The sequence below is a fragment of the Melanostigma gelatinosum genome (assembly GCF_949748355.1).
Source record: "Melanostigma gelatinosum genome assembly, chromosome: 14".
In the NCBI taxonomy this organism is placed as follows: domain Eukaryota; kingdom Metazoa; phylum Chordata; class Actinopteri; order Perciformes; family Zoarcidae; genus Melanostigma; species Melanostigma gelatinosum.
In genome coordinates this window covers 6,990,072-7,134,250 of record NC_136647.1, presented here as the reverse complement: position 1 = coordinate 7,134,250, position 144,179 = coordinate 6,990,072, and the positions used below count along the sequence as shown (strand labels likewise).

General features: G+C 42.1%; 4 protein-coding genes across 6 annotated transcripts in view; 2 read left to right on the top strand and 2 right to left on the bottom strand.

Annotated features, from left to right (window-relative positions):
• The window catches only part of sh3pxd2b (SH3 and PX domains 2B), a 33,138-nt gene extending 12,582 nt beyond the window's left edge, over positions 1-20,556 (top strand). The window contains exons 4-15 of one of the 3 annotated variants that reach the window (XM_079284184.1): positions 3,096-3,172; positions 7,411-7,502; positions 11,735-11,760; positions 12,209-12,244; positions 13,382-13,513; positions 14,002-14,103; positions 15,319-15,402; positions 16,277-16,394; positions 16,616-16,824; positions 16,927-16,973; positions 17,104-17,229; positions 17,387-20,556. In XM_079284184.1, coding sequence (XP_079140310.1) covers positions 3,096-3,172; positions 7,411-7,502; positions 11,735-11,760; positions 12,209-12,244; positions 13,382-13,513; positions 14,002-14,103; positions 15,319-15,402; positions 16,277-16,394; positions 16,616-16,824; positions 16,927-16,973; positions 17,104-17,229; positions 17,387-18,922 — 2,585 coding nt within the window. In that variant the 3' untranslated portion in view covers positions 18,923-20,556. The remainder of the gene's footprint in view (positions 1-3,095; positions 3,173-7,410; positions 7,503-11,734; positions 11,761-12,208; positions 12,245-13,381; positions 13,514-14,001; positions 14,104-15,318; positions 15,403-16,276; positions 16,395-16,615; positions 16,825-16,926; positions 16,974-17,103; positions 17,230-17,386) is intronic. The other 2 variants (XM_079284185.1, XM_079284186.1) reach the window with 2 other exon arrangements.
• A 486-nt stretch (positions 20,557-21,042) lies between these two features.
• Positions 21,043-56,223, bottom strand: stk10 (serine/threonine kinase 10). The gene is made up of 20 exons (XM_079284051.1): positions 55,870-56,223; positions 46,449-46,613; positions 41,188-41,236; positions 40,626-40,775; positions 38,375-38,447; positions 36,599-36,793; positions 35,924-36,005; positions 32,448-32,582; positions 30,128-30,451; positions 29,643-30,044; positions 27,554-27,678; positions 26,636-26,759; positions 25,955-26,134; positions 25,686-25,778; positions 25,336-25,465; positions 24,830-24,954; positions 24,368-24,556; positions 24,166-24,291; positions 23,913-24,026; positions 21,043-22,828 (listed from the first exon to the last, which is right to left on the bottom strand). The coding sequence occupies exons 1-20, from the start codon at positions 56,026-56,028 to the stop codon at positions 22,688-22,690; spliced, it is 3,081 nt and encodes a 1,026-aa protein (XP_079140177.1). The 5' UTR covers positions 56,029-56,223; the 3' UTR covers positions 21,043-22,687.
• Positions 56,224-66,755: 10,532 nt separating this feature from the next.
• stk32a (serine/threonine kinase 32A) lies at positions 66,756-109,247 on the top strand. Its single transcript, XM_079283516.1, has 11 exons — positions 66,756-66,811; positions 67,562-67,713; positions 78,181-78,354; positions 89,422-89,459; positions 94,035-94,124; positions 98,511-98,614; positions 100,391-100,507; positions 101,304-101,429; positions 103,602-103,730; positions 108,667-108,731; positions 109,112-109,247. Exons 2-11 carry the CDS (start codon positions 67,595-67,597, stop codon positions 109,227-109,229), a joined length of 1,080 nt encoding a protein of 359 aa, XP_079139642.1. The 5' UTR covers positions 66,756-66,811; positions 67,562-67,594; the 3' UTR covers positions 109,230-109,247.
• Positions 109,248-114,363: 5,116 nt separating this feature from the next.
• On the bottom strand, positions 114,364-139,499 carry dpysl3 (dihydropyrimidinase like 3). The gene is made up of 14 exons (XM_079283452.1): positions 139,352-139,499; positions 132,300-132,388; positions 130,945-131,129; positions 129,151-129,315; positions 128,965-129,026; positions 127,689-127,769; positions 126,560-126,628; positions 125,408-125,528; positions 124,189-124,345; positions 123,730-123,871; positions 122,490-122,660; positions 119,535-119,714; positions 118,397-118,550; positions 114,364-116,017 (listed from the first exon to the last, which is right to left on the bottom strand). Exons 1-14 carry the CDS (start codon positions 139,388-139,390, stop codon positions 115,923-115,925), a joined length of 1,710 nt encoding a protein of 569 aa, XP_079139578.1. The 5' UTR covers positions 139,391-139,499; the 3' UTR covers positions 114,364-115,922.
• Between the last annotated feature and the right edge of the window lie 4,680 nt (positions 139,500-144,179).

The window sequence follows — 144,179 nt, the reverse complement described above, 5'->3', positions numbered from 1 at the left end:
CTACAGCCCTGAGCGATGCTCTTTAAAGCAGTGCCAGCAGGTCAGCCTTTGAAAAAGAGCCAATACCAATTTTCTGAAGTTGTGGTTGTTAAACTATGAGTCAAAACCCAAGATGGAATGTGGGGTTTTTTTTGGGGGGGGGCCCCTGGATCATAAAAGAGGTGATATGCTTTCAAGACCACTGATCATACAAGTAGACTTTGAATTTGTCTTTGGTTTTGACGTTTTCCCTTTTCCTCCTAATGATAGATCTACAGTACATACTTTGTCAGCTACTCTGTTTGGCTGGGGCTCTCTCTGCCTGCCACAGTAGGAGGCACAGTATAGTGGGCAGGTCAACTATGTTTCTGTGGGTCTGAATAACACATTATGGAGTCGGTCCTCTATGAAAAACAGAAAATAACCAAACAGTTACATTGACCTTGTTGCTTATGCCTCATTCATGTCACGTTCATATCTTGTCTGGAGGCAAAAGAGATCATTGCTCTTGCCTACTTGAATGTGGTGTACCAGTAGCAGGCTTGTGGAGTTGTGTCTGCCCTTAGACAGCAACTTGCCTACGAACACAGTAATTAAAACACACAGACGGCTCATTCTTTAAAGTTCCACACATGCCTTGCTGCAGTGATATCTAGAGCCTTTTGGGGCATTTCTCTTGAGACGAGCTCAAGTGAAGTCTTATAACGAGTGTTACGTCAAGTTCCAGCTCTTGTAGGAGCACGTCTTAAGTGATTTAAGACAATTGCAAGTCAGTTTAGTAAGACAGCAAGTCTCGCGTCTTGTCTTGCATTGACTAGAGCCTTCCTCGTACAAAACGTGGCAATTGACTCCAAGTCAAGTCGTTCAAAAGCAAGTTTCAAGTCATCTCAACTTATTCAAGAAATGTTCTGGTCAAGTCTCATGTTTGTAATAAAAAAGTATTTCCATTCACAGGTTTTGTCAAAGGCAAAGTCCTTTCAATGCATAGACCTAATAATTAGATATCAAATAAGTTTTAAATGTAACTTTTTCATTTTTCATGGATTTTTACAAGGTCAAACCTATTTTTTTCTTCCTTAAATCTCAACCCAAGGAGTCAAGTATCACTGTAGTCAAGTCCAATATAAGTCCTCACTTTTGTGACCGAGTCTACTTCTTGGTGTTAAGGTGTTATATAATGGTTTTAGCTACTCAAAAATCCTTCCAAATAGCCAAAATAGGGTGAATATACCGGAGGAATTCATGTGTGGTGAGTCCAGGGATTAAGAGGTGAGCGCCGAGAAGAGCTTTCTGTATGCAAAGTGTGCAACAAAGACCCTCTCTGTGTTCCCATGTCTATCTGTCTCTTCTCTCCATCTAACTCCCTCACTCTCCTCAAGAAATAAAAGTTGTTTGATACCCTTGGTTACTGCTGGCTATAAGATTTGCCATAAAGTCTACCCTGCCTCAGCCATGGCTCCAAGACGGCACTTATCCTCCCCTCCCTCCTTCCTCCCCAAACGAACCCTTTTTTTTCCGGCTGCACCCATGCTGCCCTGCATACAGAGTGGGCAGTGTTGAGTCAGTGCTTCTCTCCTGACCCCTGAGAGCTTTGGAAAACCGTCAAGAAAGCTTTCTGTTTGAGGAGTGACGAGGAGAGGAAAGGAAGAAAAAGACAGAGAGGAGGAGGGGAATTACTGTAGGCGACTTTCAAAACTCTTTAGCTGTTGTGAGCTGTCCAGACAGTGTGTCCTTTCGGCTGCTAACACCTAACACTTGCCAAATACCTTAGATATTTGGAATGTCATCTCTCATTCTTAATAAAGTAAATCTCCTTTTTAATAGTCTCCCTTGCATAGTGCTATACTGTTCTCTTGAAATTAGGCTGGTCAGGCCATGTTGTCAATGAACACTGTCCTGAGGTCACTTCTGTTGTGATTTGGCACTAAATAGAATAAAGAAGAAGAACAAAATAATCTCCAGCCATGCTAGTGGCTCTGTGGAGGCTGTAATGCTCATGTTAGAAATTTTAATGATCATTTCATGCCATATTATAGCAGCATATAGTTTTAGCTGGAGGTTAAAGTAATCCCCAAACCAATCAGGTTTCTTTACTCCCACTGACAACATTTACAGGCTGGCTGTTTTGATATTGTAGCAAGCTGCACTAAACACAATATTAGGAAGTGTCTGAGGCACAGAGCGTACAGAGTTGGGGACTTGATTGTGGTTATTTTATAAAGTGTGTAAGATCTGAGGTCTTTTGAGAAAGTCACCACAAATCCAACCACTCAGCAGTCTATACCTCTGATTCTCTCTTATTTATTTATTTTCTCTTCATGTATCTTTTTTTTTCTTGCATGATCTTAAATCTTGATTCACAAGACGAGCAGCCTGGGCACATGGCCATACATAGTATTTATAAGACTGTAGGGGCATTGACTGCTCAGCAGAGATAGATTTATGTTTTAAATATTCTCTAAACAAATCCCATAACCTTTTGATGGAGGTGATACAGTAACTTCTCAAAACGCGTCCCTTTTTGTGTTGGGGATCTTGTTACAGCCTTGACTTCCTGCCTCGTATATATATGTTTGCATTAGAGCTGTCTCAGTGAAGTGAAGTGAGGAGTGTTTTAAGAGGCCTATTTCTAGCCATTTCTTGTTGTTGTTATGGCGACCCAGCTTGTCTGTGCCTGTGATTATTTGGGCCTGGAGATAAGAGCAGGGGAATAGCATTTAAACTGTCATGCACACATAATTTGCTTTTCCTAAATCATTTATTCATGACTTGGAAAGGCCAGCCATTCACCTAGCTTTACCCACCTCATTGTGCTGTCAGGGTTATTGATTACACGACTGTATTGTGTCTGCATGCTAATTCACTCACGATGTTTTGTGTCCTTAATGTCTCTCAGTGGATTCTGAACATTTCAATGTAGCTCTCGACAAGAGCATCATTCAAAATCGAACATTTTATTTGGCAAATATTGTTTGTATGTGTATCACAGACAGCTGCATGCTAATTATCAAGAATAGTAATTACAACATATTGTATTATTTTGCTGTGGAGAACTGCTAACAACACTGATATCAGATGTTCTGAATTCTAAGTCTGTTTGTCCTACTTTGTTACAGGGAAGATCCTTTTTAGGAGGAGCCATATCAGAGATGTGGCCATGAAAAGGCTAAGGCCCATCAACGAATACTGCAGGGTGAGTAGATTGACCTTTTAACCTGGACATCTCTTATGGTCATATATGTAGTAGTTTCATGAAAGCTACACTGACCACTGAGCATTCACATCTTCAGCACAAAGTACTAAAATTAAGTTTGAGAGCACAGCGGTAGAAAAACAAGTAACCCACCCACGCTGTGTCCACTTAGTCATATACAGGAAAATGGAAAATACTCTTTTCATCCCCTCAGTGTATATATGAGCGCAGCAGCAACAGTTTCTTTCAGAACATTCAAGAGTACACTCAGCGACCCAGCTGATTTCAGTAGAGTTTATTCATAGTTGAATACATGTCTTGGATTACAAATTGTGGACATAGAAGTCACAAACCCATAGCTTCATCCCTCAGATATTCCAATTCAAATATGTGTCTATATATTTATTAAAGTTCAGCTCATAGCCACACCACAGGATCACAATGTATGGAATTCCATTGTTACAAGAACAGCTGGATGAATAATGCCATTGCCCTTGCGTTGAAAACTGGCACTGTGTGGTGCGCGCAATGCTAAACTCCCTGGAGCGAGCCTTTGTGACAGCAGGCATCCACCCTGGTGAGGTGTCCTAAAAGCTCCCCAGATGTTCTGTAGCTGATTCTGACCTCCCTGCTAAAGAGACAAACTATAAAGGCGAGATTCTCCCACGGGATCGATGCTGTGTGAAAATCAAAAAATCTGTTTCTGTGTAACGAAATGCAAATAAAATGTCTTTGTACCTCTCGAATGTACAGTCAACCAACATGGATCACTCTGGCTGGTATTTATACATGTACTTTTATGCAGTTAAGTTGTAGAAAGACATGATAAAATACTGCAGCTCTTTCCACCATCGGAGATAATGTAAAACCTGCATTATCCAGCCCATTACATGGCTTTTTACCAAAGAGATTAATCACTTAGCCTCAAGAGGAAAAAAATGCAACTGTATATACTCAGTCGCCACTGTAGCAGAACTGCAACCATACAACTGCCAATAGCAAACTACTAATTGCTACAATTTGACAAAAACGTAACCACAGCAACCTAATTGAATACACTATGATTGATGTTCAGCTTCGAAGCAACAAGACAAGACACATTTTTGTGCCCTTGAAATGAATTCAAAGCAGTGCTTTAAACATGTAATTATTTTCTTAATTAGGTCGCCAACTGTTTATCTGAGGAGTGAGTCTGTTTGCAATCAGGGATAATTACTTTTTGTTGTCTTGAAACGGATATCTTGACCACAAAGCCACATGATTTTGATGTAAAACCGTGACTCTGGTATTCAGAAATACCTGGGAGAATGATCTGCTGTTGTATCTCATGTTGTGGTGGTGGTAACTATCTTCAGAGAGTTGGGCCAAAGGCAAAAAGCTTGCTGGTGCTGAGCTTGCACCAGTAAGCACATCCCCAGTCTAAAACTTTTTGTTTCTTTAACAAGCTTGCCTTAGGGCCTCTAACGATACACACACATCCTTCTGTCTCTCTGAGAGACCACGTTTGAAGATGTTTTCACAAGTTAGTTCGGACTTACTCATGCCGTCTTATATTTTCAACTGTATTGTTCTACCACAGGACACCTTCTCCATAAAGAGCCTTGTGTAACCATCACTGTACAAATTAGTTTCTGATATGGTGCCGAGAGGTCTTTTGTCACTTCTGAATAAAAACAGTTCACAAGGCTTCAGAGTGAAGAGAAAAGTTGTATGTATTATAAACAATTTGAGGACTAAAGGGGCTCTACAGCTCTACTCCACCAAGTGTCGTCTGGGGTTAGAGGAATGTACAGCTGGTGTAGGCAACATCTTTAAACAGTTATGTGAAGAATAAGAGTTTGGGGGAGGAATGGGACTTGTTGCTTTGTTTCTATGGGTGTGGATGTTAATGGAAATAGCTAAGTAACCTTTAAACCAGTGGTGTTGCTGTAGTCAGAGTTGTTTTTGTGGCAATGTCTGAAAAGTTCTAAAGATTGCATTGACCTGTTGGGGGAGTTGAACGGTCTTTGATTGACATCCAACTTTTGTCAAAATGATTAAGGGTTTAGGGCTGACTGTTTTTGATCCAAATGCAAATTGCTGAAACAAATCTGGACTTTATTATACGCACAGAAATTGCATTTGCATCCACCCCCACATGCACCAAGGTTGATAAGCTGAAAAAAATTTTTTCTTGGGGAAGAGCTGAGTCAGCCCTTTTGTTGTACAGCTGAGGCTTTAACCTGAGTCTTATGGAATTTCCCTGGTTGTAAAGTGTTGTGTTTGTATTCAAGTCAGGAAACGTAGTCAAAGAGAAGAAAGAAGGAAATAAAAAAAACCCTGGAGTCAGGGATTGTGTGCATGAACGTAAGACTGCTGAGCTAGGATGACTAGAAAGGTCACAAAGTGTGATGGACTGCATCAACAAGTATTTAAGTCATAAAGCAATTTCCTTCATTTGCCTTTCTTATGCAAAGAAACTGCTCCAAACTTTACATTTTTCACAAACAGCCCTTTTCATTTTACATTTATATATACGCCTCCTTTGTTGGTGATGTTTGCCAAGACTGAGGATTCCCATTAGCTTTACGTCTCTACATGTCAAAAAGTGAATGTGCACACATACAATCACAACGTACTGTACCTTATCGGAATGCAGAAGTAGATCTCTCATTTCCATTACCTATTTTTCCTTGGAGGAAAAACACGCACACACACAATTACCTTAATGCTGCCTGCTGTAAAGAACACCCATAAAGTCCATTTGCTGTAATGTACCCCGTGCCTCCCTCCCGTCTCCTCCCTGGGGAGAATTGTAATGAGCCGCCGGGCCACAGGCTAACACATGGAGAGGAATAAATCCAAGGAGAGGATTGCCGGTTCAGAATGCACTTTCACCTCAGGCACAGTGCAGCGTTGTGGGCTGCACGACTCTTAAATCAGCTACTTTGCTTCAGAGTCTCAAGATGCACGATATGAATGAAGCTACTGTACGGGAGATTTTGTGGTCATGTTGTTGCATAATATTGTAGCAATATTGTATGTACCATTAATCAACAAACATGTGAGCACACTCCGTATGACTTTGGGGCTAATGGAAAACATTCGTTATACTTGGTCCATGGCTGTAGTCCCACTCCTTTCCTTCAACACAAGCTGCTGGCTTGGATGTGTGGTCGTAGGTATGACGAGGCAAATGTGGCACGTGGGACAAGGGCACCTTGGTTGGTTCTTTGGCTTCCATTCCATATCTGTCAGCCCTGACGTTATATCAGCGTGTGTCAGAGAGAACGAGAGGTACACAAAGACTGTGCTCCCTTAAAGGACAGAACTGAAACACTTAGTAGTATTAAAATCAGAGGTACAGGCCAGAAGAGGAAGCTTGATGGATAGCATTGAGCTTTGCCTGCCAGCAAGAAGAGAAGGAGTGGCTTAGCTTCCTCCTGGAAGAGAGAGAGAGTCACCATGGGGTTGTTGGCGGCGGTTATTCTGTCTGCTGGTTTGGGGCATCAAGCTGTTGAGGTGATTATCTGTTTCACTGCTGCCCTTTAGCGGTTTGGTTGAAAGAGTAGGAGAAGCAGATAAAACACAGACTCAGGAGGGAACAAAGGAAGAAAGGGCCGGAAACAGAGACGCTGTGATACCATGACCAGGCATGCGAGAGAGAGAGATCTCACCAATAAAGAGAAAACCGAATGTGGCTGTTTGTCTTTCATTTCCAGCCTTGTTGTCGGGGCTTATCTGTCTTGTGCTTGTGATCCTCCACAGAGGCATGCATGTAAGATGAGGGAGGAAGGTAGTTGAGACTGATAAATGACCTGAGAACCAGACAAAAACCAGCTGGTGTGATCGGAAAAACACTGTTTAACTTAACTTTTAAGTTAAACAGTTCAACTATAACTAAAATTAAAAACTAGAGGGCACATATGTCTGCCCAAGCTGCACAATCCAATATGTGTTATTCAAATGAGAGCAAATGTTTTAATCTTAATTTTAATTAACATATTCTAAAATTCTAAATTCGAAGGGAGTCATAGTCATATTGCCAAATCATTATCTCCCTGCGAACTTAAGGAAAGACAATTGTTCACTATAACTTCCATTTCTGTAAAGGAAGATTCGTTAAAAAATAACTTTTGACAAATGAACCCAATGGACGCTATACGTATATAACCTCCGGTCAACTTTTGTGTGTACCGAAGTGATTTTACACAGTTTATGTGATCACCTACGTTTCCCGCTGTCCTTTGTGCCTGCAGGCCCTCATTCAGCTGCCAGTCTACATCTCCCAGTGCGAGGAAGTCCGAGTGTTTTTTGAGACCAGACCTGAGGACCTCAACCCACCCAAGGAGTAAGTACCGCACGGGGGCAAACACAGGCTCACATACAATGGAAAACACCCATCATTGTTCCACTGACTGATGTCATGTCACGTCCTGCCAACATTTACCCGCAGCCTGCCGGTAATGGGCATTCATTACACCCTCTAATGGATATGATGTCATCCTGTTGCACAACTTCCTGAAGGGTTATTCAAGCAGAAACACACTTAACGGGTCCCTTTTTAAACGCTGAGTTAGCATTTAAGCATTGTCCCTGCAGCTCAGTTCAGCCACGAGGCTCCAGACAGCTGAGGCTGCACAGTTGCTCTGAAGACTTGTCGACCTGCTCTGTTGACTCTTTTAAATCTCACTCAACACATTAGCGTCATCTGCAGCGCTGACGGTTACCGTGTGCCAAAAGTAAGACATCACTGAGCAATGAATGCCAGGCTCCAACACACACACACACAAGTGTGTGTCGACAAGCACATAACTTCACACGGGAGCCACAGTTACAAATGCGTTGTTAGTGAGGTCACCAGCACCTTCAGGGCAGTGGCGGTTACGGGTGGCTGGTTTAATAGAGACCATAATGCAGGGCTCGCATTTTGACCCAGCAGATGGTTTTTACACCGACATGTGTCAGCTGAGTTATTAGTTTTAACCGGTCTGTCGTCACGTTCTGAGGTGTGGCACCGGGGCGTTGAGTTGAGGCGAAGTCGCCTCAGTCGGCAGGAAATTGAGTTGATACGTCCTGTGATATATGGCGGGAGTGCACGTACGGCCAGCAGTAAGCATGTAGCATGTAAAGAGAACGGGGTTTTCAATTTGTAAGACTTGGTTGCAAAATCTGGGTCATTGAAGTGAGAGACGATCACTGTGTCCCAAACTTTACACCATAATACTATACTACACTGATAATTAACATTGAACATAACATCAGTGTGCACCAATACCCTGTTACTATAGGAGAATAGAAAGTACTTCAGCCTGTTGTTGTAGTACTACAACAAGCAAATTGTTTTAAAGTTTTACTTAATTGAAGGTTTTTTTTAGGTGTTGTGTCAAGTATCCACTTATTGTTACATTGTGGAACAACAGTGAACAACACCACATTCAACAGTCTAGCGACTTCAGTATGCACGCCGCCATTTTCAAATCTACATAATTTATTCGTTTGGCAGCATGGATGCACTCCATAACCAAAAACACATACTCTTCAGTTTTTGTAATGGCTTTAAGCAACCACAGTTGTGCACCTGTCAAGTGCAGGTGTGAGTGTATCTCTTTCATATACCAAGGGTCCCCCACAGTCACCTTGACATTTAGTTAAATTGCAAAATGTAAATTTATAGGTTCATTATTTATGCTGCAGCTCCTGGTGCATTTGACAGAAACACCACTGTGTGTAGATGTTTTATGATACGCAGCAACTTTCAAAATGTATCGTTTTTTTGTTGTCTGGGGTTTTTTTGTTTTGTACATAAGGGAGACACTCCCTGTGACAGTTGATGAAGTGTGTGTTCAGTTCAGCTCTTCATTCACTGTGCACCGAGATGTGCTTCTTATTCGTCTGCCAAAGTGTTTTAATAATACAGCAAGCATCTTTAAATTCTACACATTGTGGCTTTACATGTTATTTTCAATCTTTTAATCTTGTAAAGCAAATAACATTATGAAATGTAATAGTCAACACATCTTGTGGAAAGCAGCATTAGTATTCTTGGTGATTAGGGAATGTCTATCAGGGGTGTACTTGCACTGAGTGAGCAGCTGGGGGTTCTTGCTCTAGGAGAGTTAACGGGACACGTTGCCGTTATGGGGATTGAATAGGAGACGGGTGCTTGCACCAGCCTGCCGTATTCTCATCTGTAATGTGGATGGATTTAATGCACGTTTGAAGTGTGTGGTCTATTGCAGTCAGGTGGTTTCCTGTATTGCTCAGGCGTGTGACGATAACGTCGTAATTGTGTGGACGTGTCACTCAGAGATGTTTCTTTAATCCCAACATTTTTACTCGTGTGAAAACTATAACCATATGTAACTCTTCTTTCTTTCTTTCTTGCTACTAATACTCCAGTAAAGTATCTGACTTCTTCTTCCACCACTTACGATAAAACAGTGCAATGAGAGTGTTATTTGCACATCCAGTCAGTATGCGCAGCCAAGAAGAACTCTGGAGCTGTCTACTTGTATGATTAAAATCAGAGGAGGTTGCAAAGGACACCTACCTCCTTACTCCAATAAAACCCCAAGCATGTGTTGGGAGAGGTAGGAAAGAGGGGGAGCATTTGCTTGAGGCGTATGAATATAGGAAAGACCTTGGTTTGTCTTTATTGAAATTGGATTACTGCTTTCTGCTAGTGCAGCCTGTTGTTTGGCTGACTGACAACAGGGCTGGTGTACAGACACAGCAGCCAATGTGGGAGAAGAGTTATCATGGCCTGTAAATCTACTGCAGTGAGAGGAGCATCTTAGACTTTGTCCTTAAGAGCAGCTAATTAAGAGGAGAGGAGAAGGGAGGAGAAGCTGATGAGGACTGGAAGAGGAGTGCTTCAATGTGAAGAGGACATAGAGGGTCAGAGAACCAGATTAGATGGGGGAGAAGGGGAAGAAGTCTGTCGAAGAGGACGCATTGTAACAAGGATGGTGCAAGGAAAGGGAAAGTAGAGGAGATCATAGGGGAAGAAAAAATGAAGAGGAGAGCATACAGTAATATACAACAAGGACAAAAGGAGATGAAGGGACCAGGTTGAGGTGAAGCAAGGAGGAGTGGGAGAAAAGGGAAAGGCATTATGAGAGGAGGGGTGTCATTTACCATTCAAATCGATATTGTATGTGTGTCATTGTGGTAAACACATGTTTGCTGCAAGGTTTGGCTCCAGGTGCAGAATCAGAACCCAGAGTGAATATGTCCACGTGATCTCCTGTAGTAGGAGGTTGGAAATATGTCGCATCCCCCTCTTTTCCGTAACAGAAAACCTGTGACGCGTGTTCTCCCGACTCTTCTGTGGTTCTTATTTGTTCTCCCATTCATCACGTTGCCGCCATATGACTCAACTATGCTGTTTATCTTCATAACCTCAGAGTAACATGAACATCTATGACTGTGAGATTTGATTTGATACTCTAAACGAGTTACAGTAAAATAATCATATTAGGCCATGGATCCAGGTCAGTGGCTTCGTCTGGTGCGTACCATGACCCTGGTTTCACCTCTGTTCAGAACCAGATCATTGGTACTGCTTTTGCTGGTCCGACCAGGGATTTATTTTTCGAGTACATTAATGGGCACGCTTATAGATTCATTGAGACTTAAGCCTCTGCAATTAACGGGTCTGCCGATCGAACGATGCTTTTTGTGGCTGAAAGCATTCCTGTTGATGCAGGGAGAAGGAACAGGCTGTAGTTGCCAAGTAGACATGGAAGATGTGAGATGGAAAAAGGAAGGCGATGGAAGGCCATTAAGCAGGAGAGTAATATTTAGACAACACAGAGTATGAGAGGGTGAAATGCTAGCATTGGCCACCATTGACTTTTCGGGGCATCTGGACATTGAATCAGCTCCTGGCTGATGCTGTGGAGTGATGGCTTATTTATCTGGCTAATGTCTAAACCAGACAAACCAGATTATTGAATTTAACATCAGATTTAATTTCAGATATCAGCTTTTAGAGGCGTGTTATTCACATGGGCCTGCATGGGAGAAAGAGGCAGAGAGGCGGATCCTTTTTGCATGTGTCTGTCGTATATTTATAGCTCTAACTGGTAACAATAATGCCAGAAATTATAGTGAAATCTTTGCTGGAGTAATCGGTGTAGGTGTTGTTCTGTGGAACCAAAAAACGAATCAAACAATTCAACAATCTGTTGAAATTGAATAAATTCAAAGTTGATTTGAAAAGTACGAGTCGTGCCAGTTTGCCACACAACGTTGATAACTGAAAACATTAGCAACAGAGATGCTACTGGTGACAATAACAGCAGTATAATGAAGTAAATGCATCAATACCTTTCTTTATTAACGGTCATGGACGGTATGGATTAAAGGATAACGAATCACTGTGAAAGTAACATGAGAGATTCTATAATTCAGGCCGCTGTCTTATCTTATTTCAAGTTGTAAGATGTTTCGTGACATCCATGAGGTGAAGTGAATTAGTATGCATGATGATCATATGAATTGTATGTCAGGATTATCTCCTTAGCTCTGCAATCTGCTATTTCCTAGTATAACGTGATGATGTCCTCTCTTTAACAGGGAACCCATTGGAAAGAAGAAATCAGGTAAGACGCTGCTTTATTTGTGTATTTGAAATTAAACAGGGTTAGGTGGCGTTGGGCTATGGTGTGTTATTTTGTCTTTGAACACAAAAGTGTCGAGGAGACATAGAATCAGGTACTTTGTAGCTTTACTGCTCTTATGAGACACCAATGTGTATGACTTCCTTTCATGACAAACACAAGCGTCCTACAATTCATCTGTAGCAAATAATATGACATTGCCTCCATCTAGTGGGCACAGATTTGTGCACAGGTAAAACAATCGATTGATGCCACCAGCCCAAATGCTCTTGTTTCACAACAAAGACACACATTCTGTCTATCCTCAAATGACTTGAATGTTTTCCTGGAAGTTGACGATTATAGAAACTGTATTTGCCATCGTTTCACTGTTTCTCTCTCTACTCTCTCCATTCATCTGATATTCTTTAGTTGTTTTCCTTTCCATTAGGGGTTGTGGAGAGAGCGACTACTTTCCTAAAGCGAGGTAGTGAACCCTTGGTCGTGCTGTGTGTGTTAACCAGCGGGTTGCTAGTGGCCTGATCCCCCCCCCCCCCCCCCCCCCCCCGACCACCCTCTCCTCCCCTGGCCTGGGCAGGTGGGATGTGGCTCTGTTGAGGGCTTGGGGCTTGCATTGTGGAACTACATTGGTGATCTTCTTCATCATCTTCCTATTTGGCTCATTTCTTGGTGGTATTTAAGTATGTTGAGTTGGAACGCAGAAGAAAACTCTGACGATAAGTTTAGGTGTGCGCCTACGTTGACGTAACGCGTTGCAATTCAGCATCAGAAAAAGCCATGGAGATCGAGGTTATGCAAATACTTCTTCAGTGCAGAGCACGATAGAAGCATTGTCACTGGTTGAGTTAGATGTAACCAAAGAGCCTTTTGTGTTTCAGGAAAGCCCGATTATTAATTAGCCCTCAAGTGTTCACATCGATGTTTCTCAGGATTCCTCAGTGCTAACATTGGTGGCGGGTCTTAGTGGTGCTGGTGTGCTGGTTTGTTTCTGTGTGGAAGTCACGGCCATGTTGACGATTGACGTAACCCTCTACACTAAATCCCTACCCTTTGCTCCCATTCTCCAAATCTCCTGTTGTTCCTCTCTCACTCTCACTCACACCAACTCTCCAATCACATCTGCTCCCTCCTCTGCTCCATGTCTGGGTGAATCTCCATACTTTAGATACGCCTCTCAGCGAAAACATTTTATTTTTGATCACATTTTGACCTGGGAATGTATTCTTGGCAAAAATGACTTGTTCGGTTATTAAATGCATTTTGGCTTTTTTGTAAAGCCCGTGATTAAATTGGCTTTTCAGTAAAATTCCTTTCAGTGAGTATAAAATCTGACATTTTAAAAGGTCATATTTGCCTCAGTCAGTGAGATCCAAGCCATTTTAAAAGCCACACAGATGCAATCTTATGCCTCCATGTTCATGGACATTCATATAATAATAATAATCCCATTAACAAATGTTACCAAAGATCCTCACTGAAAAGCAGCCGGTGATGAGTAGAGGCTTTTTCAATTATTGAGATTTTATCCTCAGCCTGCCTAACAAAGGAGCAGATCGGACAAAAGAGCTAAATGAGCTTGTGTCTGATTCGTTCCCCTTAATAGGAGATTCCACCTCAGCAGACCCTCTCTTCCTCGACCAGTATGTGGCAGTAACAGACTATGAGAAGCAGGAGAGCTCCGAGGTCAGCCTGCATGTGGGTCAGGTGGTGGAGGTCATTGAGAAAAATGAATCTGGTAAGTTCTATACGGCATCCGGTGCGCTCTTTCATTTTCTCACTGTATGTTTTGCATCGTGGGAACATTGGTTGCTTCAGTTGACAGCTGTGCTGCCTTTAACCAAGATGCTAAAGTCAATGGTGTGGACTGATGAGGAAATTGTAACTTACTTATATCTGGAATTTATGTTAATTTCATGTATTGATTCAGAATGTAGGGACGTTACAATCCCCTCATCTGTGAAATACTATTCTTCCATCATGTTTTCCCTCATACTTCTCCATTGTTTGAGGTTTGACTGGTGTTTAAATAATTACCTCGTCTAGTTGCGCCTCTTCTTCTGGAATGGTTTAATGGCACCAGACTGGAGAATCAGAGCCACCACGTGTTTATCGCAATGCACCCAACTCCTAATATTAGCACAAAAGTAGTGGATGGAATTGTGCATTCATTTACATTTAATTTTCTGGAAAGTGGATTTTAATGGAAACATTCTTCTCATTTAGGGTGGTGGTTTGTTAGCTCAGACGATGCCCAGGGCTGGGTCCCTGCCACCTGCCTTGAGGCTCAGGATGACCCTGATGACTTCTCTCTTCCAGGGGAAGAAGGTACAAAAAAAATGTTCAACCTGTATGTGCACGTTATGTCTTACCATTTGAATCATGAGAGTTAAACTCTACTTTTGTGCAATGTTGACAGAAAGGCAATAGCACAAAGCATTTTTAAGTGCTACACGCATAGTGTCATGTGATTTGGCATGCACCATTTGACCCCTGTAGCCAGACATTCAACATAAATAGAAGAAGTAGTCAAATTTGTATGATTTGCAGATCGAGGGATCAAATGTGACAAAATTGCTTCTTTTCTGGTGAGTTGCTCTTTGACGATGGAGAGACGCTGCCAGTGTGTGGACAACAGGTGCGGGTGTTTCAGTGTGCGTTATATTCATAGACTGACATAGACCATTAATACTATAGACTGTAGATTAATGCACATAATATACAGTATGTAAGAAATACAATATCAAGTAAAACAAATGGCTATCACTGGCATAAATACTCGTGAGATTTTGTAAAATGTAGATGTTAAAAGAACGATACTGTAATGACACAGTACAGCACATGGTAGGAGCCCTACTAAGCAAAGACAGGTAGCCAGCCAATATGCAAATTACAGACCATATCTCAAGTCTTGGCAAGCCTAAGAACGGTTTATAAGTGGACATTGAGCTGGCTTCCCTGTCTTCGTTGGGCAGGTCGGTCCGCAGAGCCCTGGAATTAGAGAGTCACTCATATTCAGCATCCAATTCCACTGACGTGAAGCAAATAAGTTAGCAATTGTGCAAGTAGATCCTAAAATATGGTCAAGTTGTCCCTATACTAGGCAGCAAGTCTTCCAGTAATGACAGAGATTTAATTACATAGTCCCCAGACAATGAAGACGGCCAACATCATCCCACAGATCCTAATTAACGGTGAACTATATGGTCCTACTATTTTAAAGAGTAACTTATAAATAAAGCTATGTTATGTGGCAGTAGTATCACAAGCAGAGGGTTTGAAGCTGGGATGGAGATCCAAAGGAAAATAAATCGTCAATCTAGCATGGGTGGAACCTGTAACACTATTAAAAATAACAATAATAATAAAACAGAAAATGTGCACGAATTTAGAGGAGTTTTTTTTGTCAAAACAGCATCAAGTAGAGCTCTGATTTCTGATAAGCCCACCAACTCTGCCTTTCATTTACGATGAAAACATCCTCCAGATGGAATATGTAACGTTCACTTCCTATTTTCCCCACTTACTGTGCTGGGATGTCAGTGCCTCGGAGATTCTGGTCACTGCCAAGGCACTTCGGTCGTCGAAGAACTTTAGGGGATCTATTCAGCACAGGCTTTGGGCAAGGTGGAGCGCATGCCTTTCTTCTCTTTCTTTTCTGTGTGTGTGTGTGTGTGTGTGTGTGTGTGTGTGTGTGTGTGTGTGTGTGTGTGTGTGTGTGTGTGTGCGTGTGTGTGTGTGTGTGTGTGTGTGTGTGTGTGTGTGTGTGTGTGTGTGTGTGTGTGCGCGTGTGCGCGTGTGCGCATACACAACTGTATGCATGTTTGTTTGACTATGTTTGCATGAAATGATTGTTGCATGACATATCCAAGCATCCTTGCATGCAACGTGGATGGTGGATTAATGTCTAATACAAATGAATAAAATTAAAACATTAGGAATTATGTAGCATTTTAATTAACCAGCATTAAACACTTGATAGATCCACATCATTATATAGAATATCTATAATATGTAATAATAGTACACATATTGAGAACAGTAGAAATGACTGTATGTAACAAATGTGTTCTGTTTGTGGTCAACATGTTTGTTTGTGTGTTGCACACTTCTGTGACTTACACCTTCTCAGTCCACACGATGCTGCTCAAGCCTTGCCTCATATCAATCAGTTAGCTAATGTGAAGCCGATGCACTTCTCTACCGATTTAGTATGTCATCCTAAATTACATAGAGTGTTATGATGGAGAAAGGAATTTTAGCCTTTTCCTTAAAAGTTTACAGACATTTTCACTGCATAACATAACAAGTTTAAATGATTTCATAAAAGCAACACCACACTTTACAAAGTTACAGCTTGAAACGCTTCAAGCTCTTGTAATCCGAGTGTGCCACCGTGTTTTTGTCTCCAATGCCATTACTCTACATTCACATTCATTTGTAGCACAATGTTTTTCATGATGTTCTTTTCTCCAACAATATTTTCTTGATATGACTCCAGAAGAGAAGTATTCAGTGATTTACCAATACTCGGCCAGGGACGAGGATGAGATCGACCTTGAGAGGGACATGATTGTAGAGGTGATTCAGAAGAACCTGGAGGGCTGGTGGAAGATCAGGTAATACAATCAATGACATTCTCTCTGGGAAAGTAAATATCGGAAAGAAGAAAAAATCCGTATTCACGAACGACACGTAACTGTGCTTAAAAACATCATATCTTAGTTACTAATGAGGAAAATAAATACTTAACTGACGGATTTCATGGTACAGACTGAGTAGACTTTACAGGTGGTGTTCTCGTATGAAGCCAGTGATTGTACATCTCTCCTCCACTCAGGTACCAGGGCCGTGAGGGCTGGGCCCCGGCCTCCTACCTGAAGAAGACTGATATCCAAGGCCAGAAGCAGTCAGCAGGTGCTGCTGCTCATGCCAGCACCAATGATCTAGATGGGCTCTCGAAACAGAACCAGCAAAACAATGCAGCCAAAGAGAACCGAGACAACAGCCAAAAAGAAAACAGACTCTCGTTTTTTTCTGACAACAAAAGTAGGAAGTGAATTTCAAATACAATAAGCTGCCTTTTGCTTTTCACATATTTTGTTGAGTTGCACAAGAAAATTGATGAATTAATGTCTTATCCCTCCACAGAAGCGGGATTGAGACACAGACCTCCACCACGCAGAGATCTTACCATTGTAAGAGATGCACTTCAAATCTCGAAATGACACAGTGTGCATTTCTGTTGCATTGGAGAATTGCTCAGTTTGTCTCATAAAAACGTTTGTCATCGAGTTAACCGTTATGTGCCCCTCTCACATTCCACAGCCACGTGGTACAAACCTACCCAAGCCGCCGGTTGCTCCTCAAGTTGAGGAGGAGTTCTACACCATAGCAGACTTCCAGACCACCATCCCCGATGGTATTAGCTTCCAAGCCGGAGTCAAAGTTGAGGTGGGTCAAGCAGTTTCTAAAGTTGTATTAAAATAGAGATTCTATTGAAACATTTTGGTTTGAATAACGACTTTGTACATTTTGTCTTTTAATTTATTGTTGTCATGCATTTTATAGTGTTGAAGTTTGATTAAATGACTCCTTTTTTACCTACCAGGTGATTGAGAAGAATAACGGTGGTTGGTGGTACATCCAAATGGATGACAAAGAGGGATGGGCCCCCGCCACTTTTATTGACAAGTACAAGAAGACCAGTAATGCCCTGCGACCTAATTTCCTTGCCCCTCTGCCCAATGAAATGGAGAAGATGAGACTGGAAGATGGTGGACCTTCAAATGTTTCAGGGACAGATGACAGCTGGTCCAAACCTTTACCAGATGAGCCAAACCCAGCCCTCGACTCCTGTGCCCGGCCTAAACTGAGAGATTGGAAGTCCAGTGCCAACAAGGTGCCCCCTACTATCACTGGACCTCTACCTCCGGCTCCAGCAGCTCCTCCAGTCGAGGAGAAACCAGCTCTTCCACCTCGAAGGGAGTCCATTAATAAGAGCTTTGAATTGGAGGTATCTGAGAAACCAAGGGCTGATCATTCCAAACCTTTGCCTCCAAAACCCCCAATTCCTGGCGTCATCATGCCGCTGGTTACACCCAAAGCAGCCCCCTTCAAACAGGACAAACCACCAGAGACCAAGAAAGAAGATAAGAGCAAAGCTCTTCACCTTCGGAATGAGATGGGTCTTGAATGTGGCCACAAGATCTCTGCCAAAGAGGTGAAGAAGTTTAATCTGAAACCCGTACCTAAACAGCCACCAAAACCCAAATCAGAAGCGCAGGAGGAGAAACCAGAAGCAGCTGGCCCAGCAGTGTTTATGAAGCCAAAGCCAGTGATCCGTCCTAAACCTGTTCCAGCTGCCAAGCCAGATCCTCCAGCAGAGAAGAAACTAGACATCACCAACCTGAGAAGCAAGCTGAGGCCCCCAAAACCTGCAGATCCAAGCTCTGTGTCAGCTGAGGTGAACCATCAGAATGACACCTCAGCAGCAGTAAATAGTTCCCACCCCAGTGCACCCCCTAGCTCTCCCCCCATCCATATCCCTACTCTCAACAATGGTAAGCACTGCAACGAGCCAAAACTCCCCCCAAAACCTATTAATGGTCATAGCAAGGAGAGCTCATCACCTCCTGCAAAACCAGCAGTGCCTCCCCACAAAGAACCTCCACAGAGACCCCCCACCATGGCTCCAAGGAGACCTCCTCCTCCAAAGAAGACCGTTCCATCCAGCCCGACAGAGCTCAAACCTCCACCTGCTCTAAAAGATATCCTGGACATTTCCAAGGGCCCACCAACCCAACTCAGCAGACCCCCTCCCCCAAAACCCAAAGGGTTTGTTCAGGCACCTGCAAACAAAGAGAAAGAAGAGACCAAAATGAATAAAGTCCCAGTTCCTCCCAAGCCCCAGTTGAAGCCCTGCCCGCCAAAGGACAAGCTTCCACCTCTACTCATGGAGCACAGTAAGGATGATCTGTATTTAGCTGTGGCGGACTTTGAAGGGGAGGACCAAACATCCAGCTTCAAAGTGGGCACGGTGTTTGAGGTGATGGAAAAAAACAGCAGCGGCTGGTGGTTCTGTAAGAATGTAGGACAAGAAGCTGAGAGCTGGATCCCCTCAAATTACCTGAGCAAGAAACCTTAGAGTGAATGTTTCACCATATGAAAAAATAAACAAACTAAATATCACTACTTCGTAGCTAATTAGCATTTTTTTTATATTAAGGTACCTTTTTTTTTTTTATAGTGACACATTTGTTATGTTGCATTTTGATAAGAATATTCTACCTAAACCGAACCAGCAATAACACGAGACCTTGTTGGGTATTGTGATGTTTACGTTTCTTCGTTTTGTTTTTATCTCAATTTAACATTAAGTGCTTTCGTTTCGTTGCCATATGCTAGTCGCAGCTTGTGTCAGTCATTCCATAACTTAAAGCTGGTCGTTAAAACAACCATAACTGTATCTCCACCCATGCCTTCTTTGATACGGCGCCTCTATATTATATGCAAAGTGCTAATGTGCTTATTATACTGTATGCAACTGTAGATATAGTCCTTGTTGGAATCATCTTCACATCTCAGGAGACAACACGAGATGTTCAAATCCAGCAGTAGACAAAGACTGCACATGAACTCACCGGGGGAGTTCAATGACTACATCTGGGCGTCAAAGTGCTTTTAGCAATTACTAGAGATGTCTGTGCCAAGTAAAAGTGTTGTTTGTTATACGAGAGACATCCATATTAGTTTTTGTGCTATTGTAATGGTTTTCTTCGTCGACTGCACAATTAATGTTGTGCACGTTTTCCGTCTTTTCATTTGAGATCGTTTTAAGGTTTGCACATGCTGAAGAATGCCACAGTGCATTTGATTTCTTTGTTTTACACTAATTATCCACCTGTGTTAAGATGAGCCTGGAACATCCAAACTGACAAGTTGAAAAGAAATATTTTAACGTTATGATGTTACACCCAAAAATAATAAGTGTGAAATGTGACTTGCAGAGCACTTCTGCATATCGGTACCAGATGTCTGACCTAAGAAATAAGAAACTGATGATCGACAGTGATTTGTGCAATGACGTACAGTATTGTATATGTACAGTCTGTTCTAAACCGAAGTTTGGTGCTTAAATAACTGCAAAGTATGACCATCGTAAAAGATATGTTTTACATTAGTGCTTGACTGGTCTCAAGCATGGTCAGTATAGCAAATCATTTTTTTATTGTACAGAAATGAGAGGCATATCTTTGCTGTTGTCACTTTTTCTTTGATGGTCCATTTGTCAGGTATGTTACGCTGTACTGATGAGGGTATTAGAGGAACAAAGAGCCAAGAATTACTTTGGTTTGTTGGTGAATTGGATTTGCTCGTTGGAGGTAATACAGAGGGTTGTGTTTCTTTTTCTGTCAAGAGATGGGAAAAAAAAAATGCTAAGTCACTTGTGTTGGCTTTACTGAATGAAAAAACGCACATCCATGCTCTCTAAACAATCAGACAAGGCTACAAGCTGTAACACTGCTTCTAGTTGCTATAATGTTATTCCACCTTCCACCCATGTTTCATACAAAAGAGATGGTATGCTACCAACTAGGAAGAAGAAGAAATTGTATTGAGGATTATTTTACAAGGACAAAAGGCAGGAAGGTTCAGTACAGTGTAAGGCAAATGTATGGGTTGATGGTGTCATTTCAATATTGTAGTTTTATTTACTTTTTTACTCTATTTTTCATTACATTGAATCCTTAAGTCAATAAAAGTTTCTGATTTTAATGTGTCAAATGATTCACTGCTGGAATTCATTTTTATCCCTTACTGTTTTACTTTTCGTCATCATACTACACTGACCTTTTTTCAACATATACTTGGTCTTTTTATGACTTAGAGGAAATACAATGAATTGTTTTGGACACTTTAAGATTACTTTTTAGACATATTACACTTGGTCTTTTAAACGTCAGAAAGATTAATGATTAATTTATCGTGCTCATAATCAAACATTTATCAACAGACATAATGGCTCAGTCAGTAAAGAGGAAAGGTCTGACGTATGCATTCTTCCTTTATGAAAAACAGTGTGGGAAATAAGCATGTTTTTTGACGATCTTCAGGTTTCCTGCATATATCCAGACAGGTGCTCTTCTCGCCTTCTATCCAATGACCCGTCCTTGACTTTCAAAATGGCCGTGCTGATTGTGTTACTGCCGATACCTTTAGAAAGAGCCTGCACCACAATGCACTCATTAGAAAATCTGCCTTTATTGAGTAATTTACAACAGCGGTTCCTTCTGTTACAGTTTCATTCACACTCACAACCCCTCCATACAAACAATATCATGTAAACTGAGGCAGAGAGGAAGGCATACATGGAGCCATTAAACATGGCAAAAAAGATCATTTTTACAACTAACTTAAATATGTTTGAGATAGCGTATGAGAGAAAGATAAAGCTGTACCCGATTACTGACCTGGTTCAATGTAAATCTGCAGGCCAAACTGTTAAAAAAGAAAAACACTTTCTCTCACCTGACAAGACAACAAGCTCCTCAGCTGCAAAGTTTAGGTTTCAGTTTAAGATTTAACATCTAGAGCCACCTTACAGCAGGCTGAATTATTGTACTCCCATAAAATGATATGAAGAGTTAAGTTATAAAATCAGAAATCATTGCTTTCAAAATATTGAGTATGATTCAATGCCGGTTCTTTCAAAAAGTTGTTGAATCTATTTTTGGAGTTAAACTCTTCATATTATCATATTATTGCCCCTCTCAGTGCAAAGGAAGACTAAGTTTAAGAAAAATAAACCTCAGTTTAGCAAAGACATACATGTAATATTGCACTTTGGTTAGCAGGCAGTGCATTTACTGCACACGGTATAACAATTATACACTTAGTACATTTCTTTGAATTTAAATCCCCGATCAAACATCCCTCAAACAACAGTATTTTGCTTTGGCTTCATCGGTTCCCATCCAGTGTGACTGAATTTACAGTAAAAATACAACAGAAAACGTCATAATAGTAACGCGGTGTGAATAACAATGAGTCTATCCTCATCTGTTAAAAAACAAATACCTAAGAAATCATTAAAAACACAAATTCTGATCTGGATTAAGCCCCATCCCCCATTTCAAACAATACAAAATAATAAGAGCATTCTTCATAACAGGGGTGTTAAAAAATATACATCAAAAGGAACATTTACAGTGATAAATCTGGATATGGTCGTCTTTGTCAGTGAAAATAAATAAAAGCAGACATTAGCCGATATACAACTTATGGACAAACGGGTCAATGAGCCAAGGCACACAGAAATGGGGTAAAATAAGAAAACGGTCAGTGACTATCAAATTTTGGGTGCGGCACTGATCATTAAACAAAAAGTGCTTATGTTCTGGCTCACCAGTTCTCACACGAACAAACGTTCTTCCTCTGTGCGCAAAAAGAAATTATTCCCAACCAAATAATATTATTTCTTGAATACATACTCATTAGGACAGATAATTATTTTTGGTATCTTCAGCTCTATGCCACAGCATCATATTACCTTCATGTTGGACTGGTGGGCAATAAGAAGCCAACATGAACAGAAAAAGGAAATCAAAACACTGTATGGGAGCAGATGTCATGTAATCGAGCCATGTGAAGCACATGAGGAGTTTTAAATCCATCAAATACTAAAACAATTTAAAAAAAGGAAAAAAAAAAAGAAAAGAAAAACCGTAGAACATTAGTAAAAACATAAATATTCACTAAAACATTAAAGGAACCCAATGGAGGGATAGGTATGCTGCCATTACAGGCGAAGCAAATTAAAACTGAGGCAGCAGGCTATTGTAACGCCTGTGGGTGTACAAGTGAGGGTGTGGTGGGAGGAACTGTTGTGCAAAGTCACAGAGGATGTTTTTTATGTTGTGGAAGAGTCTTGGTAGGGCACAAACTTGGAGAGTTTGTTGGGAGAACTTGGGTTTGGGCAAGACGACTTGTCACTAATCCTAAAGAAAGCCTCCTGCTCCCTTTTCTTCAGGTTTAGCTCCTCTTCAAGGGCCTAAGGGGGGTTAGAGGAGAAGGGTGGAAATCAGAATATGTACGAGATTATCAGACCAAGCTTGCATGTGAACTTTTTTAAAAATGTGTCTGTTATGTCTGCTCTGCTTTAATGTCGTACACTTTTCTTTTGCCGTGTATTGGTTTTGTCTGTACGTTGCTGTCCGTTTGTCTATGAATTTTAATTCCGTTTCAATTTGAGATTTTGTTATTTGAGGCTGCCGCGACACATCTGGCCGGGGACAGCAGATGGAAATTAGCCTCTCTGGCTAACTGTTGATTGGTGTGCATTGTCCCTGAAAAATAAATAAATAATGCTGTACAGGTGGAATATTCCTATTCTAACACAGGATGAACTATTAAAGTGTGTTCCTTAGTGTTCTGCAGTCTGTATTGAAGTTGGTTGACTATGTAGACCATAGATAATCCGGTAATGAGTTGTTTTTTTGTAAAACAGATATATAATACAAAAGATGGACAGTAAGAGACAAGTTGTAATTTGTGAAAAAGAGCTCTTTTGTGCTCAAGCGTCTGTTAAATTAAAAGGAATAGATTTGATAGCTTGGGGAAATATGCTCATTCACTTTCTTGCCAAGAGGATGAGGCGACACCACTCTCACATCTGTTCTTGAAGTACTGTACAAGTCTGGAGCCAGAGAAGATCCTCTTACACCAGCATAGGGACAAGACTCCATGAAGTCACTGCCCAATGAGACGCACAACGCATGTTCGTTAACGTTTAAAAAGAGTCCGGCTGGATATTTCTCCCCACAACCACTCTTCATGCTAAGCTAAGCTAATCGCCTGCTGGCTCTAGTTCTTTACTTAATGTGTAGGTACGAGTGGTATTGTTCTTCTCATCCAAGTTTCAGCAAGACAACAAGTGAGCATGTTTCTCAAAATGTTGAACTATTTGCGTCACTAGGTCTAGTTTTATGATCCGCTTTGTATAAATGTATACAAAGTAATTCAAGGCTATCTGGTCCATCATAAGAACTTAAATCAGTTCATTACATGTAGCATGTACATTTATACTCACATAATGAGTGTAATTCTGTGTGTTAGAGTCGTGCATAAACTAGTACCTTCTTTCTGGGTTTCAGCTGATCCCGCCAGTCCTTCAGCAGCTGGTTGTGTTCTTCATCCAGATGCTTGAGTCTCTGAGTCTCATTCTCAATCAACAGGTGACATTTTTCATTCTGAAGCACAAAACAAGCTCTTGTTAACAATTGCATTCTAGAGACTGGAGACGTTTAGCCTTGGAACTTTGATGGCGCTGTGAAACAAACCAAAAGATCTAAAAGTGTAAAAGAAGAGGCCGTGCTGCCCCTCAGTCACCTGTAGCTGCTGCAGCTCTCTGATGTTGCCCTCACACTCGCCAATCATCTCTCTCATCTGGTTCTCGTGCTTCTGCTGCTGATGAAGCCTCTCTGCCTTCTGTCGTTTCTCCTCCTGCAGAGAAAACTAAAGAGAGACAACGGGAGTGAATATATGAACTGATTTCTTAAACATGGAGTGAGAAAACCCTTGCAAGCCCTACCTGTTTGATCTTCTCTCTGTCCTCCGAGGAGCTGCCCGTTGAGTTGATGCGGAGGCTTTTCTTGAACATGGCCATGCGGGTCTTCGCCTCGCCCCGCTGGATCTTAGGCAGCCGGTTCTTCTCCTGCTGCTGCCGAGCTTTCAGAATCTCAATCATTCGCTGATTGTAGCACTGCATCTGTTCTTGTTCCTGTTGTGACATAGAACAAAGACACATTGTCACATTCATTTCATTTGTTTGCAGGGCAGATGGAATAATATACTTTGACACTGCTAAGACCATGTAAAAACCACAATTTAAACAGATGGAAGCTCTGAATAACGTACGTTAAAAGCTGAATAGCTAAATATAAAATGAATTCCTGATTCAAGAATTTATTTTGCTTTAACATGCTGTCCAAAGTTAGATGGACGTAGAATGGTGGGTGTGAACATATTGTGGCAAGAAGAGTTGTAAATGTACCTTCTCGTGTTTTTTGACAAGCTGATGCCTCTGGAGGAAGTACTGGTCTTTCAACTGCTGCTTCAATAACTGGTGTCGCTCGTAAAAGTTCTTCTCCTCCATTTCCCACATGGTACTTTCACGCTCTGATCAAAGTGAAGAGGGGACAGAAGAAAAGTCAATTCTGACGTTCATTAAATGGATTGTATTTTTGTCTTCATCACATAAAAATTATTTATCGATCAAAGTCAGATCAGGAGAAAATTAAACGATAATTTACAAGGAGATGACAGCTCAAAAAAAATAAGAAATACAATCAAATAATGTAATTTCAAATAATTAATATATTATTTTGAAATTATTTTTATAAATGCGCATTTGATTGATATTATACAAAAAAATAACAAAAATCTGCGAAATTGGCAAACTTCACAGAAAGCCAAGATCAATAAGCCAATAAATAAGGGGTCATTTGATGGGATGGTGCATTTGATTTGAAGGAACCCAATGCCTAACATATACTGTACCTCTGATTAGCTCCTGTTTCTTGTTAAGGCATCCCCTCTCCATTTCTGCAATCTCTGTCTTGTTGCTGGAGATGATTCTCTTCAACGTTGTGTCCAGGTGGTTCTTCTGAGTTGCCGCGAATTCATCCTCCTACAGAGTAGAGAAAGACATGGACGGAGAAAATGAATGAAGGAACGGCGGGAAAAAGCGCTACAGGACGAAATGTTTGATTGGACTTTATTTTGTAGGCGATATGTTCCGTTTTCAGCAACATTTTATGAATTTCTCAGTACTTAGTTTTCAAAACCAGTCCAGTGAAGTATGCATAAAACTACAGTTGACTCAAATAACTGTTGACCAGACAACTTACTTGTCTTATCTTAATTTCCTGGAAGGAATTCATCCTCTGCTTCAAGGATTCTTTACGCTGATTCCTGGGCAGCTTATCAACCGATTTTTTTACCTAAATATATCAAAAGAAGACATGATTTAAACACAGGTACACAAAGGAGCAAGCAAAGCAATGTGAAAATTAACAAAACATTATTTATGTCACATTCATGTCTTTTCAGGCTGAAGCTTGTCAGCTTTATTTGACCCGTTTTCATTCTCTTCCCCACAAACTTGTCTTCAATGTACCTCCTTTTTCTTTAGTTTTTTCTGATCCTGAAACTTCTGGTGGTCGCGCTCCTGTTCTGATTTGATGCGTTTGGTCTCTTCCTTGAGTTTAACACAGTGGTCACTCTCCATCTTCTCAATGGTCTGCTTCTGGTGCTTCTCCAGGTTCTCCAGCTCCACATCATAGTGCTTCTTCTTGGCCTGGGCCGCACCAAGAACAAACAAGCGCAATGTTAGCATTGGCGAAAAAAAAACCCAGTATTACCACGTTTTGTATTACACCACCAAAAGCGATCACATTAAATATAACTGAGACATAAGAGAATGCAGTGTGTATGCAGTGTCTTAAAAAGTATAGAAGTTGATAAATCAATTTAGCACCAATTAATTAAGGCCCTTAAAAAGTATTAAAACGTAATTTTCCGAGGTATTACATGTTGTAGCTTGTTTTCTGTATGTACTGTATATTTGTACAAATAGGTTCTATGCTCAAGTTTGCATTTGAATCATTGTGTAGGCACATAGCGGGATTTTCTTTAGCTAGCTTTGACATTGTTGTAAAAAGGAAAATCGTTAACTGACTGTTGCTTGATGACGTTACGCGCAGGTCACCCTGTGCCTGGGGGCTTAAACTACCAAGCTAATGGAAGTTTTCGGACATGTAGTGAGAACACTAGTAGCAATGTGAAAACTGTGACTCACATTCGTCTCCTGGTCAAAGCGTCTCTGCATTTGTTCTCTCTGTATCTCCAGTTTGGCATTTAGCCCAGCCTGAGCACGTTGCTCTTCCTTCTGCAGAAAACGGAGCTCACGCAGTTCTTGACGTCTAAAACCAAACAAAAACACACAGACTCTTACTTTAACATATTTACAACTTGAATTTATTAAGTTTATTTTAAGTTTAACAACTTCTCAGACAAGCAAATGTGGTAAACAATAATATTTACGTTAATACCGTTAGTCTAATACAGTTTTTTGGAGGACAAATATCAGAAAAGTTATTTTTTCTCTCAGCCCCTGGAGGGCCGTGTCGGTCTCCTTGTAAAAATGTGACCATAGTCTGTTGGAGGTCCTGTGGTCATACATGCAATGTCATATTCCTACCACTAGATGGCACGAGCAATGCACCTTATGACTTCAAAAGGCAGTGCAAGTTGTTCCAGACTTAACTTTACAAATTGTTCATTAAAAAACACAAAAAAAATCCAGTAATAGTTGGCAACAATTATAAATCTGTATTGATCGTTCTATTTGAACATCTAGACTCACAGTACAGTTAAGCTCATCTTCCCCCGGATCTAAAAGTAACTTCAGAGACATTTTATTGTTCTTTCCATCCATAGACTGTATATAAAGAGACCAGTACTTAAATGAGTATTTTTCCACAACACTTTGGGTATTTGTAAACTCAAATCTTAAGGGGCTAAAGCCCGAGAGTTCAGGATTCCTAAAATAGTATGTGTAGTACAAAGCAACATCCAACAGGGAACACATCACTGCACAGACTTCGCTGTGAGCGGAGGAATAAACAGACCACTGAGTTTCACGGACGTCATTCGCAGAGGATGAAAACAGAAAGTGAATATTTGCTGCATAGAGGGATCGGGGTGATTGACATACCTCAGGAATCTCATCTCCTCATCTTTCTTCTCATCATCCTTGATGATCGTGGAGGTGGTCACGCTCACCTCCACGCCGTCGATGACGTACCTCCTGGTTCGCTTCAGAGTCTTACTTGAGAAGTTCTGCGAGGCAGACAGATGGGATCACAAAGGGTCAAACTAAAAGGATGACATCTGATTAAATCAGACCTTGAGTACAAGACAAATATTTGCTTGCACTGAGTAACATGCATCACTACGTATGTGCTTGAGGGTGCACTGAAACTCTGCCGGGTGGGTATTGTAGTAGTTTGGTTGTCAGTTGGGTAGTTTTGAGACATGCTGGTGGTCAAACCCCCTTTGATGTTTAAAAGTACACCTTTAAATATGCGTGCCTTTGTGACTTCCAATGCAGCCTTTTGACCTCGCGGAAGGAGGGGCAGCTGTGTGCGTTAGTGTGCTGACAAAAGCATTGATGTTCTTGTTGATCTGGTTCTACAAGTTGCTGTCTGCATGTCACGGTCATGGGGAGTGCCATTACCGTGTATAGACTCAAGTATGAGTCAGCGCGTGAACCCGCCTTAGAGTTGAAGAGAAGATAATTGTTATGTCTCACAAAGTACATGTGTCCCTTATCTGAACCAGCCTCTACGGACAATATTTACGAGACCGATATGGCCGGGTTTACTCTGCAAACATTGGGGAGCTCAAAACCTGGTTGTCGTCATTTCCTGGTTTATAAATACTTTTTACAAGCAGAGAGGAGGAAACTGAACCAAAACGCAGTAATTAAGTGCGTTTGTGCACACTGTTGCTTCCGATAATGAACCATCTACAGCTGAGCAAATAGACACCATATGAGGCTGTTGCCATGAATGGCAGCTACTGGATGCTGCTTTTGCACTGTTGATTCCCTTTCTACATAACTGACACTTTTACGACATCAATGAATCGATGCGATGTTTGCCTGTTTGAGTGTGTTATTAAGTACACACTGGCACTACAATCAGAGGACATACGGCTCATTCTGGAGCTCAGCTTTGTGTTTAAGGCCGTCATTTCCCATCACTTGTCATTCACAAAAACACACGCAGCTCTCCTGTAAACACACGGATGAATTCATGAGCACACAGACACTGCTCTCAAATCATACACACTCACACACAAATGCGTGTGACCTCCTGCCCATTCACTCTGCACTGCAGGCTGCTGCTGAATAATCTGTTCTGGGAAAACGTTACACGCCACAAACAAGACACGACTCCACGCGCAGTCAGTCGGATTTCAGTCGCGGTCGGTCCATAAGCCTCCAGAAGCAGCAGAGTGACAATGAGCTGCATAGAAACTGCCATTCACGCTGCTGAATACTGGACTGTGCCCACACAAAGGGCATCTCATGGTCCCGATGAATGGAAAATGTTGCATATTTTGCTTCAGACATAAAGACACCGAGATAAATGATTAAACAGTGTCTCTCTTCCTAACTTCCCTATCTCACTGGGTCTGTCGGGCGAAGCACAAATTTTGTGATTACGGAAATTCTCCTTTTTTATTGGTGGCATTATCATGAGGTGTAAAAGAAAAATGTTTTTGTTGACAATGACATTTGACTTGTAGTTTTCACCCTTCAAAGAGTTATTTTAATATACTAAAAATGTTATCAATAGTTCAGCCCAGACTCACCAAATAAATCAATATTCAGCATGAAGCGCAACCAATAAAAAAAAAACGAATTAACTGGTATCTCTCTCCACAGCCTCCCTAAATGCAATGAGTAGGCCAAGCCTGATGGAAGACAGGCTATCCTCTGTTTCAGATGGTTAACACCCACACACCCCTAAACACAACACAATGCAGTTTCAGTTCCTCTGTGGGTGCCGAGAAATAGTTTTTCCAAGGAGGGGTTTACGGAGGCAGGGAGCTGGCTCCTTTACTCGCCTACGTCACCTCAAAGACATGTTTTCTGCTGACACACTTGAATTAATAAATAAAGGATATGCCTAAATCCCAGGTTCATTCAGCTTGACATTTAAATAAGACCAAAGGAATACTAATACAGGACAGATCAGGCTGCTTCAAGCGGAGACTTTTGCTTCACGTTGACTCACCCTTGCTGACATTGAGATGCTCTCCTTGTGGATCGACATGTCCATGCTCTCAGACGCCATGCTGCCTGAATAGGAGGACTGTTTATTTATAATCCCTCCAGCGATATAAGGCGAGCGCGCCTCTGCGTTTCCTCGCGTCGATGTCCCCTTGATTAGGCCACCATTTGGCTCGGGACGATGTGTAGGCACTGGGGTAGGAGCAGAGGAGGGCGCAGGAGTGACGGTGGGACTTGGGCCCGGAGTTGGTAAGCCTCCGTTAGCCACAGCTTTGCGCTCGTCCTCGGTCACCTGGACCTGGGGCAGCCCCGTGTCTGTTGAGTCTACGATGATGTCGACATGTTTTTCAGATGCCTCCAGCTGGAGAGATGGTGGCTGTTCCGTCTCTGGGGTCTCCACAGCAACCTTCAAATTCATTTTAACATTATTATTGAATACACCACAGTCAATAGAACTTCATTTTCTAAATCTAAAACTTCAAAGAGCACCTTTTCCTCCGATGTGGGGGTACTCTTCCCATCCTCGATACCCGAATCTGAGCTGGAGGTCTTGGTTGAGGCCTCGCTCTCAGATTTCTCAGACTCAAGAATGACATCATCGGCCAGTTTGTCATCCAACTCTTCTGGAGCCTTTAGAGGGAGATTCTGCCGTGGTTGGGGAACAGGGCCCACCATGATGGGGCCCGGCTGCTCCTGTGTTGGTGTGTTGGCCTCGGACCGCTTCCTAGGTCGAGGTGTTTGAGTGGTTTGGGAGGTTGCGGTGGGGTTTGGGGTGTCCACAGCCTGGTCTCCTTCCAAACTGGTCTGACTGGTCTGGCGAGGAGAAAAGTATTGTTGTTATGCGCTCATGTGACAAAACATTTGATGTTCCAAGTCGTTGGTGGTCTACCAAATGTTTAGCTCCAACTGAAATCACACTTTTTGTAGTCAAAAATAATGTCAACATATTGTAAATTAAAAGAATAAAAGAGGTATTTGGGTAAATGTCAGAAATGCATATTTCCTGAGCAGGAAAGTTAATGTGTTGTGTTAACTTGATGCGTTGTGTAGCAAGCTGCTGGCTCAGTGTGACCGACTACTCTGCCTGTGACAGAATGCGAATGTTACTGTCCTATACAAGGTTTAAAATGAGGTCTCCATCTACTTAGACAGGTACTGGAACGATATTTAGCCAAATAAATGTAAAGATACGGTACGCCAATAATAAAACCAAAACATTTAAAATACAAATTTCCTCCTTTTGGTTTCTGTTTTATTTTTCTCAAAAGGGAACAAATGGCAGCTGATTTACAGAGCAGCTGTGTGTGCTGTAGCAGACAAAGCAGATAAAGTCTTTTCGGCGTCCCACATTTAGTGAAGTAACCTTTGCTTTTGTAGGAATGTCATCATTCCTGTTTGGACTGCTTCTTCTCACACTACGGCTAAGATGGCTATCTGGTCTGTAACAAGTACACAGATAATTAGAGGGGTGAGAAGCCGGTGTAAATCATGGCTGAAAACCAGGGACGAGTGTTTTTAAATGGCATTGCTAACAAGAATTATGTGTGGAAAAATGAAGCAGTGGATAATCAAATTGGAAATCCAATCCCGAATAAAACTGCAAATAAGAATCAAATAAAAAGATCAAAATCTAGAAGCAGCATTCAGACAAGTGAAACACAGTCTATAAGACAAAGATAAATAAGAACAATCTTACACGATCAAAGAATACATTAACAACACTCACTAAAGGATCGACTAATATACCATGTAACATCAGCAACCAGAAGGGAAAGTATGCCGTCTCTGCAGTAATTATAGAAATTCTCAGAAAGAGGCCATCTTCACAATTTCCAATCAAATTACAGAAGGTTCCAGATGTGCGTTAGAAATGGAAATATGGGACTTTTATGGTCTGTAATTGTGAACACCACTGAAGACAAGTTATTTCAGAATTATGTGCACAGCCATCAAACAGAGCAATTCCACTTCTCGAAATACCTCTCCGCTGCCTTCCACTCAGAGGTAAACTATACCATCAGACATCTTCATGGTCTGGAAAGAGGAGTCATTTTCTAGCTTCAAACTGCACGATTACCATGGTGCCAAGTTACTCACCTAAATGAATGTAGATGTCATCACACTAACTGGTGACATTAGGGAGGGAGAAATAAGTGGGCAAACTACTTTTGTGAAGAGAAAAACATCCGCGTTTAACACATTTGTCTCCTAACAGCTTCCTGTTAGAAAGAGTATTTTTAGGGTCTTCTATCACTCTGCGTCTTTTTCTTTTTCTACACAGAATAGAAACAGAACAATGTGAAACCTAAAATAATGTACTCCAGCGGGGGTCGTTGGGTGACAACGTTTCTATACAGGAGCGAGGACGAAGGCAGCACCTATTTTTAAACGTGCGTGGGTGTGTGTGAATGCCAGTATTCCGGTTTCTGTTCCGTTGTTTGTGCCGAGGGCAAGAGGTAAACTGTACTCTCGTACTACTGTCTGTCACTTTCTAATCTTATGCCCTCTTTGGAGTTATGGATGGCCCTCAGTCGTTTGGCAGGAAGGCCAGGTTTACCACAAAATACTGTTCAAAGTGGTCAACAAGCAAATACTTCAAAAGCAGGGGAAGTGTGGTTCAGGCAGAACATGTGTGCCGTTTGTATGGTTGCATGTGCACGTAAATGCATAACTTTGTGTAATTATTTGCAAAGACTTTTTTTTTAAATTCCAACTCGTCTGATTTCTTTTGGAAACAAACAATGATGGAGAAGAAAATGAATAGACAGAAAAGAGGGAGAAAAAAAAAAAAAAGGTTGCGGTTTGGTACCACTGTGAGCTCCATGGCGTCGTCCTCCTCTCCTTCCTCCCTATTGTCCTCTATTTCCTCCATGACTTCAGCCTTGGCCTCGGCCACCAGCTCCCGCAGCGGACGGTTAGACGTCACCGATCTCACGAAAGGGTGCTGTGGATACGGGACAGAGGTGAGATGGTTAATTAATTAACAGTTAAAATGCACAGTGACTGGTGCTTAAATAGCTTAAACCAGTGTCTTACAACATGCTGTTCCCCCTTTCATTTCATGCATCAAATTCGGAGCATAAATCAGCTTGTAAACACGACAACGAGGGAAGAAAAGTAAAAGACCAGATGTGACGAAAAGATAAACACTAACAACCATCAAACAATTTTAGCTGGGGGCCAACTAAACACATTTTCCATGGATCAGAATACCATTGGACCATTGCTTGAGGGATGCTGCCAGTAGTTAACTGTCAATGACGAAGCAGGAATAAGATAAGGAACAGATGAAGGTAGGCTATGGAAACAAACAGTAATTACAGTCAGATACATAAAGTTGTCCATGGGGCTGCGAGCGGCTCCAGGAGACTTTCACTGCAGGGGAAACTCTATCTGCCACCTGCCTGTTCCTGCACAGCGCTCCCTTTTAATGGCACACTGATGTAGCACTGCTCCATCCAACATCATGCTCCTTAAAAGCAGGCCAGCTTTACTTTTACAGCTGCTAAAGAGAAAATGTGTGCGTTTGCCAGAGTGCAAACGCGGCACTAATAAGCTGAGTGCAAGGACAATAAAAAGCTAAATTAAGAGTTGAGTGCAGCTGATCATCAATTATTCAGATGCTTTGCAGCTGGCAAAAGGGAAAAGGCTACAAGTGGTGCTGGACCATGAAGTGTGCATAAGTCAGGGTGTGTTTGCACATTTATTGAGCAGTTGTTTGTGTGCAGGTGCTTGTCCTCGAAGACTGCATTATGCTTCAGCTTTTAACTTCTCTAATGACTAACAACAGGTCAGGTCAAACCAATTATTACACCCCAGTGGAAATATGAATATGTGTATAAATAATTCCCACTTGGCCTTCCTTATTTATTAAGAGAAGAGTAATGTTATGCTTGATTATCATGAACAAGCTCAGCAACTGTTTCAGAGGAGAGCGACACTGGTTCATTCAAGACAGTTCACCTGAATCAGACTCCAACAACCGCTTCCTGAGTATACACTCCAACGTGCTGAGAGATCAGCCATCACACGGTTAAAGCCAAACCAACCTGTGGTGTGTGGGTGTGTGTGTGTGTGTGTGTGTGTGTACATGCATTTAAGGGCATAAATAAATAACCCAGTACCTGTGCAGGGACCATCTACTGTAGGACTATCTCAAAGATCTCAACAGTAAAATGTCTTTAAGGACTTTCTTAAGGCTGGAGTTTTAGACGGAGATTCTTCAAAGCCGAGAAGAGTAAATTATTCCCCAGATTATGAAAGATTTTTTTGTCCAGTATCCACTCCTGATCTAAGCCTACACTGTTTAATAAAAACCCCTCAGGCACCATTAGAAAACCAACACCAGTCTGAGATTTCAGCCTCAACTGTTTATTGTAACAAGTGATTTCAGACCTCCCATGCTTAAGCTAAACACAGCTTCCTTGAGGCATATCAAAGAGGAAAGAAATGGCAAACAGTGCGATATTTCTGCCCTGTTAAATCTAGCTATGTTTTTTTTGACTGCCATTGCGGCTTAAGATGTGGATCAGTGGAGCCTATGTCCTCTCTTTTAGGTTTCACGTTGCTTTTGGACCCAAAGAGGCCTGTGATTTTGGGTCTTACATGCTTGGCTAGGCGTGAAAAGGTTAAACGTGAACAATACGGCCCATTAGGGGACCAGAGGAAGGGGCTGCATAAAGGCAGAATTACCTGTGAAACACTGACAGTGCACTGTGTGTGTGTGTGTGTGTGTGTGTGGTTGTACTTCTGTTTTTGTAAGGATAAATTTGAGTTTTAGTTTTGAGTGAGCACCTTTTTGGGAAAGTGAGGGCATTTTGGTCATTCTTCACTTCATAAAGGGTGGTTCAGCGGTTAAGACTTGCTTTTAAGGTTATAATTAGATACGTTTGGGGCAAGTTCTGGTGTTCGACAAGCAGTCATTTTGGTCTGCATAAATAATATTGACTTGACTTTTATTTGCCCGGATTTTGAATTTGAATTGAATGGAAGCTACACCAAAAACACTGTAGACAACCCTGGCCATGAGAAACCATGTGGGAGGAGAAACTATATTCAGTGTAATGAGTACAAGTCATCCAGATGGTGTCCCACCAGCCACAGTGACTGATACTGTGTCATGTTGTTTTGGAAACATTTTTTACAAGCACACATGCAGGACGGACACAAGCCAAGAGTGGCAAACCGTTTCAAACGAATACCATCTTAGAAACGCCTGATGACAAAGACTTTATGAATTTTGTCCTTTTATTTCCTCTGTCGTCAGTTGCGCACACACACCTCACACAGTTTAGCACCTACACTCCTTAAATATGATTCACTGTAATCCTCACGTTCACTTCCTGCACTACATCTGTTTTTAATATCCATACACTCCAACGAATAACAAAAGTCTGACCTAAAACTTCTCACATAGACCGATGGTAACTTCCAGTAAGCTGAATTGAATGCCATCATTGCATAACCATCTACAGTAAATACTATCTAACAGCCGTTAGGCGCAGCAGGCATGATAAACATCTAAAACCTCCAGCACGGCACCAAAGACCGAACCGCGCCCGTCTCTCCTCCCCCCCGGGTCTAGGATTTTCATCTCTGCCTCCCTCTAATTGGCCAGAGGTGGCGAGCTCATGGTAATCCAGACATAGCATTGGCTGAGGGTGGGAATGTAAATAGCTGGCGTTTCCTCAGCTGTGGGACAGAGACAGGAAACTGCCGCTCTGAGTTTGAACAGACACTGTGCTCGTGCTTTAATCCGCACCCTGTTCACTTTTTCTCTCATTTCTCTTGCTCCGTACTTCGAAAAACTTTTGTCAGAATCAATTCTCAGATATTATTGTTTTCCGTCATCAGCCTCCCAGAAATATCTTAGCAACCTAAAATCTTTGGCGCAAAAACCTCCATTGTCCTTAAGATGAAACTGGTGCTTGTTTGTAACGATTGTTATGGTCCTGAAAGTTTACTCCCCTTCCTTCCTTCCCTTTTTAGCTTTCACTTCACTTATTATGCCATCCTTCTCCTTTTCTGCCTGCTGAATTCCTTCCACACTCTCATACACGCCTCCTATTCCCCTCCCACTCACACGCCAGTGCCCTCCACGGGGGCACCGCCCATTTCCCTGGCATAGATCACTCCATTCAGGTCTTAAAATAGAAGATTAAAAGGCCCGTATATGTGTGCCTGTGCAAGATAAGGACAGAGCGAGGACAATGTTCCATCGTATATCAAAGTGCAGCATTGTGTCACACTTGCTCGGTTATAATTGCGCATTGCATCAGGGCCTACCTCTGTGAGTTGTGCTACAGTCGGACGAGTCTCTGGGTTTTTGTCCAAAGCTTTCTTCAGGAAATCTTTAAAGTCCTGTGACCTGGAGAGAATACAAGACAACGGTATTAATCAAGGGGGATGGAGGAATAACAAAAAGTGTGAACAAACCTTTTGTTTTGTGGGTCATTTTAGTGCACAGCTGTGCTTTGTACAAGAACGCATTCAACAGGAATGATGAGTGGGCTCCCCAATCCCGTTCAGCACCTGATTTTTGGAGCACTAAATTTGCTGCTATGGAACATTCAGGCTCATGACATTGAAAAATGACAGTTTGGCGCTCGCTTAAATCCTGAGTTGTTGCTATAGTTGTGGAAATGGCTAAATGGGCTGCAGGCAGAGAGGGGGAGGACGATGTGATGCATAGAGTGTCTACACTACAGGACACAGAATGTGCAAAAATGTGGTAATCGAATTTAAAAAAAAGGTGACGCAGGGAAATCTGGAAATCTAAAAAATATATAAAAGCTCTGGTCCATGTATCATAATCTATGAGAATAATGAATCGTGGATTGTGAAAGCGTTTTACAATTTACTGGTTGAAATATTCCCGTTGTCTCCTGCATTGTATTATATGGTGCATTTACATCACAACGTACAGCAGCTAATTCAGATTCCTTTTGAATGGATCCTCACCATTTGTGCGGCTGCTCCAGGGTGGGAGGCTCCGCCTTGGCGATCTTCAGCAGCACCCTCATGGGGTTGAGCTCATGGTGCGGGGGTTCAATCTGGGCAAGCTCAATCAGAGTGATCCCGAGAGACCAGACATCCGCCTTGTAGTCGTATGGAGCGTCCTTCATTGTCTCACACATGACCACCTCTGGGGCCATCCTGAGACAAAAAGGGACCATTTACATGGTGTAGGACACTGAAGCCTTAAGTTAACTAAAATGCTAACAAGTGAAGGCATGCTGCACATTTATCCTCAAAACATGCTTAATTGGAATAGTCAAGCTGTAGAGGTGAGTTTTCCCCTCTAGCATGCCATTTAGTGTATAATTAACCTACGTGTGTTAATGTTTGCATGTATACCTGAGCAGTATGTCACCTGTCTGGATGAAATGTGCGTAGAACTGTGTTTACAAGAGGAGGGTATTAAAAAGTGAAGCACACATATTTGTTCACAGTAAATAAATAAATAAATGGAAAATGGGCAAATGGGCAAATATCAACGTCCCATGCATGACGGTGCTCAAATGGCAACATGGGATCACTGACCTTTAGAGGCAGTTCATAGGTCTTACATGCATGCAGAAATTGCAAAGCAACACGTGACAGAACTAATAAGTAACTCAACTTGTTAAGATTTGACCTATCATATTGTAAAAATCTGTTTTGCCAAATCAACACAGCTACAGTCATATAAAAAAATAAAACAGTCCCAACATGATTGAATCATTTCTGATATCACAAAGATACACGTGTGGTATTTACAATAGTTGTATCTGAGCAGAGAGAAGAGTGTTCCTCTTCTCTCTTCTTCACTATTTTGCAGGTGGAAACATCAAGCACACTTCTCAAACTCAGCGCATGTTTGCTGACAATCTGCAGGATTGCTCTCTAACCCCCGAGCTCTTAAATGTACTCAAGTGCAAAGAAACAAATATGTGCTCCCCATTGTTTGTTGACTTTACTAATCAGCGCATTCAAGGGAAAAGTATACAACAACCCCGTCTGCAATATTCTGTTCAGGATCAAAAGAAAAATGAGGGCACGGCCATGTTTCTATTGCTGATCTGTGGTAGTCAATGGTTAACGGGCTGCATAACTGGGACAGTGGAACAAGGTTCTCCGTGGAGGTATAGAGGAGAGAACCAACAACATTAAAGCACTAAGTTGAGGTGTTGGGTTGAATCGAGTGCTGCAGGAATGAGTCCTAAAACCCACTTATTAGCACACTTATTACTTCTGCCAAATGCCTTCATGTTTTTTTTATTATCATAAAAGTAGTGTTCATTTGTGAAGATTATCTTGCTGAACAAAACGTGTAAGTATCATCAATGTATTTGCCACCTACAGCTTATTTTAGGCAGTAATCCAAAATCCAGTTTTAAAAAATCCCATTGGCTTTTTGTTGGGGGAAAACAGTGTGATACCAACTTCCAGGGTTGGCCAACAAAAAATGTGTGTGTATATTCAACATCATGTGTTGTGAGTGGCAGGAAATTTGTTCCCCAAAAGCCATAATCCCCTGCTCATATAGCTCATGTAGGGATGGTTCATATGTCTACCGTTAGAGATGTTGCTGCATGGTAAATAGATTAGTACATTGCAGACAATTAGACTGGTTGGATCAATTTGATGAAATATCTTAATAAAAAAAATACAAAACAACACAAAAAAAACAGAAGCTTTAATCCATTCTAAGACCATTTCCCTTAGTGCCCTGATGTAGAGTAATGTTTTACTCACCAATATGGTGTTCCAATGAAAGAATCTCTTCGTTGTAAGGTTTTGGTGTTTTTCGCAGATACACCAAAATCAGCTACAAGAATGAAGAGAGACCAGAAACAAAAAAGATGACGTGAGACAGTTGAAAGAAGTTCACTGGAGACATTTAAGAGGGACTAAAAGTAAAAACTTCCCCTTTTTTTTCTCCCTTTGTAGTTGACAAATAGTTTGTAGCTTGTAAAACTGTCATGTCATTGAGACACAAAGCCAGAATCATTGAATTTATAGCAGTGACGTTTCCCAAACAAGCGGCCCCCATTTCCTGCCATGACCCTCAGATTACAGGGGTGTTCTTTTCACTTTGGCTGAACATGTGTTTTTCTCTGCGAGTAAGAATATTACTTGTGGCATGCCCAGGGTTCAGTACTTGGCAGAGGCCTATACTCACAAGGCAGCAGGCTGACTGCTTCAATTACAAACTGGCTTCTGGTTCTATTACGGGGACTTAAGTGACTGTCTTGGTTTCTGCAGACTACAATTCAAATATCTTTGGCTTTACACTCAAATATATCATTTTAGACTGTTGCAGTCTAAACTTTTGCAGAAAGAACGTTTCCTTTATACAAAGACAATAAATTGCACGACCGTCGTTATCGTTCACCAAAAGTAGAGTTAAAACATTAATACCCTGAAGGATGGTAACATATTTAGGAAGAATCATACCAATAAGGGTTGGCCTTATGAACCCAGAGGTTCATATACACTTCAGTACATTCTGCATCACTGGGTTTAACATATGTTCCTTTGAGTAATCACGAAGGGTGCGTCTCTCAAGAAGCATTATTATGATTACACACAAATATTTCTACCATTCACGCCTAAAGGTTCCCATAATGCACCACTCAAAGTCAGGAATCAAACGAGTGCACAGTAACAGGTGTTTCAGTGGAAAAGCCCTTCAAACATGACAAGGATTCAGTGATTTGATCTCAACAATTTTACGTGGAGTACATTATTTCTGTCACTGTTTTGCCTTTGTTATTGATCATAGTATTGATAAAGCAGCATGAACAGTTGCTTACGTTTTTTATAAACATAAGGCAAAAGGTTTACAACTGTACATAGTGTTAAATGCCTTGTATCAGAGGTGGATGAAATGCATTTGGCCGGGCCTCAGAGATAGATAATTTGTTTGAATTAGCGTGTAGTTGGATAAGTTTGGAGACTGTAAAGGAGTCAGCGTCATCACTTAATGATTTTAAAGAGGCAACTCCCAGTGATTATAGTGAACTGTGATGTCTTGGGGAGGAATGTAAGGCAGTGGAAAAGGACTTCAATTTCGAATGACACATTTTGTTAGCCACTGTTCTCTGTGAGTTGGACATGTACTTCTTGTTGAAGAGAAATTTCAATAAAACCATGGACCAATTAACCATTTGGTATCAAATAAACTACAAAAAGCAGCCAGTTTCGCAAGGAAATCAGCGCCATAATATGATGTTCTAAGCAGTTTACAGTTATGCTCCACCGATTATCTTAAGATTGTTGGTCATCACAGAGTGCAAAAGCACAGAGACAAAGAGAGTAAAACATCATGCAGTCAAAAGAGACCAAAATATATATTTTTTGTTGTTGAAAGTTGTATGTCCGAGGATCTAAATGTCAGGCAGCCATTTAGAAACAAAACATCCACTTCCTTAACTTAATCTTACATAAAGCACGGTAAAACACGATTTTCCCTTTCCTGGAAACTACTCTAAACCAATAATCGCCGGCCAATGGGTTGGATCCACAACTTCAGCTGTGCAATGCGAAGAATGTGGAGAACTCTTCAAAAAGCCAATAAATGAAAATATGCTTTTGAAAACGCAGTTTTCCTTTTAAACGCCCACTTTTGATCCTCCTACAGCCCCGCAGGAGGTGTACAGGGCCTCTAACTTTGTGCGTGTGCGTGTGTGTGTGTGTGTGTGTGCGTGTGTGTGTGTGTGGGACAGCATACATGTGGCTGTATTTGTGTGTTCAGCCCATATACCTCAGCCACATGCATGTAAGCCAAAGAAACAACAGAGAAGTTCCAGAGAGAAACCTGTGATGTGCAATGGGAACATGGAGTTTATCTGAGAATTAGTTCCACTTCCATCATGTTAGCAGTCAAATGGTTTCTTGGTAAATGATGGGATTACTCCGGGATTTACTAATTTGATCCAAATCCAACCCACAAAGTCAACTGTGTACAAGCACCTACAACTAGTACAAATATCTAAACCCTTACCCAGTTTGATGTCCCCATCCAGCATGAGGAGGATGTTACCAGCCTTCAGGTCTCTGTGGATGATCTTTATGCTGTGGAGGTAATCCAGAGCTTCCAGCATCTGGCGACAGACCACCTTAATCTGCGGCTCCGTCAGCCCACGATCCAACTCTGAGAAGCGCAGGAGAGGAGGAGGCAGGAGTCAGGAGATGGAGGAGTTACATATATTAGCAGGGGAGAGAGGTCAGATAGAGAGGGAAATACTGCAGTTGGGGTACAGACAGTTATGAGGCTGTGGATCACTATGTAAAAACAGACCGGGGGGTTTTCCCACACCGGAGGACTTCAACGCTTCTGACTGCTTTCTAGATGCCAGACTGGTGAAGAATGTACACATGATCCTGTACGGAACGATCTTTTGTTCAAAGTTGATTCTCTAATATTTAACTTCCTTAATAAAGTCACTGCAGGTGTAGTGCCAGCACCGCTGCAGGTGTGGAACTTGACTCTCGTGACAGGGGAGGAAGGTGAAGTGCTTATGACAACATATATATTGAGAGAGAGCAAAAAGACAGAGGCCTACCTAGCATGATGGCATCCACGGCACCTCCGGGGCAGAACTCAATCATGATCTGAGGAATGAAGGGGGAGCTTTATGAATATGCAGTACAAACATAAAATTGACAGATGGCACCTTTTCTTTTTCAGGAGTTTATATGTAGCAACGGGCAGAACAGATCACAATTTGCGTAATAGTGAAAGTGTTGATTTGAGCTATGATAGACTGGGAAGTCTATCATATCTCAAATCAACACTTTCACTATTACGCAAATTGTAAATGTTGTTCGATACTGTTGATGAATTGTTTGTGATTCTGTGGCGAGAAACATTCAGCACTGATGGACCATAAAAGTTTGGCACTTAGCTTGAGTAATTTATGAAGACCTTAAATGAAGTGTGGCAGTTAAATGAGCTCAAGTTGATTAATACCGTAAGCATAAACACTCTACCAATGATGAGGACTGCGACTACCCAGTACTATTTCCTTTTTTTTTTTGCTCTTCATCAGTTAAACACTCTTTGACATCTGTGGTGAAAGTACTACAATACACACACTTTGCAAAGTGGACAGCTGGATTGAGACTTAAGTGTGTGATGAACTGTCTGGCACACACATAAATACCAGTTCTGCAGTGAAGTAAAACACAAACACACGCACAGAGAGAGCAAGCGAGCGAGCGAGAGAACACACTCCCTAAATGGTGGCTTGTTGGCAAACAGCAACTTCCAACTATTTCATTTCCTCTCCTTACATAGTCAGCCTCTCTCCGACATGCACACGCCTGTTAGAAAATCCTCCAAATGTTTCATTCTGGTAGAGTGGGCCCAAAGACAATAAAGCCACCACAGGATTTCAGACTACAAATCAATCCTAGGTTTGTGTTCACAGCAAACCTGCTGTGTGATGTCATTCTTATTTAATCATCAGAGTCCTGCTTGCTATGACAACACTGTCAAAGAGTCAACCTGGTAGTGGACAGGGTGTGGAGTTTCAGTCCTGACAAAGCCATACAAAGAATTATTAAGTACAAGAGGTGCAAACACCCAATGTACAGATGACTGTGAGAAACTCTACATGCGCACACGCACGCGCACACACACACACACACACACACAATGAGGAATGTCTGGCCTGGCATGCGGCTCTCCCGGTGAAACAATGTTCTTTTGTGAAGTTTGGATTGACAAACCCATTGGTTTTGTCACCCGTTATCAAGTATGCTTCATTTCTTCAACATCTCTTTTGAACGGCAGACAGCAGGGAGACAGTTTGGCCTGTGTGTTACACGCTCTAATGCTTCCAGCCTTTAAACATGCTGCATCACAAAGATCAGCCATCAGTGTTTGACCTCCGTTTCTAAAAACAAAGCTGTGACTTCAGTTATATTAAAGCACTGAAAACTTTATTCTGTAACACTGAATATTTGTGTCCAAATGAGAAACTGAAATTACAGATTTAAAAAAAGAAAAAAAACATTGAAAGTTGCAAATACATTTCTTTTTTTTAACTCTATTGCTCTGCTTTATTTGGATATTATTTGTGTGTCGTTTTAGATTCAGATTTTTTATTTTGTTCAATTTGGATGAGTCTAGCAATGCAGATTACCTTGACATTACCTTTTTTCATCATAGCCACGCCCACTTCAAAGAAGAAAGATTTTATTCAAAAGAAAAGTTGGTTCAAGATTGTCGTTTGTGTTATTTATGTTTTGTCAACATCTGCCACAAAAACCCATCATCGGTCGGGTTCATATAGTACCCCATTAATTTACAGTAAGAAGACATTTTACATTACCTGGACCAATTTACCTTGTATTTACCAATATATTTAAATTTGAGACACATTGAAATTTAGATTGTTAAAATGTCTTTTTCAACTATATCTCCCTGCAGTGCTGTTGAAACACCGACACAATAATCTAGTATTAAAGCGCTCCCGGAGTTTATTTCAGCACGAACAATTTCCTTATTCCTGCTCACCGCTAACCAAACACACCTTCTTTCCAATTGTCCCCCGTTTAAAAAACACCCACTGAATTAAATGAGCTGCCAGTCAGTAGTAACACCCTATGCTACCCAACCTAAACAGCTGGACATAACACTACTCCGTCATAAGCAACTGCCTTCCGTCAAGTGTCTCTGCAGTCAGATTTGCTCTCTCTGCCTGAAACAACTCTGGATGACGTGGTGTGCTGCAGAGAAGAATGTGCCCCGACTGGTCAAGCCACATGCAAAGCATACCGACTATGGGCTGAACACACATGCAAGCACAAGCTTTGCCTCACAGATGCACATACACTGCCCCCCCCCCAAAAAAACTGAATCAAATTAGACCCAGCCTACAAAATAGAAAAAAAGCTTTCAAAGAAACACAGCAGGCCCTGCTGACACTGCAGTGTTCCTGCGATTCACAGCTCTGTACCTTCACAATGATTTCCCACCTCATTTCGTCAGAAGACCAGAGGATATAAAAGCCTATTTGCAAACAATGACCCGCTTGGAAACGGCAGCATCGAATAAAGAAAGAAATATGAGCGTATAAAATCTGAATCACACAGACTGTTAAACATTGTCACACTATGTGAACATGACTAATGCTTGAGCGATCTGTGTATATGAGGCGGTGCCAAAAAAAAGGCACATGTTGACTTTTATCAATTCGCTTTCCAGTGGCATCAAAAGATCTCCTAGCGACCGCAGCCAGTGGCATTATGTAGACCTCACTGTCAGCAAATATTGGCAAAGGTATAATAAAAAAAGATTGAAAATAATTTCAACTTTACACTTTCTGTCATGTTGAAAGTGCATTTAATGGGTGAAACCAAAAGTTTATACCTTCAATCTAAAAAAAAAAAAAAAAAAAAAAAAAAAAAAAAACACTTACTGTGATACTATACCTACTTCATTAGATATGGCAGCATAAATCATAGGGAGGAATGTCTCAAAATAACGTAAATGTAATTTGCTTTTAAATGATGTGTGGAAGTTTTTATTGTCTCTTTTTCATCCGTTTAACAGCTCTCCCTTTTCCCTCTCTCTGCTCGTTCTACTGGGTGTGCTGATGTCAGCAGTCCTGTCCCCTGTTAAAGGCCCTCTTTTTCTCACGCTGTGGGCCCGGCTGCCCTTCTAGCCTCAAGACCAGATTGTTCCTGAATGGGAACAAACAGCCCTTCTCTCTCTTTCTTTCTTCCTCTATCCCTCTCTTACTCAGTAGAAAGCAGAACGGGTGGGTCAGTGCTGGAATGCATCATCTCACCCCTCCCCGGTCCACCCAACCGGAGGTTACAGAGGCCTGACCGCCAACCACTGGGCTGATTGTTGAGGTCCTGAGGCTAATGAGGTGCAGAGCTTGTTCACATCGTCATGTTTTATATAATTATTCTTCTACTACTCATAAGCCCATTTTGGCTGTGAGTTTCTATACTAACCCAGAAAAGTTGGTCGCTCTTAAAATACAGGCTGATCCACAGATAATGCAGAGAATGTCTAAGACTTCAAATAAAAAGGAGACATTCGTGTCTTAGCACAGCTTGGCAGGGAAATAGTTAAGTAAAAGTTGACACCCTGAAGCCAGCCAGCCACACACACACACGAAGCATGCTGTTGCAATGCTGCAGGAAGGGATGTTTGTACATTTGATTTATCAGCACAAACAAAGTCTCACAGGCTATGACTGATGGAGGACATTCACCTTCCAAACTCAGGAATTCCAGCTGTGGCCAACACAACCACGACTAGTTCTGCTCTGGGGCATAGCTCCGTGTGTGTGTGTGTGTGTGTGTGTGTGTGTGTGTGTGTGTGTGTGTGTGTGAGAGGCAGAGACAGGTCTTATTGGTTTGTCTGGTTTCAGTACTGTGACATTTCTATTGTAATTGGAGTTTGCAATGTTAGCCACTTTTTGCTGGTTATAATCCCCAAGATTTTCAACAAATCAAAGCCTTTTTGATACAATTTAATAAAAATGAAAAATGTCTTTGCAATAGCCATTCCATGTATTTGCTTCCAGTAACGATCTTTCTATGTAGTAGCTATCTTTGGTAGTTTCAGTGTGATCAAACAAAAACACTACTCCACATTAAAAATGTTCAACTGACAAAATATGGTGCGGCTTTTATTGTAAAGCTGTCACAAGAAACTATTCATGGTTTGTTATTCAAAAAAAAACAAATAGTAATTTTAGGCATTTTTTGTCAGCAGATAATTTTTTTGCAAGGTAGATATGGAAGCAGCAGCCACACAGAGCTGTTAGACACCTCCTCTCCTCAGCAAGGTAATGGGTAATGTCCGCTGTAGTAAACTGAACCTGCTGCTACCATTGAAACATGGGTGTTGCTCAATCCACTGCACTAAAATCGTACACATTTCAACTTATACAAGGTACTTAACGATTACTATTGTTTTAATAACTAAAGAAGGGTGACTACCGGAAAACACCACAACAGTTACATCTAAACTGTAAACCCATTCATAAGAACAGACGTGAAGGGTTGGAAAACAGAACACACCTTGTAATTCCTCAGATATTCTAGGTCGTGCCCCAGCATGAGGTCACGATTATTTTTCTTGGCCAGATAGAGAGGGAGATTACAGGGGGAGTTGAACACTTGAACCAATGAGCGAGCGTGGAGAAGGGAAAATAGCTTTGAGAGCAGAAAACACAAAGTTGAACTTGGTCTTCATTCTTGCTGTAACATCAGGGTGAGGATCGGGTCATTTCTGATGCATTATGTCACCCTGGTGACAATCCATTTTTCTTACCTTAATTATTCACCAGAGCTCTCATAGGTAGGGTCAATATACTCCGGATGAGATACTGTTGCAATAAAACAACAAGGCAGTCACAGATTGAGACGAGCCTGCCAACATACATGGTTAGGTTTGTTTTTCCGCTTCCATGCTGATCGTTAAAGTTTGTGTGCTGTGGCTCTGCGTGGAAAGGATGCCAAGAAAGCTTGGTGGACGGACACAGGAACTCAACACAGTGACAAGGCTACATCTTGTGAGCAGGGTACAGCGTGGACAGCAGATAAGGTTCCTTCGGTACACTATGCACCAGTCTAATACAACAGCAGCCTTGACCACAGTGTTGCCACATAGCAACATACTGTCTGTTCCAAGTACAGCTTCTTCCAAACTCAGCCTATGAGCGTTTTATGTCTTTACAGCACACTTGTATAATAGTGTTCAGTTGAGGGAAGGTGGAGCAGAAAGAAACGAAGGGTGTCGAAGTCTGTGGTTTACACTTTAAGCTGGTTTTCCAAACCAGATTCCTGTGACACCTACCCACAGTTTGTTGTCATGGTAAAATGCGTCAAGCAGCTTGACAATGTAGCGGTGGTCACATTTAGCCAGGATGTCAATCTCAACGATGTAGTCCTCCAGCTCCTCCTCACATTTTGTCTCGATGACTTTGGCTGCAGCCAGAGCTCCCGTCTCCTTGTTCCTGGCCTGAAGAGACGGAGAAAGGGAACAACAGTGAATTCAACATGCCAGACTCATTTCTAAAAAAAGGTGGAAATATCAAAATCAAACCTGACAATATAAATCTGTAAGAAATAAAGTTAATGAGACCACCAAAGAACTAAAGACATCCAACTTCTTGCATGTGCCTATGACTCTGCCGGGCTGGACTCTTCTAGCCCAGCTGAAGCCAAAGGGAATCCGAAACGTCAAGAAACACAGGACCGCAATTAAGATGTTGACTTACTAACATTTAGAGACAAAACAGGAACGGAAACTCCACACCCTCGCTGAGCAACTGGGGTAAAAAGAGGAACCACAAAAGCAGTGTGGCTAAATGAAGACACACAGATAGACGTTGGATTCCTCGTCATAAAGGGAAGCGAACGTAAACACGGGTAGATTGTTTAGTGCCGCATCAAAACATGCAGACCATGAAGGTGACTCAGAGTGAGGCACAAGGCGCCAAACCCATGATGTCCATCCTTGAGTAAGAGAGAACATTGTGACAGTAGACTGATGGGGTTTTGTGGGTAAACGCGACATTAATGCGCGCCTGCAGACATAACCACACTTTCAGTGCCACAGTTGCAAAAGCACCACCGGGGACGAGCAAAGACTGAACATGAGAGTTGTTCGGAGCCTCCAACATTGTCAGATCTTATGAAGTGACTCAAAAAAAGGTCAATGCAACAGGTTGTAAGCAATCAGGTGGAAAGTACTGCGTGTGTGAGAGAGTGTGAAAGGTGGTGCGAAAATATGTCTTGAAAGTGATATGCCATGGTGAGGAATGGAGGATGTACATGTGCACGTGTCCACCCGGTGACCTGGAGAACCACGACAGACTAAACAGCCTGGCGGGGGGGGGTCCGATGCCTCCACGCTTTTACAGAAGCTGTGGGAAAAAGCATCTGAATAAACAGAGCAAGGCCCGCAGCCACACACACTCGTCAACTCATTCCGGTTCGCCGTGACTGTATGCGTTTGTCAAACAGAGCTGCGGAGAAGCCGAACCGCCCCCGCACAGTGAGAGTCAACAGGACGTCTCCTCCTGCCACCAAATCATCCGTCATACAGTTAACGAGCCTCGGCAGTAAACACGGAGACACCAGACACTTTGCCTCCTCCGCCAACATCCCATCTCTCTGCTATTGTCTCCCCCCCCCCCTCCTGCACCGACTCGGTCAGCCTGGACAAACTCACCGCCTGGGGTCCGACTTCCTGCAGAAGTTGCTACAGACCCAGTGGGACTGTATATGCACCAACTGTATGCTTGTGTTCTCTGCCAAGTTTATCGTAACAAGACTATATTAAAGCCACGTTATCTGTCCCAGAACTCCATCTACCGTCTGCCCATCTCTACACCAAACAAAAGGCGTCCTCTTGATTTCTCCTTTGACTCTCATCATGAGTCAGGTTTACAGACCAACAGAATGATGGCCGACTTACTGTATATCTGAAGAAGTAGGAGTGTTGAAATGTATCTGGGGGCGTTTTCCAGTGAAACACTGGTCACACAAACACCTTTACATCTCAGTGGGAACACAGCTGAGGAATGTGCCTCTGGCCTTCAGATGGTTGGGGGGAGTGGACAAAAGGGTGCACTGAGCCTCGTGCTTTTTTTTTGTGGTGCCTTTTTTTTTTTTTTGCGTGGCACGAGGAATGCATTACGTCATGTGTCCTCAAGTGCAGCATGATGAATGCATGTTTGTTTACGTCTGCATCTGACCAAGTGTATACAATGCACACAGAGAGGAAATTACAGTGAAATGCCTCATTGTGCCTCACATGGGACCTCCTAACAGTGAGCGTGACATCAATGCACACGCGTGTGTGTGTGCGCGTGTTTCGGTACTTACACGCAAGAGAAATAATTGCAGGCGAGGCATCTAAACAACCTTGAAAAGACCAGCAGCAGCCTCTCCAAACACTGTTCTGTCATTTCAGATGAGTGAAATTAAAGGTTCATGTCTTCAAACTTTCTGCTACTGTTGTGGTGGTTAGTTCAGAGACTGTTGACCTTACTTCACATCCGGACAAAGCACTCCCACCTTTCAGGCACTTATAGCAGATATTTAGCATTCATTTCTGGACAACCAAAACGGCTGAAAGAACATTATATTTCATATAAAAACAGTCGGATTTAAGCATAACTGGGAGGGATACTGCATTTTCTGTACATACTAGGACGCAAGCCAATTGTTCTCACTTTAACGACTATTATAGCTACACAACTCATCTGAGTAAAACTGGAATTTTGCTTTTCCAAAGACACATAAACGTCTCTGCAAAGCTACGCATAGAAGGCTGTTATTATGGGTGAAGGTCGAGGAGCAAGCGTGCACAGTCACACATTCAAAGCGTCAACGCCGCGCTGATTGGTTGAGTCGCCTCTGGTGGGGAGTTGGAAATTAAAACGGAAAAGGAAAAGTCAACGTCACACAAGTTGTTCATAAAAGTAGAACAGAAAGGTGTCATTTGCCAACATGCAGCATAATCCCATATTTAGAGGAATGGCGAGTTGTTACCGGTTGGCACTGGAGGTACATTCATCATTCTCAATCCGTGTACACATAATGAAAATAAAGTGACGACAAAACAAAAGATCGCACCGAGAGACGGCAGATGTCACCGAGTCATCCAGATTATTAATATCACACAATAACTACCGCAGCACTGAAGTAGGGAAACAGTTGGCCGCTGTAGCCATCCCAAGAGAGAGAACTGTGCTTCGCTGCGTCTCACCCACTGACTCTTCACTCTCTCTAACTCTCCTCCAGAGGAGGACAACAACAGTCCCCGGCTTTGTTTGGGGTCTGGTTTCCATGGAGAGCAGAGGGACTCGTATCGGTCGCTCGCTCTCTGCTTTCCTGTTCGTTAGAGACTTGGCTTTCATGGAGGTTAAGTGCAAAAGGATTACTTAAAAAAGGACCCAACCTGGCAGAAAAACAGACAGTAGGCTCTTCAACTAATTGCCTTAAAAGACCAAAATATTGAAATATCATTGTAAATTCCAAGCTATCTGATATCTTATGAGACCACATGCAAGCTGTGACATTGACCACTGAAACAGAAAAGTGGAAGTATAAATCAACTGACTTCCACCGAAATGCCAAGATGTTTCCTTTTATCTTGCAGTGTGAAAGGACATATAAAGTCCAAATGAACAAATGAGGTTTACCTAAGACCAAAACAATGATGGACCTCCAAAAAGACAACAATTTGCATTTCACTGCAATTTCGACAAAACTTTAAGGAAACAAAGAAGATCGTTGCACCAACAACTACATTTTTCTGCATCCATTTCCTATTTTTTTCCGATATCCATGATGCTTTTCGCATTCTTGCCATATCCCCGAGTGTGACTCAACTCATTTCATCCTGTTTTTAATCCTCTTAGTGAGGCATATGTACAGCCCACACCTCTAACCTGCTGCCTCACTACTCATCGTCTGCCACTGCACATCTTTCTGTCTCACTCACCAAATATGCCCGTCATCCCTGCCTCTACATCTCCCCTCATCTGTCACATGTATTCATCCATCTGTTTTCACTAACAGTGCCGTCTGAAGGCCGCAATCCACGACCGAGAAGCTCGCCGGATGCCGCTCAAGAAGAGCTTTAGAAAGCGCAGATGTTAGTGGCCCATGTGTGCGCATACAAACATACTGTATGTACTGGCAGACTGAGCAAACACTGAGGCATAAAAGCACTCGGCTCCCAAGCACAGAGCAGAACCGCACTCAAAATGGTGCAAAAGCCTGCAGTGAGTTACAACATAACACTTTAACAATCAGCTTCCTAACATCTTTTTTTTTTTTACTTTTACAAAACACAGATTAAGGAGTCTTTCTCCATTCAGACTGCAGACTGAACAGAATGAGGGATAGTTAATCATGGAGTGAACGGACCAGACGACCTCCTGAAACTGGTAACTCAGAACTTTCCCTGGGGTCAGTCACCTCCAGGTTGAATGAACATACCACATGCTGACGTGTATTTTCAGCCCGTATACAGTGTTATCCTTTCTACCTTAACACACACACACACACACACACAGAGAGGTCCGTTCGGGGGAATGTGTGTATGCTCGACCTTTGCCCCGTTACCCGCCCCTCTTCTTTAGGCTCTCCCCGTGTGTCTGCGAACAGGAATGTGGTTCTCAGCTCCCACATAATGACAGCAGCTAATAAAACCTCACCTCTGACAGCAGACGCCTGTGGAAGTGATGATCTCTCACTTCGATGAACAAGGTGCACAAACCAAAGCATGTTGACCAGCTACGGATTTGTTTTACAGTAAAAGTTCGATCTAAAAAAGTTGTTTTTTTGGAGAGGTTTTATAACATCTGTGTCAGAGAAGTGGCGTACTGAGAACACGTGTACACGGGAGTTTTGATTAAAAGATAATTCTTCCTAAAAAGACACGAACACTGATCATCTAAATTTTAGTTTAATTTAATGAAATACAGTGTAAAATGTATCGTGAAAAAGTGCTATACCAGTGGCAAAAGTAAAAAAAAAAAAAAAAAAAAAAAGGTTTCATATGTAAACATGCACACTGGTGGCAGCAAAGCATGCATTCATGCATGTGGATGGGTGGCTAAACATGGATGGGGTTTTCTCCTAAATTACTGAAAAAACTGTTTTAGACTTGAAATCTAGTAGAGTAGTCCCCTTCATGTCTTAGCTCATGGCTAACTCTAGCCTCAAAACGAGGCACATGCATGAGTCTGTGGCTTCTATCAACTCTACAGCAAGATTATTTGTCTCTCACACAGCCCGCTGACTGCGTGAGAGCATGAATTTATGCATGGGCGTGAAGCACCAAGCAAAGTTCAAACTCAACACCCCGAGACAGAGCAGCGCCGAGTCTTTTCAGGATGTGAACGTTTTGATCAGCATTGCGAAATGTCCCATGTTGAAAAGCTTGAAGTGAAGGTACGAAGAAGGTCATGGAGGCAGAAAATCATGGCGATGCCACAGAGAGCCTTGAGAGGAAACAACAAATGATTACACGGCTTTCTGCAATGATTCTTACCTGTAAAAAAATGAGAATATGTATGAATCAGAGAAGCAAAAGCATGAACCCCATGATAGATGAGATCCCCTTTCCTGACTACAGCTTACAGTACCCGATACAAGAGTAACTATCTAGAGCTTATTTGAAAGAACTTCAGGTGAATGGCAGTTACAATGTGCTTTAATGTGAAATTCAAACAAAGAGGCTTTCCGCAAGTGCCAGTTATGAAGTCACGGCAAGGACGCCCAGCCTGCTGCTCCCACGCCCACTCAACAGGGCTCCTATCAGTAGCTGTGGGCCCAGCTGGTCCCTGAGATTAGACCCAGAGTCTGACGGTGGTCTCACTAATGGCACGCCAACATACGTCTTCGTGGCACTGCCGTGTTCTACATTGAGACGGCGGCATTTTACGTAAACCTTGTGGCTTTCCTTTGCAAAGAGGATGTTGCAACCTTTGCCTCCACCCCCTCAGTCATGACGACACCCAGTGCGTTTCTCTTCCACTTGTCTGAAGAGGATAGTCTTGTTTTGAGTTCCACCGGCTGTCAAATGCAAGTCAACACTTTTCCTATTTTGTGCCATAAAGCAGTCCAGGTTTCCTGCAACATCTGATCTGGTAGTTAATAACATCAGAGGCCAAGGAAAACTGACCTGTTCTGACAAGTCCCGTTATTCAAACCTTAGGTGTAGGAATTAGTTATTTTTTTAAAAAGCACAGGTTCCAAACGAAAAGAAAGTGTTTTCCCATGTTGCGATTGTGTACATAAGCCACATTGATATTCACCATGTTCGAGAGTAATGCGATACTTCTACAATATGTGGCTAAGTAAACAAAAGAAGTCCTCTTCAACAGTGCAAGTCCGCCGTCCTTTACCTCACAGACCAGCAGGGATAAGATACACTGTGGTTTTCAACCCCACCATGGAGATGTGACGGAGCGTAACCGTACAACCTGCTCGTGTCTGTGGAAATATTTTGCCAGCGGCAGCAGGGCAATGGGCTCAGCGGCACGTGGCCCATTAATTAGTGAGGGGAACCATACAACCCCTCCGTTTCATGCTTCAGTTGCAGCCACACACACACACACACACACCTTCACACACTCTTTCCAACAAGTTCAAGCAAGCATGGACTGAAAGCGCAGAAAACAAAGAAAACATCCCGTGACACATCGGGTTGACAGGAAGTGAGACATTCTCGTGCTATGACTTGACGTACAAGTAACTCAAGTGGTTATGATGACAGTGAAGAATCTACAGGGAGGTGGACACCATTGTGCAACATTTCAAGGCAGCACTGTCGGTCGAGGATTTGCACCAAAAGGGCATCAAACAGGATAAATGCAATCAAATCAAACTACTCATTTAAATCGAAAAGTAGCACCAGTTAAACTTCAACGAAAAGACTGATGCTGTCAATTTGTGACGTGTTCACTTGAGGCCAAAATCCAGCTGCCTTTAGTAAGGTTAATGAGTTGCTGTCAGACCATTCATGACGAGCGTGCTAAATATTATCATTAAACCGGGTCAAAAGGGGGGAAGCTGCATTTCCTAAATGTACAAATCAATCATAACGCGCCAGTCAGCGAGTACCTAAAGCTGCAAACGATGCACTGTTATCAAGACTGCGTCTGTGTCTTTGCGTGCCGTCTGACACCACCACACGGATGGTGAACAGTGAAACTGCAACCTTGTGAAACAGAGAACTTGAGAATGTCAACAACAGCCCGTTTGTTTCCTTCTACGAGGCTCTTACACACTGACCTCGCATTTAAAAACTAACACTCTGCATTTGGTTTCTTTATTCTGCCACATTATGTGTGAGGATGCTCAGTTAAAATAAATGTTGTGCACTGTTGAATCAGTTTTTCATATGTTTCACTCTTTCATGCGAATGAACTTTGAGTTTCAGGATGTGGATGAATCATGCAACTTAACCTTTTTTTTGGCACGTGAGCCTTTAAAAAACAATAACAAAGCGCAAGTTCAAATTCATGGGAATAACTTTCAGATGCCTGAAGAGATGCAATATTTTACAACCAAAAAAAAAAAAGGCTAAGATCAGATCAATTTAGAGAACGTATCGTTAATCCCGTCTTGTTCAACATGCAGACTGTCAACAGCAGGAAAGCACAGTTGCTCCTACAGGGTACGCTCTGGAAATAACGCAGAAAGTATTTGACAACTGAGGGAGGTATTGCATTGCATTGGATCCTGTGATATAAACACACGCACACTCTCGGCTTCATTCATCCTTAACACTCTCCTTACGCAACTAAGTGAGTTGTTATTCTCCCAATAGGGACATTAACCTTTAGCGAGTCAGTTAGACGGGAGCACTCTGTAGTCCCAACCAACGCTGTACAGTTAAAGAGGTCTGTGCTATAATAAAAGAGGCTGTCTGAGCAGGGGGGGGGGGGGGGGGCTTTGCCACATGCAAATGAAAAGAATTAAAACTTGTTGTGAAGAAAATTAGTCTTGCTTTTCTGCTGTCTGTAACAGCTCCACTGGTTTTTTAAATTTGTTGCATGCACCTAACCATCTGAAAAGCAGCCGATTTCACTTGTGATGGAGGTATCGACTCCCTTCAGGCCTGCTCCATCACAGACAACGGAAAACATGTGCGATCCACCACTCGAGAGACCTTTCCCTCCCACGGACGAGCTGATTACTCGGATGTTCGGGAGCTGCGAGAGGAAGTCCCCCCCCCCCCCCGATGCAGTCCCACGATTTCCTCTCTTGGCCATCATCTGCTCCCACTCTGCCTGCCTCCCCTCCATCTGACAGATGCAGGTGTTGGAGCTGTCCTCCTCCAACCCACTCAAGGAGAGGACACAGAAGCCAAAGCAGAGGCTTGGCACTTTAAGAGAGGGAAAATATAGTGGGGACACGCAACATGTCATGAAGCTTCGCCAGTTATTCAAGTTAAACCTGCCGATAAGCCACAAATGACCTGTGCCTTAGTTTGAACAGTGTGTCCCTCAATTCAAAGAATCCCTGCGTATTTATTAGCGAACATTTCAAGGATTCTTCTAACTTAAAGCACCTTGTGACAAGTCAGACCTGTCTTCGCTTCTTAGAAGCAACTCAAAGCACTGTTTGATTTCATGGCATACTGGTTGCTCCACTTATTTTCTCTACATCGTCAAAAAACTATCCACAGGACTCCTCACATGCTCGCTGTCATGTACAGTATGTGCCCCTGTTTCATTTACCCACTGCATGTTGTCCAGTAAAAACAAAATACCTAAAAAAGGTGGAGTCCTCTAAAATAAAAATATGCTACATTTTGTGTTCAGTGCAGCCCTCTGGTAAGGCATCACTTCTTCCACTGAGGCCCCAGCTGTGTCAAAGACTTTCACTGTGCTCCGCTGGCCAGTGCAGACACAGAGTGTCTGTGCATTGCCGCAGAGAGGGGACTGACCATGCTAACAGATCCAGATTAAATAATGTCTCTGAGCCAAGAGTGCTGCTGCTGCTGCTGCCGCCGGAGAGGACTGGATAGAACTAATGAAGAGGGCTTTCACTGTCACTGAGGCTGCTTCACGCTGGAGTCACAGCAAGGGGTGCGTATAGTCGGGTGGGTGTATGGAGACTTTTCTAAACCTCATCCTTAACAAGAAAAGTAGTTTTTACTGAAACAAGGAATAAAACAGAAGATGAAGAGGATCTCAGGATCAGGAGGATGTGACAAACAGAAGAATTATTTGTTTCTGAACAGGAACAACATTTCATTCAGAAGTAAACTTTTCTGTGACACCTAAATTCTACAGCACGGTGACCACCTGAGTTTGTTTCACAGTGAATCTCTGGAGCACATACTTGACACATTAGTCATAATCTCAGCAATGCTGGGATGGTGACGCATCCGACGACAGGTGATCGGAAGTTGTTCACACCTCCACAATGTGAACTAGAAGAAAGAGGGGTACACGTGGTGTGGTGTTTCTACGCGTTTCTATGTGTTGACGCACATAACTTAAAAAGTAAAGTGAGGTAGCATATAACTCACAATATTTCACAGACAAACGAAGAATCTTTCTTGGAGGACACAGGAGTGACTTATTATAAACTTCAGTATTCAAGATAGTTTCTGTGTGTCACTGAACTTGGCGACAGGTCTGACTTGTCCAATACAGTTTGAGATGATTAAAACTACAAACAGGGTGCATCATTACGCTGGTGTGGGTGTCACTGCCGCGTGTCTTTGAAATCGCACTCACCTTGTAGACTTTCCCAAACGCACCGTCGCCCAGCTCGCCAATAATTTCCCATAGATCGTTCGGATTGATGTCCCGGTGAACGTGCTCATACTGCTTGACTTTCTTTTTGATTTCAAGAGTAGGCAGACGGAGTATTCTGCTCAATCTAGCGAGTGCCATTATTAACAACGCAACAACATAAAAATAAAAAAGTATCAAAAGGCTCTACACGGAGAGCATTACGCACGCCCGTCAAAATCACCGAAATGTACCAATATTCACTTTCCGCGTTCACGAGTGAATGAAAAGACAGCTGAGCAAGTATTTCAAAACAAAAGTTGCTCTACAGCGTCCACAACAATCAGGTGCTCTGAAGGTTCTGCGCTCGTAATCCCATTCACAAAGTGCTGGACGCGCGGTGACCACCTGCCGCTGGAAGCACGATGTAGTAACCGCCCGTCTGACAGCCCGCCCGAGCAACTTGTTGCTTCGAACTGTGCGTCGACGCCCCACCTCGTTACTCAACAACCCCGCCCACTGCCGTCATGGAAATGTAGTTTCTTTCAAGGAACAAGCAATCGTCACCATCGCGCTGATGAGGCAAGAGGACTTCATGTCCGGGTTGGTGCGGCGCGTGTCCTCCGAGAACTGGAACAGCTGTGCCATTAACAACGCTGCTAAACTTCAAGTGGCGCTCTGGGGAATGCAGCTATTAACCTCTTACCACCTCAGTTTATTGCTCTTTTACATCCTGCCGCATCACTGTATTGTCTATAGTTTAGCTTTGTATTTAACAACAAATACGTGACTCAGACTTTGGGTGATACATGATTACAGTTTAGTGTTCTGAAAGTCTTCAACGCCATAATCAATAGTTTTAAAACCATAATGTATTTGCAGTGTTATTCTCTTCATTCAAACTTCATGCTGGCGCAACGAACTTGTTCTTCACCTGTGCATGCGGTAACATAGCGTCCTCTAGTGCCGCATTGAGCGCAGTGAACTTGTACCTGTTGAGCATGTGGAAAACGACATGAGTGAGGCTGGTCCACAGATCCTTGACTGAAGTAAAAGTACAAATACCATCGTCTAAAAATGCTCCACAACAAGTAGAAATACTGGATTGAAAAAGTAGTTAGAATGGCCCCCTTTCAAAGTTTGATTGCAGGATATTACATTATTCTGTCTTTATCACATTTTCAATGTTGCAGGTCATCAATGAGATGTAGTACAGTAGAAGTATAAAGCAGCAGAAAACGGAAATAATCAAGTGATGTCATGATACAATGACGTACTTAAGTACGTACTTGAGTAATTGTACTGAGACACATTCCTCCACTGAGTGACGCAAAGCAGTCAGACGAGGAACACCACGATCGCCTAAGTGATGAATTAAAAAGAAGAGAGGAGACAATTGAAAGGCAACATGGTTCTCAAGTCATAAGTTATAAATATGTCCATTTGACCTCAATCTGACATTTGCTAATAATCTAAATTGTGGCAGTCTAAACGTGATTCAAAAGACTGAAGTGAGATGAGGTCGAGGTCACTGTGTGTGCTTCTGAAGCCAGGTCCTCAGGTGTTCTACCTGTGCAGTAACACTACTCTTGGCCGTGCCTCCGGGGGGCGCTGTACTGCTCCACACTGCTGCTGTAGTCCCACACCGACGACACGTCACTTCCAAACAGAGGGCTGAGATAAAAGAGAGGGCCAATGTGAGAAAATCCAAGTGGCTGTTGTAGAAAATCCTGTTCCATTAAACAATGGGTGTTATTCTTTCTGGTTGTGTGTGTGTGTGTGAGAATGAGAAGAAGAGAGTCACCTCACAGCACTCAGGTCACTCACAGTGAGTTGATTCAGGGCGATATTTTTGGATTCGGCTGCAAACACAGCTTTACTAAATACCATGAGCCTCTCTGAACGGCACCTGCAACACAGAAGAACACACGGTTACACAACAACACACAAATACACGTAACACGTAACACCTCAGTCATACTCCATAGAAAATATATGATAATTAGTGGCAATATACCTGATCATAGTCAGAAATCTGATGATTCAATTAAATGTTTTTGAAATACAAGCCATAGTTACCATATGTAAAGTTTCAATCAATGCACATGCTTGAAGAAGAAGGACTGCACTGCTGTCAGACAGTAATATTGTCAACCTCAGGATCCAGGATACTCGTGCTACAGTGCAGCGCAGTCATAGATCGTGAACACCAAGTCCAATGCTGAAAAAAAGAATGTAAAGATGAATATAGCTTTTTGGGTAAAGCATGCGTGATTGAATACAATCTTTATTCAGGATTCATATTTCCTGTGTTGTAAGGAGATCAATTTCACTTTATATATAAAAAATTGAAATCATCCATAACATGTGTGTACTCACACTTTGTATTTCCAGTCTATAATTGACTTTCATTGGAGCTCTACCTTTTTCTGTGATTGAAGCCAACTGGAATGACCCGAGTGAAAGTGAATCCACTCTAACCCTTTGTCGAGACACCGTGGCCTGCTCGCACAGACAGGTCATGTCAGACAGTTGTGGAAAAAAATGAACCGCAGACTTCACAGTTCAGGAGAAAAGGCTCAAAGATCCACAGAGAACTGAATGTTTTTCATAATCAGCATCATAAACCCTGTTTAATCTGGTGAAATGACCCACTGAGAGAGCCATGAACCGGCATGTTTGAATGCATCATCAGTTTTCCCTTTTCTGTTTCATGGTGGGCAGCAGTGGCTCAGACTTTGGCTCAGTGGTTATACAGTACACGTGACTACAAAATATGCATTAATGGACTTTATGTGATCTACTATTTCATCTACTAGTTCCTACTAGTATTGAAATATAGGTACAGTTGAAGAAAACAAGACTACGAGGAACAACGTAGTAACAATTGGGTATTTAAGAAGAAAGGAGAAATGAATTGTCCAAACTGCTGATAAGAAATTGTCCTGCTTGTGAGTGGTGCTCGTCGCCTCTTGAGAGTTGGAGGTCTGTCCCCTACCCCCGTGTGAAGATGGATGGGATGGCCCGCACTGTCTGAGGGTGTCACAGCATGACCGAGAGGCATAAAGAGGAAGACAAAGTGCATTTTCTGGTTTTATGTATTGCATAATGCCCTAAAACATAGGACATTATACTCTATTAGAGTAAGAGTTAAGTGCCTTGCTCAGCAGGACCCCAACAGTAACAGTAGCTGTTGAGGTAAGGAAGGAGTCATCCACTTTCCTCAACCATTCTTTTTTTCAACTTTTTGCTTAAATGTTCTTCTGAAAATGTACGAGTAACCTAATACTTCATGTTTACTCCATTATTTCAGTTGTAGCAGTCTGTTTTGATCCCAACTTCATAGAAAGGCACGGTCATATTGATATAACACAGACCTTTATGAGACGATAAGTAATAACTTTGGGAAACGCTCACTCTATATGTGTTCACAGGCCTATTAGGCATACAGAGGCATATCTCGCTAAATATGAACATTAAAAGAATATTACTTTGATGCCTAATGAGATCAAATAAAAAAGCACAATAAGGTCAGTATAGACTCACTGGAACACCAGAGAGACATTACTGTATAATTGCTATTTCCATATAAGTTGAAAGGCTATTATGAGACAGCATGGCTCAGCTGGTCTATAAAGAGACTGTCCGTCATCTGGGGCCCATTGTGGACAATCTGCCCTGCTGAAGTGCCCTTAAGCAAAGTGGCAAAGCAGTGGTGTGCTGTAGGGGGCGCTGTGCTACAGCTGATCATGAGCCCTGACTCATGGTGGTAACATGAAGAATTCCCTGCAGATGTAAACAAAGCAGAGTATTGTGAGGATATGCGAAATGTTAACATGAGATATGCTGACTGTTTTTATTTCATACCAGCGACCCTCATAAAGATGTTCAAATATGATTGACCGTTTAGAATCGTCTCTTAATCTTAGATCATAACCCAGAAGAAAATCACAACAGGGGACTGCGGTGTTTAACTGACTTTACAGTAAACTTGTGGCTGTGACTGGCAGTTTATTCGTGATATTTCTTAAAGATATTATACAGTAAGACGTTAAAGCTAGTTACAATGTTTGTAAAACGCTTCATTGGGGGATGCAACTTTTTTGTTTTCTTTAAGATGAGTCAATGCTAACGACAGGGGAACCTCGGCTCCACAGCTACAGCGGATCAGCTCATGAAACGTGCCTCTCCAGACGCACGCTGGTGGAAAGCGCGTTACACGGGCGTCGATGTGGAGGTCAGTCCCTCACCAGTGCAACGCGCAGAGCAGCTTCTCCCCCCCCCCCCCCCCGTCACTGTGTCCTCTGTCCTCCAGAAGCAAAGGGATTTCGCATTGCACTCCGTCGGCGCATCCCGCAAGTCACGTCTCGCTGTGCGGTTCTGTTTTTTGTTGTTGCGGTGGGCAGGTGTCCCGGTGCGTCGTCGTCCGAACATCGAACAAGTGACGCTTTGAGCTGCACTGTTGCTCCCCTCTCGCCTCGCTTCTCTGCAGCAAACCGGGCTGGAAATGGTCCCATGCTCGATTTACCAGCGGCGTTCAGAGGTAGGTGCCCACAGCTGTCGTGCGTGTGTGCATGGGGTGGGGGTGGGGGTGGGGGGGCTTTCTATTCAGCGCATGTTTGGCCCGTTTGATCAGATAAGGGGCTCCGAGCACAATGTCCTCTGCGGGGAGCTCAGCACTGCGGATCCACGCACTATTCTTGTTTTTTAATAAATATATTACGATAATAAATATATCCCAAAAGGGATAGTGACATAGGTTGTGGTGACCTTATATCACACAGTGTGGGCATGACATTCATGAACGGATTAAATGTTGCCACGATGACTTGAACTTTGTTTATTGAACCCTAGCATGCATCTCAGCTCCTCAGTTCAGTCACTCATTCTCCTGTAAGATATGATGGGATGCGCTGTTGTTCAGTTCTAAAGGATAAAGCAAACCTAATTGTAAAGCTGTGATATGAATATTGTATTATCATAGGAGACTAAGCTCTAAACAGACTTGCTTTCTGACAGTCCAAGAGGAATATAACAGTGTTATAGGCGCAGCCTGCACCTGATTTATTTCATTTACCATGTGAATTTATTCTATAAATACATGTTTCATCAAGCAGTTTCTGTTTTTGTTTTGTTTTTTGTCTACCACTGGGACTAAACGTAGTAACTCATGAAATGTCACGTCCTGAAGAGGGCAGCCTGAGGGATTCCATTTACTGTACACAATGCCAGCAAACTATGAATCAAAAGACTCCCATTTGTTGCTCTTAATGGGAAAACCGATCATACCATCCATCACACATGCACTGCAGACGCTGCTCCACTGGGATGAGTTTCTGATTAAAATGTAAAAATGAAATAATTGATAAATGACAGCTGAAGGAAGGAAGGAGGAACGTAATTGTCCTTCATGTTCGCTCATCAAGTTGATTACTAATAAAGACCGTAATATTAATGTTACTGCTATAAGTGCTACTATTACGGATATGAGTGTCAGAGCCATGTTTTGTTTTCTTTGTTTTGTATCTTCAGATTGAAGAAAATGATGTGTCAGTCTTTCCAGTCGTCACTAGAAGCCCTGTACAAGCCATTCATGTCTCAGAGGCTCTACCTTTCTACTTGTCCCTCCCTCCCTCCCTGTCCCTCCTTCTCTCATTCTGCTGGTGGTGTCATGTTTTCCTGCCTCCCCTCACAGGTTGGACTCTCAGTAAACAGAGGGTCAAAGCCACAAACGCATAAGCCACCCACCTCCTGCCTGGCGAGAGTCGTACGTCTGCCTGCATTCATCTAAACGACAGTGACGACAGACGGGAAACTTACACTGTAGCGGCACTGCCTCTGAGTGTGTGTGTGTGTGTGTGTGTGTGTGTGTGTGTCAGGGCTTCAGTGCCTCGAGTGTTCCTCCAAGCCCTCCACTCTGTGTGCGTGCAACAATGTGTGGTTGTGTCAAGGTGGAGAGTTAAGAGGAAGTCGGGACCCATTCAAGTCAGCAAAACCAAGCCAGCTGCTACGTATGTGTGTGTCAGGGATACGCAGTTGAGCACGTGAGTGTGTGTGTGTGAGGGGCTAGTGTTGACCAGGCTATGAGTGCGTCTCAGAGGGAGAGGCCGTTCAATGCTGAGTTGAGCTAAGGGAGCAGAGCAGGAGAATCTGTAAGAGGAGCAGCCATGGGGCTCGGACAGTCCAGCAAGGCTCCGGTCACCGAGGACACAGACGAGGGTGAGTCTGAACACATCTGACATTCTTATGGGACTTTTCCTCTTTTTTGTTTCTCTGCTTGTGTGACCTGGAATCTAGTGAAGGTAAACAGGGGACGTGGGTTAAACACAATGACAAGTTGACTGCCTTATCTGCAGCCTTATCAGTGTGTTAAGCTATTCCTATTAGCTCAGAAAGTAAAGTGCACTTACAGTCAACGGTTGTGACCGATGTACTGCTGATCAGGGCTGCCACGAGTCTTCCTCAGCAAGTGTAAGCGAGGGGATACCCCTCGCTGTTGCCACAGTTTAACTTTGCCTTTGATATAGCTACAGCAGTGTGTATTTACACAAATAAACATATAGTCGAGGGCATAGAACAGAATACAAATGCGTAAAAGATATCCATGAAACGCTTCTGGACATTTGGCTTCCACGGTGAAGTATTCATATTCATGATTATTGAAGATTGCTTGAATCTTGCCAGGTTATTATCTTCTTCTTTTTTGTTGCCATCAAGGTCAGCATCAAACAGAGTTCTGACTTTGATTGGCAAAGTTGTTGTTTTGAATTTATTTCCCTTTTCTCTGTGACTTGAGTTGATAATACAATGTGAATGTATCGATCTGAGGCAGTCTCTGAAATGAATTCCTCTCTGGCTGCTCCCCCAAGGACTTCTAATAAGTCAGTGTTACATGAGTAACAGTGATTTACGGTATGGTCAGAAGTCAGGTGGCTTTCCTTGGTGTTCCCTTACTGTAGATGTGTTGTGGTATAGTGTTTCCCAAATGACCTGATACATTTGTTTCTTTTTATGACGTTGTAAAGCAAAATATCTGTTTTCAGCTTCACCCAGTCGATCGAGTCCATTGGTTATCATTTGAGTTTCCAGTTATTTCAAACAAATCTCCAAAGAAAATTTCACTCCACCTGATGAAATCCATATCTGTGGCGTTCTCTTTTTACACTGGAGGCAAACCTCTGTCTAAGAGGAAATCATGATTCGCGGTTAACCTTGATGATTACCGGTAGTCGTCTTGCGTGCCGTTCTGGAAATGTCACTCATAACAGAGCGTCTCTGAACTCTCGAGTTAATGCAATGGCGCACTTTACTCACTCCTCTCCCGCAAAACAGCGTGGGCGACTTCACCGAGGGCAGGGGGATAATAAACAGAGACACATTTGTTATGAATTATAAAAAGGCTGGCTCACTGGAAACAAAGTAATCCCCCTCACAGATGAAACTCCCGTCAGACATCGGCAGCATTCTCCTTTTGACGTCGGAGGAGCCAGACGGGTCACTGCATGTTGAGGACGCATCACGCACTCACCCCTCTGAGAAGCAATAAAGATGCAAATGTAGTTTTCACTTCACACGACTCGGGTAATATTGGCCACAGAGGTGGAATTTGTGTTTGTTTGTTAATTTAATGGTGAACATTAACACATGTTGACATTTCAAAAAGATATTTTCAATGTCCGTAACCCTTTTCAGCCATAGTTTCTGTGCTTTGAATATAGCTGGTGGTAAAGTTGTGAAGGACAGTTTACACAAATGGCAGTTAGCAAGTTTTGAAAAATGTGTCTCTCTCACATATTTTACAGACAAAAGATTAATATATGAGCGCATTTAGAGAGATTGTGATGCACCTAATCGTTTGATGCTGCGGCTAAAACTCCTTTTGTAGAGTTAAAGCTACATTTTATATCATGGCTATCTTATACATGAGTGTTTATTTTGTCGTCAACATTGTAAATGCATGTAAAAATGTACTAAAAAAGGACCAAGACATTAATATTTCATCAAAAGCAGCAGCAAAAAAAAAGTAGTCCAAAAAAGACAAAATAATAATAATCTTGTAACGAAGAAAATAATCAGAATTTCTCGGCAGAATAAATGTACAGACTGCTTTCCTTGCTGGAGACAGATGCACATTTTGTTGTTCAACCCATATTCGTTGATTTATAGAAAGGCACACGCATGAAGGTGAACTCTGTCAAGACATGTTTGTCTCCTCTGAGAACCATGTGTGTACGACATTGGCTCCCGAATGTGCGACAGAGATTTTACACTTTGTGCAGCCAGGACACTCTGGTTAATGGACAGACCCTGTTTACTGCTGATCATGCTTTATTCACATCACGGTGACACATGGACCCATGGGTTCTGTTTCAGTTGTCAGAGCAACAGCGTGAGCGCTGATGTTCCCACGTTGGTGGGTCCTTAAGTGGCTTCTGCGACAAAGGCGGAGAGGGAGTGGGAAACAGAGTGAGACCACAATGAGCTGGCTAATTTTTCAGTTCATATTTCATATTCATATTTTTCAGTTTCTGTACAACAAAATGAATATGAAGTGACTTGAGTGTCGTCAATCAAAATCCTTTTTTTTATGATTGTAAAGTTTTTGTGACACAACGCCACAAGACACATACCCCAATACTCACAACAGTGCCCAGCTGTTTTTAGTTATTACTTTAAAAGCATTCTCTCTTTCTTTTTTTTTTAAAGATTTATGTCTTCAGAAGGATCGAATGTGTTTCGGGCTGAGTGCAACAGACAGCGTAGCAAAGTTGGAAAGTATTGAGAAACTGTCAGTAAGAAAAACACAAGCCTCACACTGACAAATAAGTAGTCGCAAGGAGGGTCAGAGGAGACAGGAAGTTTATTTGGACTTTATTGCTACAGTAACCTCAACCAGGCTCATTCCATAGTTTCCCAAAAGAACAGCCTTTCTTGTCCACATGAAAACTTGCAGCTGTCATTTTCAGGTTTATACACTCGGCAGACCGTTTCCGGGTTTTAACAACACCGGCTTAAGCTCAAATTAAAAGTCTCATGTCTGAGCAGATGTGACATTTGCTAATGTTCGCAAAGGCCCATGTGGACGTCTCTGCAGAGATTCACATACAGAACAAAATGTCCAAAACCACCCGTGTGCCCGTTTTTGAGCATATCAGAGCGTTTAGGTGTTGACAGAGAGCAAAAACTGAGAGCTTTTTTCAAAATTGTGTTGCCGTAGTGTGGACATACTCAGAGACAGAGACTACTTTTGACAGACAGAGAAAGACAGGCATAGACATACGGTACAGTGCAGTCACACTGAGGGCGCGAGACACGCTGATTATTTCAATGCAAAACCGATTAGCATGTGTCAGTCAAATTCAAATTGACTAGTTATTCAGTCAGATGGTTTCCTCAATTAGTTCAAGCCATGGAAAGACTGTCAATGTGTCAATCCCACTCATGTGCGGATTTCAATGATTACACGCTCAGTTACTTATGTGTCCATCATTCAACACAGCACATTAAGCCATTCAGAGTTCTGCTGGTAAAATATGGCATTCCCCATCTCACTCTTTCCCACTCTTTCTGTTTCTCTCTCTCTCTCTCTCTCTCTCTCTCTCTCTCTCTCTCTCTATATATATATATATATATATATATATATATATGTATGACTGCTTCAAACGCTCTGTCTCTCTCACTCTGGGATCACAGAGCTCTGCCCTCTGATCCACGACCACAGCTGTCTCTCTGAAAAACCCATCAGCGTAGAATCTCCGAGTAGCTCAGCAGGAAAATGACCATGTTTATCTGGAGTGTGTGTGTGTGAGTGTGTGTGGGTGTATGCATTATAAAGCGGGCCTCATATGCTCCTTTTCAGAGTTAGTTGTGTAAACACTCCAACACAGACAGTGTGAGAGGAGGAAGTGCCAGTGATACGTGACTAACAGAGCATAACATTAACTGTCACATCCAATAGATCTCGTGACTGCAGGAAAAATGGGCGTGTCTGTCTGTGTGTCTGTGTGTGTGCACGCTTTACTGTTGCAAGAGAAGCAGGTCATGTTTGTGTCCATTATGTGTGTGTGTGTGTGTATTTTTGTGAATGCATTGTGAATAAATGGGTGTGTGTGGTCAGATAAGTGGGCACCAGCTGTTCCAATCCTCGGGGAAACGACAGGGAGGGAAAACCTTCTGTCCTGGTAGTCATGGTAACAAGGAATAAACAGCCCCATCCGCCTCCAATTGGCAATAAATGTTGCTGATAGATGGAGGGGAGTGAGATGGGGAGTAAAGCTCCGTTTTAGGTTGTGCGTGTCTGTGATCATGTTCAATAAGTGTGGACACCTTCATCTCACAGTGAACCTACTGTAACTGTACTGACACTTAGCATTCATCTATTTGTATTTATAGAAATAGATGAAGTTTATATTTTAAAGGGGTTAAAGTGGCATTTTATACATATACAGATGATGTATTTAAAGCTGATCTCTCTGTGACTTTTCAAACGTTACAGGATATATGTGTATCTAGCAGAGGAGGTAGATCCTCTACTTTGGAAAGAAAAGAAAATATTCGTTAAAATAAACGATATCTTAGTATCATTTATAAAATATTTCTTCTTTCTTCATTGGAAAAATAATCCATTTCAGAAATTCCAATAAAATGCTTCAACAGCAACACCTGCAAGAAAGTGGTGGTCCTTCTGTCCTCCCTTAGGGAGGGTAGTCTTCCATCAATTTCTCCACTGATATCTAGTATTGAACCTGTTAAGTTGTATCAACCTGTTTTAAAAGTGAGAGAGAAAAACGTACTGTCATTTAAAGAGGAACATTACAGATTTCAGGTTCAAATGTATGTTTTGCATTTAACAAAAAGGAACAGAGATTTTCTACTCTTCTCTCTCGCAGTGAATTTCGACCACTTCCAGATCCTGAGGGCAATAGGAAAAGGAAGCTTCGGAAAAGTAAGTTTGTATTTACAATAGTGTCCTCATGTTACTCAAAAGTTGGAATCGGCTTCATGATATATATATATATATATATTTATAAATATGGAAATGGGTAACTGGTTTAGTATGCCCTGCAAAACATGTTGTAAATTGCAAAACACACATATAACTCAAACATGTCAAAAAAACATTTGAAAGACATTCTAACACGACACTCAAATGAAGACATAAACCGTTCATCGCTTATTCGATGCAGCACATTAGACGCAAGATGTTACATATAATATACCATGTCCCCTCTCCGTCAGTACAATATTATCTTGGTTTGCCCTTCCACGAGATTAACCAACAGCTCTACTGAAACACACGATAGCGATCGTGTCTCCTCCCGTTGTTAAGACACGTAGTGCCGAGTAATCCACAACAGCACTCGCAGTACATGGAAGCACGTATAGCGGCGCACACCCGCACGCACATGTATACTCTGATCGCAGACCCTCAAGGCATCTACCCTCCAACAACAGATAAGCAGTCTAATCACAGTAGATGGCAAGCTGTTCAATGGGAAGAGTGATGCGATCGGGGTTTGCTTGATTAACTGTGCCAGCTGGTCCACAGATCACTCTCTTAGATAGCAGTAATGACGCTTGTAACCACAAATAAATATGGAATATTACTCCTCGGCATATTGAAAATAGTGTCAATGGAGACATTGTCAAACATTGCCAACAAAATAAAACGACCCTTGTGTGATCTCATCATCAGGTCTGCATTGTGCAGAAGAAGGACACCAAGAAGATGTACGCCATGAAGTACATGAACAAGCTGAAATGCGTGGAGCGGAACGAAGTGAGGAATGTCTTGAAGGAGCTGCAGATAATGCAGAACCTTGAGCATCCGTTCCTGGTCAACTTCTGGTAAGCCGGTGTGCTTCGTGTGGTTCCACAGCACACGTTCGTGTATCACTGAAGTCGATATAAGGTTTCCTGTAAAAGGCAAATAAACCTCTTCAGTGTTTCGGTACTTACTTTAGCTACTCTTTAATTCAAACTGACTTCAGACAGCCCTAAATTTAGCCCGGAGTGACTTTGAGAAAATATGCACCTCCATTCCTTAATATCTAAACAAAAAGCTGCTGTGTAAACTGATTGTCTCCACAAAGGCTTATATTTAACACTGTGATTACCATCAGCCACAGCAGCCTTTTGAATGATTTTGTAGTGCGCTCGGTGTCACCCATTTGATTTTTATGGTGATTGTATCCTGGCCATTAAATCAATGACTGCACAGACCCATAGGGAGGCCGTCAGCCATTAAAGAAAGCTCCGGATTGTGTTTGCAGGTGCATTCAGAAAGGTGTTGCCTACTGAAGAACACTGTCAAGCCTCCATTCGCGTCATCTCACCCCTTGAAGTTGCTGAAAGGAAAATGTAGTTTGCTCACTGATCTAAATTCAACTTGTATGTGCTCAACTCTCCTCTCAGCAGCTTCTCGTTTGCCTCATCGCATTTGGGGGTAGAGGAAGTCCTTTTGCCTTAACATTGTATGTCTCAAATCAAACTGCGAGTGCTCATCTAAGATGACTCATCAGGTACTTTCAGCAACTCATTCATCATAATTTGAAAGCCCGAGCTTATTGAGCAGCAGGAGTCGTACTTTTGAGATGCCTGATGAGTATGGCGTGTTAAGTTTCTGTCTGAAAAGCGTCATTAATTCTTGATAGGCACTCACACTCTGCAAGGTTTTGAGAGGAAGCCACCCTGGTTTTCTTTCTGCCAGGCAGAAAGGCGGAGAGGAGGGAATGTCTGTGCAGGGATGAAGAATAATTGCCACAGTCATGTGGTCCAGTTTTAAAAAATAAAATATTTATTGACATTTCAGTATTATTTATCATTTCTCCTTTTGATTTGGAGGTTTGCTTCTTGTTCCTTCGGGGTTAGGCAGCTCCCTTTAAACAACTCTGGAAATGTGAACAGTTAAATGTGATAATAAAAGAGAGACTTGTGGCACCAATGCTCTCCAAGTAGCTTTTCTCAATCCTTTGTCCACTGTCCCACTTTCCTATCCTCTCTTTCCCTCCTTCCCCTTCCCCCCCATTTTATTTCCATATCTTTTCTGAAACACTACTACACTGGCCAAATCAGCAGCCGATTTTTAATTACTAATTTGAGGGGAACAGAACTAAATCCGTCCACTGTGGGAATGAATGAGCAGAGACTAAAAGCACAGTCAAAAGAGGAGAGGAGAGGAAAGGAAAGGACAGCAAGGTGCGGGGAAAGGGAGAGAAGGCAGAGAGGAAAGAACAACAGAGGATAGAGAGATGTGTAGTGTACAGACTCATCAGACAAACAATGCCAGTGCTTGCTTTCTTGCCTGATTGCATGCTGTGTTGGACAAAAAAAACAGTTGGAAGTTAATGCATTTGGCAGCGTAAATCCCCCTGGGTGGGGGTGATTTCCTCTAGAGATGTGCTTGGGTCAGCGCTATGCCCTCTCTCTCTCTCTCGCTCTCTCTCTTCCTGTCTCTCTCACTGTGTTGAGTTGGCGTAAGTTATGATTGTCCTGAGGTAAGCGCTCAAGGTCGGAGACGGGGAGAGATTACCGCGGAGACAGCTCCAGTACATGCGGAAAACCTGGCTGTGTTTTTCTGTCCCCTGGCCTGTCCTCTGGCCGTCCTCCTCTGTCCTCTTTTCTCTTCACCTTCCTCCTTTTCGTCCTCCTCCGCTGCTATTTTCCTCCTTCGCCACCTGCTTGTCTTCCTTTTACTCTCCTCTTGCTGTCACTGCACTTGCTACCGCATGACCTCATGCGTCCGCTGGTTTGTGTGCAGCCGAAACAACAACGCACTTGGACGTCAGTATGAACTTCTCAATAAGTTATTTTCCCTCCATGCAAATCTATAAAGTATGATATGGAGTACCGATTTAGAAGCATCTTCTCTGGCATTAAGTGTGTGGTACGGTCAGTGTATTGATGTGCCAGCACTGGCAGGACAGCCCGTTTTGCCTGTGCTGCACTAAGTCCCACTGTGTAAGGGGAGCCCTCACTGGTACTGCAATGCCAGATATATACTCGCACTACAGCAGAGACAGAGAGGGAGAGGTGGCAACCAGCATCAGACGCTGCTGTGTTTCGCTTTCAGTCGTGCGGCCTCTTTTGACTGTTTGACTGATTTTGCAGTTGATTTGTTTGTTGGTGTAGGAAATGTCACAGAAGAAGTACTTCATGCAGAAGAAACTCCATACTTTGCTGTTTGTTGTGATGAATGTGTTCATCACAGGCTGTGCAATGTGTGCTATGAGAGTAGCACGTTTGTTTTCAAGCAGAGAGCAAACCGCTCGCAGTGCAGTAACACTGCAAAATTGTTTGCTAAGTTGCTGACATGTTGAAATGCCACCTGGTAATACAGTGCGGATCTTGAAAGAACAACTACAATTGTATAGGTTTTCATAATGTTAACAAATAAATGATCTTGTTACTCCAGGAATTTGCTTGTTGAGCTGGATTTAATACTCAACCACACAGCCAAACAGATGGGAGTCATACAAACGTGCAGACACCAAAGAGATTGGCACGGATTAAGTCAATGACACAACGATGTCGATCTTCAATATCTTCCTCGTGCTCTCTTGCACACACTTGACCACAGCATACTAGTGATCTCTGACAACTTTATCTCGTGTTGAACTCACAACTAAACCTGCTTTGAACAAAGTCGATCGAAGACTTCATTGCTGCTACTGCGTTTTAGTTCTATGCAGAGCAAGACATCTTTCAGTGTTATTCCCCATTCATGTGCATTTTCTCCTCAGAAAACCAAACAGAAGTGACATAATGTCTCACAAAGGCGATGATTTCTTTAAGAAACTGAGAGAAGACTCCCTCCAAGCGTCCTGACATAAAAGCTCCAGTTCACCAGATATGCTGTATGGTACGGGCACGACAGTGTGCTTAGGTATATAGGGTACATCTTAAATGAATGGCGTAAGATTTAAAAAAAGCATGATCCAGACTCTATTACTACAAGTAAGCAATAGTAAGATCTGCTTGTACCTAAGCTACAATCTATATCCCAATGTATTTGTAAAATATGCACATCGCACTACTTTTACTTTTAGCCTCACACTAGAAAGCAGCACGTCAGCATGTCAAGTATATCGCCCGATGTCAAGGTGACCCGGTATAATGGAAGATCATTATCAGGAGTGGAGAGAATGAGTAAACATCATGATTCACTACAGTTATTAAGCCTGAATGTTACCATATTAGAATAAAGAAAAAAGTAAACATTTTAAAATATGCTTACTTGTAACTGGAGTTATATTTTATATGCGAGATCATTCATATCCCGTGCTTTGTTTGGGATGTGTGTATGCATTTTTGCAAGCGAGTGGATCCATGCGCGCGTGTGTGTTCTCAGGCAGCATCAGACACAGACTGATGGGCGCTGTCAGTCAGTGGAGGTGTTGGGAGATGGGGGTGGGAGGACGGTCGGAGGGCTGTCGGCATCGATCCGACATTTCACAGTTTGAGCCGTTGGCTGGCTGTGTCCGTTTCAAAGGGCTTTGGTCAGCACGTGCGTGTGGAAACGTGTGTGCACGTATATGGATAGTACGTATGTACGTATGTCTAATCACGCTAATTGCAATAGCTTGTGTTACACAGTCGTGATCAGTCATTTTATTACTGAGATTTACTGATGATTTTCTGCTGTGGGCATTCAATCAAAGGATGCTAAGCAACATGTTTAGATTGAGCAGGTTTTTGTTATTTTACCTCATAAAACGGTATTCGGGTTATGGATGATAGGTTACTGAGAGGGGAAAACAACAAAGTCACCTATCAACCACACGCCATCCACCCATATTATTATTTTCTCTGATTTAGAGACCCGCCCCCGCATGGACATTTCACTCCTCTTGTTGCTTTTGAAATGATGCTGTTGTATTGATGTATGGGTGTTCTATTTGACGATTTACTGTCATGATTAGAGATGATTCGCTAACTTTATATCAACTTGACAGAAGAAACAGAAGTTGTGCTGCTGCTCCTCATGCGTAAACGCGCACAGCGTCAATAGCAATATGCTGCAGAGTAAAATATTCACGTTTTAGAGAGAATATTTTCCTCAATGATGATGTATTATTTCATCCAACAGCAACCAATCCGCTATTAATCAGAATGTTCATTTTTATGATCCGTGCGGCTATAACTGCAATCCGCGCATCTCTCGTGCACAAGTACTGAAAAAGTGAGTTTTTTTACATGTCCCCTTCAAGCAGTACAATATCACTCGATTTAATGAACGACTGCTCTTTTCAGATAGGGCATACGTTTAGGAGTATTGCCAATATTGCCATTCATTTTAAAGAAGCTATGAGGACTGTCTTTCTTGATTTAAGGACAGTAATCTACTTTAAAATAGAAGTATTTGCATGTCTGAAGAAACTGAATTTATTCCAAGTCATTACATTTTTATAACTTTATACTGCAGCAGTTTTATTATTTTTTTAATTAACCGTGTGGCCTTAAATGTCACAATTGATACCGTTGAAAGAGGGAAAGGAGTTATTTTTGGAAGGACACAGTACCAACAGCTTCTGGGCCCCTGTGGTTTCTGGAGACTTCCATTACTGAAGTGGCCTGGGGGTGCCTGTGTCTCTAAAAGCTCCATGCAGGATGCTCCTCCATCAGACTGACTGCCTGGAGGCCGCCAACAGGTCACATTGAAACGCACGTGTGGCGGAGCAGATACAGACAGTGAAAGAAAAATGAGACGGTGGGAGAGACGGAAAGTGGGACAACTAGAGGACAAGAGAGACAGAGAAAGGACAAGAGTGAACAAGCCAGCTGTAGGGATAGGGAAAGCAGATGCCAGCAAGGCTAATACAAAGTCTGCACCATTTCAACATAATGTGCAAGTGCTAATCTGCAGTCTGACTGGTGTTCTTTACTCTCTACCCAAAATGCTGGTCGAGGCATCAGCTGCTAATGGTGCTTGAGAACTTGTTCTGTCGCCGTCTGTCTTAGCCCATTGCAGCTGCAAAATACAAATGGAGACAGTCGACAATGTCGTGCTGCAATGTAGATTATTTCCCACTTCATACTTGCTCATCCGTTTTTATTCCTTCATTTCTATAACCTTTATTATTTTGCCTGTTATGATGTTGTTGATATTTGTTGTTATTAGTTATAAGAATGGGAATACGCTCTTGGGCTTTATTGTGTTTTATCCTTTTGACAAAATGTAGTTGATGACATGATGCCATCTGGTGAGGTTGTGAACATATTATTGATTTATAGAAGTCATATATTTCTCTTTTAAAATGTTGTCAATAAAAAAATTCAATTCCATTTCAACACCAGCAGCAGCAGCAGCAGCAGCTTCAGTGCTCTGTCTGTGTCCACACAGGATGCATTCAGGCACAGAACTGAGTGGAGGTAAATGCACAGCTTCAACATGAAACAGACTCTTTTAAATCACATTAGTCACACAGAGCACGTATATGTTGTCATATTAATGGTAACTTTCTGTGACCCTGCGCTTACTTGTGACAAACAACTTTGTCGAATTCATTTTGACAGCAGTGGCAGCAGGGCAGCAGGGCAGTGGAGACTTCATTCATATTCAAACACCTTCTAAATACTGCGTCGCCATGTGTCACCACAAAGAGAGAGAAAGAGAGAGAGAGAGCACTTGTTTTTAGAAGGAATGGAGCTTTTATTGCCAATTTACACTCTAAGTAGAGATATTGCTGAAATAGCATAGAATAGCAAGCTGAAATAGCACCGGGTCAGTCAGCTGTTGATTTGCTGCTGTAACATCTAATATGCAGTATGTACAAAGCACAAAAAAGGATTAATAAGTGCAATAATCTTCACTTATGCAGATAGTCAAGTGCTGAAGAAGCAACACTTACTTGGAGGTGTTGACTTTGTGTATATATCTACAAATTTCAACCATGTACTGTGTGTGTGTGTTAGTGTGTGTTTTTACTTTGAAAAATGTATGCTTGCATCTGTATATATCTATGTCTGTTCCGATATCATTTTCAAGACTTATGAGACAAAGTTTAATTCAAAAGTATCGCTAACTCAAACAACAGGTAGGTGGGTGGCAATATAAGCATGCCTTGGTCAACGTAGTCTCATACAATGGGTCGTATGATATCTTACAAAAAGCTTCTCGTTTTTTCGTGCCGTTTTCCTACTAAAGTCCAGCAATGTGTGCATTTCCGCTCGTTACACACATACAGTCTTTTCAAAACTAATTTTCCGTCTTCACAGGAAACCACTTTGTTAGGTTTAGGCAACACAACTTTCGCACAATTTTCGCCGGCATAGCTACGAAGGCTGGATGAGAACAGCCTGTCTGGGTACACGTGCATGCATCTGTGTGTGTACATTACAGTGATCAGAGTGCATACCCTCTGTATGCCGGCTTTGTTTTTGAGCAACCATGTGAGCGATTGCGGTGAGTTGGTCAGTTTGTTTGCTCTTAAGACAGAACAACTTCCCCCGACAATGACAATTAAGCCCTTTTGGTTTTTCCCATCTTGGCTTTCTGATGGAAAGACTTGTGGGACAGGAAACACGGAAACCTCAGCCAAGCATGAGAGCTGGTTTTCTACGCGATTACACCGGTTTCACAGAGGACTCAAGTGTGCTATTGATTGACTTGATGGACTTGCAGTCCCTCCTTGATCCTCCTTGACCCGACCAATCACCAAGTACCTACGATAAAGTTAAATGACATTGCATTTTCAGATTAATCGCTATTTTGACTTTTTCTATCAGTGAATATTCCACGAACCCGTTGCAATTATTGGTGAGTGCAGAGCAACAAGGAGCATTTGTTGCAAGATAAAATGATCAAAAAGGAGTTTGTTTGAAGAGGATTTTCACCTCAAAATAAAGTTATGTAGAAAGTATTGTCTGACACAATACATTCATTTGAAATCAATGAAAAAGGTGAAGCTGAGGGATAATGTTTTTTCATCCCAGATCCTGAGTACTTTAGTGTTCGATATCAGCTAATATGATCTTTCTCCTTCATTTAAGCAGATATACTAAATGAATTACATGATTAAATACTAAATAGGGAATACTTGTGATTGACAAAATAATACTTATCAAAAATAAGTAATTCATGATAAAGTTGAAAGTTTAAGTCGAGAAAGGGTCACTGAACTTGCAGAAATTGTCTCATGTATTGTATACTATCGTATATGAATAAACAGCACTTTTCCTTGAAGAAGCCACTGTTTTTCTATCAAGAAAAAGAGCAATAAAGTCCCGTTTGTATCCCCTAAATGCTTGTGGCAGCAGCTTCTTGGAGTCTTTACCACCTTAACTACTTCTGCTGGGTGAGAGGTATTTACACACGCGAGTGTGTGTGTGTGTGTGTGTAAAGAGAGGGAGAAAGACAGGCAAAGAGAGTTAATCAAATGATTAATAGACAGAGTAAAATGGAGTTCATCCAGCACAGTTTCACCACTGAGAAGCTCATCTTGGTTTACAGTTTTGAGCCCGAGCTTCAAATAACCGTCATGAATATTTCACAAACATTCAGCAGCTTTGCATTTAAAAAATCTATATTATACATGGTTTTGCATGCTGCATCTCACACTACTGCCCTAATGTTTATTTCCTTCATATTTTAGAATATTCTCTCTAATGGCAAGCATTGTACTGCAAAGTTAAAGTTATTTCCATCCTAAAGCGAAAGCTTCAAAAATAATAAGTGTCCTGACTTCTTAGAGAAATGCCAGCATTGCACAGAAGCAGAGCATGCGCGTAATCGGGAGCCAATGTTTTGACCATCTATGAGCTCAGTCAGAGCTGTGTTGGCCCCAAAAACTACAAATACTGTATCAAAGTGAAGCATTGCTTTGATATTTAAGAGGGCTTATAGAGTTAGGCAATACAATGAGACACTAAAGAGTGTTTCAGACAGAGGGTGATCTGAGGGTGATATTTAGACAGACAGTATGAGAACAATTCATGTGTATTTGAACATTTTATGTTCCAGTAGAACCCAAAAGCATGAACCTGAAAATGACCATATGTCCCCTTTCAAATAACTGTGAATATATTGAAAACAGAAATGCCCAAAAAGATTTGTATGGGTTTTGTATGCATTCCTCCCTCCGTGTCTCTCCATGTGGTATAATATCTGAGAATACATAACACATTCTGATTCAACGATCTTTAGCTTTGTACTGTAAATTTACTCGGAACACCATTTAAATTCATCCAATGATGCTGTCTCACACACACATGTAAACTTTGCCAAAAACTTTGGAGAACCTTGGTGTCCAAAAGCGTGGCTAAGTCATTTCTGCTTGTCTGAGTGATTGATAGCATTGCAGCTGGTCCCATCCATTCAGCTCTACTGTATTAGACACTTTAAGTGGGGAGGGCTGGCCTCTTCTCATTTCTCTTTTTTCCCCCTGAAACGAATATTCATCAGTGGAGAACTGTTGGTTGATTGTGCATAAGATGGTGTGTTCAAGATGGTGTGTTTGTTTCATGCACCTCTTTGTGACTTTGCCAACTGTGTGTGTATCTTCAGGACGAGTATCTACAGAGAGTCTTTCCACTCTGAGGCCATTGGCAATCAGATGTCGAGTGGTCTCAGCATTATCTGAGCCTTAGCAGACAGTTTTGAGTCAGCTCAATCAATCCCCGGGCAGAAAAGCACCACCTCCAGTTCATTGGAGAAGGGCCCCGAGGAGGGGAGTTCACCAACGTGGCAAAAAAACTACACCCGGTCATTGAACACTGAGTTTAAGCAAAGATGATGGTCTGCCAGAAGAAACCCCAATGGACTCCGGGGTGAAAATATGCAACCTCTCAAAAGTGAAATTGCAGATCAGGGGAACGCGTTGAAGGACGGACGGCGGATAGTGTCGTATTTTGTGGAAGGTCTGAACTTGCAGATGTAGGACGCTTTAGGCGAGCCAGGAAAATGTTGGCTGCTGCAATATTCCTTTGACGTTTTTTTTGTTTTTTTGAGAGAAACTAATTAGCACGACGTTTAGAGAGGAGGACGAAAACACCAACCGTGGCCCCACTCAGCATGTAAAAATCAATTGTGATTTGTGCAACAGCTTCTCAAATGTCAATGCAGTGGGCCGCATGCTGATAAAGGCTTGCTGTGCATGACAGTACTTGATGGATGGATGATAGCTGGGTGACCATAAGTGGCATTACCACCCAGAACATCCCCCGCGCCATAAAAGATTGTGACTGGCTGAGGCATATGCAAGCAAATTCTACGTACAGTATGCACAACTAGGAACAAATCCTCAATAACACCGTGCACGTCACTGTAAAAAAAGAAAGAAAGCCGGGATCATCTGTTTGCTGATCACTGATGTAATCACAACAGAGATTACGTGTTCTCTGTGTTAACTATTCCCATTTTATTTTTGCTACAGAAAGCAACAAAAACAGGAAGCAACTTTGATGATGTTATAGTCCTCAATGTATTTTTAAGTATGCAGGTAATGTATTGGATTTTATTCGACTGCACAAGGCTCTTTAGTAAGCAACGAGAAATATTTTTAGAATACAGTTGTGTCCGACTTTCTTTCATAATTTGCATTGGTGAAATCCATTTTTATGAAAAAAAGAATGTCAATAATATTACTGGTAATAATGTGGGCCAAAAAAACCTGACTTTAAAGATTTAAAGGTGTCTCAGCAGACCTGAACACTGACAATAAAAAACATTCATCGTAAGATTTAAAAAAGGACAGAGAAGAGAAAGAAGAATAAAAGGAACATTTTCAAAGTCTACAGCCTGTCAAATGTGTGTTTTTAAGACGTCTAAAATGTGTTCAAATAGGAAAACTATGTTACCCGTCTCCTGTCTCCCAACTATCATAGCCACTTGTGTACAAGATATTACAATAGTTGCTTAGCCTGCTAGCCTTGAAGACAGGATAATGAGCATATCCCCCAGCATGCCTTAGCCAACAGTGCTGAAAATGAAACGTGTTTTGTGTTATTATCATCTGTTGGGAACCCTTCTTATACACTGGTTGATGGTATTATGTTCCACTATCTTCTGCCTCTTAAAACTCCATCCTTATTTCCCCTCTCCTCTCTTCTCCTGTAACTTCAACATTTCCATATTTACCTTCCCTTCAAACCTCCTTCCTGCTGCTCTGCTTTCTGTCACCACTCTAAATTTTCACCTCAATTTCTGATTTCTTCCGCCCCCCCTTACTGCATGTCTCTCTCTTCCTTCTAACCTCCCTGGTAAGCATCTACCCACTTCAATCTTTGTCTTCCAAATCTCCTTCGTCTCCACCCCATGTCCTTGCCACTACCTGGCCTTGTGACTCTACTCTCCTGACTGCCTGCCTTCCTCTGCAGGTATTCCTTCCAGGATGAGGAGGACATGTTTATGGTGGTGGACTTGCTCTTAGGAGGAGACCTGCGCTATCACCTCCAGCAGAACGTCCACTTCTCAGAGAGCACCGTCAAACTCTACATCTGTGAACTGGCCCTGGCGCTGGGATACCTCCGTACAAAGCGCATTATACACAGGTGAGAAGCTGTCTCTTCATTTCCTCCCTCTGAATCCTTTTTTGTAGTTTACTATATTGTAGTTTGATGACCAAACCTTTAATAATACAGAGAACGGTTATATACAAACAACATAAGACTGGTTGCCCCATTATTATTTCCCCCTTCTGTCTCTCGACCTTGTTTTTCACCAGCAAGTTTGAGTATCTACCCCGGTGTTCTTTTCTTCTTGGCTGTCCACTTCCATATTATATTCTAATATGACTGCTCCACCACTGTGCAGAAGGGTCAAGCTGTGTTGACATGGAGGTCACACCTGACACAACAGTTTACCCTGAGCTGCAGACTACGGCCATCCCAAAATGCACCAGCTCTGTCCCCACTGCTGCTTCAGGACTTAAATTCATTTGTGAAATGCAGGTTAAGTGCTTTTTAGGCAGACATATCTGCTGCTATGGCAGAGCCACCGACTCACCTGACCAAGAAAGACACGGCTACAGCCCAATGTTATCATTTTGAGTTGTTGAAGTGACTCAAAGAGCTTGGGATATCCTATTACAGCCAATGATGCTGCCAAAATATGTCCCTCTTTCCCATACTGGTATCAGGTAATAAATAATACCTCCCATATAGGGACAATGCAGATACAATATACAAATAGAGCAAGCCTGTCACACTAGATATGTTCTCATTTACTATGCCAAATACATTTTGTAGGAAACATATTTGCTGCTGTTTTTTTTTTTCAATCCTGCAAGTGTGTCAGTCATTGTTACGTTACATACAAGTCAAACGAAGTTCGTCAGTGTGTGTGGTTGCGCAAAGCACAAGATTTTTACACCAGTCCAGGATTTCTGTCTTTCGTCCCATATGTTGTTTTTCTGAGGACGTATATATTTCCTCATTTGTACATATGCAAACATTTAGTGTGGATGTCTGCAGAGTTTTATAAATGAGACCCCAGGAGCGTATACCATAGAAAAAACGAATTAAATGCATTGATTTATTTTTTTTGGAGATGCTCAAAACAATGTTGTTAAAAAGTAGAGTCTTGGCGAAATTACAAAAACTTAAATGAGCATCACTTGCAGAAGGATGTAAGATACAAAGACACATACTCAAACTACTGCAGGCTACCAAAGCACAACATGATAACTTTTTGCTTTGTACCGACTCTTACAGTACTGTAAATGTATACATATATATGTAAATGTAAATGTATTTTCAGCATGAGTAGCGCATGAGTAATGCTCTGCTCCAACATCTGAGGCAATGTGAAGTCAGTATTCCATCCATTCACTGCTTTGACCTACCGTACTCCTCCCCCTGTGGTGACTGAGCATCCAGGTAAATATAGAACGAGAGGCCTTCTCAGAGCATGACTAATTGGAAACATCCCTTGAACAGAGGACACCACATAACAAATTAGACCAATTAACGTAAAGCAGACCACTTGCTCTTGTCTGTGCTTTTAATACCGAAAAAGGAAAGAGAGAGAGAGAGAGAGAAATACATGGGACAGGTTATTTATTTGCGTATTCATCGAGTCCATTGAGGGATATGAATATTTAAACGATGTTTTCTATTTTAGTGCTGTAGAGGACAGACTTGGTGTGCAGGTGTTGGGGGCGTTTGTTTTGACGGAATCAACATCTCTTCAATCTGCATTCATTAGCTTCAAATAGGAAGAGGCGCTGAAAGTAACTCTCAGCTCATCTCCGTGGAAATTGAATATATAATTTCCTCCCTGAGATGTGGACGTGTTGACTTAGGTGAGGCAAAGTGAACGCACTTAAAGCCTTCAGAATGAGTTTGTGCAAGTTTGATCATGACTATGACAGAATATGCATGTAGTGGTTGTAGTGATTTGGTTCAATATAATGGCTAGATGTCCATTTGTTCAGCTGGGCTTTATTCACAGGACGAATCATTCACACAGATTACAAATCTAATTCATAATGTCAGTAAGTGGAACTTTAAAGTCCCTCCGAGAGTGTCTCTAACTTTGACTTGAATACTTCTTGACTTAGATTGCACTGTACCTGTATAGAGAAGATGATGGTCAGCATACAAACTAACATGGCAGTGCTCAGTTGAAAAATATACATATTATTTATGTGCAACGTTAATAGCAGTGGGCCTAATATTGATCCCCATGGGATACCTTTATCAACTATTTGGGGAAACCATTGGCAAAAAGAGTCTATGGATCCCACCTGCGTTCTAGGCAGTATAACAGTATTTTTTTTTAAACAAAAACATTCAAATGAATTAATTTGAATTCAAGTTATATTACTTTAGAAATAGCTAAGTTTAAATTTGGGTTTGGTGTGGTCGAGCACAGGTTACAGATCCAAGATGGAGTCCTGTCCCCCGTCTGTAACTATACTGGGATACATAATAACATGAACGCAGCAGTGACAACAACAGACATCTCTCTTTAATATTGCCAATTATTTTCAAGAGTGAGCTCTTGAACTGTATGCCACTGTTTGGCAAATTAACAATCTCGAGGAAGCAGCGATGACCTTAGCAACAGCAGTTCACCTCATCTTCATAGAGCCTGTATGGAAAATCAAAACAGCAGCGTCATCATGGGACATGCATGAGCCTCAGAGCATAAAGTGTGATGCACGGTGGAAGTTAAATTAATTCCGATTTGTTATCAAGGGGGAATTGATTTTACTTGAAGCCTACAAAGTAGGGACTATTTTAGAAGTTTTATATTACTCACCCTTAAATAAAATTGTATTATCAACCACTTGAAATGGTGGTCAAAACCTAAGAACATTGTTGCAATAATGCTTTATTATGCTTGAAATGAACAAAAATCATCACATTATGCGTCATACTACAGTCCTTTTTCTTGTCTAAATAATGGTGATGGTTGAACATATTTTAGAGTGCATATTTGTATTTTGAGACACCATGCTCAGAACATGATCAACCTCAGCAGGGGTGTCATAAATCTGGTTTCGCTTATTCAGGGTTGGTTAGGCCGTGTTTTTAACCCTAAGCTCTCTGAGGAGTTTGAATTACTGACAACAGAATGAGTTTCAATTCGATGACATCTTCAGAGACTTCATGAGTCTCTCCAGACAAGTGGAAAGGTAAATGGCAAGTGTGTAACATGGGAAGGCATAGTTATGTGTATCTGTGTGTGTGTATGTGTAAGTGTGTGTGTGTTTGTGTGTGTGCGCGCGTCTACCTCACCACAGCCTCTTTGATGTCAACAACAATAACCTGAGGCTGAATCCTCAGGTGTATTTTGTTGCTTCCTGGATTCCTCATGATGGAAAGACTTGCATGTTGACAGTCAGCAGACGCTCAATATTCCTCACTGGCAACACACTGCCCACTAAAGAGTTAAGGAGCTAATCGTTCCTGTCAAACTAACAGAGATGGATTGAGATCCTGCAGACAGAACTCAGTTTACATTGAAAATGGAGGTCCAGTCAGTGAGTCTCACAGTGAACCTTGTCAAATACGTACACACACACTGGTAGAGCAGTACACTTGTTTGAATCATCTTTTACAAGATACTTGCTATTGCAAAGTGTGCTTTTTCTATGAATTATTTTACAGAGAATACCGGATATTTGTTGTGCCGAGCATTTCATATTTGTTGATGGTAATCGTTCAAAGGGAAAAAGCGGTAATTTTAACTGTGAACATTTAGTTTTCATAACACGCTAATAGGTGGCTAGTGTGACTTTGACTCTGTCAATTATTTGTCGATATTCTACATTTTTCTGATTGTCAACAAATGAAATGAAAAGACTTAAACCTATAACAAGTACCGTCTGTGTAACGCAAGGCTGATGTAAAGTAGTTTATTTCTCTGTGCCACAGATCCTAATTTTTGTCCCAAACTATTACAAAAAACATCAACGAGCCACATCTTTGTCCATCTTTTTGACTCAATGCCACATGCACCGTCGAACTGCTGTAAATACTTACTAGAGTGCCAAATGTGTAGCCTATATGGCTGAAAACAGTCCCCAAAAAATGCACCGGTCACTCTTGTTTGAGTAAAGTTTGCTAAAAACTAGAGTGTCCATCACTTGGCGGTAAATATAAGACGACTTTGTGACACATTTTAAAATGGGCTTGGGGCTGAGTGCCACTGGACGTTGGGAATAATTGTGAGACAGACTAAGACATTGTTGGTGTTGGTCTTTCCATGGAAACTATCCAATCTATTTATTCAGTTTCCTGAAGCGTAGAGACCCAGCTGTTCCAGCAGCAAGCCTATTTCATCCAAGGAGGATTCTTTTTTGCAAGCTATGATCTCTTTACCCCATCTTTTCTCCCCGCCTCTCTCTCTCTCTCTCTCTCTCACACACACACACACACACACACACACACACACAAATACACACACACACACACAATATCATGCTTATCCCTCATAATCTCTTTCATTATGACTCCCCATTTTTTCCCCTCGTGCTGTTTTATTCACTGAACTTATTTATTTTCCTTGCTCTTCTCTCCCTCAGCCTCATTTCTTAGTCTCGGTTGTGCCCGATCTTTCCATTCATCTGAGGGCGAGGCAAAGGATAGCTCCCCTAAAATAATCTAAATTGCTCATTCATCCCCTTCTCCTCTAGAGGCCTTTTTCCAAGCTGCCGAAAGGGAATATGGTCTTAATTCTGGTTAATTGAAGGTGAAAGAATAACAAAACAGTCACAGTGGGTCTTCTTATGGATGGTTCTTAAAATGGAGATTGCATGGAGGCTATCGTCATTACTCGTACTCTCCATCAACTACTCGAAATGTCTTCAAGTGAAGTATTCTTTATTCATGGGGTGTGTTAATGTTTTATTTCCCAGCAGAAGAAGAAAAAGAAGAACCAAGAGGTAGAAATGATGCACTCATATGGTGCCAGCTGGTGCCAGCGCTCTGATTTCTACCACAAAATGGTCAATTGAGCATTATCATTGTCACTGAGCGCAACCCAGCTCACAACAGCAGATTAGCCGATGGGAGGAGGTTTGCGCTCTGAACACAATAGATTGTTTACGAGCTAGTGTGCTCCAAAAGGATCATTAATTGCCTGCTTGTGTATCTAACTCACGTGTCTGCCTGCAGGTGACAGGAGGAGAATGATTTTAGCAGAGAGCAATGTATCTAAGCAGTCAGAATGGCAGACAGGCAGGAGGAGCTACAGGCAAAGTCAAAGATTGTGAGGAGAGCTGATATGTTTTGTAACATTCCCTGAGTGAATTATTCATCACTGGTAATTTTGATGTGAGTTTTTGGCCTTGGCTTTTTAGTGCCGACCGGCTGCTCTCAGTGTCTGCTGTGCACTCTCTTGTCTCCCAAAAAATCAGCTCCAAATTACACCGGAGACTTGTCAAACCCGACTTCCGTCAACCAGACGCACTCAGTATCTGTGAATGAATAAAGAATGAACATCTCCCAGCTTCACAGTTGCTACTGCCATTCACACACACACACACACACACACACACACACACACACACACAGTGTTTACCCATGTGAGTAAACACGGCGACAGACACACACGCATGTACACCTGCGCCGGTCTCCCACCTGTCAGAGCTGCTTTTCTTTAACAGCAAGAAGAAAGGGTGAGCGGGAGACGCAGCAGTTTGCTGGGTTGGAGTTGTGAGCCTCTGTGGGTCTAGTTGGGCTTTCAATTCACGTTCAAAGGCAGCGGCTGTCTGTCTCGCTCCTCAGTGGCTGGTGGGCGTGGGTACTTAGAACTGAGGGATTTTGACACTGTGTGTATTTGTGAGTTTCTGTGCACAGACTGTGTATTACTGTGTGAGCCGTGGGCTGTCTGGGGCTTCCAGAGCTCCTCCTTTGTGACAGAGAGGGAGAGGCGCAATCTCAAACAGCTCTCTGCTTTTATTCTGGAGGGCAGAAGAGAGTTACCAAAGCAGCAAAGTCATGAAGGAGCCTCTGATTAAACTGCCTGCAATCTATGCCCAGGAAACCAGTCACACCAATTTAACTGTAGCAGCTGTTTTTTATTTTTATTTTTTAATGGAATAAAGTGGGTATCCACTTAGTTAAATATTTCAATATTGCTGAGAATTTTTCGTTCATTCGTCATTTGGCCCAAAGCCAGAAACACCAGACATCATGTAGCTGGGGCTGGGTATCACATCTCAGTACTTCTGGAACAGTTGAAATGTGTCATAAAAAACAATTGAGTAGAGATAAAACGATTCGTCAATTAATCAAATAGTCCCGACGAATATTATCTACAACACATTTTTATAATTTTACGAGCAGAAATGCCTTCATGAAGATTTGCTGGTTTTCTTCTTTGACAGCAAGCCATTGTTTTTTTTACCATTGGTCAGACTAAACATGCGGGAAGGAACCTTGGATTTTTTACTATTTTCGTTTCTACATTTGACACACGTCGTCGAATTTCTAAAATGAAGGCTCACAAACAAGTGACTGTCTTTCTGAGTCTCATATCGCACTTGCACGTGTGTGTTCTTATTTGGACTCAGCATAATGTTGGTAGGCATGTGTAGGCCTATGTTCTCGTTCAATGATCGTAGTGTGTGATTGCGTGGTTGCATGACTTGCGTGTGTGTGTGTGTGTGTGTAAGTCGCCGTTCTCAGGTGTGTTGGCCCGCTCCAGTATCTGCAGTATCCTATGACCAGGTACAGGCTTCAGTTACCCCTCTCCCCCTAATAGAAGGGTGTAATGAGGCCATTAGATCCTGCTAATGACTTGTAGGGTCAGTCAACCGCGAGAAAAGCAGAGGGCATCCGCTTGCACCGAGCTCTCCTGGCCTTTCGCCTCACTTTTTTAACTACATTCTACCCTTTTTCTACTGCTTACTTCATTGCTTTTACGCTACTTGCTCTTTGTGCTCTCTGTCTCCCTCTCATAATTCACCCACAGCTCTCTATATCCCCTCGCCTTTTTCTTTCTAGTCCGAGTCGTCTCATTGGCTCTCCACTTCTTTTTTTTCAATTCATTCATTCCGAAGAGCACTACACATTTAGTTTTCTCTCAAATTGTCACTGTCCCGTCTTTATCTCCCAATGTATGCCTGTTCCTATTACTCTTTATCTGTCTCACTCAATAAATGCACTTACTCAGGCCATCTCCTCCTACCTTTTCTCCTCGTGTATTTTGTACATGTACTTTATCTCCTTCCCTGTCTTTCTGCGTCTCTTCTACTTGTTTGGTCAAGTGATTCATACACAGCTGTCAATTCTTATCACTTTTTATCATCATAATATTTTTCTTTTTACTCTGAGATAAAGAAGAAAAAAAACGTTCTACAATTTTATGTTCGACTGCAGTGACAAAGAATGACGAATGATCATAAATTGCTACTTCATATTTTGGTGAGTGCATGATCTGAGTTTAGAGGCTGAATTCAAGTATTTCTCCAAATTATTTTTCCATCACATTTCATCTGATACAACAGTGTAATTATTTAACCTCGTACAGCTTTCTGTTGTGTTACCTCTAAAAGCATCCCATTAAAACTGGTAAACGCTTGCAGATGGTTGGGGGTGGGTGGGGGTGGGGGGGGGGGGGGGGTGTCACCTCAAGCAGTCCCGTCTTCACACAGCACAGGTGTGACCGGGGCTGCAACAGACCCATCTGTTTCTCAGCACTAATAGATGGTGCAGTTATCCACGCTAATGAACACAGAGCGAAACTGCCAGCTGAAATATGCAGGTCCCAAACCTGTGCTCTCTCAAGTCTTCTCTTTACTGTAGAAATGGACCTTGAATCACAAAGGATTAGATCATTCAAATCAGTCGCGTTCTGTTCAGTAACACAGTACGAAAAACCCACAGGTGACTACATCCAATACACACTGCATGAAAAACATTAAGACACATTAAAAGTCTCTTGCTGAGTCAAGGGAAGAAATGTGAATAATAGCACTGCTCTTTCCCTAGACGTGATCATTACAGAGCCGTCTGACCTACTTTTCATTCTGACTTCTTTTTTCTGACAAAAGGACTTTAGTTATACTGTAGAGCCAAAATAAACTAGAATTTTACTTTAAAGTGTTGCTCCACACTAAATCCAGTTTTTTTTAGTTGACTGTACGGTCACTTTCCCAATGTTAAGTCGGTTTTGTTTTGGTTTTTTTTTTTTAACTGAGAAAAATTAGCAATGCAGCCATTGACCGAAGATACATTGATTTAAAAATCAACTCTCAGCTTTGTGGGGAGTTTGAAATAATAATTTGCAAAGACATCAGGAGTTTAAGAGTATGGGACCAAGCGAAGTAGCTGACAGTGTAGAACTTTAGCTATAAAAAGAGGTTTACTTTTTGTTCTTTTCTTTTTTTTGCAGCGACACATGCCCCTCCTCTCTCCCCTAGTGCCATCCTTTGAGGCAAATGTCAGCTAATTAAGAGTTACATGGTCGACCTTTCTCACCCCCACCTGGGCCCGCACCACTCGATCCTCCACACAGAACACAGGTCAGCGTGGCCTCTGATATGCTAAATATTGCTGGGCTCCTACAGGCCAGTGGACTTAATTAGAGGAGACACTTGCTGTCTAATACTGAGGATGCACAATGAGTCTGCCACAAAGATGACGTGTGTCTGTCACAGTGCTACAGTTTCCAACCTGTTGTGATTCGCCAGAACACATTAACGTGCTCTTGAATGTCCCAACTATTGCCCATTCTGTTTCTTACCTACAATTGTGAATTATGTTATTCAAACAAACATTCTGAAACCCCCTGCTTACAAATCAAGTCAAATGTTGAGAGTAGAACAGGCTGTTGCTTGTTGTTGGTGATCCTGGCTCTACTGTCCAGGTTGTTTAGTTGAGTTTTTGTGATTAATACCACTATATTCATGGCATATACTGTGCATTTCTATTTCCTATTCTATTCTAGCTTATTTTTTATTTTTTATTAATCTATTCCTTCAATTCAATATCTGCTCTGTTATTTTATTGTACTGTAGATATTGTGCATTCCATATGTTATATTTTACTCTGTAAATTGCTGCTGCTACAAACGAATTTCCCCCTGGGGATGAATAAAGTGTACATCTATCTGTCTATCTATCTAGAACATTGACCTCACAAACCCTGGTAATAAACTCAGAAACAGTTACTTCTCAAAAGTCTTAATTCTGCAATGTAGATGTTAATCTCAGGGTGTGGCAGTTCTCAAAACGAGTGCTGCATTTGACCATCATGCACGAGTGGAACATTTGATACGGCCGCTGAATATTGAATATCGTCTCTCCAGTTCAAAGCATCTTTAGAGCTGTGGGGATACGTTCCAGAGACTAGAGAACAGAGAGAAGCCGAGAACACACTGTGCCCTTCCACTCTTTTTTTCGGTCTGCAGCTTAACACATGCATCAAGAAACATGACTGTTTGGATGAAAAAAAAAACCTGTCTTAGGAGAAGATGGCAGTTTTGAGAATCTGCCACTGCACTATACTTTGTGTGGATGCGCGTACCTGTCTGTGTGTGCGAGAGTCGAATGTTTCTGTGTGTAAACGGGCAGTGGTGGGGGCCAAACGTATGTAAGCACGTTATTAGGAATTCATCTGAGTGGCACAGGCAACGTCGTGAAAGTGAGAGAAAGTGTCAAGGACAGATACAGATCAGTGAAAATGATGAGAAAGAAATGAATAATTTAGCTTTGAATTAAAAATAAATGGCCAGGAGGGATGTCATTGTGCACCGAACTGTTCTTTGAAGTGGCTGACTGTCATCAAGGACATTGGTAATATCGCTCGTGCCTTTGTGACTCTGTCTAACAAATTTGGGAATCCGCAGTCTGTGTTGCTCTGAGATCTGTTGTCAAAATGACTTCTCTCTATAAATTCCCTTACTATGGTTCCAATACAGAGCAGAGTCGTTTATAAGCCATCGTGCATTGCTGTCGTGAGAAGAAAGGAGAGCATTTATCAAGAAATGTGTGTCAACAAGACGACGACAACAACAACAGAGACATGAGTGGCTGAACGTCACTCAAAAATGCAGTGTAGTGAAAGTTCAGTGCATCAGAAGAAAATCTAGACTGGCAAAAGGCTCATTGTCCTGGCTAAAACAAAAAGACACTGATCCATCTGCTTTCGTCACATACCTGGTACAGTGTTGCATGAGAGTGCCATTTTAAAGTTGATATCTGGGTGTATTATATGTCAACTTTTGTCACATACTGAAGTGAAATGACTCACCACAATAGTGAGTTAGTCTACGTCATCTCTGGGAAGCTTTTACGTTTGATGACACAGTTTTGGGTATTACTCCGACACACAGGAAGTGTTATGTTGTGAGACTTCAGCAGCAGAAAACAGGGGCTTGTGTAGAATAGGTGGAGGAAGAACTGGATAACTGATATGAGCAATGTAACCTCCCTGGCAGGACAAAGAGGAGAGTGCCACCTACAGAAACTCAAGCGTCATCAGCAGTAATGAGACATCCGTCGACCACCCACACGGTTTTATTTACAGGTGGACTGTGGGGGTGCTGAAACACCGTTTGCTTTTTCACTTTTTTACAACAAATTAAAATCAAGGATCTTGTAGAATACCACTGGAAAGCCCATTTTTTGTGCCCTGGTTGATCAACTAATAACATAATCGCATTATTACATACCCACAGACATGGCATTGCAATGTAGCATCGTACTAAATACTCTAGAATCTGTTTTGGGTCATGAGAAAATGTAAAGAAGACTAGACTGGGCTTCTAGGTTTAAGCTTGATACATATCAGGAGTTTAAATGAGCCACACGCGGTAGAAAATTACGTTATCGCGGCCGGTGTGCTTGGTCATGCTCCTCTAAATTTTTGCGACTTGCCGATTTTGCCTGCTCAGAGCTCGAGGTAAAGTGCCAAGCGAAAGTATAAACACAGCTTTAGGTGGTAAAGATGTTTTAGCAAATGACACTTAACTGTCTATTTTATATTCTTACTCACCGTATTTTATTTGCAGTAACAATTGTTGCCTGAAGATTCTCTAAACAATATTGCAAATTAGAATTTTAAATATTTGCACAGAAATGACATGCATCTGTTCATGATTTTACTCACGACACAAAAAGACGAATACTAATTCCACTGTACTATTTGTGTTTTCCCTTCCAGAGACATCAAACCTGACAACATACTACTGGATGAACATGGTAAGATCCCTTTCCTAATTATTATATTTCCATTCATTCATATTGAAAGTCCAGCACAATTTGGTTTAGTTTTTGTAATTGTGTATTGTGTATGCCTTGGTAATAACTTAACATGGTGACCTGACTTGACTTAGCATCCCAAATTCAAGACTTAACAGCGTCTGGCTGAGGATTTCACCATACCTCAGACCTCTGGGATCACTTCTGCACAGATCTAAAGGAGCAATGCTCAGAGGCAGGTTTCACAGTCGGTGCCTAGTTAGGCCTTGCATAATGAAGTAAAAAAAGCATCCAATACCTTGTTTTAATAAGTGCAACATAGAGGACGAGTGCACAAGTGAATTTTTATTTTCTATCCACACTATGCCAGACTGCGTTGGTTGAAGCGCTGTGACATTAACACGGTGTTCTTTCTCTCTGAAATAAGATGGAGTGATGTCATAGGACTGTGGAGGACGGGGTGATATTCATGATGCCTCCTTCGCTGTCCGTTCTGAATGATTGATCAAGTCTCATAGGCTTTAGTGTTTCAGTGTGACACAAACAGACATACACAAATCCACACGCACACACACACATACAATGGCTAAAGAGACAGAGAGATCAGTGTGTGTGTGAGTGTACATGTCAGAGGGAGGGGTGCCATTGTAAATAAAGGCGGCAAAAGACTGTAAATGCCAATAAAAGTGCTTCATGTTATGATCTATCCTCGAGAAACACACAGACATCCCAGACATCAGATGGTACAGTATGCCCATGTACACTACATGGCCACACGAATGAAGAATAAATATTTTCAAGCACGATGAAACCCTCTAATTGGCTTTGCTTGGAGTGTGACACATAATTTGACCTGTTAATTAAATAAGTCCATGCCGCAAGGTCAAAAAGACAGGTGTATGTAGCTCTTCTCAGCTATTTTGTCTTCTTCGCCGTACACCAAAATCCAGTCAGAACCAGTTACCAACAAACATATCTCAAGAAATTGAGACACCCCCCAAGGTCCTCTGGTCTTTACGACTAGAAAGTGTTGCACACTTTCCCGAAAATGTGAGAACATGATCATGTTGTGTGGTAGTTTTATTCATCAGCTGATTGAAATGTCGTGATATTCGTGATATATAAGTCCTTGAATAATTGACGAACTATATTGTAGCATTCGCCTTAGTTTACACCTAACCATGAAAAACAGACCAACAGTGTCCAGTAACTTTTGGCCATATAATGTACACACACACACAAAGTCCTGAGATCTTGGAGGGCACTGGGCAGCTGCTAAAGGGCTATGTGGGATGGCAGCCCTGCTGTCCCTACAAACTGGAAGCAGACAGAGAGAGAGAGAGAGAGACACACACACACACACACACACACACAGAGCCACAACGATACACCAAGAAAGAGGAAAGTGATGAGCAAACATTTCTGGAGAGAAAGCACTTCTCTCCTGCTCATGCATTCTACCCATAGTTCCTCTGGGAGCTGCTTCATAGAGCGAAAAACAATTTACTCACGCATGTGCGGTGTTGCTTTATTAAATGGCATCGCCCCAGGATGCTGGGAGAAGCGCCGAGAGGGCCGGTTGTCTGGGAGCGCGTATGCATGCTTCATAAGTAGGCACTACATTGAGAGGTGACGTTGTGAGGGGAAACCACAGCTCTGGTCATCACCCATGGGACTCTTTGGAAAAGTACAGTATAGGATCGTTCTTGATCAGAAATATCAGTTCGGAGATTTTAGGAACAAAGTCAGTAAATTCATAATGGTGAAGGTATAGGAACAATACAAGCCTGCAAGCTACCGGTAATATGGAGTTGACAATGCACTGGAGAGTGCCGAACTTCTGCTGCGGCTTCATTACTCCTGCTTCGTGGAACAGGCCACTGTAGTTGAAGTCATGTTACATAAAGCTTCTATCTAAAGTGCGTGTAGCAGTGTTTAAAATGACCAACAGACAGTATAAAACAGTATAAAGAGAAATAAAAAAAATAGAAGAGACATGCAGCAGCGTGACATAACCTAAGGATCAAACCCGAGAGTTGTGGAGGTAATCCCAGCGAAACACATTAGATAACTAAGCCACCAAGTAACCTGCTGAACCATTGTTCAGCCACCTCACATCTCAACGACACTTTTGACTGGTGACAAACGGGAGTTAATCTGATGATTAAGTCTGGCATTTAGTGCAATGCTTAAAATCCAAAGGGGGAAAAAAATGCAACGAAGAACTGTGGCTTAAAACAGATAATATTAAAAGCATCGCAACGGCGGTTAATTCAGTCATATAGCCAGTTATCCCCAGCATAACATGTCAATAAGATCAAGAGTAGCAGGTACAAGGAAAGTAATTTTAAAGTCAGGCTGCTTTGTTATGTTCACTCATTTAAATATATATATTATGTCACGAATGCTGATTAGCTTCCACTATGTCTCTAGTCAGGTTAGTCACTCTACTACGGAAATTGGTATCTTAAAATAACAGCAACCGCTTTTTAACATGAAAAGAAATCGGTACAGCAAACAGCAAAACGTGCCCAGTCTCTTCAGGTGTATGTGAGGGGGGATTCAGTTGTCTAAGCAGAACCAAGACAGATTGGAGGTCTGGAAGTACAGCGATGATGGACAAGCCGATGCTGGTGTCCCTTGAGAGACCCACAATCCAACACTTGAATGCTGATGGGACAGTGGGTCTGTGTCGGGAATCAGCAAAAAGGTCCAGAAAACCAAAACTAGAAAAGGGGGAGAACGAATGAACAACCAGTGGACTTGCTGGATTCATTTTGAGGGATCAGTGAAGAACATGATAACAGCTGCACTGCTGGTATTTTGTTTACTAGGAACCGAGTGTGAACTGATAACACTCAAGATTAAAATTATTTAAAGTATCCGATAAAACACAAACAAAAACACAAACTTTTGTCCGTTACTGTATTTAAAGCTTTTATTCTTTCATGTCACATTTCCATTATTAAGCATATGAACATGGCTGCATAGTTTCTTAATAATAAAAATATAAGGTGACTAAAAAATTTTGATTCACCAGTCAGGACCCACTGTCTATCTCATCCATCCACTCAACCCAGCAATACGTCCACACTGTGATGACAAAGCAATGCACTGTACATTTTCCATAATGCAGATTTGGAAACTGTGCTCATCTCTTAATCTCTCTCTGACCTATGCCAGTTCTCTCTGACTATGACATCACGACACTAACTCGACTCCGAACTACACTTAACTCTCGTCATTTCTATAGAAACACTAACAATTATTTTTCAAGAGCAAAACCTACATGAGTCTAAAAGCCTCTGCTATTGGACACCAGAGGCCGTTTGGCTCCTTACGCCTAACTGGACCAGAGAGCTTTGAACTGATCTCAGAATGACACTTTGGTTCCCATTTTCTACATACTATTTTGCAACTAGATACTTTTTTCCATGCAGCCCGAGATTGTTGCTGATGGTTATCCGTTTATTCCCGCTGGCTACCGTGTAAAACTCCTGTCCTAAATATGTCTTCTGCAAAGCTAAGAGAGAATATTTCAGCATATTTCTAAATGGTAAAGGACACGGAGGGCTGCAAAAGTAAAGAGCTAAAGAAACAGAAAACAGAAATGCGGTTTATGGAGCGGAAAAGAAAATGAAAACCTGAATAATTAAGAGGACAGAGGAAAGCTGTATCATATGGAAGGCAAACAGGAAAAGAGAAGAAGAGGGTGATACAAAAAAAAGCACACAGAAAGAAAAGGTGTGTTGATAGAGATTGGTGGAAAACATGGAGGGAGGAGGGAGAACAATAAAGGAGGAGAAGAGATCTCTATCTGCACTTCTCTTATCTTTAAAGCGTAAATAAACACAGCTGGCCAGCTTGTGTCTGCTTTGTATTCACACACAGTTACCAGTTTATGGTTGAGATAAAATACATATTTATATATATTTGAACTGTGTACAGTATGGCTTTTTTGTTTGTTTTCATGGTGGACGTACTGTATGCGTTTGTGAGGCGATTGAGGACGTCCATTCATCCGAACAATCACGCTGCGGCAAAAACTCTCCAGCTCTTTCTCACGCAGTATGACACACACACACACACACACAGCTCATTAGTGCGCAGTGTGCATGTCGCAGACTCTGGGCCATCTTGCAGCATGGTGAGACACAGGTCAATGGTTTGACTTTGACTTCAGAAATCATTGCGGTTGCTGCTTAAACACTCACAACAAAAACGCACACGTGTTTTATTCCATCAATAAAGCCGCAGTTCATTTGCATTTGATGCCCTTTAATGTCCTCAGTGCAATGATTGTAAGTATGCATAAAGGACAAGGCGTTATTTCTGTTATGTTGTGTATTAAAATGATTTTGATCCTAGGTAGGAGCCTATTGGGATACCTGCTCTGTGTAAGCTGTGCTTGGAAAAAGGGAAAAAGCTTGAACGCTTTGGGGACACAGTTTATATTGATGGCGTAAACAGAGCTCTGTGATCTTATAGCGCTCTGCCACTTTAGGATTTACAGGGTTCACACAAGTGAGCATGCTCTGTGTCACTTTGAGGTAACATAACCCCTCTGTTCTACAGGACACGTCCATCTCACAGACTTCAACATCGCAGCCATTGTAAAAGACGACCTAAAAGCAACGTCCATCGCCGGGACCAAGCCGTACATGGGTAAGAAAACATCTTTCTGACCAATGCTTCACAAGGAAACGTTAATACTAGGGACATCAAATAAAAGCCAGAGGAAGCAGTTTGAAACTATTAGCTTTAATTTAGAGAAATTATGGAACGTTATTCATATAAACTCCACAGAGCGCGCTTACGTTCGCTAATCCAAATGCCATTGACGGGATATTAGAGACTGACTTTGGTAAGCCCTGCCCATGTGAGGAGACAAGTGCCAACACCCAGCACATGGTACAAACAGAGATTCAGGTTGTAATTCTTACATAAAACCCTTCTAAAAACTAGATGAATGATACAAGAGACATTAAATGATTGATGAAGGAATGAAATATGGATTGAGGGACTCGTGCAGAAAAAAACAACACCAGAAATCAATTTTGTACATTTCTGTTTCACCCTTAAAGCCCCGGAAGCCAAGTTCACAGAGTTTGACTTTTGTCAATATCAGCTGCCTGACGGCCAGGAAAAAGATACAGCTAAAAATAAGTGGACGGCTATTGACCGATAAATAGCAGTACTTTGTTGTGAGGTACATAGTGATGGTTTAAAGCTCAGGGAGCTAAATGATCAATTCTGCTGAGGAGACATTTTAAGTGACAAATGATTAGCTTGGATATTTATAACATGGAGACATTACAACCTTTTCTGTGTCTAAATGTGTACCTAATTGTAAAAAAGAAGGTACCTGTAGTATATTATTCTTTGTTTGATTTGATGCATGAGTCCAAAAACTGAGAGTAGGGTTAACATTTTAAAGAAAGCAATGTTGCCTTTAGAACCCAGTATTCATCCTTTTCAGCGCCGGTGCAATCGCCCTCCTCATGACTCTGAAGTCCAGCAGTGATCAGGTCGATGAGGATTCAGCTCCTGAGAGATCAGATCGGAGCTGAACAGGATTTCAGGGGGATATGAATGACGAGACTGAGCGTGTTCGTGTGTGCGTGCACCTGCTTTTATCCTTACAAAAGTGTGTGCTCGTGATGGAGAATGATCTTGTGTGTGTGTGTGTGTGTGTGTGTGTGGCTGATTTCAGGTGAATACTCAGCGGTGTAATATATTATTCATGTATCTCTCGTTAGCTTCAGCAGCTAAACTAAAGTAAGAGAGCAGAGCAAACCTGCAACAACGACGAGGAGTAGGACGTGTGTGTGTGTGTGTGTACAGTATGTTTCATGGTAGTCTGGATTTTGACAGTGTAATCCAGATTCAATTCAATTCAATTCAATTCAATTTATTTTTGTATAGCCCAAAATCACAAATTACAAATTTGCCTCAGAGGGCTTTACAATATGTACACGTTTGACATCTTCTTGTCCCGGGACCCTCACATCACAACAGGAAAAACTCCCCAAAAACCCCTTTAACGGGGAGGAAAGAGGAAGAAACCTGTGGGAGAGCAATAGAGGAGGGATCCCTCTCCCAGGATGGACAGGCGTGCAATGATGTCATGTGTAGAACAGGATAGTGAATTACAACACATTCAATGTAATTACAGCACATTCAATGTATGACACAACCACGACAGGAGGCAAGACCTGGTCCAGGTAAACCCGGATACACAGGAACCTGTGAGGCGAGAAAGCACAGAGACTCTGGTGAAGAAGCAGGTCAATAATGTGCATTAATGGTATCGGTAGTATGAAATAGTAATGTGAGTAATAATAAAAGTGATATTAGCAGTTGGAGTCAGCAGGGCCATGGTAGGAGGAAGGACCAGGGTCCAGATGAAACCATGCTCCATGGAAACCTGTGAGGAGAGGAAGCACAAGGACTCCGGGGAAGAGACAAAATGAGTACCGTGCATTAATTGTATCGGTAATAGGATTAATAATCAGTACTGTGCATTAATGGTGTCGGTAATAGGATTAATAATGTTAATCATGAAGATCGTAGTAGATGTCAGCAGGGCCATGGCTGGTTGAAGAACCAGTGTCCAGATAAAACTGCGGTCATCCTGTGAGGCGAGAAAGCACAAATACTCCGGGGAAGAAGTAAAGTTAGTAATGAGCATTAATGGGACATCAATGCATACAGACGGAGGTGAAGAAGAGGAGGAGAGAGGTGCTCAGTGTAGGAAGTCCCCCTGTAGTTTTTGCCTATACCAGTTTGTCCATGGGCCGGTCCAAGGCAAGCCAGAGCCAGCCCTAACTATAAAGCGCTAACTATAAGCACTGTCAAAGAGGAAAGTCTTAAGCCTACTCTTAAATGTGGTGAGTGTGTCTGCCCCCCGGACAGAAACGGGAAGCTGGTTCCACAGAAGAGGAGCTTGATAACTGAAGGCTCTGGCTCCCGTCCTACTTTTTAAGACTCTAGGAACCACAAGTAACCCTGAATCACTGGATCGCAACTCTCTAGTAGGGCAGTATGGTACTATAAGCTCTTTAAGATATGATGGAGCCTGACCAGTTCGGGCTTTGTAGGTCAGTAAAAGGATTTTAAATTCTATTCTAGATTTTACAGGGAGCCAGTGCAGAGAAGCTAATACAGGAGTAATATGATCTCTCCTCTTAGTTCTTGTTAGTACACGAGCTGCAGCATTCTGGATCAGCTGGAGAGATTTAAGAGACTTATTAGAGCAGCCTGAAAATAAGGAATTGCAGTAATCTAATCTAGAGGTAACAAATGCATGAACTAATTTCTCTGCATCGCTTTGAGACAGGATGTGCCTGATTTTTGAAATATTACGTAGGTGAAAAAAGGCAGTCCTAGAAATAAGTTTTATCTGAGAGTTGAAAGACAAATCCTGATCAAAGGTAACTCCAAGATTCTTGACGGTGCTGCTGGATGCCAGCGCAATGCCATCTAGAGAAACTATATCATTAGAGAACTGATTTCGGAGGTGTTCTGGGCCTAGTAGAATAACTTCAGTTTTGTCTGAGTTTAACATCAGGAAGTTGCAGGTCATCCAGGTTTTTATGTCTTTAAGACACGCTTGCAGTTTAGCAAGCTGGTTGGTTTCGTCCGGTTTGATCGATATATATAATTGAGTATCATCTGCATAACAATGAAAGGTTATAGAGTGTTTTCTGATAATATTGCCTAAAGGAAGCATATATAAGGTGAACAAGATTGGTCCAAGCACAGAACCTTGTGGAACTCCATAACTGACGTTGGTCCTCATTGAGGCTTCATCATTTACATAAACAAACTGAGATCGATCCGATAAATAGGATCCAAACCAGTTCAGTGCGGTTCCTTTGATGCCAATATAATGTTCCAGTCTCTGCAACAGGATGTAGTGGTCTATAGTGTCGAACGCAGCACTAAGGTCTAACAGAACAAGAACAGAGACGAGTCCTTTGTCTGATGCGATTAGAAGGTCGTTAGTTATTTTTACCAGAGCTGTCTCTGTGCTATGATGCTTTCTAAATCCTGACTGAAAATCCTCAAATAAACTATTGTTGTTTACACTATTGTTACAGATAATGAAGAAAGAAGTGATGAATGATGGAAATTCATCTTAACCATTTGAAACAAGGTTACAGCTGAATAACTTTCCCGAGAGTAGATTATTCCTTTTCACTGGCGATGAAAAATTATTTCTGAGTTTTGACAGCTCGTCCCACCCATAAAACCTGTTTGGTCGATTATTCATGACAAATACATTCTGATGCTACACTGGCTCCAAATTAGATCCCAATAATTAATACTCGCCTCCGGCAAAAAGAGTGGAATTTAATCATCCCACAACCCCAACAAACCTGAGCTCAACCTCTTCTGTAAAGTCAGCTGTTACAAGACATTTATAAGCAACGTATGCAGCGTGTGCTAATCTGTCACACAAACCCCTTTTCAGACATGTTGAGGACGTAAACATGACGGCGAATGTCAAATGTCGGTCTCATGTCGAAATAAGACGGTGGTCTGACCTGCTAACATTACCGAAGCACTTCCAACATTTGCAGTACTCCCTCGCTATTATTTCAGTTTTCATTCAGTTTTTATTCATGCCAATTGCATCTAATGAGTGATGAAGTTAATGAGAACATTCACGAGGGCATTTGCTGTGAGAAGAGGGAACGAGTGTCCCGCGCAGTGATGATGGTCATTAATTAAAGCTTCAACTGCAAAAGTAGATTTTTAAATCCACCATGATTCAGCTCTTTCTGCAACTATGTTTGAATTAAGCCTTTGTGGAACATTTACGTAATGAAAACCAATGTCTGAATTACAAAAAAGACATGACTTTAATAGGGCTATCGTTAAAATAAACTCTCATTGACTAACATGTCCAAAAAAAACGAGGAATACGGATCAACAACACACAAACACCAACTAAATATATATTTCTAACCGAGCAAAGAGAGTATCACCATATGTTCATTTGACTTTGTTGTATTTTTTGACTTTGTTGTATTTTCTGTCGATCAGCTCCCGAGCTGTTCCAAACCTTCGAGGGGTCCCACCCTGGCTACTCCTTCTCTGTCGACTGGTGGTCGCTGGGCATCACAGCATATGAGCTACTGAGAGGACAGGTGACTCCATCTTTACTCACTTCAGCGCGGCCGTCTGGCACACTTTACTGCACTGGAGAATACAGAATGACACCTAAAAGAAGAGTCCTGGCAGTAGGAAAGAAGACATACAGCAAACCTCAGCCTCCACAAAACAAAAAAAAGAGGGGGGGGGGGTTATAATTGAATATTAAGCTGACCTTACTGAGAAACACATTTAAATGTTTAGTCACGGTGTGCGACGCATCAGTGCAGGAGAATGAGCAACTCGAATTTGAGTTATTTTAAGAGAGAGGAATTGATTTTTTTTACATATCACTTATTTGATTTCATGCTGGTTCCCATCTGGAGAAGTTTTATCCCGATGTGATGGAACTGAACACGGGACATGATGCGTTCACTCATCCCCATCGCTATATAAGGCCGGGTCTTTCGATTTAACAGCGGCTCAGACTGCAGCTGCAGAATTCTACGCTCATATTTCAGAGTGATGATTACACAAACTACAGTAACCTCTGTCACTGACAAGGACCCGGAACACCTGAAACTGATCTGGATGCTGTCATTAAGTGCCCCTGAAACTATTTCCTCTCTTCAGACATCTCAACGCTCTCCCTTTCACCCTCCTCCATAAAACTGTTGAGTTACTTTACCTCAGAACTTTCCATTTCGCTTTCTAAAACACATTCTGACCCAGTTACATCTTACTCCCACTTGATTATATTTAGAGCTCAAACTTTATCTCAGCTCCAAACCTTCCTTGAAGCCTTCTAGAATATGCTCTGTCCTCTCGTTGACCTCAAAGCTGCATCTTACCTGCATCGTTTACCTGAAGTCTTCTCTCATACCTCAAAGCTGTGTCCTTTTTACCTTCACTCATTCAGGTAGAAATTGCTGAGCACACATGTACTCGTCCAGAATTCCCTTAGAGGGACTTAGACGTGAGCCCCTTTTTCAAAGTTCCTCTATAATCTGCATCTTCTACAAACCCTCTGCTGAACTTTCCTTCACCCCTCTCTCTGCACGCCGCCCTCACACTCTCTTTGAAATGTAATTTTCACTGCATCCCTCTGTCTCCAAGGGACTTTGAGCTACACCTTCCTCTGACTGCCATATTACAACATGTGCAGAACTATTTGGCTGTTGAAAACCGAGAGCCAGCTCGCTATTCTTCCAGCTCCAGGCACCTTTCCATTCTTTCATTTATCTCTCTCTAAAAAAACATATTCATATAAATGACTCACCACTTGTTACCTTCAATTCTTGAAGAAAAACGTGTTTTGGAAGAAAAACTTTTTTTTTTAATCTAAACATCCGTTTACAAACTCTCACACAACTCCTACGGTAAGTCTCATTCATGCAGTCGTATGCTCAGGATTTCCCCAAACACATGCATCTCTCCACCAAAACGTATCTAAAACACTTGAAGCACAGATGAGTAGCGCGACTGCGCAAGCGTGAGATGCAGAAGTGTTACACTGCAGGACTTGTGTGAGAGTTTGCAAACGGATGTTTTGCTATAGTTTTGCTTTTGTTAACCGTGGACCCTATTGACTTCAATTCATCAAGCCATCAAGCCATCAAGCCGTTGTAATTGACATACTAATGGTTATTTAGTGGGAGAAGGCCCTGTTCAGACCTGGTATTAAGCTCCAACCACATCTTACTTCATCATTTAGCTCCTCTCACAGCGACCAGGCTTCCCTGCTGGGCCTGACCACTGGTTGCAGGTACAGATCAAAGCAGCTCAGCGTCTCTTCTATTCTGTAACATGCTGCTCTCCTCTCCTCTTTGCAGAGACCATATGTGATGAGATCCAGTACACCGGCTAATGAGATCCTTCAGACCTTCCACAAGGTCCATCCCAGCTACCCGGCAGCCTGGTCTTTGGAGATGAAGTCTCTACTCAGAAAGGTAAACTCTTGGTACTTTGCACATTGATTATGGCTGCTGGCAAAACTCCAATATCACAATATCACAATAAATAAATCTATGGTGTACTATACAAAGTGAGCACGTGCTTACAAACACTGCAAAACGCACATGTCAGCACATACCATGGCACTGAAGAAATAAAGCTATACATGCTCCTTAATAACAAGAGTTTTTTACCATTTAAAGTAAATCCCATATCATTACATCTTAACAGTCTATTCTTAATTCTAATTAAGAAGGTGTACTCTTCTTGTTGCAATTAAGCCACTTACAAAGCTACCAGACGCACCGTCGCTGTAGCATTTGGGGTTTTGTCTTGGCAGCGATCCACTGCAGTCAAACCGTTGCATTGCTTCGTGCTCAGACTCCTCGTGCCTCATTGGCATTCCAGTCGCATGTGTAAATGTGTGGGAGAGAGAGTGTTTGTGGTGTGTGTGTGTGTGTGTGGGAGAGAAAAAGAGAGAGAAAGTGAAAATGTAAGGGGAGAATTCCATGCTCAATATATTTGTCCTTCACACCTCACAACCCTTTGAATCTTCCTCATCACCATTTGCTTCCTATATGTACCTCATTGTCTTTTCCTCTCCATCCTCTCATGTCCACTCCTCAATATCATCCACCCCTCCCAACCCCTTTCTCCCTGTATCCTCATTCTCAGACACATCCTTTTAGGGTAAACATGTGCTCCTGTCTCAGTGGCACTCAGCCTCCAACTTTTTCAGCCATGCCACCCCATGGACAATTGTTCTTACTCTCATCCTTTTGTCTCCCTCAGTTGCTGTGCATAGATGTCCAGAAGCGCATTTCCTGTCTAGCAGAGCTACAGGATCTGGACTACATGTCACATGTCAACTGGGACCCTGTGCTCAGCAAACAGCTTCCTCCCGGCTTTATTCCCAATGTGAGTCTCTGAAATAAAGTGATTACTGCCTGAGTGTGCTACCCGACAAAATGCTCTGAATACAATTTTTTAGAAAAAAAAGAAAGTGCTACCAAATGCTTTAAAAGCAAAACAACCAACATGACCAAAAATGACTGAATATGCCATCTGTGGATGAATGATGATGCATGATTTTTGCTATTTTCTCACATTCAGAAAAAATACCATCGATCCCTCAAACCCCCTTCCTTCTGTTCTCTCACAGCTATTCCCATAACAGTATATCTCCCGAAGGGGACAAAGATGCAGGGGGGGGGGGGGGGGGGACTAAAGTCTGAACGACCAACTCCTTATCTAATCCTTTCTCGCCGAGCTGTAGACACCACCCTCTGCTGGGCTGAGCTGGATCTCCCACTGAGTGTGTATTAGACACCCTGATGCAGAGGCAGACATAGTAAGCACACGCATACATGCCTCAGGTGGAAAAACATCTACAGTACCTGCAGCCCTACATGTGGTCTCTGGATCATTAGAGTGAAGATGGTGTTTGCGCATAATGCTGTCACTAGGCAGGAAGTGTAGCTGCTTGGTTGGCCAACTGACTTTCTCTGTCCTGTCAGGTTTTTACTGAACTGATTCACTGTTTCAAAGCTGGTCGTTTGCGGACTGAGGATCTGACACAAGACACAAGACCTGAATGAGAGCCAGCAAACGTCAAGAGTCCAGTTCATTTGACTCAGTGTCATAAAACTAGCAGTAAAAAACAACAACAACAACAATAGCTGTCAATTGAGCACTATAATTCACTTTTATGGGCGCATATATATATATATATAGATATTAGGGCGTAACAATACGCGTATTCGTATTGAACCGTTCGGTACGAGGCTCACGGTTCGGTACGCATGACGAACCGAACAACACGTTTGAATATAAAGAAATAAATAAAAAATGATTTTATATAGTTCCATCATTGTTCATACTAAAATGATGATGGAGAAGATGTAAGTAACAATACGACATAACATTAAGGAGCAGTTTTTGTTTTTTATGCTTATGTGTTGCTAAGAAGACACCCCAGAAGATGAGTCACTCAGGTATAGTTCCATCATTGTTCAAAGTCAAAGAATAACTTCATGATGTTAGTTGTAATGAATAAATATATTTTAAAATCAATATATATATATATATATATATATATATATATATATATATATATATATATATATATATATATATATATATATATATATGCTATATTCATTCAGCTACACTAATGACAGATCAATCCAAAAACCCTGTTTCTGTTTACTATCACATGGTTAGAAGAAGAGCAGCATATTTTGACAATTCAGATGCTGGAACAGGAACATTTCTTGGCTTTTTTTTTGTTTTTTTTGCGTAAAACACGACTTTAATGGCTCTAACAATTATAGTTTTAGTGAAGCAGCAAGGTGACAATAATTATCACTCCTTCGTGTCAGGGCTCATGCAGGATAATGACTGTTGCAAGTGCAAAGATGACTCGATGATTTTATCAAATTCTTAGTCTATTGCGACTGCAGCAGGTTTTCCCCAGCGGGCCGAGCTGGCACAGCACAGCAAAAGCACAGAGGATCGATGGGGAATTGACAGTGTGTCTCTATCTAATTATAGGCGTATCCTCTGTCTTCAGTGCCTTATAGACTGTTAATGTCTGAACAGGAAGAGAGATCTCAGGCCCTTCTGGTTTTTTTCCTAACTTCCCAGCATTCCGTCTGCTTTTGTCTTTATTGGCTTTCTGCGTTTTGAGCCTTGATCATTGCATATTTCCTTTAGACATTTAGTCGTGCTAGTTTCTAATTTTAAGTTTACAACATTGGCAAACAAACATGCCACAATAAGACAATAGTAAGTGATACACCGTTCATGAAAGCACTGTGCTGTTGCTGTTGTCAGACAATGTTAAAAGTGTGTCTTTTCTGAAGCAATGGCAAAGTTGTTTTTAAAGAAAACATACAAACAACGGTCATCTTGCTTCTACAGAACACTGCCTCCTAAAAAAATTTGACACAAACGACTTCTACATTAAGTGTTAGTGTGGCATGTAGGTTATGTCTCAGAGTTTTATACACTAAGAAGATTGAATATTTATACCCATGGATCTCTTTGTTTGTTTTAAACGTGTGCCTGCATGTGTCTGCGTCTCTGTAGAGGCGGAGACTGAACTGTGACCCTACATTTGAGCTGGAGGAAATGATCCTGGAGTCCAAACCACTTCACAAGAAGAAGAAAAGGCTTGCTAGAAAAAACAAGGACCTGGGATCTGATGGGTCTCCACAGGTAAGACTTTCGACTCGAAACATCGAATGCAATAATACAGCAGAATGTTCGGATATGACGTCTAGTGGAAAGCTACCGAATTATATAAAAACCTTAAAAAAAATTAAAAGAATCGACCAGCCCACTGAAGGTGTCTCTCCCTCAGTGCTCATCATTATTCATTGAAGAACGATGAGCGTCGGTTTCAGTCGGCTCATTTACAGGAGCTACGTTTGTCCTTAGTTTGTCTTTTTAAATGTGTCTGGAGTGCCATTGAGAATCTTGACACGTTTTTAGAGCTCTGTCCTCCCTCACCTTCATCAGAATAAATCGCCCGCTCGCCTGACGCGTGTACGGGGGAAGACGACGAACGCAATCACCTACGGCTCTCGCGCCAGTCTTTTAGTACGTCGCTCCATCGACATAAATCAGCTGCCGTCCTCTGTGTGTTTATAGAAAACAGAGAGGAAATCACTGAAAGGTTAATTTGATCAACTGGTCAAGTGAGACGTGGGAGGAACACACACACACGCACACACACACACACACACATTACACACTCGTAAACACTGCCAGAGTGAAAGCGGTTAAGCAGCAGTGATTTCATTTTTGGTCTAGTGCTGTAGTGGGACCTGATAAGTGCTGTCATGTTTTTGTTTGGAGGATAACCGCAGTTCGGTAAAAAAAAACTCACGTTACTCACGTCTCATGTTACTGGTTTTGACCACACTTTACTTTTCTGCACAAATACATTCTACTTCTGATTAATTAAAGAATTCCAACGGGGCATCACATCGTATCTTTATAAATCTGCTGCTGTATGTGACGGGGTGTGCCACTGCCGGTCCTGTGTCGATAGTCATGCTCCACTGATACATCAGTGTGGAAGAGATGCAGTGATAACGCTCAAACATGTTCCTGCCACGAGAGAGGTTTTAGTGATACACCTTCAAAACCAATAGTAAGGTGCGTTCATCAAATGTATTTACAGTACGGGACTCAAAAGCCACTCTGAATTCTAGGGATTCTGTCCGATTTTCTATCTTTGTTTTTTTTTTCTATTGAGGCAGTAAAAGTACCAGCAGCAGAATCAAACAGCTCATGGTTTCACTCATGTGCTCTTACCAGTTATACTGCAGTTGTGTGTGCTGGGTCTGGTCACGTTCCAACAATAATTCACCACACTGTTGAAACCTGCCTTTGCACACTACAGTTTGCACATGCGCAACCTAACCTATTGCGCGCACACTAAATGAAATGATGATCGTAGCCTTTCAGGGAAACATTTATGTTAATGTGCACAGATGAGGTAACAGTGAATGGTCAGACTCACAGGAAACTAACACACACACACACACACTAAACAATGGGTTTGTACTTTGGTGGCCTGCATTTCCTGATTAAATCACCTTATTCATTTTAGTGTAATTTATTCAATGTTTGAATAATGCAGCTTGACTGAAACCAGGATTCGAAATATTCTGCTTGGAAAAGGTCTTTCACATGAAACGGAGAAAGCAAGTTTTAAATGATTTCAAACAATGAACGAGTATCATGTAGTAAAAGAAAGATTGATGTTGTGATGCATTCTTTGTTTTATGCAGATCAGTGAGGTTTATAAGTAGTAAATAGCAGTCGTGGTTATGATTTGCTGAACTGTCTTGAAGAGGTAAAAAAATAGGATTACAGATGTTTTTTTGAAGACCTGCCAATTTGGCAGCATAACATCAGCAAATGCTTTTAGACCACTTGCCCAAAACCTCAGCGTCACTTTTGAAGGTGGTTTTGATAAATAAATTTGTTCAGAATATCTTGGTAATGCGTTTCAAAATTGAAGTAGTATTTGTCCTGGCCCACCTTGAGAAAGCCTTTCCAACTACCTTTGAATCTCTGTATTTGAATCTCTGTATTCTGTAATTGGCCTGCGTGTCTCCCGTTGTGTAGCTTGTTCAGAGTGCTGTGGCCAAACCCATCCCATTCGGCCATCGTAACATTAGTCCGTGGCTTGCTACTGCATTGACCCTTCTGATTGTTACTCTGACCTTGTTGTCCTTTTTCTTATCTCACTGTTTTGTAAAGAAACATGTTACATATTGGTATGCATGTTTAAATCAACAGTAAATGGCAACCAGCTAATCAGCTCAATATCACCCCTTCACTTTCTTTTTGCCTCTATGAGGGACCGTGAACTTGAATATATACTGGAAAATGCAATACTGACATTTTTCATCTTTCTTGTTTAAAATGCATATTATTCATTTCAAGCAGTCGTATTTTGCAGCATGCCTCGCTCTTTTCGTGAGGGCGAATATTCCGCTATAAATATCCGCTATAAATATCTCTATAGCTATTAGCTCTATAAATATCGGTTTGCGTTTGTGCGAGGCTTTTCCATATCAATTTACGAGGGACCTGTGGGGCCACTTGTGATGGATGCACATAAGAGAGCTTGATGCTTGATGTGTGTGTGTGTGTGTGTGTGTGTGTGTATGTGTGTGTGTGTGTGTGTGTGTGTGTGTGTGTGTGTGTGTGTGTGTGCGTGTAAAAGAGAGAGGGAGATGGTCTGCAGCATTTCTAAAGCATAGCAGATCAATATTGAATGAAGTAAGCTCGTTGCCCTCATGCTGTCCCGGCCAGCTTCTTACTCATTACCCTGAGGCTGCTCTGTATTCCTTTGGCATACTCCTCCTCTCCACTCCAACCTTATTTCTCCCCCCCTTGTCGTCACCCTCTTTAGACAATGCTGTTTATTGTATGTCACTCTCACTCTGCCTCAGTGTTCCCGCTACGCTCATAATGTAGCATAGAATTAGCCCAATTAAATCACTGATAATATGCAGCAGAAAATTGGACTTGAGCAGTGAGAACAAAATGAATTGTTGGTCTCCCATCACACAAACATCTCTCTTCTAGCATATTCTTTACTGCACTTATGAAACAGAGTGGAAACCTGTCCAAAAGATGATGGAGCTTTTTTCCTACCTTTATTCAAGAGCATGTTCTTTCAATTTGAGAGCATGATTCATTGATTTAAAGTTGAGGTTTCGCAATGCTTTCCCTCCGTCCTCGGACTCAAATAGCCCTTGCTTGCGCTTCGATTTGCTCTGCTCGTGCTCAAACTGTATGCTTGCACTCAGATATATTGTTGCTTGCACAGATTTCCTGCACTCCAGCTTCAGCCCTTCTCCTCACACTGTGGCAAAAAAATGTATATGTGCTTGCTGCTAGGCAAATAGACGCTGCGTGGTATTGCAACATCACTTAATTAGTATTAAAGTGAGGTAAATCAATGGGCCACTGGAAGAGGGAGAGCTGCATGTGTATCTGAGGATACAGCTCAATGTGTGACACGAATTAAAAGTTCAGTTAGAGCTTGTCCTCAGTTTAGTCCTGACTGCAGGATTACCATCGGAGGCAGTTAAACAGTTATAGCTCAAAAATAAGAACTTGTTTTAGATTTTACACGAAGCGGCATGCTCTACGGAAAATGATGCTGTGTAACTTTTGACATTCGCCATATTTCTCTTCTAAAATCCATAGCACTGGTTTGATTTGTCATGTATGAATTTATAGTCTGGTGAAATTTGAAATAAATACAGTGTGGGAAATGCATACCATTGCAACCTGGGGAAAAGGTTACGCAAAGGTGGTGTTTTTGTTGTCAGGTTCTATCATGCCTTTAGATGGAAGAATATCTCATTGTGAAATGAGAAACCCTCAATCACACCGTCGTCTCATCAGTCACATCCATCACTGATGTTTGACTAATTATATACGGCATTCCTCCTCCGTCTTTGTCTGCTTCTTTTTCCTTTCAGTAGTCTGCACCACCCACACACAAGCACGCCCAGTGTTCCCATTTCTGTCTGGATGATTGGTGTTTATGTACGTAGTTATGGAGAGAATTTGTCATTTGCCTCTGAGATACCGCTGTGAAAGGGTCCCTTACCCAGAAACCCACAAAAAAAAAAGACCCCGACTGCCACTGCACGCATGCAAGATAATTACATAATGCACACTCTGTTCTTTTCGTTCACTTTCTCAAGTGTACATACACAGCAGCTCCCTCTCTCTCTCTGGTTCCCTGGCATAATTTCGTTGATGGCTTTTGGTCTGCCAGGGGCTGCTCCCGCACTGTGACAGCACCTGTGCAGACCCTCTCTGCTGGGCTGTGTGACTGACTGCTCTGGGCAGAGAGTCAGCCACTTCTCTGCTGGAGGGGTTTTCCGTGAACCTGGATGTGACTGGAGGGCTGTTTTTGGGAAGCAGCTTTCTCGAGGATTAGGAGCGTGTCCTTGGATGCCCTAACCTCCATAAGGATACTCTCCAAAGTAGAGACATTCTGGAGGACCAAAGTGGCCAGTTTAGAGTTTAATTTTGTGAATTGTATTTCATTTTGGTTAGGTAAGGTGTATATACAGCGAGGTAATATTGGGAGGTAAAACCCTCATCTGCACAAGGAAATGAAGGAACCATTCTGCATTTGTTCATTTTATCTCTATTATGTTATTGTGTCTCAGCTAGTTTGTCTCCCTGTCAGACACACACACACACACACAGTGCAGTGTCCTAATGGTGATGTATCTCTATAATCTCTCTTGTCACTGCCTCCTAGGGAGAGTGAGAAAGCACCGGTCTACTGCTATACAGTCGTGTGAGAACAGTCTGCCATGACAGAGCCGGATGTTCTCACATGATTAAGTGGGCCAAGTATGTATGAGTGCGTGGAGCAGGTGGAGAGATCAGAGCACAAGTGTCCTCTAAAGTTAGGTCAAATTCCTCTTCTGGCATCTTATTAAGAGAGAATAAACTCACATGAGGAAAGTAGTGAGTGCAGTCTACTGCCCACCAGTGACACCAAAACAACTGCATACATTAAATGTAATCAATTCTGTAGATGGGATTGATAACGACTAATGAGTTACTGAAGGTCTGTGTTTGGTTGTCTCTCCTCCAGAACGGTCAGTTGCAGCAGAGATTGGATAATGTCCAGAGGGATTTCATTGTCTTCAACAGAGAAAAGTAAGGAACCTCCGACACCTGCAAAACACCTTCTGTACAACCAATACTGTTCATCTCATTGTGAAATAAGTTGCAATCTAGTGGAAACTTTCAGGAAACATCACAACTGTCAGTGGATAAAATCAATATTATTAATCGATATTATTATTATATTTTTTAAACTGCAGCCAAATTTAAAGTTTAAATTTAAAGTTAAAAAAATGCCACAGTGAATTCTTAAATATCTGTAAAAACAGCTAACTTTGGCCATCACAATGTTAAAATGATGAAAAATAGAAACTATTATTAGTTATTATCCTTGGCCATCAGAGGCAAGAGGTTACGGTAAAATGATAAAATGTCAATCGTGTGTCCTAATGATGACGTTCTTTACTCACCAGGTCAAAGAAAGCAGTGGTGGACTCAGACTCCTCTGAGCTGTCCGTGAGTGAGAAGAACAAGGCAAGAGAGGACGGACAGAACAACAACGTCAAACCGGCTGCCTACTTATCGGGATAGGTCTGGAGACCCGACATCCCAAACGTAGTCCCTTACCACTTGCACCTGCCCACAGCTTGTAGATCAGCAATTTACACAAAGACACTTATTGTCCTATCAGCACAGGCACTCGTCTTCACTGTTCCCCGCACCACAACACGTACTTGCGTGTCACCGTTCGACCCACGAAAACCACATCGAGATCTGCGGACCTGCAGGAGTGAAATGGACTCCCGGAGCAGCAGTCGTGCCAGGCCGAGGCTTTTTTGTTTTGTTTTTCTCTTTCCTGTCACGAAGAAGAGCGACTCTCAGCAGAGTGTCACTCATATCATGCTCCTTGACATCACTCTGGTGCTCTACGGTCTGCTCAACCTCTACTCTGGGCAGCGTGCTGAAGTGGAAAGGAGGTCACTCCCCTGCCAAAAAAGAAGAAAAAAAAGGAGACAATGCCACACCTGCTCAGCTGTTACAGTCATAAAGTCTGACGTGGTTAGCATTGGCTGAAAGCTGTATGTAGCTACTGCTGCTGACCTGGGCGGGACACCCAGTTGCCTCTTGTCAGCCATGCATTTTCTGGTTAATTACAGCTATTTCAACACAATGGTTCTCCAGTTATGGAAATAGACTTGACAAGAATTGGAATGAGGGTGGACATCTTTGTCCCGTGTGAGCCACATGACTTGAGCATGACACTAGGAGTACAACACATTCAAACGGACGGGTTACTACGGTATAATGAGGCCTTTTATTTTAAGAACGCAACCACAGTTTCCTCGAAGAGAGAAAATGAAGAGCTGAACTGTAGGCTTGGGCGTGAATGGCTCACTTTAACATAGCAGCAGATACACGGCGGTAGCGGTCATTATGCTTAGCTTAGCTTAGCTAGTCGAGCTAACAAAGACAGTAGGAGTGCAACATTTTGTACAATGTCCCTACTGCAGATGGGCAACTGCAAGTTATATTTTCCCTTGTGTACGCTTTAAGTTACTATCGAGTCAAAACTGAAATTTGAAATGCATTTGACAAACACTGGTTTTAAGGTTGATCTTGGAGGTCCATTCTTGAGATTGGAAGTTGTATGTAGTGGCTGAAGTTAAGGCCACTCGGTGTGGTTGAAAGCTCCGGGCACCACCACAAGATTACTGATCAATCTGCAAATGACCAGCGGGGTCTTTAAATAAAGTTTTATAGCTCTGAAAACATAGAAAAAAGGTAGACGGTAGGTGTTATATGTTTTGCACTGAACTTTGCTTTGCACATGCTTCTTCATCAACTGTAGCATTTATGCACAGAGAGACAAAAAAAAATCTAAAGCTGTGAGTGAACACTTATTCCCTTAGGGATGGTTTTATAGACAAGGATTAAGCTGAGTCCTAGATAAGATTTATTTTCAGTTGCTGTATGCACTGAAATTCGTTTTTTTGTCAAATAATGTGCGTGCCCTTCTTCTTTTGTGCCACCACATAAGTCTGTACATTTGTATTCAAAATGAATTGCTCCCATAGAATAATACGTTCTGCGACAACGTTGTTGCGCACATGGTATTCAACAGTAATTTAGCACCAACTGGATAACACAGTGGGGGGGGAAATCGTAATATTGATTTTCACATTCAATGTTGTTTACCAGAAAACAACGATGGAACAAATAAAAAAAAACCAGGCCAGACACTACCCCCTTATTCATACGATTTAAACATACTTTAAGATTTGTCTGAAACTACATGTCTAAGAAACCACACCTGCCTCTGAAGTTTCAGAGGGATGCCTTATAACATAGATATGGCACACAGCTCTATCCCGCAAACTGTTCGCGTAGGTAGGAAAAAACCTGAGCTTTTTTTCAAAATCAGTAAGTAAATGTCATTTCTACGAATGTCTAGTCGTCCTGTTGACCTCAATCTTATCTATGTGCAATACAACTCAATCCTTTCAAGTCTATGATACTTGTTATAATATTTAAAATAGATTTCACTCTACTCAGTTCATCACTGTTGGCACTTTTCTATTGGAAATTGGTACAACGTTTTGACTTAACTTTGTGCTGTTGTTGTTGTCATTGATGTAAATTTACAGATCCAAAGGTGGTTTCCTGTAAGTTGTGAGACATAGTGGGATAGTTAAACAGATCCTGGGTACAGTCGGGGTAAATTATATTTGTGAATGATCGTCTTACTTTGTCCATATATAGTAGGTACCAGATGAGTTGGGTTTATTGTGATATAATCATATGATGTGGCTGATTCAAAAAGTAAACATTGAAATAATAATTGACAAATTGTATTTTACCCAGGTAATAAAAATGTTCAAAAAAACTTCCCAACCTAAAAAGATATTAAGTCTGGGAACAGAGTTGTTCCTCACCTGTGAATTTCATTCCAATTAAGGTTTTGTTGTCACTTTGTGTTTGTTGTATTCAAATGTGATGGAGTTGCAAACTATTAAGGTGTGCCTTAAAAAAAATGACTTTCTTTTTCTGAACCAATATGACTATGGCTTGTGCTTTATTTCACTGCATGTCTTTCTGAATTACCATATTTTATTGAATAAGCATTATAAGTCAAATGGGACATGGAATGACATCAGTGGTGAAAGCAATTCTGCAAAATCAGGAAAGTGGAAAGATCCAGAAAGAATGTTAAATCATCGGGCTAAAAGGTATTTTACCCGAAACAAAACTTGCATATATGATGTGTATTTAATGTGCAGGTTGCTCTCCACTATCCTAAAAAGTATCCCGCCCCCTAGTGTTAACTGACGAGTAGCGCAGTTAGTAACCGACAGAGGGGTAGATGGACTTGGTATGAACACCCATGGTTAAAATAATGTGTGAAGATATAACTAAGCCACAAGGATGAGTCTCCAACTTCAATGGCTGTTGTTTATCTTCACACAAATCAGGTCTGATTTGAGTAAATAGTCTCTTAACTTTCCTTTTTTCCAATGCATCAGAGCTTTTCCTTGACAACGCACCCTCAGCATCCGAAATGCTGTTGTGATAATGCTGATGTGCTTTTCCTATTCTCACTCGTTCTCTCTCTCCCACACACATCCACAGTGAACACATTTGTGTCCGCCACTTCCCGAGGCCATCTAGAAGGCACGGCTCCTTCTCTCCTCCACAGTGGAGATGAGCTGAGGCAGCACATCTCCACATTAATGGCAGATCGGAGGGCGTATTTTCAGTTGATCAATGCTTCCCCAATATGCTATGTGGAATCCCCAATGATAAAAGCAGCAAACCTCGGTTTATCACATGAATATTAACTAAATATATTGTTATACTCACACACACGGATAGCAACTAATCTATATTATCCTCTCTGGAAATGTTTTCTCATTACAGTCATACACTTTCTCATTGTGTTACCTATAACACCAACAAGCACCACACACACACACACCACCCCTGTTTAGACTGAGGTTGCTGACTCATCTCTTGTTCCACACCTCGTGTGCATTTTACGATCGTCATCAATGCCACTTGGCATGATTGCTATGATGTCATTAGACTTGTACTCACCATTAAACAATGCATGAGGGACCTTGCAGCACTTTTACTGTTGGACCACACAATGAGGGTAAATGTGTGTGTAACCCCCACTGCTAGGGAACACAATGGGACTGTACTTTAGTCATCCTCTTAGTTCGATGAAGTGCACTTTCCTTACCAATCATTTAAATTGGCAAAGTTTGGATCCATGACAGCCTGCAGATATGATCAGTCAGTGATGCAGGAACAGCCCTAATGGTTATCCTTACAACGGGGGAAGAGGTGAGACTTACCTTTATGTCCTGCTGGAGTTTTGACATTCACCCAAACTGCCATTCGTGTGTGTTTGTGGTTCTCTAAAGTTGACTGCAATGTCTTTTTACACTTTTCTTCTTTTACCATCCCTCCCTGCAAGATTAACACAAAAAACAAAGACCGAAATGACCTGCAGTCTAAACCTACAGTACTTGTACTTGAAATTTAACTGGTTAGAATTAAACATTCTGAGGCAAATTCTTACTCCTCACTGAGAAGACGTTATAGCATCTGCAGCATTTGTATGCCATGAAAATGTTAGCATCCAGCCAAACTATCTCCCTTTATCTCAAACACAGCAACTCTGTAATTATGGGGGGGGAAATTACCTCAAAGGGGACCTCCTCCGCTATTGGTGGGCTTTGCGTTGGCTCTTTCATAATAAACATGTTTAACATGTTTAACATGTTGAAATAAACATGCCTCTAATTGAACAAATTAAAAAAAGAGAACCAGCCGCTGGCCAGGTGAAAGCGTCAGCATTTAGTTAATTGATTGCAGGTGGTCTACTAACTACACTTTAGAGCTGCGTAGTGTCGCTCAGCGTTGCCCCTGGTGGCCAAGAGATGTATTGCATCAGAAGAGGAGCATACTGGACTTTCGCTGTGGGGCATGAGCTGTTGATCCAGTGGTAACAAGGTTTATTTGTCATAACAACTCAATATTTATCTCGGCATTAAGTAGCGTTTTTACTGGGCTATTAGAATTGTTACAGATCTGACATGCGGAGCAAGGAGAATATTTATATATCTATCCAGTATATATATACTTTCTTATTTCTGTGATAGTAGGTCAAGTCTCCCAGAGATGCTGGTGTAAATCAAACCTCATGCTTCTATTACGCATGTTGTTCATCCAACGTGAACCCCTCAACTGCCTGAATTGTTTACACATGTCAGTCACGGCCACGATGACTCACTGTCTGAATAAATGGGCAGTTCATACACTATAAAAGGAAAGATATAATGCCCAAATAAAGTGGAAACTCGAGGCGTATAAACAGCCAGCAAAGATGTGGATACAGATATATAGTGCCCTGGGGTTTTAAGCAATTCTGGTTTATTGAGAAATGAATAATGGTTTATTAAAACAAAGTAAGGAGACACTCAACATGTAAAGCTCAGCTGCCTGGATGTGTTAAGAAATTGTAAAAATTGTAAAAATGTGCGACGTTAATTCATGAGGAAGGTCAGATGTGATTACCATAACATAATTGTAGCCTACTTTTACACTCTCTGTAACCTTAGGTCTCTTTCTCATTAATTAAGACCATTTTTATAACCGTTCCTTTTCTTATGTCCACCTTTAGTGCATACTTCTCAATGGGAAAAAAAGAGATGCCAGTCAGTCAGTTGCAACTCATGTTTATTCAGGAAACAAATCATACCTCCACAACACACCTTGTTTTTTTTACCTGCCATCTCTGGGTTTTGATAAAACGGTAAAAAAGAATCAACATTAAAAACAACAACAAAGGTTGTCAAACTAACATAAATACAACAAACCACCACTCGTTCCTGCCCCAGACTCTGCCCCACAGCAACCAAATAAAACGCTTCCCTTACTGCACCGCGATCCTCTGCGTTGCCAGAATACAGCAGACACACAAAGAGCTCTAAGCCCCCCTCAGAACATTCAGATCCAGAGTGCTTCACGTAAACTAACTTGGGCCCATGGTTATGTTCAGGCTGGTGTTGAATTAGCATTGGTCAGAATGGCATTATGGGCTATGTAGGGATGACAAGGGAATGATGGTCTTTCTCTTGTCCTAAAACGAGAGCCCAGTTAGTCAGGAATGAAAGAGTCAAGCAAGAGGTGAAGTGCTGTTATCTGAAAGCAGGTGTTTGTCACTTATTCATTTAATTGCATCTGGTTTTCTTCATTGCCCTCAAGGGAGTGTATTTGTACTTCTTCTGAACAGCTTTTTTTTTTGTTATTATTTTCCCCCTCTTTCTCGCTTTCAAGATGATTTTAGGATGAGCACATTTAGCAGCCAATAAGCTAGAAGCAAATGCAAAGGACGGTTTCTTACAACGTTCAATACAGCCATGATGGAGTGCAGGACATTTAAATAAAAAAAATTGGGAGATACAGAATGCTAAAACCCTTTCTATTCATGTGTCTGTCTTCCTTTAATAACATCAATAATTAGCCAATCAATACAACATGGGGATGGTATTCATCAAGCACCTCAGAGGAGAGGGGCAAAAGGATCATGGATCACGTCACCCATGATGTTGTGGCCCATGCAGCGCCGTGTCCAACTGCACTCCTGCTCTGAGATCTGATGAATACCTTTTACTTGGTCCAGTAAACCCAAACGGGCTGCAACAAACATCACTCACAACGCTACATTACATCTACCGTATATACACAATGCCATCTAGAGCTAATCAATGGTACTGCATGATCAAAAACATGGCTAATGTGGGATCTAGTGTTGCTGACTATGGAGAAAGCAGGCTACTGAAAAGGGGGTGACATTGAAAGCCAAACAGGGTGAAAGAACCATCGCATCAATCTGAGAAAGGCACTATCCATGTTCCTTTGAGAGAAGAGTTTGTTGGTATTTGGTTGAATGTGATGGTATGCAGTTGTACTGGTGTAATTTCCCATTGCCAAATAACACAGTGAAAATGTTCTCACTGTAGTGTGGTGTATTCTATACTGAGAAGAAGTGAAGCTGAAGACTCTAAACAAACTCCCCAGGAAAAGGGATGCTGTTCTCATCTGAGCGTGGTAGCGTTGTGACAGGTAAGGCATGAGGATTCAATGTTTGGCTCTTTTAACTAATCATGGTCCTCTGCATCTGCTCCTCCCTCCCTCCCTCCTTCCCTTCCTCCCACCCTCACTCCTGCACTCTGGCTGCTGTCGTTTTCTGGACGCACCCCCTCGTCTTGCTGCTGTTTAACTGAGGGATGTGATGTTGGAACGACCACCAGGGGGCACTACGATACGCCGGCCAGCAGGCCTGATCGGGAGATCATCTGGGATGGAGGGGCCTGGACAGAGAGGAAAGGAGAGACGGAAAGTGAAAAATAAAAAGAGCAAAGAGGCAGTCGGAAGACAGATCAAGAGTGAAAAAAGGGGCAAAGAGAGAATTATAGAGAGACGTTTAAAAGACTTAGAAATCAGACAAATCGCTTCAGATGCAACAGTACGATTTAAAATTCAAGAAAATGCTGCAAATCAGTTTCCCAAATATCATCTTCTCTTTGCAGAAAACCCAATGGTAAGAAATGGAGAAAAGACATGGTTTTATTGAGCAACCTGTCTTTACAAGAGTAGGTTATGTGTGATACCTCATCGATGAAAAACGACGGTGACCTCCGCCGGAAAGAATCTCCACATTTGAGTACCGGTACATACATTTAGAGGGGAGTAAGGCTGCTCTTGGTTTCCCAGACTTTGTTATGTTTCTTTGTGTTTCCGTGTGTATGCGTGCGTATACAGTACGTGTATGTACTCTCAGAATGAGTCAATCTATTTTAGTTTTTCCAGGGCCACCACCTGCAGAGTGTATTTACTTGTCTGGAATGAGATGGGAAGGATTGTTTGCTGAGATACAGTGTGTCATCGTCTGACATCACTCTACTTTCCATTTATATGCTCGCTGTTAATTTGTTGCAGCGGAGGCCCTGGCTCATCCTTTGGAAACCCGGTGCTTTATGACAAACTGTCGCTTCTTTTGTTAATGTTTCAGTAGCACTCATACAGGGCATGGTCTGCTGAAATATGAATCACCCTGTCGTCTCAGTGGCAGGTACATTTATCATCGACAATGTGTCCTGGAAAGTAATAATGCGAGTGTATGACAGCAAGTATTTGTGTCCTGTGATGAAGTCTGAAAGGATTGACAAATGGGACAAATTCTGGTTTTAAGAGCAGACAGAACCTAAAGTAAAGTGCATGCTAACCAACGACAACACTTTATGAGGTTTTTCAGATGGGGATATTAATACGTAATTAGAGACAAGCATTACAAAGGTGTGTATATGTAAATCCAACTAAACACCAATCTGTGGAGTTTAAAAATGATTTGTCCACTATTTGAAAATACTAGATGCATTCACAAATACAGCCAATACCCCTGTGAGAACAGCTGTGTGCTGTCCAGGTAAAACAAAAGGGGGTCGCTCTCATTGATTTACATGGACATATTCCATCAGGAATGGATGGAAACACTGACTATCCGATTCACGATTTTACCATGTACACAAAGTTTCACTGTTTGGCAGCATGACAGAAACAATTTCTCACATTTGTTTTGTAAATCAAAGCTAATCCAATGCCTTACATATGGGCATAATCAGACTGTCACTCAGCAGCTCCGCATAATGGAACAGATGTCGAGCGTGAACGCATCGTGTTGTGATCTCTCACATAGGCTTTCTTACTAGACCATGTCCAGAAGCCTGGACTGAAATCATGTACGCTGTGCGTTTTAGGCCTTGAGCCAAAATGCATATCCAGCGTGACTTAGAGCAAGTGTAACCGTGGAAAACACTTGAAACTATGTGGCTTGACATTACTAAAAGGCTGTAGTTACAGGTCACAGTGTCCTAAAGAGCAATTAAAAAGATTGTATTTGAGAGGCGTGAGATACTGTAAGAGAGTAATTCAGCGGGGGAAAGGGATTTAAGGTGCATTTCTGAGAGATGAGTCATCACAGAGAATGATTGAACCGAGTTAGGAAATAATATGTTGAGTAGTGCAAAATACATGTGAAAGCAGGAGAATAGAAGCCATGATTTGCTTACTACAGTGTGCATAATACAGACATACCAAAGTACTGAGCTCATATCTCGAATGCTAATTCATCTAAAAATGTCTATAAAGTTACCATCCTAGATGCGTATGGGTCAAAAGTAAAGTTTGTGTGGTTTCAATTTGGGGTCATGTTGACTTCATGGCAAACCACAAAACAGCTAACTGGTTGCGTACACAAATGCAACTCCATGCTGTCTGCGCTCTGGCTCATTAAAACTCAAAAGGAGCTTAAGTGGGCAACTTAATGACTTGCATTAACAGACAAATTGCCCTTTTTTCAAAAGGAGCCTGGTATACTGCAGACAAACACAAGCCAGACTCTGCACATCATAAAGCATGAAACAGGATAACGGGAGATTATTAGGTTACTCTACAGGCTTGAAGCTTATCGCCAAGGGATCATTCAGAGCAACGTGCAAAAATAAATCACATGACTCCTTCACAGCATGACGTTGTAGCTCAGTTGAGATAAAAGGGGGCCGTGATGGTGGATGGACTGATGCACATGTCTCTGATGCGTCTCCACACAGTATAAATCAATCCAGACCATAAACAGATGAAGGGCTGGGTTTGTATTAGGAAGCTGGGCTGACTGCATTGTGCAGGGTTACCTGTTAGACTAAATCCAGACTGGTGCAGGTTTCTGACAGGCTGTTTGGTGGGAGAGGTACGCGCTGAGGCAGAGGGGGTGCCACCACGGGCTATGGAGAATTCGGACACGGGGCCGTCGTACATTCCCCTGGGTACTGCCCTCAGGACCGCCAGCTATGGGACAAACAAGAGCAGAGATGGCGGCGGTGAGGGGAGAATAAAAAAAGAAGCTTCGGTGTCACAGACAGATTTAATGTTCCCAAGTCCACGGCTGTTTTGCATTATACGGTTGTTTTGTGTCTGAATTATATATGCATTTTTCAGAGAGCCTTTTTCCTGCCGAGAACCAGTTCCAGATTTACACAGACAAACACAAACAGACATACGAACACAAGCAAGCAAAGCCATTTCACAGCAAGTTGTGAACAAGCCATTGTCTGTCAGTCAGTCAGCCTGTCAGTGGCGTGACTCAGAGGACTCTTGGAAACTCTGTGAAGAGTTAAAAAGAGACATCTGTGAACAAATAAAGCGTCTACCAAGACAAACAGTGCACTGTTACTACAGCTACATGTTCTCATCACCAGCCAGCTGCAAATTAGGAAATTGTTGAACAATGAGATGTTTGGCCCATGAGATAAGAAGGCAAGAGAGCAGACGGCAGGGTCTGCTTTGAGTTTAAACTGCTGTAAATCAAATGGTCGAATGGGGTCAACGCTTAATACTTTGAAGGAGATAGGAATTACCTTTTTTTATTCCTTGATGAGGTACAGCTACTGGACAGTGAGTTAGAGCTCTTGTGGGACTACAGTATCTTATAGTAACTGTAGACTCTTCTACTGTATGTGGTAGGTCCCTGGAAAGTCATACACATCCAAACTCACTGTATCATCTTTAAAAAACCATGACGACAAAGCTCTGAGCTCTGAGGCTGAACCATGGAGGCTGATGTCAGACTTACTGTATCTCCCCCACATCCTACTTCACTGCCTCCATCCTTCCCGCCCTTTTTTCTCCCCACCATTAAAACTTCTATTCCAGCCCAAACTTTTCTAACTTCCAATCCAATAGATCTTGACTCCTACCTTCCATCTTCGCTTTTTTTTTTACTGTGTATGAAGTGTAAATGGTAGGTTGGGGAGAAGTAGAACCAGTATTTACCTGCTTCCTGGCTTTAATACGCTTGTAGGCAAAGTCGGGGAAGGCAGAGCAGGGAATGAAGTGGCCCACGCCAGAGATGACATGCATGTTCCCATCTTCCAGAACAATCTTCCCCTGGCAAACCACCACATGTGGGGCTCCACGCAGCTCCATGCCCTCAAAGACGTTGTACTCAGCAGCCTGAAGCACACAAATACAACGATTAGATACTTAGGACAAAAGCTGTGAAATAGAACAGAATGCATTAGCACAAAGAAGTTAAGAAGTTATAGAAATATGTAGATCGATCATGCGAAAACTAGAAGAGCAGATACATTGACAGTCATACAAATGTGGCGTAAATGTGAACCACAATCATATTAAGACACATATGCATACACTATATATTCTCACACAAACACACAGAAGAAGAATCATATCCTGTTAAGCCCTCAATAGAGCATTCTGCCAAACAAGCCGGACATTTTAAATCCGATTCATCTCATGAGTCATATCAGTATTTAAGGTTGACCGCCTGGATGAGGAACAAAAATATTGAACATAAACACAGTTCATCAAAGCAACACCGTAGCAAAAGTTTGCAAAAATAACTCCATAGATAGTAAGAATGAACATGGTGGAATTTTCATTTATTTTTTTATATTTATTTTCCTTTGGAAAATTGAATCAAATTCAATTTGATCAATCTAATTCAATTTTGAGAGAAACCCCCCAGTTGTCTGTCTCCTTCGTTCATTTATCCCTCCTTCTGTCTGTTTGTATCCTCTTGTCTTTCTCCCCCTCACCCATTCTTGCTTGTTTTACGTGATCCCAAGATTATTGTGCCCCATTCATCCTCGTCCAATTTCCCTTTTTGTGCCACCTTTCTTTGCTCGACATGTTTGGGATCTGTGATGGCCCCCTCCCCTGACTCCATTGTTCCGAGTTTCCTCTGCACATGGTCCTGTTTTCTGCTGCCGTCCAAATTCAGGCCTGAACAGGACATAACTAAGACTTACTGCATGCCAAACATGATGTCATGACTGAGCAGAGTGTGTCTCGGAGTGTGTGTGTGTGTGTGTGTTGCTGCCTGTTCTTGTTTATGTGTCAGAAGATCCTTATTACCATCTATGTATTTTTGTGTTGACAAGAACAACCAATCCACACCAGATGTGGGCTCAATGATGACAAACTTAGACACAGCACAGTGTAAATCCTATTTACTCTGCAGGGCAACGCATTCACCAACACTGTGTGCTGGTAAACAGTGCCGCTTCTGTTTGGCCTGGCCTCAGACTATCCATTAAGGTGGATTTATTGGAACTGGGAGCTGCCGTGCTCTGCTCTTCTGCTCTCCTCTGTTTTATCTGGAAAGGACGGCCAGCAGGAAATGAAAAGGTGACATCATTACGTGAGAACCCAAGGATCCTCAGTGGATGTACTCCACATTTGGAGAAGGCGTATTATCAGTCCAGTTCTCTCCGTCTCTTTCCATTCCTCCATCTGGAGACAGAGACAAAGTTCCGTCTCTCCTACGAAACAGCCGCCGTTAAGTCTTTTAGCAAGGCAAAATAAAATCTACAATCTATAAGCGTAACTTCATCATTACGGAAACCAACTCACACATGTCGTTAGTAAATGAAGTCTTTCCTCATTCGTGTATTTCTGTATACGCAGGATTTGTGCTGGGTCAGTAAAGCCCTAATTTCCTGTGCAGAGGCTTCCTCTGCTGCCGAGTGGGCTCTCTGGGATCTTCTAATGTCTGCTTAATTTAATAGAATAGAATAGAAAAGTACTTTATTCATCCCCAAGGGGAAATGTGTCAAAGTAATGGTAGGAACCTCATTTTGTAAATGTGTCAAGTGTGTGTGTCTGGCCTTTGTCTTTGACCCGCAGAGTGAGTGCAAAAAAAATCTGCTGTTGCATAATACAGTTTCACATATTTGTAATATAGCTTCACTTGTTTGATGAATTGCACTGTGTTCACTGTGATGTGCTTTTAGAAAGAAAGCAGCGCCAGCAGGCAACAGATCCCAAATCGCAACAAAAATCTGAGTGAAGGAGAAGCAATGTGGATTGTAATTGCAGAGGATGGAGTCGATGGTGGTCACGCTACACTACCAGCTCTGAATCAGACTGCACGAGACGTTTCCCTTGATATCACATGTCTTGTGACCAGAGCTGTTTTCTACTTTATGGGTTTACGAGTGGTCAAGGAAAGATGTTCCAAATCTCTGCGGCTTGTGGAAGTATTCGAAATATCAGTTTTCTTGCATAATCCTGTGCAATCAATGGCATTCTCTAAACATGAGAAAAATGTCCGGATGATGTGTTCAAGTGAATGTCATGTAGATAAAGGAAATACCTCTTGATTATACAGCTCATATCTTCATTGTTGATTGACTGCAGTTGGACTGTTTTGGACAATGTTTGCAGCACTGACATAATGTTTGTCCATTTCAATAATCCATTTTGTTTCCTGATCATAACTCCGGTCATTGCTGAGAGTTCTATGGATTTAGTGAGGCTCAACTTAACAGTGAGAGTTGGTCAAGTACAGCATGAGATTATTATTAGTGGTGAACATCCACTGAGACTTCATTTCCGTTCAGAGGAACTGAGAACTCCCTGGAAACTGTTAAAAAATGTGCTCTCTCTCTCTCTCTCTCTCTCTCTCTCTCTCTCTCTCTCTCTCTCTCTCTCTCTCTCTCTCTCTCTCTCTCTCTCTCTCTCTCTCTCTCTCTCTCTCTCTCTCTCTCTCTGCACACACAGATGTGGAGCATATGGATGGATGCCATCAGGGTTACTGTAACAACAACAGCACAGACATTACTCAAGAAAGAGTCCCGTCATTGTTGGTGTACTTCCCTCTACATGGATGCGCTCTAAACTCAACTCTCAAACTCACACCAGGCTGAGCCGCAGAAAGTTCTGAGTTAAAAAGCACGACCTTTGACGGGTGCACAGCGTTCTCACCGAGTTGTGTGTCTTGGCAGTGATGGTGCGGATGGAGTCTGTGTCCCAGATGACCAGGTCAGCATCAGAGCCCACGGCGATCCGACCCTTACGAGGGTACAGGTTCAGGATCTTAGCGGCGTTGGTGCTGGTGACTGCCACAAACATGTTCTCGTCCATCTTACCTGTAGTCTGGGGGGCGAACGAGCATAAACAGGGAATAGTAAGCATTTGTCAAAAAAAGATTGGTTACAGGATACAATGGTGCCCTTCATCTCGTAGGGAAATATTCTCTGCTCCTAGACATAGATGGATTCACTTTTTGGATATATGTAGCTCTGGCTGGATCACATTAAGATGACATTCTCCTTTTGGGTTGAGGGATTACAAAACTCAGTGCAATTTGCCTATTGAACCAACAGATGAGTTGCCACTTTGCTTTTTAATGTTGATATTAGCATTGTGAATTTCCAAAGCAGTGCCTATCTTCCACTGAAGCAACACAGAGATGATTTACTTTGCATCCTCTGTTCTGGTCCGGACCGAGTGCCGGATCAATCTGGGCCTGTGACCAATTTCTGATGAATGAATGAGACCAAATAATGAAGCTTAAGGAAGCTTAACTCAGTCCAGTCAAGTATGGTGTGAGCTTGGGCTTTAAGTAACCACCCAAAGGAAATAGATTCCGTGTAACTTATTAAAAGCCCGTCGACTTTTTACAGGCAGCCCAGCACTCCACAGCTGTCGAAAGCTACATGCTGTGTGTCTGTTAGCAGCAGCACTGATGTAGCGATAACGAGAGAGAAGGAAGGGAGAAAAACGAGGGCAGAGTGCTGTATCCAAGGGTGAAGGAAGGGACAGATGTGGAGATAGAAAAGGAAATGGCAAAGCAACGCAGAGACAGTGACATCAAGGCAGTGAAATAAAGCTCGAGAGAGTTAAAGAGAGAGAGAGTAATCACCGAAGAGAATCATTTAGAGAAAAAGAGTGAAAGACAAACAAAAGAGCCTTTTAAGGCCATTTCAAATGCAAAAATGTAGTCTGTTTTCAACTTCTGCAGAAGTCCGATGTTTCCTTGCCATCTGGGTCTAAGACAACATACAGAATTTGCTAAATAAAGTCCACAACAATATTGACGTTTACAACGTCATCAGGCGAAAAAAGCGATTCCCTTTCATGGAAGTGGTGGCTCTCAAAACGAAAAAGATACATTTGCTTCTTTGTACAGTTTCTTTATTTGGTTGAAAAACGTAGTCCTCACCACAGCTTTATCCCAGATGAGGGTCATCCGCTCCTCCACTCCGTTAAGACCTTCTGGGATCTGAGTGAAGTCATCCTTGCCAATGGCCTTCTGGGCCACGCTGAAGGTACAGTGAGCGCTGCCAGTCACACTCAGGTCTCCGCTGGGGGACAAAGAAACATGAAAATACAGAGTTAAGATGGAATTATACCAGCACAGCACAGTACACGCTGTGAATCACAAGTAAAGACGTTTATTTACTGTAGCAGGACTTGCACAAGAAAACAAAACAAGGACTGTGAGTTAAAATATGCCTAAAGCACAAACATTTAGTGGTGTTTCCTGTTTCCAGATGACGCTCAAACTCAATTACCAGACGAAGCCCACCAGAACACATTCATCTAATTTATACTAGTTCGATTATAGTCCGATTGTCTGATGAGAAACAACTCGACCAGAGGGAGGTGCAGTGGTGCGTACCTGGACAGCATTGTGTTCAGATAGTCTGGAGTGGTGGGATCAGGGCTGAGAGGAGGTGATGTTACAAAGGAAGCCGCCTTAGCCCAATTCTTGCTCCAGTAATGTGTCCCATCAGTCCCCAGGCTGGCTGTGATTGGCTCCCCAAACACAATATTTCCTGGGAAAGAAATAACAATAAAAATTCTGTTCCGAGTATCAAATGTAAAGCGTATCAAATTCATTTTAGTGGTTCTTGGCAATCAGCAGTTGCATCGATGAAGCTTGATTGATTTGTCAGCAGTTTAAATCCCACTAAGAGCTTTGGTAATTCATTTGTTTGCAGCAGAGGAATCATGCCTAATCTCTAAATAAGCCAAACATCACCCTTGGACATGAACAAATGTTGATGTTGGGTCAATTGTGGTTGAGCTTGTTCTTCCATGCATGATGAGTTAAGAGTTCAATTCCTGCCCCGAACATTTTTGTGTTTCTGCATGGTCCTTTGCTCTCACAACTCACCGTTGGATGTCCTTCCTGCTTTAAATGTCAGGAAATATGCTCGGGAGAATAGTTCCAAACAAAGGTGTCAAGCCCATAAAGGCCCCTAAATGGTGTACAAGACTGCAAGTCTTTCTGAGGTCAGCCTGTTTAAACCTCATGTGGCCTTTTGCCAAAGACATCCAAACACACGTTCTTCTTCTCTGCCCTCTCCCCGTTTTCCTGTTCCATTCTCAAAAATTGTACATTGCACATTCCATCGCAGCCAGACAGCCCCTCGGTTCACCTCTGCTCTTTCCTGGGACTGTGAGGAATGGGCTGTGTGACGGCTGAACCACAGAAGAAACCTGAATGACAAATCTGAAAATTCCTCTGAGAAGAGCCTCTTTTTTAACGATGTCAAGCAGAGACTCTGTGTACATCGGCAGCTTCAGGATGGACAGTAAAATCCTCTTATAAGGGCATAGGTGTAGTGACATGCTGGTATGTGCATTTCAAACATCTCAGAAAATCAGAGAGAAAGATGGCAACCAATGAGCAGAAGTAAAATATCAAATAAAAATTCAAAGCAAAAAAAAGAAGAAATTTCTACGATTCAGATCGAATATCTTTTTTTCCCGAGACGATACACCATTATAATTTCACAAACATTTAAAAAACAAACTAACATCAAAGTACAGTACAATCGCTCATTAGATCGAAACACATGGTTTGAGATATTCTGCATTATGCTGTTCTTTACCTTTTTTCCTTGCCTGTGAGATGATGTCAGCGGCACTCTTGCTCATGACTCGGGTCACATAGAGAGGACAGTTGGTCTGGCTGGCGATGGTGATGGCACGAAACACCGCCTCTGCCTCCAGCTACAGAGGGGGATAGGACATTGTGGTGGACTTGGAATGTTTTCACCATGAGGATTTTCTCAAATTACCTTCAAATATGTAAACCACAGCAAACTATGTATTTTCGGAACCGCATTATTTGAATTATGTGGAAGCTGATAAATCATAAAATGGATTACATCGAGTTAGATGAAAGTAAATTCATGAGATTAGCAAACAGATGCTAAATAAACTGCGGTGAGGTCAGACGAGAGCGCCACATGCTCATTGAACTAATTTGTTTTTTGTTACCCATTGGTGATTATTAAATTGCTAAAATATTTTGTGATACAACAAACAACTTCCTAAATGGTTAACGAGATGCCAGTGTATGCCTCCAGAGGTGTCGACTGTCTTCTTCATGTGCAAACACTTCAGCTGATTATTGTGCTCCAGTCTACAAGCTCAACCTGGGTCCAATAACCAATACATTAAAACCAAACAGGACACCAGACACTGATAAAGCGCCAATCCAACTTTGTCTCAATTAAATCATGTAACCGAGCTTTTGATCCTTAAGACGCCACTTGACTGCATGACACGATGAGACTGGTAGGACACCTCCGCCGCGCTGCACCACAGAGTGGAAAATCTCAGTGACGCTAAAGGCCGACAAGTTGCTGAGTTGAGAGCGTGGCTTTCATTCACTGTTTGTTAAAGGAACATTTGCGGCAACAATTGGCGGAATCAGGGAGTTTTCACCCAACGCCTCATATGTGTCTGAAACCACATGTGTGTAACAAGAACAATGTGTGTCAAGAGCAGTCAAAGAACGTCATTGTGGACAATGCGTGTGTGTGTGTATGATCCTCGTAAAAAAAACATAAACGGCATTAAAACACATTAAAAACAGCCAATATTTCAATGAAAAGGCTTTGTGTCAAAACAACTGTACTTGGCTCTTTCAAAATGTTAATTAATGTAATCAGTGTATAGGTGTGTGTGTGTGTGTGTGTGTGTGTGTGTGTGTGTGTGTGTGTGTGTGTGTGTGTGTGTGTGTGTGTGGGTTATACCTCTTCTGGCCTGCTCAGCACGTGTCCCTCCGGTCCGGTGATGCCCATCGCCAGCATGCGGGCCTGCTCCTGTTGAGCAAACACGCAAAGAGTTGACTGCTGAGCTCAGAGGCGTGATACTGTGTCTGAGTGTTCAGTGATTTGTGTGGTCGGACCGATGTAAAGTTTTGTTCACACTCCAAAATAATATTCTGTTTCTGTTTCTCTCTGCCTGTGCGAATGATGTGAGAAGCAGTTGTATCATGTGGGTCAGGCCACACACTGAGGACTGAGGCTGCTCTTTTGTGTCGCAGTAAGTGTTAATAGCGAATTCGTTAGTTCGTTTTATTCTCAGAATTTGACCACTTTGAGTCAACATAGGACTTACACTTTGTGAGGAAGGATATTATTGAATTTTTTTGCACTTCATGTTTGTTTCTTTATGTATTTCTGGAGAGAAAATTGAAGTTTAAGTTTTCCTCAAGCAAGCATCTAGTGGTCATAAGAGGGACTGCAGCTTGAGACACTTTCGTGATGGTTTCAGCACGTATCCATGGTGGCTGTTGCTTGGTTACAACATCTCCTCTGCACCAGCACTATAATCCACACACTGGTCTAAACAATGCCTCTCTATCTCATGAGCTCTGAAGTAAAAATCAGGACATGACATAATCTGGGGTCCAGGGAATCAGACTCCATCAAAGATGTAGTTTAAGACTGGATTGGAGATCTGGGATTTGCAATGAATCAGATCCAACACACGCACACACACACACACACACACACACACACACACAGTGACAGAATCCAGGCATGGTCTGCAGCTCTGACTAATGCCAACCCCCTCAATCCACCAACTATTACAGGTCATTCACTTTCATGTGTGTAAACTACGCCCACAGGAAACACATGCTCCCTCTCATCAGTGACAGCGTGTTTAGTCTGTATGTAGTGGAGATGCACGGCGATAAGGCTCGACCAGACCGGCGACATGAAGTGAACTAAACTCACATAAATCACACGAAAACCAAAACAGATCGCAGAGTTGGCCACGAGACAAGTCATTAAAGGGAGGGCAGTGACGAGTATGAGGCAGGGGGGGGGGGGAATGTGAAGAAGAGCTGCATCTGTCGGTTTTATTTGTCTTTACCTCAGCGATGATCTCGCCATTTTCAGCATGGACCTCAGCGATGCCTCCCCTCTCCGCCAGGAAGGAAAAAACCTCATAGAGCTGGAGGAGAAAGACACAGAAAACGGTGAGAAGTCACAGTGGCACTGTTTGTATGTTTAAAATCCTGCATGGCTGTTTACACAAGAATCAGACGCTTCTTTTTTATCATGGGGGTCATCCTCAAGCCGCAGTTTACAAGAAGCCCGCAATTTGCATGATGCCTACTACGACACGCTGCAATTATTGTGTGTGGTCTCCAGAGATGGTTACACTCTTGTGGGATGACCTGCAGTTGCTGTTATGTTGCTGCACCACATTTCCTTAGTGAGCTGCATGACATCAGTTTTCAAGCTGGACTATTTCAGTTGCCTCATGTGCGCCCTCTGAGCGACCAAATTAGCTACGGCTGTGCATGAGAAACACGAAGAGTCTCGCCTCACACCGTCTGGACTTCGACTTTCTTTTTCTACATTTACCAGCTCCACTTACAGCATGAACTCACTACGCTGTGCATGACAGGCTGCAAGTTACATAAGGACAGGGTGTGTCGCGGGAGAAGAAAAGATTCATTCTTTCTAAAAAATGGAACAGTAAGTTGGATGTTTTGTGTGTTAAAGTGAAGGCAAACCAAAGGTCAGCATTTACTTACTGTTTAGACACAGCAGTGGCTGATTTAAAATAATTGTAATTGCTTTTATTCGATTCCCTAAATAAGGTAATGATATCTAAATCACTTACTGAGTGCAGCCAGAGATGCTCTATAACAAAGATAAGATGCATGACTAGCTCCACCGATGGTTTGAAACGGTAAACACTTCTTGTCTCCAAAGTGGGCGTGGTCATTGCTGTTCATACTGGCCACAACACAATTCCATTTTAAGGAATTCAACTCAGAGCGGAAAAGCTTTCGTCGTCATGAGTGTTTTTTTTGTGGTTGTTGTTTTGACTGGAGCCACATGAGTTAACCAACCTGAGTAACCATGATCGGAACAGGAACAGCAGGCCTGGAGGCAAATGAGTGGGGTACTTGAGATTTCTGGTGAGTTCTTTTCCATTTATTCAAACGATATTATTCACTATAGGGGAGCGTTTGTGGTGGTTTGTGTGAAGCGTAAGCACTCATGTGGTGGTTGCCTACCAAACATTTTTAAAAAAGGATGCAGCGAACTGAAAAGAAGAACTGTCGAGTTTGCCCCCCTATCTCTTTGCTGCTTTTAATTTATTTAAAGTGTACACTATGTTAAAGTTTGTGTACCTCACTGTTGCTCATCTGGTAATAGTCCTTGTAAGCCATGTAGACCTGGAACGAGTTCACGCCTGTAAGAAAGAAAAACAACATACGGAAGAAAACATGAGCAATGGTACTGAAACCGTCCTAAAAAAGTTCAAAGACGGATATAAAAATGGTGAGTAGATGTTCTGTTACGATGTCACAGCCTACCTTTCTCCTTGATGAGGGTATCCACCTCCTGCTTTACGCTGTCGTTCCAGTGGGTGATGTCCACGTGGAGGGAGTAGTCGCAACAGGTCTTCTCATCGGCCCACTGCCTCCACTGGGCATAGGCCTCCATCAGGCTGCAGCCGGGTTCCGGGATCACATGGTCCACTGGACGGTCGAGGAGAGAGGACAGAGGGATGAAGGGATGAGGGAAGGAGAAGAGAAGGTTGTATGGAGAAAGGGGTTTTAGGAGAGAAGGGAGATGGATGCAGAAAGGAGAGGTGGCAGTGGAAATGAAATGATTGGAAAGACAAAGAAGTGTTAGAGTGTGTGACAGACGGGGTGATGTCTGCTGGTTTCAACTTTCTCCCTGTATTCTTTATCTTGCGTAATCAGCTGTCTGTCTGAGTTCCTGCAGTGCTCAGCCAGTGGGGGCCGACCTTGTCAGATTACATTTTCAGCATCTTTGTCTGGGTGCGGGTGTCCTTGATACATTTGGGGGCCATTTCAACAGTGGATATTTTCAGACCTTTGTTGTTTTTTTGGTTATGTAACCAGAATCAATTCTCTAGATTAGAGTTTGGCACACAAGGCCGGTGGATTTTTAATGATGGGACCACCCACGCTTTTGGTGGCTGAAACATATTAAACATACAACATATTAAAGTTATTGTGTTACATCTTTTAGTATATTGCCAGTAAGATTTAGTGGAACTGCAAGTAAAAATAGTCCCACACATGCAAACCTCCCTGCTGAAGCATAACTGTCAATATATTTTATTTTATATAATAATATATGACATATAATTTAGATCATCATCAAATTCGACACGCAAGATTATGCTCAAGCACCTGAAATCACAAATATCACAAAAGACAACGTTTAAAATGTGTGAATTTTTCTATTATTTAGATTGTATACCAAACAGAGAGTACATGCTTGCCTTTTTGCTTGCCGAAGGTAAATTTCACTGAAATTATAAATAGTAAATCCTGATTGTACACAACAGGACAGCACAAGTGATCCTGCTTCATCTTACTCAGCTGTAATAAGATAAGACCGCCTGCTGGCTCAGCAGCTGACTCACCTCTTTATCTCATTAAAGATGTGCCAATCCGCTTATCTGGTCTTTGCATGTTAATAGCATCGAGCTGGAAACGACAGAAATAAAAACCCTACCATTGTCTATCGTGTAAACCATCTGAACTACTTTTGCGTTCACCTTCACACCAACACAACATCATCTGTTTAGTGGAGACAGACATGTACAGGAGGATACCAAACACAGTGCACGTTTTCACGCTCTCTCCAACACGTCACCCACTGGAATATAATCCCTCAATGAACGGAGCCCATGGACAGCGCTTACTACAGGAGCAGGTCTGTTGGTGAATGCCTCCGGTTGAACACAGCGCCACACTGGCAGACTAGCAGCAGCGTAGCAGCCAGCTCAAAAGGAGTTAATGGTATTAATGAGACTGTGGTACCCACCAGCTGTTAGCTGTGATAGCGTGTACATGTATACCCCCCCCGTGCTGTACATAGACAAGTAACATGCAGACAGACACTGGTGCTGGATACACCCCCCTCCCTTCCTGATCCTACCCCCTTACACTCAGTCTTTTGTATGGTCCTCTTTTGGAGAGCTGCCCAAAAACAGACCAGAACCGCTTCCCGTCTCTTTTTTCCTGTTCCTTTGTTCAGGTCTCGGCCATCTTTTTTTCCTCTCTTTTTGGCTACCGTCTCTATCTCAAACTCAGCTGGACTGTGTGGGCGAGCTTTCCTACAGCCCTTACCGATCATGGTCGTGCCCCCGGCAAGTGCAGCCTTTGTTCCCTGAGCGAAGTCATCCACGGTCGTGGTTCCCCGGTACGGCATCTGGAAGTGGGTGTGGATGTCGATGCCGCCGGGGATCACCATCTTCCCGTTGGCCTCGACGGTCTTCACCCCGCCGGGCACGATCAGGTTGTCGCCGATCTGCCTGTTCGAGGGAAGTGGATGTTGTCATAATTGTATGATGATGTCATAAAAGATGTTTAGACAGCAGAACATTACTGGGCCTATAACTATTTGGGCTATGTGCCAATTCAGTGAATCTGATTTAAATCACGCTGGTATACTTTCAAGTAAATCAAGATAACAAATGAATAAAGCAAGTAATTCCTAAGCACCGATGGGCAGGAGGTGGCTGATCTATAAACATGTCAAGTCACAATTTGATATCAGCAGACATTTTTCTGGAACATTTAAATCATAAGCAAATGTTTTTAACTTTAAACTGGCCCCCAGAACAACGTCAGCCACGCTTGAAGCAGCACATTTTCACCGTGCCAGCACATCAACAGTTCGACCCTGCTAAAAGAAAAACCCTGTTGTTCAGACGTTATAGAGGGACACGCCAGACGGACAGAGAGGCAGGCAGCAGCCAGTGTCTCTGTGAGTTTGCCAGCAGCCCAATGGTCCGGCAGGCCTCTGGGTGTTTATTATGCAACACCAGGCTTTCCATCGGTGCCTCTCTCTGAGCTGCCTCACTAAGGGACAAGGGGGGACAAAGAGCCTAGAACTGGAAAAACCAAGTGAGAACAGGACGGGGAGGAGACACAGAAGGAGGAATTCACACACCCTCGCCTTGTCTGGTGGGACGAATACATGCTCATACTGGAGGACGAGACTGGCTGCTATATCGCCACAGCTTGTCTTTGACCCAATGGAACAAAGACTCTGTTTTTGGTTCAGGTCAGCCAGTAGGACACAGTGCGTGATGAAGCAGCTTGTGCTCATGCATTTATTGATTGACGTTTCCATACCACTCATTTATAATTAGACTGCTGTAGTGAGTTTGGGTTGCTTTGCAAAAATATGACAATAAGGAATCCGAATTCCCTTTTAACGTTTTCACAAATTTGACCTGGCCGACGCATCAAATGTAATCCAGATTACTTCACATGTTGAGAAAAATGTGTATATGTCTGCATAAGTGATCTGCCCTCTCAAAAGAAGGATGCTGTTTAACATGAGGGAGAGGCTACAGATGAGCTACATACTGTACAACTTGAGTGAAAGACAGGAAATGGATGAGGAGCGAGTGGGAGATGGAAGCAAATGGAAATGAATAAGAGCAGAGCAGAAAGGAGGACAGCGGAGGACTTACTTAATGACGCCATCCTCCAAGTAGATGTCGGCATGGAAGGACTGGTCGTCATTCACGATCCTCCCTCCTTTGATCAGAAGCCTGTCGCTCTGTGGAGAGAGGGATGGGAGGGACAAGAAGAAATAGATCGTTATGATTCGATGCAGTTTGGCTTGAAACATTGTCAAGTAAGCAAACTTCATTAGAGGATGATCTACTCAGCCTGATCATTTCTTCTGTATATTTAGAGCTGGACAATGCTGTTCTAGTTCTCTTTAGTTGGATCATTTCCTTCTTCTTTCACCCAGAGGAGATGAACAATGTCTCATTCATTCGTTCATTCATGGCAAGGAAGAGAAAGGGCATGTTTGTCAGTCTTGTCCCATGTAAACACACCACACACAGTTTAGCTCGGGACCCGTCCCTGTGGTCTCATGCAAGTGACCCCACAACGACATTTTCTTGACATCGTTGTTAAATGAGTCCAGCGAGGACTATCTAGCACTGTTTCCTCAATGGAAAATGTGCAGTGATTGTAGTTAAACTGGTGCAAAAACTGAATCGGGGAGTGCCAGTTTGATGAAATGAAATTAAAATGATGAATATGAAGAATCGAATTTCAGGAGAAGGTATTCCGCCAGGAAGACAGGGTAACTTATATTCCCCTGCATTACAATGACCGCTCATGGTGATAACATTTGAGAGGCTGACATTTTGCTGCTGGTCGCAGAACTGAAGCTGCTTTTAAGGACTGATCATGGATTAACATCTAAAACCATGTTTATCCCGATTTCATGAACTGTGGATGTTATTTTCTCAGTTTAATCCATTTATCCCACGGACCAAAAACGGCAATCGCCAATATTGGTCTGATCTGGGAGTTGCCATCAAATCTGCTGCCGCTGCACCACGGACTGACTCTCGCAGAGCGTTGTAATGGCGACGGTTGACTGCAGGGAGAAAGACTCGGGAGGATGGGAGACTGGGAGCATGGTTTAGCCGACTACTTCATGGCTGTCGAAACCCGGTGGACGTCGACATGGATAGAGGGGAGTTTGTTAGTTGGTAAAAAGGACAACTGTGCAGCTGCTTTGGGAATCTGTGGGCAAACATTAAGACGAAGGCTGCAACGTCTGATACGCAGCAACTCTCTGTTATGGCTTTTTAGGTTAAATGTTATGAGGTTTTGTGCTATTTTGGGGACAAAACAAGTAACAGATATACTGTATATCAAATGAGAAATCTATTCATCAATGATGAAAATAATCACAAGTTACAGCCCATCATGAGCAGTATCTAAAAGAGGACCAATCTGGAGTTTCTGGAGAAACAAAACGACTTTTTTTTCTCAATCAATAATATTAGGTTGTATTCTAAACAGCATGGATTCAAAAATACATTCACACATGATATAACATTCTCAGTTATTCGCCCTGCATCCATATTTTCCATATTTTTATGTGTGCAGAGATTTACAGGCCTGGCAGTGAACCCAGTGTTACATCACTATAATGAAGTGCAGCCACTCCCTCACACAACAGACAAAAAAGGAGGAAAAAATAGAATAATACCGTTCTGTATGCATCTCAGATGATACAAGCTCAATGTCTGCTGAGCTCATAATCACACGCAATGTGCGTGTGTGCTTGTGTCTTTGTGTTTGTGTGTATGTGATTTAGGTGGTGATGGAGAGGTGTGAAACAGAGCCCAGAGCTTTCCCTGGAAACCGCACCCTGAAGCAACGCATTACAACACGCAGTCATCGGCAGCTGGAGCACAGCACCAGATCATACTGTTGAGCCTGCAGCTCTAAATCTGTGGCTCGGTAGCTCAGAGATTATTGGGATGACTGTAATATAGTTCTGTGGATGAAATGCTTTGGAAATAATCAGTCAGCGCCTTACAGAGGTGTGAACATTTTCTTGATTCTAAGAGGCATCGCGAGGCAGAGCTGGACGAGTAGCATGACTGCATCTGTCGAGCTTGTTCCTCTCCTTTCTCCTCAACTGCAATAAATTGCGTTGACAATACTTTGAAGAAATCGCCGACATGGAGTCATACACCAAGCGCTCACTGTTTCCAGCTTCTTAAATTTAAGGATTTTTTTGTTTTTCTCACATTCATAACTGTAAGTTGAATATTTATTTAGGAAAAAAAAAATCAAAGACTGCATCAGACAAATAAAGATGTTTCATTTGATTTATAATACTGCAGTGAGAGGTGTGTACTCATGCATGTGTGCCTTACTGAAGTGCTTCAGTAGTCTCGCTCTCTCTTTCTCTCTCTCTCTCACACACACACACACACACACACTCATATTCCCCTTTGTCTGTTTCTGTCCACTCTCCTCACTGGCCTTGATCAACATGCAATCATTTGACAATCAATAGCATTTCCATCACACCAGTTTCAGTATTCCATTTCAGTGAATGCATCTGCTATTGACAGTAATGTTAAAATGAGCTTAGAAGCTAGCGAGTCTGACCTGTTGCATGATGTTGTGCCCTAAAAGATGGAGCAAATGATGCCCCTGATGCCGTATCTCATGAAGGAATACCCCAATGGCGGAGCTAACGTTACATTCATCAGCCCCCACGACAACAACACATGGAAGCGAGTGATCGACGTGTGTTGACCATATTTATGGACCATAATCGAGTAAACGTTTCCGTGTACGTGTTGATTTTAAAGTAAAGTTGATGTGAGAGAGAGAGCGAGAGAGAGCGAGAGATAGAGAGATATATAGACAGACAGACCCGCAGCGCTGTAACTACGTCTGAAAAAATAAAACTTCTAAAACTTTCCACGAACTGTGTCTGTTTGAGTTTATAGAGGAAGATCTTAAGTGTCAAATACAACCTTTCATTATTAAAGACTACTTCATTACTCTGTCATATTTTTTTTTAACGAAGCAAGCAATCCACTTCCTGTTTACACCATCACGCGCATGCCCAGTGTACGTTAATGGTCACGTGCTGTCCGCCTTCGAAGGCTGCCGTGTGGATGCTCCAATAATGCTGAAAACTCCCGTGTGGACGGAGATCGGTTCTATTTGAGAACTCTGCATCCAACGAGACACGGCCTAGTGTGGATATGGCCTAAGATTAGTGCACTAAGCTTATCTGGTACTGGCCGATAAAGAAAAACCGTGTGGTAAAAATGAAGGAGTCAAACCAACAAAACCGTTACAGCTGGAGAGAGAAATAAATAAAATATCTAAAAATGAAATGTTTCACCGAAGATCCAATAAAAGCGATGCCTTGCTCTTGGGGCAAACAATTGAAGCAAACATCTGTTTGGCTCCGACCATCACAAATGTTTCATCTTCACTTCCATCAGTGTACTTGTTGATATGGGATTGCATGCGTGACTGTAAACAGACGAGGAGTTGGTGTTTCCACCAATTCGGACAGTTGGAGGAGGATTAGCTGAAACACACATCACGCAATCACAACAGAGGTCAACCACAAATGTTTATAAAAAGCTGCTATGCGAGTTGCTGCGATCAAAGAGACGTATGCTAATGTCTGTCATTAATCGAATCTAAAATGCTAGAAGTATGCACGGTTTAGGAAACTGTGTGCTTCCAGTTGCTTTACTGTTCTGATGCATTTTAATTTAAATCTGAAGTCATCGGGGAAAAAAGTCATTCATCTAATTTTACCTTCCGCATCCTCCCTCTAGAGCTGACAAGCTCATCAATTAAAACATCTGGCAAACGATGTAGAGTAAAGTTCAGGTGGAATTCAATATCTTGTCATTCAACTCTTGGGAAGAACAAAAGCACCAACAATAAAGCACCTCTCGCTGCACGGGAAGCTGTCATTTTCTTTTACAGGCCGCGGCAGTAATCGAAAATAGACGACAGGATGTTATTCTTGTACTACTACGCTGATATGCACTGACAACTATTTTTTTCCACTTCCACCAGACTGGAGGGAGAAGCTCATAAACGGGGATGCAAATGAATGCCAGGCCCTCCTCCATGCTTAATAAGTCGGGATGGTGTATGAAACCATTAGAGGAGACCTCCATTAGCTGTGACGGAGATCCTTGCGTGCGGGAGAGAGCAGGAGGGGGAGGGCGGGGGAGGCAGGCAGGGACTAGTGGAAGAGGGAAGTCATCCTGAGTGTGCCTCTGCTTCAGCCCTGTTGCCTAGCAACACAAAAATATGTTTACCCTATAACCCAAAACTGCACAGGGTTTTTTCTTTCACATTCTGGAAAAGTGAAAACAATGAGACTTATCAAGCTCAATTAATTGCGGAAGACTCCCGCCAGCCGCGGCCGTACAAACAAAGACCCGGCACGCCTTGAAAGTTGATTGTGATAGGCCGGTGTAGTGCAACAATGTTACCATGGCGACACAAACAAAAAGACAAAACCCCCAAAATATGGATCTGATTGAGCCAGACAGGTTGAATTATAAAGTGTCTCAGTCAAGAGGTGTGAGAGGCGTTGGTGTGTGACTGAGGTGTGTGTGTGTCGAATCACATCCCCGGAGGACAAACCAAACAGCGGTTGTGTTTCCCTGCCGTCGCAACTGTATGTCGGTCGCCATGGTGAGTTGCACGGCAACGCCTGGGTGGCCACGGGGTATTTTGTTTGCACTCGAGCCCGCTCTGCTGCAGCCTGCGTGGCGATGGCACACTCGTGGTTCTGGCGCAGCCCGGTGTTGTGGTCCGTCGACGGGGTTTCATTTCCTAGGGGCCGTGCCCACAGACGCCCATTCCAGCTGGAGGGGATTACTGATGACATGGACCAGCCTGGAACAACACTGAGGCGGCTGTGAGCGGGTCTGAGGGAAGGGAAGGACCACACCTAGAAATCTGACGGAGCCACTCTGGCAGAGAGCGGACGCAAGGCAACAGCTGGAATAGAACGGGCTGGAAATACAGAAGGAGAGTCTGGGAGGGGAGGAGGGTTATGAGCAGATATACGCACAATGATTTAAGACTTCAAAACTTACTGGGGAGATGTTAGTCCATTCACCGAGCTGATGTTCAAGTTTTAGTATGGTTTTTCTTTTATAAAATAGTGGTAGAGTGTTGATTTTTTTACAAAGTTAAAGTAAGAGAGCAAGCTGCCGCTTTCCAGAACCACCTCTTAAAACCTAGATGTGCTTCACATTTTATGGTCAAAAGACTGGTATTGAGTTTCTCTCTCTCTCTCTCACTGACAATATCCCACCACTACAGGATATATGTCTTCAGGTTTGCAGAATGACACTTCTAATTCTGAAAATGCAAGAAATGCAAGGAATTAAAGTAGCATAACTTCAATCTGTTGGCGAGAAAAGACACTGGACTACCTTGATATGTTGAGAGTAAAATACTGATTTGAGGGGTAACGCGGTGTACAAACTGTGCTTGTTCATGACATCATGTTTGAAAGCCAATGAATAAGTCTCCTGTGAACTAAAGCGGTGTGACGCCACATTATCTCTGCTCTTGGTCAAGGACATCAGTGAGATACTTTACTGTGGCAACAGCTGAATGTAACATGTTGGTTACCACTCAATAGAGCTTTTCTTTCAGGATTACAACAATCTCCAAACTGAAAAATGTAACTCCTGTACCCAGATTGCATGTATCTTGAGGCCATCAAACTCACTTATGTTATGCATTTTTCTCGTCTGTGATTTCTCGCCTCAGTGTCAAACTATAAGAGAGGAGACAGATCTTTCCTTGGTGAGCCTATCGTGCTCTCTGCTGCAGCATCACTTGCTGATTATATCAAGTGACATGTGTGTTTGGACATAAATATCACATCCTATGAGATTTGACACCCCAAAATGCCACCATAGAAGAAGGTTAAAGAAAAAAAAAGGACCCAACCTTGGTGGTTGAGGGGTTGGTAACATGAACATTTTCATTCCTATAATGACTGTAAAACATGCCATGGAAAATTCTGGCCCAGTTTAGCATATTATAGCGACTTGGCCTACTTAAAGAGTAATGTGCGTATAGTGTGCTCAGAATACAGACAAGACCTCTACTGCGGTCCCCCCCCCCCCCCCCCCCCCCCCCCAGAAAACACCCATTTGGTGTAATATCAGCTGAGGAGATGAGACAAAGGCTGTGTCTCCCACAGCCGAGCAACACACCCCTGACTGCAGCCTGGGCTGCAACAATGAAAACTGGAAGGCAGGCGTTTCAGACTCACTCTCTCACACACACACACACACACACACAGAGAGAGAAGGAGAGGGAGAGGGAGAGGTTTCTCTGCAGTAATATCACACACCAGCACCCAGCTGGCTGGCTGAGTAACACCTGCCTGCCCCTGAATTCAACCTCCACCCCTCGATGCTCTGCCTGGAGTCTGAATCTTTCTCCCTCCCATGATGCAGCTCACAAGCGCCCCACTACAAGGCCAGCTAATCACAGCTCATCACAAATGGGTGTGTATCCCCCCCCCCCCCCTCACCTCTCCCCCAACTCCCCTCGCTCTCCTCTGCACCAGCCCATGTCTCTAGTGTGCAGGGGCACATTTCCATTCTTCACATTATTAAAATACAAAAAATGATGGAAATGATGGGTATCTCTTTATTTATTTATTGCTAAATGTAAATATTATGTAGGGGTAATCGACATAGCATATAGCACATAAATGCAATATCACAATGATATACCACCAAACTACATTTATTAATAATAATTAAGAACGATCGGGCACCATAAACCACATCTATGGAGAAGTAATTTCCTGCAGAAACATTCCAGTGATTTCTCTTTATGGGCGAGCCGGCTCGCGACACGCATGGAGCCGCGCAACAAAGAAGACGCAGGACACCTTTAAGAAAACGCCTCATCTCCCTGCTCGCCGTCACTATAACAGACAGTCATGCCATTTCATCGTGCGTATTTTTTCCAACGACTTCCAGCAGTCAATACAAAGACAAATTGACAAATTGACTCGAGTCTCGCTGGTGGCTGCTTTTTATGTTTCTGACACATCGCTGTGAAACGGCAGCGAGAAGCACTAACGCAGCGATTTTATTTTATTTTTTTTGCAACAGAAGGCATCAGAAGTTCCCACAGCCAATGAAACATAAATAACTGTTTTACTCACTGTGATCTTTGGGATGTTCTTTTTTCCTTGGTAAGACATGTTTTCGTACGATTCCACCTTTAAAAGTCAAGCTTTGAAAAGACGGTATTCCCTCTCGGATGCTGCAGCGGCCCTCGCCTGGATGGGAGAGTCAGGGAATGGTCGCCGCTCTGTCAGTGCGATGTAAAGTGCCTCGCAGAGAGCTACAGGAGCGTCTGTGGCTCAGTCACCCGGCCCCTCCCTCGATCGGCTCAAATTGGAAGGAAGCGATGACACAATCTTTCCACCGGAGGGCGCAGCGGAGCAGCTGCTGAACAGCCTGCAGCCAGTTGTCTGCATTACTGAGCTGTCGCACCTCTTTCTTTTCTTTTTTTCTTGCACATATGACAACAAATTTACGAATCAGATCTTTTGCTTGCCGAAACAGCAAATGAATCTGAACTGTCTGGTTTCAAATGCAGCATTAGGTGGTCTAATCTGCATCTGTGTTTCAGAGCCATGGTCCCTAAGGAGTGAACTGATCAGAGTAGAAGGACAATAATAACTGAGTAGAAAGCAGGACTCCCTTCACCGTGCAGGTTAGTAATCACCATCATTATACTCGTTATCATTATTATTATCAGGTCCTAAAATGTAATGGCTACTTAAAAATCCTGCTGTTTGAATGTAATACTGTTCATACAGCCATAAACTAAATGAATAGACTTTTAAGAAAAGTAAATACATTTTTAAAGGAGATTTTGAAATTGGAAAATGATTGAATAGAAACAGAAGAAAATAAGAAACACATAAAACTCAAAAAATGTCCAGCTGTCATTTTTCATTCACACAAGCACATCTCTTTAAACAGCGTACTTAAATGACTCCTTATGAATTCAGGATCACTTTTTTTTGTTTAAATAGAAATGTTATATAAAAATATAAGATTCAAGTCGGTTAACAATGTAAATCTTTACACATAATTACCTATTTTGTTTTCGTGCACACAGAGGAGGCGTAAAATGGTGTCGCAGCTGTCACAGAGACTGCCCACCACATTACACACCCCATATGTCTACTCGACACACACACACACACACACACACACACACACACACACACACACACACACACACACACACACACACACACACCCTCTGCTTGTCCCCACCCAGCCATGTGTCTCTATTGTTTGGACCTAAAGTGGATCCCCTGCACTCCACGGGCCGTTTCCTCCACCACTCCCCTCCTCAGCACTAATGCACCCATAATGAGGTTTAGAGACATGCATGTGAGGGTGTGTGTGTGTGTGTGTGTGTGTGTGTGTGTGTGTGTGTGTGTGTGTGTGTGTGTGTGTGCTACAACCATCATCTAGAAAACCATACTCTCGTTCAGTTTTCATTGTTTTCAAGAAAGATAGATAGTTCAAAATATTTGAGCTATATGAAACGTCCCCTTTTGTATTACTCTCTTGAAAAATAATTTCCTTTGTGATTAATACCATGTGCTGACTATCTCATATCTTTAGTCTTATAAAAAGTGTTTATTAAAAAGATTTTAAATTATTTGTTTTGTAAACGAGACATTGCATAATTTGTCTTTTTTTTAGGTTTCATTTGATCAAATATCTCTTTGTGTTGATGCTTTAAGTGCGTGTGCATACGTGTGTTTGCCATACCCTCTCACCCTGAACTTTACTCCACAATCATACATTTTATATATTGGGAGAATCTATCCATCAAAAGTTGATATATTTTTCATGTAAATGAATTGCCACTGATTGTGTTCCTCCTGCTTTTGGCTGCGTGAAGACGCAGCTCCTGCATGCTGACATGTCCTTTCATGGCCGTGAGGCAGTAAGGCATTAGCTCAGCATTCCCAGGCCTTGGAGAATGCATCAACAACTCACATCAAGTTTGCAGACCTGCTACCACTGCAGACCGCATTAAGCTGACACTGATAGACAGGCAGAGGGCAGACAGATCAAGGATGCAGAAAAGACATCAAAGATGCACCGGCAGAAGAAGCACCAAGGTGGCCCCAAATGGAAGAGAGAACTGATAAACATTCCCTTCAATACCCTGCAATCATATTAAATTACATTTCTCACCTATACACATTAGCATGGTCGTGTTTACTTACAAGTGATCACTTCATATGCAAGGATGCCAGATAACTTAGTAAGTGACACTGGTGAGTGCAGCTTCTCACTGCGCTATTTTGGCATCACAATGACATCATCAGGGTTATTTTCTCAGACCAGACAAACAGAACACATTGTAATAACTATTTTTAAAGGCTGAGCAGTACTCCAAAACTGACCATGATGTGTAAAATTGGTGGACCATAAACTACTGATGCTCTCTTCTCTTCCAGATTCTTTCTGTGAATCAGGATTACAAGGTAATGTTTTAACTACTGCAGCTTTAATAATTACCTCGAAGGATGCCCACATTACGTATTATTGTGGCTCACATGCATAGATGTGTGTGATATGTGGTTTACTGTTTGAGTGGTTCAGCGTGAATGGAAGTGTATAAAGGGCTCCTCCCAGTCTGACCGCCATCCTTCAGGATAACAAAGGGGATGTTATCCCCCCCCCCCATCCCCATCCCCAACCAGCTCCCCTGGGGCCCTGGCTAACCACTCCCCACTCTTCAGTCCATTAGCAGCTGATCGAACTTATCAGTTGACCACACAAAAGGAAACCAATAAAACAGTCATGATAGTTGTTGTTTATTACCACCAATAAATGCAATGAATTTATTCAGCGTCGAATCATGAAAGAAGTTATCTCAAGGTAGCCACGCCCTGAAGCATACCTTGCTTTATTGTCTATTTTACTCTTAATGGAACCATCATTTACGAAATGAACCATAATTTACTAAATGAACCATCATTTACTAAATGAAGATCAAGCTGTATTGAAGAAGACTTGTGAAAGACTGGTGATGAGACCATGAACTCCTGTGTACAATGTTTACTGAGGTAGTAATAAATCAAGTGGGAACTAGGCTCATTTTCTTTGTCGCCCCTTGCTGGCTATCAGAAGAACTGCAAGCTGAAGGCACTTCAGCATTGGCTTCACTTTTCAGAACTGGATGTTGTCAGCTGACTACTACAACGTCAACACAAGCTTATTGAATATCTAAATTATTCGACCAAAGCAATAAAATAACCCCACATTAACGCAAACAATGAACAGACACATAACAACTACAGCCGTTTAGTGTCAACTAACTTTAAATTGAAACTGGTGAACTTGAAACTCGGAAAAAGAGACTCTTGTCGGACATCATAAACGGTCATCTTTTCCACTTTTCAGTAGTTTGCAATAAGAGATTCATGTTACAAATTAGCATCCAGACTATAATGTCAGAAGAGTAAGCATGTCCTGACTCTGTTGTCAGTCTGATGTCCTCAAACAGTTTCCAAACAAAGCAGAAAATGTGTACAGTCTAACTACGTCTGTTGATTTCAGCTGAATCATCTGGAAAAAAAAAGCATTTCCTGCTGAAAATGCGTTGGAATGCTGAAAGCTGAAATGAATTGTGAAAAAATAGCTGAAAATTAAGAAATGGGAGACTATCTGTTTGAAAAATGTTGAAGCTCGAAAGCATTTAAACTGCACTGCTGAAAAACCTTCTCGTTGAAATGTCTAACTATGGTGTCTGTAGCTGAAAGTATGAGGAAGAAGAAGGCTTTGAAAGTTGAAGTACAACAGGATTTGAAGATTTTCTCCATAGAGATCCCATTCAAAAGAAAATTGCAAAAAGCTGAATTCAAAAAGTTTAAAGATTACAAATAAGAAAAGTCAAAGCACCCCTCTCCTGAAAGAGCTGAACATTTTGATATTTGAACAATTTCTGTAGCTTAAACAAATTTCAGAAGTAGTGATATTTGTAGTAATAGTAGTAGAAGTTGTATTTGAAGTAGAAGTATTATTAGTAGTAGACGTATTCGCAGCATTAGAATAAGTAGTAGTCGTAGCAGTAGTGATATTTGTAATAGTAGTAGTATAAGTCGTAGTTGTAGTAGAAGTATCATTAGTAGTAGAAGTATTCGTATTAAGAAGAAGTAGTAGTATTTAGAAGAAGTAGTAGTATTTAGAAGAAGTAGTAGCCTAGTGTCAGTAGTAGTAGTAATAGCTGTAGTAGTGGTCGTAGTATTTAATTTAACAGTAGTAGTAGTAAAAGTAATGGCAGTATTTGAAGTAGCAGTAGTCGTAGTACTAGTAGCAGTCGTACTAATAGCTGTCGTAGTATTAGTACTGGTAGTAGCATGAATAGCAGTGGTAGCAGTTGTAGTATAAGTAATAGTCGTAGTGGTAGTAATAGCAGTAGTGGTAGTGATAATATTATTAAATGACAGGCTCATCACAAGCATTTCAGTTAGGATTCATTCTGTGGGGCTTTTATTTTAAAATGGCGTGTGTGTGTGGGGGGGGGGGGAGGAGGGGGGAAAGACCTCTAAAGATCCCTAAGACCTGAATGACTGTATGAGAGACACACAGAGAGAGAGGAGTGTATGTGCACGTGTGTCTGTGAGTCTGTGTGTTTATCAACATCACTAATTGGCTCAATCGCAAACACCTGTGTGCCTGAAGCCATTTGAAAATATTCTCCATATTGATCCTATTGAAAAAATAAAAAGCTTAATAATTCAAAAAGTTTAAAGGTTAGAAATATAAAAAGTCATAGCAGACCTCTGGTGAAAGAGCTGAACATTTTAATAGTTGAACGGTTTCTGTAGCTTAAAAAATGAAGGAGGAGAAGCGTTGCGATGGAAGAAATAGAAGAAGTTGAATAAAGATTCGAAGAACAACATATTTAATTGTTGGAATGCTTAACAGCATTCCAACAATTAAATA

Bases quoted from the DNA above. Each gene is read 5' to 3' on its own strand.
- dpysl3 (XM_079283452.1), bottom strand. From the start codon at position 139,390: ATGTCTTACCAAGGAAAAAAGAACATCCCAAAGATCACA. The intron at 131,130-132,299 runs GTAAGTCCTCCG...TCCCTCGAACAG, and splicing joins TTGGAGGATGGCGTCATTAA to GCAGATCGGCGACAACCTGA. The intron at 126,629-127,688 runs GTAAAGACAAAT...TTTGCTCAACAG, and splicing joins ATGGCGAGATCATCGCTGAG to GAGCAGGCCCGCATGCTGGC.
- stk10 (XM_079284051.1), bottom strand. From the start codon at position 56,028: ATGGCACTCGCTAGATTGAGCAGAATACTCCGTCTGCCTACTCTTGAA. The intron at 30,452-32,447 runs GTACCAAACCGC...TCTCCTCGCCAG, and splicing joins ACGCCATGGAGCTCACAGTG to ACCAGTCAGACCAGTTTGGA. The intron at 24,292-24,367 runs GTAGGGCTTGCA...GTCTCTCTTTAG, and splicing joins ACAGAGAGAAGATCAAACAG to TTTTCTCTGCAGGAGGAGAA.
- stk32a (XM_079283516.1), top strand. From the start codon at position 67,595: ATGTACGCCATGAAGTACATGAACAAGCTGAAATGCGTGGAGCGGAAC. The intron at 98,615-100,390 runs GTGACTCCATCT...TCCTCTTTGCAG, and splicing joins ATGAGCTACTGAGAGGACAG to AGACCATATGTGATGAGATC. The intron at 103,731-108,666 runs GTAAGACTTTCG...TCTCTCCTCCAG, and splicing joins GATCTGATGGGTCTCCACAG to AACGGTCAGTTGCAGCAGAG.